This window comes from Astatotilapia calliptera, chromosome 1 (assembly GCF_900246225.1).
Source record: "Astatotilapia calliptera chromosome 1, fAstCal1.2, whole genome shotgun sequence".
Lineage (NCBI taxonomy): Eukaryota > Metazoa > Chordata > Actinopteri > Cichliformes > Cichlidae > Astatotilapia > Astatotilapia calliptera.
In genome coordinates, this window is record NC_039302.1 from 21,436,254 (window position 1) to 21,579,483 (window position 143,230).

The 143,230-nt window shown below is 38.8% G+C and overlaps 10 protein-coding genes across 11 annotated transcripts in view; 9 read left to right on the forward strand and 1 right to left on the reverse strand.

The window, feature by feature from the left end:
* Positions 1-3,526: 3,526 nt before the first annotated feature.
* On the reverse strand, positions 3,527-9,551 carry LOC113022036 (fibulin-7-like). The gene is made up of 8 exons (XM_026167051.1): positions 9,402-9,551; positions 7,411-7,570; positions 7,159-7,329; positions 6,426-6,551; positions 4,912-5,100; positions 4,673-4,810; positions 4,267-4,402; positions 3,527-4,173 (listed from the first exon to the last, which is right to left on the reverse strand). The coding sequence occupies exons 1-8, from the start codon at positions 9,468-9,470 to the stop codon at positions 3,810-3,812; spliced, it is 1,353 nt and encodes a 450-aa protein (XP_026022836.1). The 5' UTR covers positions 9,471-9,551; the 3' UTR covers positions 3,527-3,809.
* A 2,462-nt stretch (positions 9,552-12,013) lies between these two features.
* LOC113022092 (C-type lectin domain family 18 member A-like) lies at positions 12,014-23,614 on the forward strand. The gene is made up of 12 exons (XM_026167180.1): positions 12,014-12,143; positions 12,984-13,075; positions 16,674-16,907; positions 17,026-17,123; positions 17,211-17,332; positions 17,466-17,573; positions 17,694-17,786; positions 20,557-20,663; positions 20,757-20,886; positions 21,057-21,153; positions 21,589-21,680; positions 23,291-23,614. The coding sequence occupies exons 1-12, from the start codon at positions 12,020-12,022 to the stop codon at positions 23,326-23,328; spliced, it is 1,335 nt and encodes a 444-aa protein (XP_026022965.1). The 5' UTR covers positions 12,014-12,019; the 3' UTR covers positions 23,329-23,614.
* A 19,179-nt stretch (positions 23,615-42,793) lies between these two features.
* On the forward strand, positions 42,794-83,129 carry LOC113023476 (heterogeneous nuclear ribonucleoprotein C). Its single transcript, XM_026169505.1, has 7 exons — positions 42,794-43,016; positions 47,116-47,191; positions 70,585-70,635; positions 78,398-78,567; positions 79,625-79,738; positions 80,843-81,000; positions 81,374-83,129. The coding sequence occupies exons 1-7, from the start codon at positions 42,995-42,997 to the stop codon at positions 81,410-81,412; spliced, it is 630 nt and encodes a 209-aa protein (XP_026025290.1). The 5' UTR covers positions 42,794-42,994; the 3' UTR covers positions 81,413-83,129.
* A 904-nt stretch (positions 83,130-84,033) lies between these two features.
* uraha (urate (5-hydroxyiso-) hydrolase a) lies at positions 84,034-85,788 on the forward strand. Its single transcript, XM_026167305.1, has 4 exons — positions 84,034-84,248; positions 84,674-84,813; positions 84,932-85,067; positions 85,225-85,788. The coding sequence occupies exons 1-4, from the start codon at positions 84,195-84,197 to the stop codon at positions 85,312-85,314; spliced, it is 420 nt and encodes a 139-aa protein (XP_026023090.1). The 5' UTR covers positions 84,034-84,194; the 3' UTR covers positions 85,315-85,788.
* Positions 85,789-86,198: 410 nt separating this feature from the next.
* On the forward strand, positions 86,199-89,450 carry pdcd5 (programmed cell death 5). The gene is made up of 6 exons (XM_026169527.1): positions 86,199-86,447; positions 87,567-87,604; positions 88,080-88,141; positions 88,235-88,326; positions 88,717-88,788; positions 88,875-89,450. Exons 1-6 carry the CDS (start codon positions 86,382-86,384, stop codon positions 88,920-88,922), a joined length of 378 nt encoding a protein of 125 aa, XP_026025312.1. The 5' UTR covers positions 86,199-86,381; the 3' UTR covers positions 88,923-89,450.
* A 391-nt stretch (positions 89,451-89,841) lies between these two features.
* On the forward strand, positions 89,842-95,801 carry mvda (mevalonate (diphospho) decarboxylase a). The gene is made up of 10 exons (XM_026169517.1): positions 89,842-90,437; positions 90,661-90,731; positions 91,899-92,013; positions 92,108-92,254; positions 92,375-92,574; positions 92,697-92,771; positions 92,889-93,107; positions 93,512-93,627; positions 94,732-94,840; positions 95,236-95,801. Exons 1-10 carry the CDS (start codon positions 90,362-90,364, stop codon positions 95,314-95,316), a joined length of 1,209 nt encoding a protein of 402 aa, XP_026025302.1. The 5' UTR covers positions 89,842-90,361; the 3' UTR covers positions 95,317-95,801.
* Positions 95,802-96,143: 342 nt separating this feature from the next.
* Positions 96,144-99,655, forward strand: cyba (cytochrome b-245, alpha polypeptide). Its single transcript, XM_026167429.1, has 6 exons — positions 96,144-96,346; positions 96,608-96,677; positions 98,136-98,210; positions 98,298-98,381; positions 98,511-98,592; positions 99,000-99,655. The coding sequence occupies exons 1-6, from the start codon at positions 96,289-96,291 to the stop codon at positions 99,189-99,191; spliced, it is 561 nt and encodes a 186-aa protein (XP_026023214.1). The 5' UTR covers positions 96,144-96,288; the 3' UTR covers positions 99,192-99,655.
* Positions 99,656-100,630: 975 nt separating this feature from the next.
* tcf25 (TCF25 ribosome quality control complex subunit) lies at positions 100,631-119,178 on the forward strand. The gene is made up of 18 exons (XM_026169540.1): positions 100,631-101,024; positions 102,413-102,559; positions 102,650-102,718; positions 102,843-102,967; positions 103,960-104,025; positions 104,555-104,637; positions 105,478-105,608; positions 105,913-106,012; positions 107,237-107,330; positions 107,488-107,580; positions 110,243-110,348; positions 110,446-110,605; positions 110,780-110,867; positions 110,994-111,152; positions 111,334-111,424; positions 112,206-112,285; positions 112,378-112,453; positions 118,077-119,178. Exons 1-18 carry the CDS (start codon positions 100,644-100,646, stop codon positions 118,242-118,244), a joined length of 2,217 nt encoding a protein of 738 aa, XP_026025325.1. The 5' UTR covers positions 100,631-100,643; the 3' UTR covers positions 118,245-119,178.
* A 2,676-nt stretch (positions 119,179-121,854) lies between these two features.
* Positions 121,855-123,601, forward strand: mc1r (melanocortin 1 receptor). Its single transcript, XM_026169556.1, has one exon. It carries the CDS (start codon positions 122,389-122,391, stop codon positions 123,364-123,366), a length of 978 nt encoding a protein of 325 aa, XP_026025341.1. The 5' UTR covers positions 121,855-122,388; the 3' UTR covers positions 123,367-123,601.
* A 7,539-nt stretch (positions 123,602-131,140) lies between these two features.
* Positions 131,141-143,230, forward strand: part of def8 (differentially expressed in FDCP 8 homolog) — a 14,153-nt gene continuing 2,063 nt past the window's right edge. The window contains exons 1-9 of one of the 2 annotated variants that reach the window (XM_026169569.1): positions 131,141-131,292; positions 132,420-132,542; positions 137,960-138,054; positions 138,178-138,327; positions 139,535-139,676; positions 139,994-140,158; positions 140,360-140,487; positions 141,315-141,428; positions 141,634-141,714. In XM_026169569.1, coding sequence (XP_026025354.1) covers positions 132,434-132,542; positions 137,960-138,054; positions 138,178-138,327; positions 139,535-139,676; positions 139,994-140,158; positions 140,360-140,487; positions 141,315-141,428; positions 141,634-141,714 — 984 coding nt within the window. In that variant the 5' untranslated portion in view covers positions 131,141-131,292; positions 132,420-132,433. The remainder of the gene's footprint in view (positions 131,293-132,419; positions 132,543-137,959; positions 138,055-138,177; positions 138,328-139,534; positions 139,677-139,993; positions 140,159-140,359; positions 140,488-141,314; positions 141,429-141,633; positions 141,715-143,230) is intronic. The other variant, XM_026169576.1, reaches the window with a different exon arrangement.

A 143,230-nucleotide genomic window follows, 5' to 3' on the forward strand; every position in this document is an offset into this window, starting at 1 on the left:
TTTGAGAAAATTAAAGGTTGAGGCCAGAGAACTGTTTAGTGGAAGAAAACTAAAGTAAACAGCTTATGGACTATAATAAAATGAATGAATGGACACTGAAAACTATGAATTCCCAAGCAACAAACAAAAAAACAAAAGATCAAATTTGATGTTTATGTGTGCTGGTGATCATCCACCAATCACATTATGTGAGCAGGTCAGTTCAGATGTAACAAGACTTGAAATGTAGGCTATACATGATATGATGTTGAATGAAATGTTGGGCTATATTTAAAGTTCTTCAAAAATTGCCCACTTTCCACGGCTCCCGTGTTATATTTAAATATAACAGGCTTATTTACAATGCCCTTTCGCAGGACAGTCTAATGGTAGCTGTAGCTCTTACTCTCACTGAAAAACTGGGTTTAAATGCCCACAAGAAAATGTGCTACAAAACTATTACATTCTCTGATTTTGTTGAAACATTATGCATTATACTTTTCCTAATGTTTTATTTGCTATTATTTTTGTATTCTCTCTATACAGGCCCTTCTTAAAAAAGAGCTCCAACTCTCAAAGAGGCTAGTTTTTTAAATGATGTATCTAAAAACAATAGTGATGCTAATAATCATAGCCACAATGATTACAAATGGTGATGAAAAGCCACAAGCACAGTAAACAAATAAATGTGTGTCTGGATCCTATTGCACATGAAGTTTGGCCTTTCTCTCTCTCTTGCAATCTGTTAAAATCTTAGTAAATTCCAAACCGATAACCAATAACTGTTTAAACAGATATGGTTTATGGCCACTTTTAAAAAGAGTTGAGGGTGCAGTATGTCTAATTTGTGAACAGAGGGCAGTGTTGCATCATATTTTGAAAAGGTACATTTTCTTTGCAAAGTCTCACAGTGTAGGTTTAACAATAAACTTGCTTTTTGAAAGAGAATAGTAATAGTATTCCTAACAGTAATCCTACTACTTGTAATTGATGTTGCCATTTCTTCCTGACCACAACACTGTTATGGGACTTGTATGTGCAGTGGCAAGGGTGAGGTAGGAAGCAGGTGTTTTGTATGGGGTGTCAAAAAATTGAAAGAATGAAGACCAACAGCGCACCTCAGGAAATATTAAACAAACATTGTATTATTTTTTGTTATATATATCATATTGCCTATTTGTAGTAAAAGCACGCAGAGTTGCTGGTAAAGAAAGGGGCATGGCAGATTAATTTAACTAGTTTATTTGACAAAGCAATAAACCTTGAATAAGGTTAGATCTGCAAATAAAGAAGAAAAACTCAACTAAAACCCCATAAAAACTCATAGAATTCGATTATCAAAATATTACTTTACTATAACATTGTAATATGCGGTACTGTGCAAAAGTTAGGCAGGTGTGAAAAAATGCTGTATGCAAAGAATGCTTTCAGAAATATAAATGATTGTTTATTGGCCCCAAATGTATTCTGCAGCAGCACAAGGACCCCAAACATACAGCCAAAGTCATTAAGAACTGTCAGTATAAAGAAGAACAAGAAGTACTGGAAGTGATTGTATGCCCCCCCCCCATATTTCACTTCAAACTAAGACAGTATCCTTCATATTTATGTTCTTACATCACTCTCTGCATCAGCGTTTGGACCTCACCAAAGACGCCTCGCAATTACATGGCTCTCCAGCTTACTGAAAGGAAAAACTAAACAAAAACAAATTAACTCTAAAGAAAGACATGGCTACTCAGTTAAAAGATGAAACACTTGTGTGGCTACTACATTAAAATACACAAGCTAGAATTTATTTAAAAAGGCCTAAACAGGAAAGAGCAGGGGAAACATATTTTTAAAAAATGGAGAAAAATGATTAGTAACTGAGGACCACACTGCTATAGACTAGAGACTTAATGCTGTGATCCTCACTGCTGCCAGGCACTGGGAAGCCAAACACAGGAAATAAAAATTTGGTCCAAAAACACCAGGATCAGACAATGACATAAAGAAAGTCACTAATGTGCTCATTCTGGTACCATCCTTAACTGAAATAAGGCCAAAAAGGCAAGAACAGGCTGAATAATGGGTGCATAGGACAATGTAAGCATTAGAGGAGTGAGGGTTGATGGTGCGTTCAAAAACACTACTCGGGTGAGGAACATTTTTCACTAAGAGTTCTCTACTACACATGCACAATCTGGAGATTCAGCAGACACCATCACTCTCTCCTTTTTCCATTAAAAGCAACATGAGACCAAGATACACGCAAAAGTAAGTACCACTGAAAACCCAAGTGGCTGTCAAAGTGAGCATGCTTGTTTCTGATAATAATGCCCCAACAACCAGACTGAGATCAGAATACTCACTGCAGTCTCACTTTGCAAGCACTCATTAGGGGGACTGTTTTGTTTTTTTATCTGCACAGAGGTGTGACTCATCCACACTGGAAAAAGCTGTAGAGAAGGGCAGTGGAGCCAGAGGAAAAGGGATGGAATGACAAGAAAGTGGATGTAATGTGATAAGGTTAAGGAGCGGTGGAAAACAGGACAGTGAGGTGAAGAGAATGGGCAAAACATCAGATTTCAGGCCAGGTGCTCTCACAGACCAACTTTGTTGTGTATCAACCTAGACAGACAATGGAGAGGTAAAATGCAGAGGATCGGGGGCTTTATTACTGAATCATTACCTCTTGTGGATCCCTGGGGGACAGACAAAAGCCACCCTCCAGCCTACAGTCTTTTATTAAGACTGTAGAGGGGAGATCTGAAGAACAGGGAGGTCTTTTTTGTGGTGGTAATAAACACTACTGTTTTTAATTCACTCTGCAGCTAAGTCAGTGACTGACTGGCTGGTGTGAATTGTCTTCTGTTCAGTCATCTCTATTCATCTGTCATTCTCTGTCTGCCTCCCTCTCTATCTCTGGGCATCTTTTTCTTCACTCAACACTCAATCTTGTTTTAGAATTCTGTGTCTAAAGTATCTCTGCTCCCTCATGGAGCCATTGCTGCGTCTCAGCCAGAGTACGGAGCCCTCTCTGCAACTAAAGACTTCCTGTTTCCCTCCAGTGTAACTACATCCTGGCACACTATCCACTATGTGATTCCTTATTTCTCAGAAAGCTGTGTAACATCAAAGAGAAGATAGATGGCTGGTGCAGCACAGTGGCGACACATTTCATCACGCTCCTTGGAAACTCCTCAGTTATAAACCCCCCCTAAATGAAAGGAAAAAGATTGCACAGACTTTACTTTTAGGGCACATGACACAGCTCTTTTCTGTGTGTACTTGTTTTGCAAATGCAAAAGTTAAAGTTATTCGTGCACTGTAGGAACACAGAGGCTCTTTTCAGCAAGCCTTCCTTGGCTGTCAGGCGAACAGCGTTGCTCTGTGCTGCAGGAACTGAAGTGTTAAACAACCTCTGCTCGCATATGTCCCTGCTCACAGTCTATCGGGCAGTTCTTAAAACACATTTCAGAAGGAATAGAGTGTAGAAAAGCCTTAAAGAATTAGTAAGGAAAAGACTGAACTGTTAATGTTTTATATGATGTTTAATGGGTGTACTGGAGGCAATACAGGTATTATAGTTTTATCACAGAAAGAGTACCAAAACTAGAATCAATAAAACATAATTATAAACCAAAACATCCGTAGGCATAATGATTACGTGCATATAAATTTTAAGGCACTATTACAAAAATAATGCTTTATTTCAGGACGGGCTGTCATTCTTTAGTCTTTCCAGCTTATTGCAAGTATCCTCAAGTCAAGTGCTGTTACTCTTTGCTACATGTACCAATTTTCTACATGCATTTCTATTTTTTTGCACAATAAATAGATTTTTCTTAGAATTCATACTGGGAAACAAACATAGTGACTTTGGTGATGTATTTCCCCAGCTGCACTCGCCTCTCCAGCTCACTCATCTCCACCTCTGCCTCCAGAGTGGCAGGGCCCTGCACAGGGCTCACCAGCATCAGCTCGCCCGTGAGGCGGTCTGAGCGCTGCACTGTGAAGTGGCGGCGAACTGGCCTTCCGCCTAGCAGGGAGAAACGAAGGGTGTCACCTATCGGGCGCAGTGCTGACACTCTGAACATGACGCGGGGAGCTGACAGGTTGGAAACAACAGCCAAGTAATGGTAGGAGAAGGAGTTTGGGGCCTGAGAGCACACCTTGTTGTCCACAGGGCAGGGGTTACGTTCACAGCGCCTGGAAAATAATGAGAAAGATGTTACTAAAAGAGAGATTTTAAAGAATTAGTTGTTACTATGCATCTCACACAAAAATAAGGATAATGCTCACGTAGGTGACGTTTTGACATATGTAGCATTAGGAATTTTGGGGCAGTCCACACGAACACACTGGAAACCACCATATGTATTAATGCACATCTGGTCCTTCGTGCAGTTGTTTTGCCTCGTAGCACACTCATCAATATCTGCCACAAAAGAGAAACACAAAACCCCCACATTTAGTTGGGACATCATTTAGGCTGCAACTCTTTGATTTGCCATTACTGAAAAGAAAAAGAGTCAAAATGAATAAAATTGTATTAAGTGTACTTGTAGACTCTACATTTTTGTATTACATTCCTCAGAATCTGCCTTTTGGAGGAATGCTTTGAGTACTTCTGAGTGCAAATTTGGCAAAAGAAAAAATCAAAACAAAAGTGATAGCAAAATATAAAGCAGGAAGAAGGACTGCTCACCTTTGCAACTGCGTCCGTCACGGGTCACGTTGTATCCCGCAGGACAGGAACAGCGATAGCCTCCAGGGGTGTTAACACAAGCGTGTAAACACAACCTCCCAGCCTGTCCGTTATGAAACAGCTCACATTCATCAATATCTAAAATGCATAACACACACAGACATGGCTAACAACCCATATGGAAACATCATAATATGAAAAATGTATAGTCTGTGTTCTACTAAAGCTGTTAGGTGTACCAGTGCAGGTGTAGCTGTCTCTGCCAGAGATGGTGTATCCTGGCTCACAGGTGCAGTGGGTGGTCCCCTGCACTATAGTGCACTGTGATGGGCGAACATGAGGCCCGGTGTTGGCAGCTGGTAAAGTGGATGCAGCAGCAGCTGTGGATGGGGAGGTGGCGGCAGAGGTGTTTGTCATGGTGACAAAGACTGAATAAGGAAGAGAAGACAGGTAAGCAATGCTGGTGTGTTGTAGAAAAGGTTTTCATAACCTGTTTTCATATTTTCTTTGCTGTAGCTTTGTATCTGCCCCAGGGATACGAGTTATTTATTTAGTCAGCTGACAATATATGTCAGACACTGATGTTGGTGTGCCGATGGTGATATGAGACAGTGTCAGTCACGCCTGCCCGTGTCAAATGGAATCCAAGAGGAGAGTCACTGGGTTGTATCGGTGGCAACAACATAAAGCCCTCACAGATACGAGTTTGATAGTTAATATTTAATAAGCTCTGTTCTTCTACAAGAACAAGACAGCAGCATGAGCTTAGTGAAGATATCTGAGTGTTAATATATTTGGATTTGTTTATTTTGCCAGTAAGGAATAAAAAGAAGCAAATGTTTGTGTAGAAATTCTGGTGAAATGTAATTTAGATTATTATTATTATTATCATTATTATTAGTATTTTTAGGGCAGCACGGTGGCACGGTGGTTAGCACTGTTGCTACACAGCAAGAAGGTCCTGAGTTCAATTCCACCATCAGGTCTTTCTGTGTGGAGTTTGCATGTTCTCCCTGTGTTTGCATGGGTTCTCCCAGGGTACTCTGGCTTCCTCCCACAGTCCAAGGACATGCAGTTTGTGGGGATAGGTTAATTGATAAATCCAAATTACCCATAGGTGTGAATGTGCGTGCGAATGGTTGTCTGTCTCTGTGTGTTAGCCCTGTGACAGACTGGTGACTGCAGTTACCCACACTATGGTAAATGGGGGTTGTGGGTGGGGAGGAATATGTTGTGTATGTTTAAATAGTGGGAGGTATAGTGGTTAGTGCTGTGGCCTCACAGCAGAAACGCTCTGGCTTTAAACCTGTTTGTCAGCCAGACTTTTCTGAGTGGAGTTTGCATGTTCTCCCTGTGCTTCATCCCACTGTCCAAACACATGTGTTTTAAGTAAGCGTCTAAATTGAACCTGCGTGTTCACAGCTGTCTCTCTCTCTCTCTTAGCCCTGGAAATCTGTCCACATCTACCACTCCACTCTCTTGGGTAAAGTTGGTGGATGTTTTAATGTAACGATTGGATGACTATCAAAAACATTACCAGACTTTCAAATCTCTCAGTAAACTATGAAACCATCTGTAACTGTAGAAATATTTAGATAGTGTGAAAAAGGAGATGAATTTAGTAAAACTGTTGGTGTCTACTGAATTTTAGTGCCTACACAAGCAAATGCCCAATGCAATCTCTTTCAAATGGTAAAGTATCACTACATTTCATTCATGTGTGTGGTCTGAGTATGCAATGTATTATACTTACATGTTGGCACAGGGCTTTGACAGGTAACTCCAGCCCAGCCTTTGGCACAGACACAGGAAAACTGGTTCACCTCATTAACACACGTCCCACCATTCAGACAAGGGGAGGATGCACACTCATTGATGTCTGAGGGAAAAAAGATATTAAGGTTATGTTTGAACTCTGTCCAGAGATACACACATGTATGCAACTCAATAGCTTTGATGCTTGAACATCACCGAACATTACATAATGACATATGCATGTGTGTGGAGACATATGAGAAAATACGGGAGCAAATGAGTTAACAGGAGGGGCAGCCAAAGTGTAGGGGATGCCACATCCTGATCAAACAGCCTTTGAGTTGTTATCTCAAAGTCAGCAAGCTGTCAAAGGACAAGGAGGCTGGAATATCGCATGTCACAGCATTCAAAAAGCTCTCTGGACAATGACCAAAGTACATAAAGAAATATGATCATGGGTCACATGTGAAATGTATCATCGTATAGAAAAATGTTGTCGGCATGTTTGATGCCCAGAAAGCAGAATAGTGCAAATAAAAGGGGGCAAGGAGAAGAGAGGTTACACAGAAGATGTTGACAAGATTGTAAAAGTGATCAGTGGGTTAGATAGCATGATGAGTGATGGTCAGAGTAATGAAGTGGAGAAACACTGGTGGGAGGAGGATTAGGAGGACGCAATGGAGAAAATGACCATCACAGCAAGGCCAGGCAGCAGAAGGCTCCTCTCTCACCTCGGCAGGTTGGTTGCTGGCTGCTCCAGGTCAGGCTTTCCTGACAAACCCTGCTCTCTGATCCCACGAGTTCATAACCAGGGTCACACAGGAAGTGAATCTCATGGCCAATGCTGTGCGATTTGCCAAGTTTCCTCCCATTAATGAGGGACTCCAGTTTGGGGCAGGTACCTAGAAATTATAAGAACATAACAGCAGAAATACTCTGATATCTAAGAATTTGAATAAAGTCTTTCTAACATATTTACTTACTGTTGATGGCTTTTGTGTTCTGCCTTGCAGCACTGCTCAGCAGTAAATTAATTTTCTTCTTTAGGTTGCGCAGACTCTGCATGTAGGAGGCTTCATGGGCTGACAGAAGCTTCTGGACCTGCTTCAAGGACCCTTGAATTTCTTGCCTGCTCGGACAGTCCTAGAATAATACAGAGCTACTGAATAAATTCATAAATGTTGAATATTTTAAGTCAATACTGATCTTCTAATTCACAAAGAGGATCAGAAAAACAGTTGCAACCATCTAAAAAAACCACGTGAGAAGGTTAGGCACGCTATATAATATTACATTGAAAATGACAGTTTCTTATTAAAAAAACAAAAAAAACACCATCCTTGCTAAATATCTGAAAATGGAAAAGCAATTTATTTGACTCAGGACAGGTAAAATTTGTTGAGAGATGAAAGCACCACAAGCCAGTGATGCTGCTTCTATTAACAGTTTATTTATCTTCCTGTTCATTCAAGGACACGAATTCATTCAAAAGTCTTCAATAAAAGGATTTGGTTTTCTTTTTTGTGTCAAATGAAAAAAAATTCAAAATTCAAACTTCTAGTGCATTTCTGTAATGTTAAGTCATATAAATTGCACCTGCACATATTTCTGTGTGAATGCTATCGCAATGAGGAAAAAAAAATCTCCTCATCTAAATGAATAGACAAATGAATCTGCTCTACCTACTGCGCTATTTTACCCAGTGCACTGCAGAGGCTGATGTGCTCATATGAAGGAGTAAATCTTGTGGGGATCGGAGAATGTTTTGTCATTCCCCCCCCCCCAGCTAGCTCCATACTGTAACTCAGTCATGCTGACAAGAAAGGCTCTGTGTGTAACACTTTCTTATGTGGTTCCAGGTGTGATGTTCTGCTTAGGTTTGAAGTTTTAACTACACGAGTCATTACAGAAATGGAGGTAAAAGCTTTCATTAGAGGGCAATTACTTGCTGATTTTTGACTCAACCAGTCATCTCCTTCCAGCGCCTTGCTTTCATTTAACAGGGTGTGAGCTCAAGTGAGTTGTACACACCTATTTTCAACCCATAACCGTTCCCTCATTACTCTCGTTGATTCAGCAGCATCAGTCCCCACCAGACCTCTGCTCTCTCACATGTTTTCAGACAACCAATTAGTGTTTTCATCCAGCAGCAGTTATGTAAGAAGAGTCAATATTTGTTGAAAACGCTTTTCTTATTTAGACTGAACTGAGGTTTGGAATGACTTCAGTCATTTTTGGTGCTGATGGCTGGTGTTTATCAGGTAGTTGTCAAAGGCCCCTTTCTGCCTGTGCTAGGAGATATTTCACATGGTGTTCATGTTAACTGGGTGATGTTACCACAGTCTGTAGGAGGCATGTGGTGCTGAAGCACAAAATTGCAGCACAGTTCTATTTAATAGATTTAGAGCCTAAATAACAATATGCTCTCACGCACATATGCAAGAGTCTACAGCATCACACTCACATTATTATGCACTTCTACAAACACATAATTGGCTGGCCATTTTTCAGTAGAAAACAAACAAACAAACAAACAAACACATACAGGCACAGACATGCATGGCAGAAGCTGAAGAGAGCCATTCACAGCCAGATGCAGCGTTTTGGAAATGTTTTGCTGGTTTGCAGTGAAGCACAGCATAGATATAGTGAGTGAATTCAGCCACCGGAGCCTCTGGGATGTTGCTCTTGAGGCTTGCGTGCAAAGTAAGGGTGACTCAAGGTTTGCTCTGTGAAACATTTTTTGTGATGCCAAGAAGTACATTCACATTAAGATCTGCTCTGGACTTCAAAAGAAGTTATGCATGCAATTCTCTTTAAGCCATACATAATTCATGAAGCACATTTTAACCAATTCCTTTTGACATAAGAACTTTAAGTGGAATGACGTGATACAAGTTCAGGTACCCTGCTGCGACTAATTCCTTCATTCATTCAGTCAATAGTTAACAATTTTAGTTACATGCTTGCTTACCTGCCCCAAAGTAGGATGAAGCAAACAGAAACACAGTAAGGTGATGGCAGTCACAGGTGATGCAAACATGTTTCCACTAAAACCAGTCCAGTGTGCACTCACTAATCGCTTCTCAAATGTGTTAGAACTTGCGTGCAGTGTGAACTTTGTGCCGCCGGCTCCCAGAGTGTGTAGGAACTCCAGGTGAGAGAAGGACCACAGTTGGCAGTGGGAAAGCTGCCGCAGCTAAACGTTGTGGAATGTTGTTTACTCTTCAGTAGCCAATCAGCAAAGGAGAAAAATGTGACCACATTATGATCCCTTTTTACTTAATTTGGAGTGCACTTCCTCTCTGTTTAAAGCAGCTTGGTCTTGGAGAAAAGGTACAGTGAAGCTGTAACTTCTGCTGGAATAAAGGTGCTTTCCTGTTCTGTAATTAGACTGATTAATTAGATTGAAATAAAGACTGGTTTCAGCTTTCGAGCATAATGTCCATACCTGCCGTGGCTATTATTGTAGCAGTGGATTGTGGGCAGCTGTATAACATCTGGATCCAAATCAAAAAGTTCCCCCAGTTCACTTTTACTTTGCTAAATTCATCTCTTTAATCTTAGATGCTCTTCTTAAACGAGCTATACGCAGCAAGAGTAAGCAGACTACATGTACACCTATCAGCCAGAATATTACAACTGCAGACTTGGTGTGAATAACACTGATTATCTGAATATAATGCGAGATAGAGTATCATACGTGAGATCTAAGGGAAAAACAAGACTTAATATTCTGAATATTATACTATGGAGGACCAAACCTTCAGCTTACTGTATATGCTTGCAAACAATTTGACACCTAATACCTCAGGACACCTTTACACACTTTTTGGAATCAGTGCATTGACTTATGAAAGTTTTGGCAGCATGACTAGTTGTTGAGGTAAGTGATAGATTATAATTTTTAAACCTGTCTGTATGGTGCACGAGTGATGTAGAATGAAGTTGCACTTGCAGAGCTAATCCTTAGTTCTAAAGAAAGTGATAAAGAGCTGCACCTTAAACCAGTTCTGCTTTGCCCTATACCTTAGCCTTTCTTTGAACAACAACGTTAGCTGTAGACAGATACACTTGTAACGTTGCAATAGGGATGAAACAGATATGTCAGTTTCACTCTGCTACATCTTTTTTTTGAGTGAAATCTCATCATTTAAATAAAAATGTAGAGATATGCTAAAGAAAACATTTGTGTAGATGGACTATTGTCATCACACCCCTGTGAGCAGTCAGCAGCGCTACATTTCGATGTGTAAAATGTACCGAAGACCTTGACTACTGCTTTGAACTCAAGCATGAAGAATGTTTTGGTTCTTCCTTTGATTGTTGGTTTTACCTGAGAAATCATCTTTGTGGGTCTGTGTTTGTCTGAGCCTTTAACAGACTGAGCGCACAGCTGTCATTTGGCTCAGCAGAGTCAGAATGTTCCTCACTGATACAGCAAAATCAAAAGGATGGGAAAAAAGTGGACAGCCGAGGGACCGAATCCTCAGTGCAAAATACCTACAGACCACAATGGAGAGAAATGAGTGGGATTGTATTGTACTGTGCTGCAGTCATCTCCAGACACTGAATCACCTCACAGTTTGCAGATTCATGATTCATGCTTCCTGTACTGGGTCCTTAAAAACATTGTCACCAAGTCTAAACAGGCACCCAGAGAGAGCACCATACTGTACTTTTACACAGATATTTGTAGGCTTTTTGTACCACACATCATGTTCTCCTACAGTTTCATATGGCTTAGAAATGAAGACAGATTTCAACTGGCTCATTTGAAAAACAGATATCAGTGAGCAATCCATCAATAAGAATGACAGAAATCATTAAGCCATATGTTTTCCTTCCAGCGTCTGACAGTAAGTGGCAACACACCTGCTGTCAGTTTTGGATAGTAGGCAAACAAAGCATTTATTTTCAAGTGCTATACTTTATTATGGTATTCCGCTGCCTACCACATTTATCTTAAAACTGTTGTTATAATCTTGCTATACTCATCATATGTGTCACACAACAAGCTTAAAGAATTCTTGAAATATTGTAGATTACATTACTAATCGGTAGATAGTGCGTAAAATTGCTATGGCACTCAGCTTGGAGCGCTAAGTGCCTCTGCCATGATGCTTGTACTACAAACTAGAGCAATTTATAAAATATGGGGGAAAAAGTGTATTTATTTTTAAGTGCATTGTATTGAGAAGAAAACAGCATTAGGAAAACTGCAATATAATCATTTCATTTTAAGTTCTGTGGAAAGACAGCTCAGTCTGCTTAATGGATTTGAAAAGATGACTTATTTTACTTACTTTTATAACCTGTTGAAAGATCAGTATGCTTTAAACACAAATTAAAATTGGGATAATTTGAATATTTACTTAGAAATATATTGAAACAGCATAGAAAATCTACACTGTGTCTACAGTCCCTGTAGGATTAGTAAATTCCTCTTTGAATAGTCAGTGGCATGTGCCGCAGCCTGAGGTGAAAGCACTTGAGCCGGTGAGGATAAAAGAGGGAGGAGAGGGGCAGGGAGGCAGGATAGGATAGCAGAGCAAGTGGCCACTGTTGGTGCAGACGCTGCAGGAGTTCACAATGGGGTCGGTAACAGCGTCCGGGCGTTTGGATGTTTTTGTCGTTTGCTTTCTTCTGCCCTCGTTTAACTCAGCAAACTGGATCATGGCAGAGACACCGGAGCTCCGGATTTTCCCCACCACCGGTAAACACAATTAGCGTTGTGAGAGAAGTCAGGTGGCCACAAGGGACAGTTTCCAGTAGAGAGTGATCAATTTACACACATTTTAGATTGGTTAAGTGCAGCTGTGAAGTGGGTGTTTGAAAGGACAGGTTCAGTTATAAAGGTTCAAATTTTTTATCTAGTAGTTAGAAGTAAAATGTAAATTTCTGCTGACTACTAAACTCTATATTAAATGTGGCATTAGCTTAAATTGAATTAAACAGGCTTCTCTTTAACTTTTTCTTAAAATGTTTTTAGATCTAATATCAGTAAATTAAGTCAGTAAGATGTGAAGTTGATGATCAACAGATCAAAGTCAGCAGTGCAGTAAAATTTTCTCATGATACAGCCTAACAAATAAAGATTTAAGGTGGTCAGCCCCAGTTTAGATTATTATATAGCATTTATTTTAGCTTGTCTAAGTGCTAAAAGTAAGGAGAATTGGGAATACGTTCAGTTAACTGTTTTACTTGAGTTAACATAAGAAGTAGACACATTCTTAGCGTTTATTTATAGCATAATTACATACACTATGATCAGCAGACATACACATGTTGTTTAGAGACGCTGCCAGCACGTTTATATTATTAAAACGGTTTTAGATCGTTCATATGACAAAGAATTCTCTCAATAAGTGTTAAAAAGTTTTAAAATGTGTTGTGATTGATTTTGTGTTTAACCTACAGACTCCTACAGGGTGTAGATGTGATAGACTTTACAGTCCAAACTTTTACTCTCTGTCTCTCTCCAGTGTATTTGCATTTAGTTGCCACAGCGACAGCAGTAGAAGTATAGTTAATGACCATCTGTATCTTCTTCCAGGGCTCGGGGTGAAGGAGCACTCACAGATTGTTGCTCACCACAATAGACTGCGCAGCCGGGTCAAACCCATGGCAGCTAACATGCAAAAAATGGTTTGTGGCACCTATTGTCTGTCTCCTCTGTGTGTTTTTGAATAGTGCCTTTGCTGTCACTGAGTTTAACATCACGCTTTTGTTAACAGTGTGGGCTCACGTAAACTAATCAGTGTGGGTAGACTGCCTGGTCTTCCTATGCAGCTCATGTTTTTCTCTTAATAAGGAACATTAGTCATTTGTTGTTGTTTCTCTTCCCATTCCTGTGTGAAAAACACTTAGCTGCAGGTTGTAAACTTAATTGTTATGCTTCTAACATTAAGTAAGCCTGCAGCTTCAGTCCCAAGGCCCAGAAAAACAGTAATTGTCATAAGTGTCAGTCACACTGATCAGGAATGTGTGAAGATATGAGGTAGCACGTCCGAGCTGAGTGCTCAATCAGCTAAGTGTGACTCTCCCATGACAGCATCTATAACTTAGGAGGACTCTTGAGGTTACTGAGGTCCCTGTGCATTTAAAGGACACGCTGAAGTGCAGAAAAGGCAGCTTTGATCAGTGGCCACAGTTGTTTCACTGAAAATAATTTGAATTCTTAAAAGTAAACTCACCGAATGACCACACAAACAGCAGGGTTTGGGGTCGAGCTGTCTTCCTTTGTAGTGCTGATAGTCTCGGCGGTGTGAAATAGTAGCGTTAGTGCACAATTTGTTCTGCTCTGCTGCAGGCTCACTGATAGCGTCAGAAATGAGAATGAGGCCAATATCAACTGGGTGTGTGCAAGTTTGTCAGGGTCACTAAGTTTATTTCTTAGACAACTAAAGTTAAGTAACTAAGCAACATTTTTCACTTGTCTCTTTATTCTAATGATCAACAGATAGGTCTATTGTAAACATGACAATAACAGCATGTTTCGAGAGAAACAATGAGTAATGTTTCTGAATGTGCAGCAAATTCTAAACAGCAGTGCTAAATTGTTTCCCTGTCTTACTCCATCAGTTGATACAGTGCTTATCTGCACAACTCTCTTGCATGTATGTGATTATGAGAGGTAATGAAGGACTATGAAACTCACTGTGTACTAGATACCCTTTGGGCCCAATATGAGATTTGTGCCAGGGCAAACTGTCACTTTTTCATAGATTACATCCTCAAAGCCAGTCGTACAGACTGAGCCCCTTTTCTTCGACTGCTCTTCAGCCTCAGAGAACTGTTCGCAACTGATAAGGCAGTAATGAGAAAAAGAGGATGTGGATAATCACTTTGCATTCACAACTCTGGTTTTACAGGTAATTTCCCCATGAAAACCCTCAGAGAAGGCTTTGCCAAGCTGAAGAGGCATTATTAAAGAGCTTTACTGATAAACGTTAAAAGGCTCAAGGCTTCGCCTGTGTTTGCGAATATCTTAATATACTTTTTTTCTTCCCCCTCTCCCGCACAAGAATGAACCAGCAAGTATTATGGTGAGATTGTGTTGAAGTGATTATTATATGGTCCTTTAGGCTTTGCTTTCAGGATGAGATAAAATACCAATATTCCAAGAATGAATGATGCTCCTCCTTTTCTCACCCAGTGCCCTGTCGGCGGATTTTCTTTGAGCTCTTTAGGCTAAGAAGTATTGAGGTCATACCATCACTCAAAGAGGCCGATATTGAAGTTTAGTGGTCTCTTTTGATATGGAAATCATGACCTCTGTTTGTGAGATTTTATCTTACTAATCTCTCTCAGAACTATACCCAAGGGTCCAACGTGTTATTTTAATGTAGTTAGCTTCAGAGGGAACCATTTTCCTGAACTTTAGATGCAATTCCATTTTTTCTGTATTTTTACTGCTACTAAACACCTGAATATAACAGTTGTTGGCGCCACAAAGAAGGCTGAAATGCATAAATTGTTCATGCTGTTAGGCGCTGATACATAATGGCACACTTCAAAATGAAAGATATTACCCAGTGATCTAATAGCCCTCCGTCATCAAAGGCTTTGGCTGGCTGACATCAGAGAGCAGCGTGAATGATGAACTCAAGAGGCCTCAGCGTTTTGACACTACACAGCAGAGTTACACCAGGAAAACCTGTCTTGAAAATCCTGTCAGTCTGACATTTCAGACAGATTTGGATTTTCCATCTGTACTAATTATGAACAGAACAGAGGGACAGAAATACAAGCAGAAACAGGAATCTCTGTCATTTAGGCTAAAAAATGATTGTGGACATTTGAATCATTCTTCTTTGACCTAAAGTTCGTCAGGATTGTAGCTAACCATGGACTGTGCTCACTGAGTTCACGCCTCAACTCTTAACAAAGCCCTGTGATTGATTTGGGTAGTGCAGTCTTAGCAGTGCATGAGATCAGAGAGCCAGCCAAGCAGACACATCGATATAAGATCCCTCACTCCTGTTCTGGTAGACATATTGCACACTGCTACTGCAAACTAATGGTTTTGCACCAGAATAACAAAGAGTTTTATGTATATCAGTGGACTGTTATACAGCACTTTATTTGAACACCCAAAGTGCTTTCTTACTGCACTCATTTACTCATTCACACAAGCGCTTTTATCAAATTTAGCATTCACACTCCAATAGATGCATCTGGGACAATTTGCATCTTGGCCAAAGATACTTTGATGTGCAAGCCAGGTATCAAATCACCAGACAACCTGCTCTATCTCCTGAACAACAGCCAGCCCAATATCAATAGTTCCAAAGTACATCATAATGGCTTTCACACGTGCACTTTAGCTCTTAACTGTTCTAGGTGCTTAAAAAGGGTATATGAGGGGCACATTTCTGACACATATTCTCAATATTAGCCGATCTTTAACTTGCCAGGTCCCTGGAATAAAGCCTGTCTGATGCCTAACTGTATGAGAACAGAGTCACTCTATAAAGGCAGTTATTCACTGAAACCCCACTGAGGATTTCTGGTACTGTTTTCTGCATCATGCTTAATCTGCAAAAAGACAACTTTTGTCCAATTCCTCTTATTCCAAAATTACAAAAAGGAAAGGGACAGAGCACCGATGCTAGTGATAGTAATAGAAGTAATAGAAGTCTCCTTAAAGCTAGAAAGTTATTGGTTCGAACTCACCAGCTACCTGGGGCCTTTATGTATTTTGCAATATGAATGGTAGTTAGTAAGTGCATAGTGAATGTGGCGTGTTGTGTAGAGTACTCCAGGAGAGTAGAACATTGCTATATAACAATCAGTCCATTTACCATGTAATTTTGATAGCTGACACTGGCTAGTCATTGTGTATAATTAACCTACTTTAGATGGCCTTGATATGCATCACTTTTTAAAAGACAAAGTAGTTTATTTGGAACTTTTGGTAGGAAATACTGACAATACTGATCAAGTCTGACATAAATATAAATAAATTATAAATATTATAATCTAATGCATCTTATAATCTAAGATGCATTAGATTATAAACAAAAAATCAGAGAAACACAGTGTAAACAAGACAAAGGGCCTGTTTGAGCTGCATTTTCTGATGACCCTCCTATGTTAGCCAGTTGCCTAGGACCATAGGACCATAAAAACAGAGACGAGATTGGAAGCATTAGCCTTTTATCTGTGTGTCTCTTTGTTTACTGTTGAAATTGAAACCCATGCCACTCTATTGCAGAATAATGGGGATGTTAATTTTCTATAGGACTGGAATGAGGAGTTGGCTACACTTGCAAAGGAGAGAGCCACATTGTGTCACAAAGAGCCTTTCCTTCAACACTCCTCGTCTTTCAGCCATATTGGCTGGAACACACATCTTTCTGTTGTTGGTGCTGCTTCATTTTCTGACATCATTGACTTCTGGTTCGAGGAAGGAAAAGATTTTCTCTACTCCAGCGGCCGATGTAAGGAAAATGCCACCTGTCAACACTATACCCAGGTATTCACCAGCATATACAAACCTTACACATGTTTATATGAAGTCCCACAGCTGCATACAGTTTCTGTTGCCTATAAAAATGCTGTTTTGTGTGTCCAAATCCTCTCTTGTCTTGTAGCTGGTCTGGGCTACTTCAAGCCAGGTGGGCTGTGCCAACCAACAGTGCTGGAGAAATGGAGAACTCTGGGAGATATTTGTCTGTGCATACTATCCTGGGTAACAGTTTGCTTTCCCAAAAAGCTAAATATTAAAAGTATTATTAGAAAACACAATTTTTTTGCTGCATATATTTTCATGTTTCAGGGGTAACTGGGAGGTAAATGGTCAACTGGTGATGCCGTATAAATCAGGGCTGTACTGCTCTCTCTGCACCTCCTCAATGTCTGGCTGTTTGAGACTGTGGGACCATGTAGGCGGACTATGTGGTAAGACAAACACACACACAAAATGTATTTATAGTTGTATTTTTTCAGTGACAGCAAACTTTCTTTAATATTTAATATGATCAGTTCCCAGTTGTTCATTTTGAGGCCTACATGTTTTTGTGTTTCTAATCAGAGATTCCAAAGAACCCATGTCGTATGAACTGTGGCGAACACGGCCATCTTAATATCTCCTCTTGCAAATGCAAGTGTGACCTCGGGTTCACTGGACGCTTCTGCCAGGGTACCAATTATCAACAGCTGATGTCATAAATATCATTCTCAGTGTGCTGTCCTTGTTTATCTTAATGTACAAAGAGAAAGCAAAGGCAAAAATGCTGCTGTTTTATTGTGTGTTTTTCAGTTCGGTGCAATGTGCAATGTGTGCACGGACATTTCAAAGAAGAGGGATGCTCTTGCTTGTGTGCTGTTGGCTATGGGGGTGCTGAGTGTGCAGGTAAGTGAAGTGTGCTTTAGTATGCAACAGTCTGCCACAAGAGTAAGGCCTCCTGCTTGATATTGTGCAGGTCTCAGTTGAACTGACTGATAATCTCTAAGCTGTCAAGTGATGGATTTCACTGGATGTCAGATGCTGACTTGTGGTATCAGTCAGCAAGATGTTAGCAACACATCTTTTAAGTCTTGTGAATTGTGAGTTGTGGTCTCCGTAGTTAAAATTAGTTTGTCCAGCTCACATGTGCCTGATCAAAATGAGATCTGGAGAATTTGGGGATCGAGTCTACACCTCAGATTCCTGTAAAGTTTCTCCATCTGTTCCTGAACATGTTTGTTACAGTGTTGCAAGGTTACTGTACTAAAAGTGATCGCTGGCACAAAGGGCTGTCTAAGGTGTGATAAAATATATATATATATATATATATAGGAACAGCACCATAAAAATAAAACAAAGGCAAAACTAATAATAATAACAACAATAATAATAATAATGATAATGAAAATTAAATTTGATCTACTAGTTTAATTTCCTCTTCTTGGATCTTTTTAAGACAGCTTCCAAAGATGCTGCTATTCTTTGATCACTTCCTGGAAGTCCCATTCTGAGCATGTGCACTGTCCACTTTGCAGTTTCATCACAGACCTCAGACTTGTAAAGTCAGCAAAAATTAGCTTCTGTTTACGACTGATTTCATTTTATCTGATTTTATGTGGACAATCATTGGTGTTAATGAGAGCTTGATTGGATTTGCAAGGAGTTTTCAGTTTACGAGTCCACATGCAGCATCTCAAGTGATGAGCAAGGTTAGAAACACGTTAGTGGGTTAAAGGCTAATAGCGTTGGTACACTCAGTTAAGACCTGAAGTACAGAGTGTGCTTTATGGCCACACAAACACAGTATGCCCTCAGTGCCCTCCCTAGTTACAAGATTTGGTTCCTTGCACTTCCTGACAAGGAAAGGATAACCTATCTGACACATCAGATGAGTTAGAGCACAAAGACCCGTGTTAAAGGAGGCTTTCACTGAGAGATCTCATAATAGCAACTACACTGAAAGCAGCCGAGAGAAAAGTCGACCAAACCACAGGGTTTTTTTTAATCACACCTCGACATAATGTGCAACAAAGTTTAGGCTGGTTGTATGTGTTAATGAACATCCAGAGGACAATTAATGCCTGCAGTACACACACACACACACACACACACACACACACACACTGTTCACTGATATAAATGAAAGTGCAATTAATCATTTTTATCAAAAGCAACAGCTTTTTTAAAAATGTGACTTACATTTACATTTTAGGTGCTTTTAGATGGTGGACAGTCAGCATGTACTACAGCCTGAAAGCCATGAATGTTTTACCCTTGTCAAAGTTCCTGAGATGCTCAATCTTTTTTCCAATTGTCCTGCTGCATTATAGAGCCAACAATTTGACATTTGCCAGTGGAATCAGACAAGAAAATCTTACTTCACCAGTTAGTGGTTTTAATATTGTCACTGACCAACGGTTCTTTATGTTTTTATATATCTAATCAAGTTTTGCTCTGAAACCAAGAAATGCTTTAATTCGTCCACATAGTCCACACACATAATGAGAAATGCCATCTGCTAATGACATGGTAAAGGATACTATAGTAGTTTATTGATGGTTTCATCATTGACCTTTAGAGGAGATATGAGGGGATTTTCTGTGATCTCATCAGGTAGACCGGTAGACACTTTAATACCTTAGTGTACATCTGTCACGGTCCTGGGTCCCCTGACCCAGCGTTTTTAGTTCTTTGTGATTTTTGTATTATTGTACTTGTGTGTGATTTATTCTATGGCTTCTAGTTTTGATCCCTTGCCCTTCATGTCTCTCTGTGTCCCCTCTGTTCTGTTTAATTGTGTGTCTTTGCATGTTTGAGTTTCTTGTTTTCTGTTACTCTGCATTGTGCATTATGTTCTCATGGTTGGTCTTTTGTTACTCCCTCTAGTCTAGTCTCTTGTGTTCCAAGCTGAGTATTTCCCTCTGTGTATTTTGGTTCTTAGACCTCTGCCTTATGGTTTGTCTCTGTGTTTCTTAGTTGCTGTCTCCACTGTGTCAAGTTCGCGTCTCTGTGTGATACTTCCTGTTTTACTTTGATGGTCCGTGTCTTATGTGAATGCGTCCTGCTTTGCTTGTCTCGTCAGTCCTGATTTCTCCCAGCTGTGCCCTCCTTCTGTGTCTCATTCCCCTCGTTACTTCCCAGTGTATTTAAGCCCTGTGTTTCTCTTTGTCAGTGTCGTAGTCTCCCTCATGGCTGTGTTTCAGGCATCCATGGTCCAGTTTAGTTTTCCATGCCATTCTGCAATAAAGCAGCTTTTTGAGTTTAATTTCATTGTCGTGAGTTTTGCGTTTGGGTCCTTCTCCTGCCTGTACACAGCCGAAACATGACAACATCACTTTATTTCTGAGAAACTGGCAGCCACTGAGTAAGGCAAGGCAAGGCAAGTTTATTTGTATAGCACAATTCAACAACAAGGTGATTCAAAGTGCTTTACAGAGACATTAGAAACAAGAACAAATAAAAAGCATGATTTAAAATTGATTAAAACAAGCAAATAAACTAATTAACTAATAAACAAACAAACAAACAAAACAGTATATAAAATCAAAACAGATAAAATCGAGTAAGGAAATTTGTGCTTGTTCCCAAGCATGTGTAAGCCTGTTCTGTCTGATTTGAAGTTGGTGGTCAGTGTTATTACTCTTCATTTTTAGTTTATGTGCTTGTGTCCCAACAGAGAAAGTGAAATTCCCATTTCAAAGTTGTGATCTCATCATAGATGGAAATTGCTTCATGGTGTCTTCTGATGTTGAGACCTACTATGGGGCTAAAAGTCACTGTCAGGTGTGTGTGCGCCTCACTAAGGAGCCTCATCGAGTTTTCTATAAAACAACATACAGAGACCAAGTTTAAACTTTTTCTTATGTAAACCATCAGGAACAAGGAGGCATTTTGGCTCAAATCCACAATCAGAAGGTTCAGGACATTCTGGCTTTTTATCTTAGTCAGCTGGAGACGAGCAACGAGCTCACCAGGAATGACTTTGAAACTGAAAACTTCTGGATAGGTACTCTTTTGTATTATAAATTAATATAAATGAAATATATCAGTTATATCTTTAACACTGAAAAACACTGACACTTTAACTTGCTGTTTTTTTTTTTTATTTAGACATGCTATGGGTATGGATGTAGTTGAAATGGTGCATAGATAAAACAGCATGTTTTTACTCCACAGGCCTGACATATAAACCTCCAAAAGACTCATTTCGCTGGGACACAGGAGAGATTCCCAAATACTTCAGCTTTGCCTTTGGGCAGCCTGACAACCAAGGGTAAGAGACCCATTTAGAATGAGACATTAGCTACTGACAGACGGCCGAGGGAAATGGACCAAAACAAACAAAGCAATTCTCCTGAAAGGTGGAAAAATCTGCTTCTCTGTTTTGTTTTTTGGGGGGTGGGTTTGGACGTTTGTTTTCTTTTAATTTAGCCCCTCCCCCCTCTGTTTACTTTAGTTCTTTATTTTTATTTCAAATTAATTAATTAACCCAGTTTTTAACCAATAGAAAAAACAGTGATCTTAGTTGACATGCATCCCTCATTAATGCCACTAGATGTCTCTGTTTCCCTCTGTTTCCTTAACCTTTGTAATTATAATCACTTCTTTTGTCCATGCTCTCAGTAGCAGTGCATAATGCTAACCATTTCTGGTATCTGTCACAAACCCTTCACATTAGTCCACTCACAGCTTCTCTTTTTCTTTACAGTTTTGGAAACTGTGTCGAGCTGCAGGCATCGAGTGGTTTCAACTGGAATGACCAGCGCTGTAAAACACTGAACAGATACATTTGCCAGCACGGTATGGATGAAAACCTAGATTAAATTTTTGCACAACTGGCTGCCTAAAAATATTGTAACAGAATTTCAGAAAAAATAAGACTTGACATTTTTTATTCAGAGATAAAGCTTAACCTGAGAGGAACACTTCTTTTTTTCTTAACTATGAAATCTTTGCACATTAATTTTACTCAAAAGCAACTGCTGTTTGTCCACAGATGATTTGCAAATGAGAATGTACTGTCCTCCTATGGCAGTCTTCATTTTGAAAGAGATCTGTGTGTCCTAAAACCTCAGTGCCTATAGTGCTATTATAAAAGGATTCACTACACTGACTACTTTGTAATTTGTACTCTTTTTTTTTTGACATTTTAATACATTTAAGAGAGATTACTGTAATAAGATTAATGCTACGTTGCAGTTCAAGGACAGTGTTTTATCTTCTAAGCCACATGGTATAAGTGATCCTTTGACATAACGAAAAATAAATATTATATTTTAATATTAAAAAAATCTATATAAAGAGAGCTCAATAATAGTTTGTTTGTTTAGGTAGCAGAATGGACATCCCCTCATTTTTCCATTTAAAAATGGCCTCTTCTTTACAATTTTGGTTTCTGCTTCTTGTACATGCTGTGCTGCACTGTGTCGAGGCAATTAGTTTTCCTACTTCACTGCCTCTGTCACTGATGTTCAGTGAAGTGTAAAATATTAATCCAGTGTGTCCAGTAATGATGTGAAAACACAGAAATCTCCATGTGATCCCGCTCACACCTGCCTCTCAGTCTAAATCAATGGCACTCAGTGCTCACCATCAAGAAGCTCTGAGTAATCAATATTCCTCAGCTCCACAAAAGCCTTCAGTGTCTGAAAACACACACACACACACACATGCACTTACATTGATCATGAGAAATGAGATGGTGGCAGATGTTTAGTTTTGCCCACTTGAGTGTGTCTTTGCAAGTGTTTGCTGTGTAATCTATTGATTACTCACAGCTGAATGATGGATCTGCTCTGAATCTGGTCCTCGTTGCAGGGATGTGATTTTTTACAAACCACCTTTCTGTTTTTCCTTTGTGTACAATGTGTAAAACATGATTAGTAAATTGTGATCAAAGGAGAGCTTGCTGCTGAACTGTGTCTGTAGCAGATAGTCCTACATGGTTTTAACAAAGCTAAATTTATGGAAATATTCTTCCTCAATCAATAACGTTGTCACACTTCCTCTCAAAATAAAAGCAAAATTTCACTAAAGCAACAAAGAACTACAAGCATAAATTAAGCTGATTATAAATGCACAGAGCCCTGCAGCCCATCAGACTAATTTCCAGACATTATTGCTGTGTTGTTTTAATTGGTAATAAAATGATAAGTGGATATCACACAGCCTGGAGCAGACACTAAGTTGTGTGTCTCCACAGTACCGCTTGTACTTGTGTCTATGTGTTTTTTTTATGTATGAAAACGTATCCACAGTTTGAAACTCTTTCATGACTTAAACATTTATGACTTTACAATCATTTCTGAAGAGAACCGAAGGATAACTTGAGAATTATAACACAAATGCGACATTTTTTGTGTGAACAACAAGCAGAATCTCTTTTATATTTCATGTTTTTCTTTTAACAGATGCAGAGCATATTGCTCAGTGGGAGGACAGCAGGTGACCTGGATTTTTCAAAGGGGTGAAATACTGCAGGTGTGATTATTTTAAGATGCTGGGACAATAGCCACCAGTGTTGGTGAATGTTTTGCTTTTGTTGTAGTACTTTACTGTGCAAATCTCTTTAACTACCATTTTTACTGGGAGAGCAGGAAATACGTGTGATGCAGTGACTGTTTGACATATGTGTAAACATGCATGAAAATAGAGTATGTGAGGCAGAATTTGTTAATGAAAGTCAACATTTGCTGTGAACACCTTAATTCTTCAACACAGCCTGAACTCTCTTGGGTAGGCTTCCTTGTAATTTCTTTATGTAGTGTTCAGGAATAGTTCTCCAGGCTCTTAAAGGACATTTAAAGTTCTTTTTTGGACCTTGGCTGCCTTTTGTTCAGTTCTCTGTCAAGATGATCCCACACTGCTTCAATAATGTTGAGGTCCAGGGGAGGTCCTGGAGAGGATAATACATGATCGGACAGGACTGAAAATGACTGAAAAAGGCACCAGTGTTCATGCACTTTCAGACCTTCAAAAAAACAACAAAAACAACAACAACAAAAAAAAACAACTGGAGAGCTTATGCTCAAAACCACTGGCTCCTTTGAAGCAAAATAAAAGAAATAAGGGGGTGCTTAAGACTTTTGCACAATACTGTACATGGATTCGGTTAGGTTTAGATGTGCTTTAAATAATTTACAAGTATTTTACAATGAAATGGCTTTATGCCACAGCTGGAATGAAAAGTCTCACATGCATCAGTGCACTTTTTAAAATATCTTCTTCCTCACCTGTCCTGGAAACTCATGTGTTCAGCCAACATTAAAGCAAATTTGAGTTTGAGTTCTGTTCATCTCGCTTACAGAAATCAGGCATATTTATTTAGGTGGTCACTTTGATCCAAGCTACGGCATCTCAGTACGTTTTGGATCTGCATGGATTGTTTTTAAGCAAACATCAATGATTCACTATCTCCCGAGGAAGACCTTCACAGCTTTGGTCATCCCCTAAATTCTAAACATAACCATGAGGTTGACATTTCTTGCCATAGTTTGATTTAATTTAGAGTTTAATTCTTGGTTACTCTTTGTTTCTTTGTTACCTTTGTTGAATTTTGAAAGGATTTCTTTACTTGTTTGTTTTTGTTGCTCTTACCTCTGTTTGCTGTGTCTTAATTCTTCCCACCTGTGATTAATCGGTCCTGTGTGTGTGTGTGTGTGTGTGTGTGTGTGTGTGTGTGTGTGTGTGTGTGTGTGTGTGTGGTCTTTTCCCCTGCCTGCTTCTGTGAGTCTCTTCTAATTATTTCTCTGGGTGTGTTTTTTAAATAATTTTTATTCTTCATGTTTTTTTCCTTGTTTTGTTGGATTTTAATGTGACTCCACGCTGTCTGTATCTTGGGCCACTTGGGTGCTAAATGTTAAAAAAGCAAATAATAATTTTAAAATGTTGTCACTTTTAGAAAAAATATATATAGATAGACACAGTTATAATGGTTTCAGATAGTGAATTCAAATGGTCTCTTCTAGAGCACCAACATGGGGTACTTATATCCTCATATACGTGGCCAGCTGTGTATGTAAGCACCTGTCAAACTCATCACCATCAGAATGAAGATGTTTAGGAAATATGAGGACCTTTTCGTCATTCAAATACTTGTTTGAAGTTGAGACTTGCTTTTTACGGTTCAGGTTAAACATGCTCTACCTCAACTTTAGCTTAAAGTACGATGGAAGTTTAGAGACTCGAAGGAAAGACAAAGGTTTGGGAGAAAGATTGCATTTGGGAAATGAACGGCCTCACAGGCATAACCATGCAAATGAGTGTGTGTGATTTAAATGTGGATCGGGTCAGTGAGCTTTTAATGGGGACTCTAAGGTCTGACATCACGATGGCTTTTGAATTAGCAGAGGAAGATACTGCTGGATGGTAAATAATACACTCAGATGGAAGAATGGGATCAGTGCTGCAATATAACTGGGTCAAATCAGCCTGCAGTGAATTAATGCGAATAAGCACACAGGGTTAAATAGTTACAAATGTCCTTAAGCTTTCAATTTCTACTTTATATATTTTATATATTCTCTCTGCAAGTATGCAGCACATCCAGTTTTACATACACATGATACAGACAATCACAGCCCTAATCCTGCTAGTATACCTGTACCTATAGCTAATGCTCCAACACAGACATTTAAGGGTTAAAGAAGTGTTTAGCTGTAGCGGTTAAAGTTGGTATTTAAAGAGTCATTGTTTCAGTGATGACATGAAAAAAGTCGTTGCCTCTGAAAAGATAACATGAGTGCAGAGAAATATTCAGCCACACTGTGTGCCATCAGTGAGACGTGCTGTCCAATAAACTTTTTTTTTTTTTTTTTGCTGATGTGTTGGTTTACATCTCTGACAGTCTTTCTAAGCAGAGTGTGAGTCCTGAATGTGCCTGCGTCTGTCTGAGAGCGTGCTCAGTATGTGTGAATCTTTGCCTCATGCTCGTTGCTCGCGCAGCTTCCTGCTGGTCTCATGGTGCCCCCTGATAAGCTGGTGCTGCAGAGGGTTTCAGAATGGTGCTAGTGGCAGTGGAATTAGCTTCCATTGTTATGATAATGACAGTGATACTCGTGCCCCTTCCAACTCAGACCAGCCATTGTATGGAAACAGGAATGCAATTTCTCCGGCAGCGGCAACCGACAATCCTCTATGAGAGTGAAAGGTCCCTAAATGACTCTCTATTCAGGCGAGGCTAAGGGGCCAGCAGCCAATTAAAGTGGGAGCAGAAGAACAGTGCCATCCCGAAGACCTGAGGCTCTCTAAACACACACATTAAGCAATACTGAGACACACACATTAGATTCTGTATTTTCTTTTTGACAAAGAACATCTAATCCTCATTTTTTCCTCACAAACCTGATTCTTTCTGGGGTACAGACAGTTTGCACTATATAACTCAAGAGGTTTATTGAGCACAGTGTGTACACAGACTCAGGAACACGCGTTACTGATTTGAAAGTGCCTCAATATTGAAGTTGGGAAATTGTGGGACAGAGTTCCAGAGCAAAGTGGAGACACTCTCCCAACACTACCCATCACCGTTAAATTGTTCGGCAGTGCTTACGGTATCAGACAGTCTCCTCTGGCAGCTCAGGCTGAGTCACGATGGAGTACGAAGAGTTTCGAAAGTGTGAGCGGTGAGTTAAGTGCATGTGTGCTGTTGGGATCTATGAGCCTTAAGCTCATCAAAAGCCCGCTGGGCCAGATACATTTCTTTTAATACAATACAACTAATACTGCCCATCACTCCTCTGACAATTACTCAAAGAGTCTCCCGGAGAAAACAATGAACTTGAAAGTTTCATTTATTCTACGGCCACCTTTAGCCCCAAACTGTTTCTCTGCTCATTTGAACTGCTACTGCATAAACATCTTGTCCCCATCTAAAGTTATACGTGTTTAGCCATCTGAAAACTTTTTGTAATAACTGTTAATATGAAATCAATCCTCATATACTGCTTATAGCTACTCCAGCCTTATTAATTATTAGGTTTTAAATGCACAGTGCGGTGTCCATATTTTGCAGTCCATTGCTTTTGTTGTTAGCGGAGCCCCTGCCAACTTAAACCTTGTGTGACTCATATATTGCCAGTTCTCATATAAAACCTGTGTCTGATCAGACTAGTCAGTCCATAAATATAAGCTCAAGTCTAAAATATCAAACAAGCAGCCTTTGTTTTTGTTTTTTTTGTTTTGTTTTTTGCAGTATCTGACCTCATAACTAGCTTTAGCTTTACCAAGATTAGTTCAAATGATTTTTATTTGCAGCTGAAAATATTAGCCAATGAAAGGCACTTTCACTGTTGGTGTAAAAAGTGAATAATTGCAAAAAGCAGCAAATCCCAGGTGTTCAAGAAAACAGCATTTGTCATACAGGATGAGCTTGTAATATGAACTGAATCAGAATTTAAGTCATAACTATTCTTTGTAATGTGCTGGTTCTCATTTATGTTGAGGTAGAAAACATCATTTCATTCATTCCTGGATGATAATGTATCCTGACTTTATTAGAGTGTCTCGGGGGAGCTGGAGGCCACTAAGATAAAACAACAGTCTTTAGCGGGAACTTTATTAAGATGCAGCAATTTCATGAAATGTTGGCTCTTTTGCAGCAGAGCAGTAGGCATAATCTGCATTTCAAGGTATGTGGTACAAAATGTCTTTCCACCACACAATATTTCAAGACCAGGACTTAGATGAAAGCTCTCATACAGCTGCAATCAGTCTGCAATTATCGCTCTTTACATCTCATTGAGGAAATCCAGCTGCACTTTAGTCGATGATGATACAGGCGGAGGAGTAACCATGTATTTTTTTGTGAAGAGGCTGATGATACTTAGAGAGAGAATTACGAAGGGGGTTTCTAATCATCTGAACAAATCATAAGAGCTGCACTAAACACTCCCTTCTCGTCTTCACCTGATGAGGGTCTCTGTTTACCAGAAGTAGGACAATGTTTTCTTTCCTTTTTTTAATGTCCCTTGCATCAGTTTTTGAATCCTGACATCAGCGTTTCTCATATGATACTAAACTGAGAACAAATGCCACGAGAGCATTCGAATTCTATTTAATTATTTGTGCCAGCCATTTGTTCTTCCCTAACTTCTTTCCTAGCTCTGTAAAAATCAAGTGTTAGGTCTGTTTTTAATATAAACTATCAGAGTTTCAGATATGAACAGAGTTTAATTTTACATCAAACCAATATTCAGTCCACACCGTAAAAAAAAAATCCTACAAAAACAGTAATATTCCGGCAGCTGGGGCGCCAAAATAATACCAGAAAATAACAGAAAATAACTTTCTCATAAAAGTACGGTTATTTTCAGTAGTGACAATACAGTTTGTTGCCCTAATTTTACATGGGATTTTGCCTCTTTCAAGTGCTTTTAAACATTAAATTAGGAACATTTTAATGTGATTAAACAATAAAATGACCTATAAACAAGGTCAATGAATGCGGCAATATGAATAATAATACTTAAATGTACAGAAATATACAGTTAACAGTTGGTTTAAATAATAATAATAATGGATTACATTTATTTAGTGCCTTTCGAGACCTTCAAATCACTGTACAATTCCAATATTCATTCACTCTCACACACTGGTGGAGGCAAGCTACAGTCATAGCCAGAGCTGCCCTAGGACAGACTCACAGAGGAGAGGCTGCCATATCGCACCATCGGCCCCTCTGGCCATCACCAGTAGATTAAGTGTCTTGCCCAAGGACACAACGACCAAGACTGTCCGAGCCAGGGCTCAAACCGGCAACCTTCTGATTACAAGGCGAACTGCCAACTCTTGAGCCACAATCGCCCTAAATAACAATGATAATAATAATTATTTGATGTAAAGAAAGTTTATAAGAACCATTATATATATTTTTCCATAGCATTACATTTTAATTTAACAGTTCAATCTTTCAAATTACGGACAAATATTTGTGAAATTATGATACATTTGTGAATGTATTTTAGCAATCTAAATATGCATATGTACAGACAAATACATTTAAAAAAACAAGAAAATTATGTTTTATTACATTTACAATGATTTTACGTTAATTTACATTTGAAATGTAAAATCACAGTCTATTTATGTGAATTTAATGATATTCTAGAAAAACAGTACAAAACTGTAAAATACACAGTAAAATACTTTTATATTACAATTTTTTTACTGTGCAGTCAGACGACTGCCATGATTATTCCACCCATCTCCAATCACCATTAAACTATTATTTCTCTGTCCTTTATCTACACACTGCTCTCTCCCTCTCGTTCTCGGCTGCTTGCTTTGTCTTTTTCATTTTCTCCTTTCAGTGCAGTCGGTATTGAGCAGCGCACAGCATTTGGATGCAAGATGAACTTTGATAAGAGTTAATGTGAATACAGCATTGTGCAGGCAAAGAATGGCTCGGGCTGCACTCAAGAGCCTCCTCACTAGGAAATGGACTGCAAAGAGCTGTAGCCACCCACCCCTCCAGTTTGGAAGAGGTGAGGACAAGAAGAACCGAAGGAAGAAGCAGGAAAAAAAAGAATGGAGGAAAACTAAATATATGACCGAGAAGCAGAAATGTAGAACAGCACAAGAAGTCCAGGGTACAAACATAATTACACATAATTGCCACATTTATATAACCAACATAATTTTACTCAGCCCCAAAACTTATTGTTACCTTTTTTTCATTAATCAAAGAAAAAGAAAAGAAAAGCACGGCCTCCATTGGCTGGCACCTGTTCCAGCACTCTATCAGACATGATGTTCTTTTAGGAATGAACAAGCTCTTCTTGCAATTGGCAAAAAATAACCAGTACAAAAGAAAACAATGTTCAACAACTGCAACTTCTGCCTTAAAATTCTGAGCATCCTTGTCTGTGCAGCCTAACCGTCCACAACAGAATTCCTGTATGTATTTGTTTGGGAGCAGTGCTGTGCGTGCACTTTTTTAGTTGTGTGTGAATAGTCCTTTGTTAAAAATGCAATAACTACGGAGTCGTGCACATTTGCATTTCTGTCCATGTAGAGTTCTCCTAATCTGTTATTATAAAGGTCATGTTCTTTAGCTAGTCGAATAAGATAAAAGAATTGTGGTTCATATTTCAGGGAAAATAACAGAATCCACAAAGACAGAAGTCAAGCTTTTTAAAACAAGCTCACACTGTCTGCAAATATCAGTGCTGTGATCAACCACAAAAAATTATGGTCAACAAAGAATCATACCCGTTTTTACCTGCTAGCCTTCTGAGCCTCAGTGAATAATTAATAAATGAGTGTTTGCATTTAGTTAAATAGTCATTTATACACCCATACATTTTCTTCTCCTTATCCAATTCAGGGTCACATGGGGTCCGGAGCCCATCACAGATGTCACAGGACGAGAGCTGGGGTACACCTCTCGTCCTGCCAGCCTGTCACAAAATTTTAAATGATTTTAATTCCTCTATAAAAGAGAGAAACACAGTCAGTTACACTTAACTTTCTGACCAGCTGTTTTAACAAAATGCAGTTACACAAGCATCGTCTTTAGCACAGTGTCCCTGGAAATATCTAAGTACAGTGAGTGTTTTTTTAAAGGTAGTTGATTTTTTCCTTAGGCAAAACTAATAATCAGTCCATGGACAAATGGATGAAGTCGCCTCATAAAACATACACGCAAAGACGTTTTGACCAAACTATTGGCGAGTTCACCGGCAGATTATATCACTGTTTGAAATCCAGTCATCTATAACATTCTCTTTTTCAAGATCAAAGAGTCCTGGCTTGAACACACAGTATTTTGTGTTTTCATAATCTTAAACAACAAAGCCATCATCAGAAATCAGAAACATCTCTCACCAACATTTATATTTCATGTGCTAGCTGAATCTTGAAAACTGTAAACTCTATCACAAAAGAATCTGAGGGAATATTTAAAATGCCATCTAAAATTCAGTGGTTGTCTTTCTTCTTTATCTGTGAAACTTGTTCTTGCTGGAAGAGAAAACTCCCTCCTAAAGCTTCAGCTTTTGAGGAAATAGCCTCCGGGTAAAAAATATAAACAACTTTGGTTCAGAATTTACAGGTTTTAGATTAACGCACACTGTGCTCTGTACCCCGACTCTTTTAGCTTTGTCATACATCGAGCCCTGAATCTCACTTAAAGTGTTTTTTTCACACATTAATCTCCTTATAACTGACCCACGTGAGGCGGCGTTATCAACATCCAAGAGATGTGATGCATTATTGTAATTTGTGTTAATTGTGGAAGTTACCAAACACATTTTTTAACATATTTTGTAAAGCAAATAAATGAGATCCATTCACATTTCTTTACTCATTTTAAAGAAGAGGGATGTTGACAGACGAATATAAAATGTGATGCAGTGGAGTAAAAAGACACTTAGACGAGAAGCTTTTCTGTAAGGGACTGAGTAGGAATAGTGATTAAGAATAATGGCCATAGTAGAGTGTAAGATGAGGGTAAAAATGAGACATTAAACAGACATTAAGACATAGAGTGGTGGCATGATGAGAGTCCCAAACAGGAAAAGAGGAGGAGAAGAAGAGAAATGAGATCTGGAGTGAAACATCTCCAGGAGGCTCTTGATAAATGAATAAATAAAGGGCTGTGAGACGAGAGGGCTTCTCAAGGATGTCATATCTTAATTGAAAATGACAACTTCAATTAAAATTGTAATCATTCTGTCCGTTTTCTAATTAAAAGCGAAACGACTGATAGTTTTGACTCATTAACTTCAAAGAGTGATGCAGCCTGACAAACTGGGAAAAGTATATTATTTTCTGAATGCTACAGAGGGGAGCCGATGATGAGGAGTGGTGCAAAGGATGAAGGAGACTGATGCATAGGGTAAAGGATAATCTGCTGCAATGACTTTCTATTACAGAGACACGGGTCTTGGTCAAAGAATGAAGGCTTAAATGATAATAACCAGGAAGCATAGAGATGTTATTCTGTCAAAGAGGCAGTTAGTCCTGACAAAAAGTAACAGCAGTAAGTGGCAATTATTCTGTTTTAAAACGAGTAGCTGCTTCCTCATTACTGCTTTTCTGACATGGATACAAAGTTTTTTAATATAACAAGACAAGACGACACACACATGCACACACACCTATTACTGGAATCACATATAGTTCTTGCTCCATGAGTACGCCATTTAAGGTCTTTTGTTGGCCTGGTCGCTGCCTATGAGAATGACTGACATTTGAAGAACAAAATATTCTGACATTGCCACTGGATAAAAACAACAGCGCACCAAATACAACATGGCAGCTTTGACTGCCCGAACCAGTTAGACTCAATAATAGCCAGTGCAAAGTCAACATGAACATTTTGTCACTTTCTCAGTCTGATTAGGCAAATATGAAGCTATGTAGTTACCTACAACACGTTTGGGGCAATAACAGTATTCATTCTGATTGTGTGCTTCTCTATAACTGGCTAAGGAGAGAAGTACAACCATGAATGTCTACAGCCATCAGTAAAACACGGTGGAGGCTCTGTCATAGTTTGGGCTGCAATTTAGCTTTGTCAAAATTGGTTGTATTAAGAATGCCACAAAAGTATTTTGATCTACCATGCGATGCAATTTGGAAAGTGTTAGACTGGCTTCATTTTTCAGCCTGACAAAGATCCTAAACACAGAGCCAATGCAGTAAAAGCATACCTAGATAGAGAAACAGAGGAATCCTGTCAGCTGCCCCAAGTCTCAACTTCAATATTTTTGAAGCAGTGTCGGGTTAAAATCCCAAAATGAATGAATGAAATGAATAAAATATACGCTGACTTTGAATTCGATTCCTGCAACATGTTTCAAAATGTCGGTCAAATGAAATACATGATTGGTTATGTACTGTTTAAAAACCACCTGGCTGAACATTTCACAACTAATGGCCTTAATTAGTAACATGATTACATACAGATTACAAAAGAACATCAGAGACTGAGTCTTTCTGAAGTTAAATAAAGGATTTTACCGCCTTGTGAGAGAGACTACACAGACAGATAGTCCAACTGGACTGTTAGTGTAACATAACATTTTATCCTAAAATTATGGGGGAAAGAAGAAGTTTCATCATCTAGTGTATATCACTTCATTGAATTATTTAGAGGTCTTAGACAAAAGTCTGTACACAGGGTCAAGGCCAAAAACCAAGAATGAACAGTGCACACTAACCACACTATGGCCCTCTTTAGTGCAACCTAATTTTTAGTTTACTTTTTCAACAAACTGACATGCAAAATTGGATTAGCGCTAGATCATTTAAACTATTTAGACATCGGTACAAATGTTTCTTCACACATGGCTTGGTAACTCTAGTACTGGACAACAAGCTGTTCTATTTGACACCCAGAGGAGAGAAGTTGGCTGAATAAACAATCTTGCAATAATGATAGCATTCTTCTTCACCCAGGTTTTGTGATGATATTTTCTGCAGCACATTGATTCTTATGGAACTATTTTGACAAATCAGACAAAATAAGTCTTAAAATCATGAATAAATGAGTTCTAATATACACAAGCAATATACCAGAGTGCACTGACATAATATTCTCTCCATATGTCTTATTACTCCTTCCTAAGAAGAAAAACTAAAATTCTATAAATAACTATGCATTTACTTGTACAATGTACATACACACACATATATATAAATATATGTTACGATATATGTATGTATACACATATAGCTCTTTGATTAAGTACTTTCAAGAACTTAATCCTTCATTCAGCATCATTCCTTTTTGTTTACATAAAGTTGATACATGGAGTACTATGTTGAACCAGCTCAAAAATAGTTACTGTTACAAAACCCCCACAAACTGTTACAACGGACAAACACAATCAAATTCAACCCAGAGTTTATTTGTAACCACCAAAACAGGAACAGTATATTTACACAGCTATCTTATTTTGTTGTTACATGAGGAAAATGGAAAATAAATATATTTAGAGAAAATTGTATTTCGAGAGCCTTTTGCTAGATAAAAATCAATAGAAACAAAATATTTAAACAGGTAATTTCTGGCATGTATATAAGTTTAAAGTCAGCTGTTTACCTTCAGTTTTTGTCTCCTTCTCAACCCTAACATGTTATAGCATAATACTGCCCCTCCCTAAGTCTGGTTCTGCTGGAGGTCTTGTCTTGTTAAATGAGTTTTTCCTTCCTACTGTCACAGAGTGCTTGCTCGTTACTCTGATTGTGAAAGGGGTTTTTTTTGTATTATTGTAGGGTATTTACCTTAAAAAAAATAAAGGCAACTGTTGTTGTGATTTGTTGATACATAAATATAAAACTCCATTGAATTGAAAATCTACAGCGCTTGAGTAGATCTGTACTGTGTACTTAAACGAGTTAGTTTATCCTTTATATCTGAAAGGCCTACTAAAGATAAATGAATCCAGAAAAATGCATAAAGTTTGTGCAGTAAACAGGCAACATGTCATATTGGTGAAAAAAAATGATATCCTCACTATGCCACCCTCAAGTTTTTTTAAAAAAAAGTTTTGTCCTCTACAACACAATAATTTGTGTCCAGTTGAAGCAAAGAAGACCAAAACAGAAGGATACTTAGAGAGTAATCTTACATCATAACTACAGTACCCAAACTTCATAACTGCTTATTAGAAAAACAATTAATATGACGACATGTACACATGCCCGAGTACTTAAATGCCAAAGGAGCAATATCAAATATCAATTCACTATAATGTTTATTAAACTACTCTGAAATATTCTAGCATTTTAGAACAGCTGGCATGCTGTGTACACCTCCCTTTATAGCAAGAGATCAATGCAAATTGTTTGAGGGGACACCTGGTCACAAGGTGCTGGTCTGATGGAAATATTCAATTCAGTTTCAATTGAAATTTATTTTTAAAGCACCAAATCAGAAAAACAGTTGCCTCAGGGCATTTTACATTGTAAGCTAAAGACCATACAGCAAAACAGAAAAAACATAGAAAACACCAACAATCGTATGAACCCCTTTGAGCAAATATGAAACAAACTTCCAGTACCCTCATATTTATCCAAATCAGCACCAAATTGAATTGGCTCTTTTTTTGCTGGTGCTCAAGCTCTACATAAAAATTCCCTTAATTCTTAAGGTCGTTTTTGCTTGTTTGTTTGTATATGATTATATTTGTTTTTATTAAGTGTGTTTAATAGTTATAGTCTCTTTCATATTTTCCTTGTTGGGTTGTTTTTGTTTTTCTGTCTTTTCTAATTTCTGTCAGGCTCTCAAGATGACACAGAAGTTTCTGGTTAGTTAAGAAATTTTTTTTTCTTTCGTCACAGCTGGGCAGTCCAAGTGAACAAGACTATCCCTGACAGAAAAAGATAGGGCTCTGGAGGATGATGAATGGGGTTGTTTGAGAATGCGACTCAGTTCAGCCACACTCTCCGCTCTCTCACGGTAGGAGGCAGGGAAGGAGGCAGTAATGCAAAGTTAACTGAGTTTCAGGTTCTCACTATCTCTGAACATAATTGAATCCTCCTACTAATTACTCATCAGAGAATGCCCAATATAGGTTGGCTCATCCTCTGAGGAACCTACTGTGCTCTTTGTCAAGCCAATTTTTCTTTGTTCACTACATCACAAGTCTGGAAACAGCATACAGTTTTGTGTGTGGTCTCTGTCCGAGAGATGCTCCAGGGAGAAACGGCCTCATCCAAAACTGAGATCAAACTGCACAGAGGACACTGTTATCTCACATTCAAGCTCCTCACAATAAAGACAAAGTCCAAATTCATGTTTTACAACCTCACAACACTGGGCTATATTTTCAGGAAAAGATTACAATCCAAGGTTGTCGATTTTTGTATACCATCTTTTACACTTTAACATCTTAAAGTATAACTCATAATAATTTATAGGTATTCTGGAAGCATTGGTCAGTGTTTGGTCATAAATAAAATGTTTGTACTGCACAAAAGAATATGTTTAGCCCGATCGCTCAAGGTTAGCATTAAAGCTAATTGAATAGTGCCAGTATAAAGCTGTCTTGAAATGCATAGCCATTATCATCAGCCAAATTACACGGCTGCCACAGTTATTAAATGCTTAAAAAAACTGCCCCACCTGAGGACTGTCACAGTGATGGAGCCCTTTTGATTCATTCACCACAGATCACATACAGGTGCATGCACGCACACAAAACAGAAATGAATGCATGCGCATCCACACTCAAACAGAAACACAATAGCAGACACACTGGCTCAGACATGAACTATAACTTGCTGTCCAATTGAGTTTGCAGGTCCAGTAGCAAAACATAATGAGGTTTTCACACTGAGACACTCAAGCTGGAGAGAGTGGCAAGGGGAAGGTGGGGGATTCAGTGGGTGTGACATGGAGAAGGAGGGGGTAAGGAAAGAGAAAAGGCACTCAATGATAATGTATGAGCTGTCTGCAGTGCTCCATGGTGGAGGAAAGAGTGCAGTGGTGCATTTAAAAAGAAGATTATCATGTCAAGATACAGTAATACCTCGCTGAACACTGATTTTCATTGGGCATTGGTCGCTGCTGTCTGTCTGGGTGTGAACACAAAAAGAGGCTAATCAGGAGAGGAGAGTGTGTGTAGGACATGCTGCCGAGTCATCCCATAACAGAACAAAGTAAATTAAAATGAGAACATTTTAATTCATCCTGTATTTATTACAGATGGACCAGCTCATATAATCCTCTTTTACAGGCACGTTCAGTCAAATAGAGGTACTTCTATAATCTTTCTAATCTAAAGTTTCAGGACATCATAAAAATAATGTGGTCCATAGTAAGTACTTAAACTTTGTAAATATGAATATAAATGACAAGAGTGATTATTTAACAAAAATTAAGCCAAAGCGCAGAAGCAGTGTGAAAAAGTAAATAATTGGATAATTCAGTTGCTTGAAGAATCTCACAATAATTTAAAGTAATTTGAAGCATTCGTTTTCTATATGACTTTATTAATCTCTCACATTGTTGTAGAGGAAAGGTGGACCACTATTCTTTACAACGTTGCTTTAATTCATTTGGGCATTTGTTTATGCACAGCTGTCTTAAGGTTCACTTGGGTTAAGTTCTGGACTTTGAGCCATGTGGAACACCTCGACTCTTTTCTTTTTCGATTTCTATATTAGATCTGTTGCTGTGTTTGGGACCACTGTCTTGTTGCATCACACAATTTGTGTCAAGCTTCAGCTTTTGGACAGATGGCCTCACATTTGATATACAGAGGCGTTCATGGTCGACTCTAGGACTGCAAGATATCTAGATCCCAATATGGTCTTATGGCCTAAATCAGCGGTCCCCAACCTTTTTTGCGCCACGGACCGGTTTATGCCCGACAATATTTTCACGGACCGGCCTTTAAATACAACAAAATAAAACTAGTACCGATACCGAAAAAAAGAAGATTTATTCATAACACACGTGAAAAGACCCAGGAAAACAGAGTTAACGATAAAAACGATAACAAAATAACGCTGAAAACCGATAAAAACCTTGAAAAACATACATTTCACACCTGAGCCTCAACTCTCGCGGCCCGGTACCAAACAACTCACGGACCGGTACCGGTCCAAGGCCCGGGGGTTGGGGACCACTGGCCTAAATCATCAACCCTCCACCTCCGTACTTGACAGCTGGTACAAGGTTTTTGTGCTGATACGATATGTCTGATTTTCAATAAACTTGGTGCTGTCCAGCCAAACATTTCCATTTGGTTCTTGTCCTGTCTAAACAGGACAGGGTGGTTTGCTCAGATGCACTTTTTCAAACTTGAGCTCTGCTGCCATTATTTTGTTTTTTACAGAGAAGAGACTTTTTTTCCTGGCAATCCTTCCAAGCGAGACATAGTTGTTCAACCTTTCCAGTGTCATGAACTTTAATATTTAACATGCTAACTGAGGCCTGTGGCTCTTGTATTGTTTTGCAGTTTCTCTGAGTGTTGCACAGTCTGACCTTGCCATTTGTTGCTACTTCCTCTAGGAAAATTGGAAACTCTTGCTTTCCACTTGTCAGTCCACATGTTGGTTCTTTGTAAATGTCCATGTACCTTCCAGTACTGATAGGCAATTGTTGATTCTTTACATTTACCACTGATGTTCTCCTTGACTCTATGCTAACACACATGTGATTCCTCCAAGCCAGCAAACGTCTGCTGTTACAGAGATACTCACACTTGGTTATGATGAATTAATTAAATGCATTCGATTATCAGCACCTAGCTGCTTCTACGCCTCTTAATTCGTATGGAAGCTAAACTTACTTAGTTTTCACAGGACTGCTTCTGCATTCTGACTTAATTCTTGTTGCATAAATAAACTGATTTGGTGTAAGATGCTATGTTTTTTTTATCCAACTGAGGTAAGACTTGCAAAGGACCAGATTATTATTATTGTTCCCATTTTTTAAACAGTGCAAAGTATTTGCTAGTATTGTTGCATGTATATGTTTTCTGAAACAGCTAACAAAGTAGGTTCTATGTATTTTTCTATCCAATAGAAAAAAATGAAGAAAAGGAATGAAGCTTTAGCTGAAATAAATGAAGACCTGTTTCATTTGAAAGCAAGCAGGTGATTGCCAGCTTTAGACTTTGAGACCTTAAGAGGGAGATGGAGAATGCACTATGCGTTCACTTATGCTCTTTTGTTATCCACATCAGCTGTAACGTACTGATATTGAAAGGTTCAATTCTGTTCTTTTAATTGCTTCATAACTGTGCTGGAGTACATGGTATGACTTGTTGATATCCAGGTGTCAGTACAAAAAATAACTCTTTTCATATATTCTTAGGCTCTGCGTTTGAATGCAGAGAATTGAAAGAAAACTGAGACTCCAGCTGTAAATTCATGTTTTAAACACAAAAGAGTTTTGTGTTTTATGTATGTGTCACAGTTTGTGCAAAAGACTCGATGGCAGGACGCAGTGCAATGGTGTTAATGAACACTTTCAGACAGTGACTAAGTACTGACAATAGTTCAAGCAATGAGTTTCAGGGTTTTTTTTGTTTTGTTTTTTGCTGAGTTAAGTCCAATTACAACCAGGCGATTTGGCAGGTAAGAGTGTTTTGTTCACACAGGTTGCCAGTTCAGGATAGTAGTAACTGTCTTTACAAGGAAGGCTTTAGATTAATCTTCTTTGGCATTCAGAGGCATGGATGTAGGATTTTGCAGTTTCTCCACAAGGGTGTGTACAGACAAGTATTCTCAAAATCCACAAATTTGCACTCAGGTAAGTATGCTTTAGTGGACAATAGTTGAACAGGTAGGTTTCTCCAAAAGGCGGATACACCAGCAAAAGATCTGTGATGGCTAAATCAGGTAAGTATGGATTAACAGGTAACCAGGAAACAGAGCATCAAAACTAGGCAGTCTAAGATACACAACCAATCATCTATATCAGATGTGTGAGTATCTACTTCAGATGTAGACGAGAAAGCAGGTCTAAGACCAAGAGGGCAGAGGGACCATGACAGTATGAATGTGAATAAGGATTTAAGAATCTTGAGTCTATTACAAATTTTTCAAGATGCATCACTAACCAACAAAAATACAGTATTTTTAGAAGTTTTCATGTAGGAAAAGTTTATTTTATTTTATTTCTTGACCTCAGTCACTACTTCATGCTAAACCTCAGCATGGGTGCCTGCCTCCTCATGAGAGTTTATCAAGAGTATATAGCCCACAGCATATGCTTTGCTATGTGGTCAATTTTTCAGATGGCTAAGCACAGCTTGAGTATGTCAGCTAAAACAAATTTCTTTCTGCAGGCCTATAGCTGAGTTTCGACTTAACTGTGTAGGTGTATCACCGTAACACTATTATTCACACACTACTTTTTTAAAATTACCACTACACAAATAAAGTTCAACTTCCACCATAAGTACCTTCAACCTGAAAAAAAAAAAAACAGCAGTATCCCATCCCTAACAGGCTTCCTGTATATCATCTCTACCTCTTTTTCCGTATTGTAATTGCGCTGGATTTTGAGTAGTGGTCAGTATTCTGAACTGTACTTGTGATATTGACTCTCACACAAAAGAAAGAGCTGCGAAATCCTAACTAAACCAGGCACATGTAAAAATAAATAAATGCATTTTATAATTATGACAAATCCATGGAGTAGCTCGCTTGGCAGGGCTGAATCACAGTACTGTGTAGTACTTTTTTCTGTATATTTTGGCTGATTTTGTTCTGTTCAACACAACCCCACACTACTTCAAAAATGATGAAATCCTGGCTTTCAGACCAGGTATGCTTTTACTGCATTAGCAGGGTGTTCGGGATCACTGTCATGCTGAAAAAGGAAGGTGTTTCAAGTCAGATGCTTTCCAGATGATGTTACATGATGGATCCAAATTCACCATCATGGTACTACGATCATAATTCCATCAGTTTTGACAAGATCCCAAACACCACTAACTGAACTGGAGACCTAAACCATAACAGAACCTCCACTGTGTTTTACAGACATCTGCTGACACCCACGGTTCCAGCTTTCTCCTGACCTCTTACATATGTATATATGTCAGGATTTGAACCAACACTCATAATCAGTGCCAACAGGTTTTATGGAATGATAATTGTTCCCTTCCTTAAGAATGGCATTGTTAAGGAAGGGAAACGGCATTGACAGCCATCCTTCCACTAAAACCATTTCTGATGAGGCTTCAGTGAACAGTAGCCAGATCAGCTGAAGGGCCAGATTCATCTCAGGTCCAGTGTCAGGTTTTTGCTGGATTTTTTTCCTATTTTTCAGGGACATGATTTTCTCATACTGTTCACCTGTTGTAAATCCCTTTTCTTAGGTTTGCTACTTCTTCTTTTCCACTTTCCATTTTCCTAAACCTTTCAGGTTTTCAAATAAAAGCTCTTTTAGAATCACCCTGTTATGTGTTTTTGTACTGGGCAGCTAATAAAAAAGTGTCTAAAGATACAAGATACACTGTGCTGTTCTACCTTACTGAGTGATAAGTTATAGGGTTTCAGCTCCTTGTCACTTAACAACACAGTTATCCAAGAGTTAACAGTTTAATAAAGCAATTTTGTCTGGGTTAAGTGTAGTGTGAAAAGAGCTAATAATCATTTTAGAGTTGCCTAAGATTAAAGTTTGGCTTGCAGCCAGTCTCACTCTGTGTTGGTAGTTAAAGGAGCTAATTAAACAAACCCCACATGAAAGCCCCCTCCTCGGGAGCTAGAAAGATTAAACGCCCTCAGGTGTATTCGCTCTCTAACTACCGCGCAACAAAAGTGAAACAGCGATTAGACAGCATGCACAGTTTTCACCACGCAAAACAGGATTCTGCTGGGTGTGTTTTGCGATACAGTATTAATTATAATCAAGATCCCAGAGATGGAAATAATGCTGAGAAATGGGACATTACTAGGATTGCAATGAAATCTTCGGTTACTTTCTCAGCTGTTTTACATGTAACTTGCCTCCAGTGCAGTATAGGTTTTGTGTAGAGATAAAGTCACTACTTATATGATCGTTTCCTGTTTTATTTTCTGTTTACTCACATAATGTGTGTGTACTATAAACTGTATATAAAAGATGGGCATGACTGCAGTGATTAAATTTATTGGTTGAGGGAGCCCTGTTTTGAAGCTGTATTAGCATGTTAGCTACAGATGATTTTGTTTTTCTTTAAGACAAAGTGGCAACATTTTAATAAGAGGCTGGCATGCTAAGTTACTCTGGTTAGCAAGCTGCTCCATGGACTTCAAACATATCATATTTGCCAATCACCACACTAATAGCATACAATAAAATACTGGAATTTCACTTTCCTGGAACACTGGACCAGCTTATAATCTCGATGATATTCAAGGCTGCACTTGTCCAACCAGTCTACATGTGTTTTGTGGATTTGATTCAACATTGTTCACGAGTGAAGGGAGAACATTAGATTGACAGATGGACTGGGGCGAGATCCAAAGTGAATCATATTCTTTTTTATTATTATTTTTTACATTTATTTTCCTTTGAAGACTAGCTGGGTTCTCCCTTAGAGATAGAGTGAGGAGCTCGGTCATTTGAGAGGGACTCGGAATAGAGCCGCTGCTCCTCCACATCGAAAGTAGCCAGTTGAGGTGGTACAGGCAACTGACTAGGATGCCTCCTCCTAGGTGAGCTACTCTGGGCATGTCCTTCAGGGAGGAGGCCCTGGGGCAGACCCAGGACTCCATGAAGAGATTACGGATAAGAAGGATGAGCCTGAATAGGTGGCTGTGGTGAAGGAAGTCTGGGATTCTCAACTCAGACTGCTGTCTCCTCGGCCTGAATCTGGATAAGCAGCAGAAAATTAATGGAAAATAAATGGAATTTCACTTGCCAAAACCAGGAGGCCAGACTTCTTGAGTGAGCCAGTAATAGAATTGATGGCAACACAAAGCATATTATTTGACAGATAATTGTATTAAAATGCACCAAAATTGACCTGAAAAACAGTTGAAAGCATGAAAAATCATAAAAGAGGTGAAACCTAGCAGACAACTGCATGTTAATGACACGGGAAACTATGGGAAATAGGTCACTTTTGTCCTTTGATTGTGGAAAATTTATTTCCCTATTGCATTACTTTTAGTCGTGCTAATTATATACAGTAGAGACTACAGTTCTGTATAGTGCACATGTGAAGTGAAACAAACACACACCTGTGCCTTCAGGCTTCTGCTCTTCTTTGACACATGCATTAAAGTGCAAACACAAACACACACACGCACTACATGCACTATAGCAGCTTCCTTTTCGCCTGGTTTGAATTTGTAAGCCCGAAGCTCCTGCCAAAGCTCCTGTTGCTGTGGGGAGAAGCAGCTGCGCACTCATCCTACCCTCCTTCCAGTTTTCCAGCTAATGGAACATTCCAGTGCTCCCGTACGCCCCTGCCACAATAACAAATTTGGTACATCCCATTGGTGCTTCTCTAGCTGGTTTGTCACTGACTCAGTAGTATCACAGCAGTCAGCCAAACAGTATTTTGAGCACACGCTTACCGGCGCGCGTACACGCAAACAACACCGCGCACATAGTCTGAGAGTGAGGACATAAGACGAGAGAGTTATAAAACAGAAGGAAAGAAATCCTCGGCTAGTCCTTCCACTCAACAGTCTTCTGGTTGTTCTGCATCCCTGATATGACCCTGTTCAGTCCAAGATGTGAGTATACCGAAGTGTTTCCTTGTGTATGTGTGATGATGCCTGTTTTAGTGGATGTTTGCATGCACCACGGTGTTTCTGAAAGACAGTATTTGCCATTGTTCCTCTCATTCCTTTTCTCTCCACTGCCATTTTCCCCCTTCATCCTGGAAGCTTTTCAGCTTTTGTGTGCTCATCTGTGCACTTCAGCCTGAAGCTCCGGTTTCTCTACATTTGTACCTCAGAGCTGTTTTTCTCGCTTTTCCCTGTCCGTAAACATTAGTCCAATCAGAAGGTGCTGTGGTAATATAGGAGACACTGGACTTGAGGATGTTAAACACTGTGATGCATTAAGAGGTGTTTCAGGCAAATTTACCTTTAAGCAAAAGCCAAGTGTGTTTCTCATATTGGCAAGGTCAGCACATGGTCTAGTCAGGATACAAAGGCTTTTGCTAGTGAAATGACTTATAGCTTAATTATGTTGTAATACCCATCTCTCCATATGGATTGAGATTTCTTTAGTTTTCTTCTTCATCTGCAACAGTGAACAGTGCATCCATGAACAGTTTCTAATAAGACTACATTACCATGCAGGCACAGTGCCAATATCTTCTCACAACTTCCACACTAGTTTGGAAACCTCAGTCTGTTCTCAAAGCTACTTGTCTGGTGGGGAAGCAGAGGCTTCAGACAAGGTCAGTATAGACTAAAAGACTCCACAGTGAAAGTAAAACGCATCTTAAACTGTTGAATACTTCCACAGTGCAAAAATAAAGTCAAGTCACTGTTGTCGTCTCCCTCACTATAATGCTGCAATCTGCTTCACTGTTGAGACGTGGTTTTTAGCACACTAGCATCTCTCTCAACTTACCATGTATCCATGCCAACAAACAGTATATTTCCTGTTTTTTATTTGTTCCTTAGAGCTGTAAGTAATAATTTATGTTACACAGTTTCGTGTTTTTATCTGTGAGTGGAAACTAAGTGTTCATGGTTGCAGAGACTCGGCATGTCGACAAGACCTGCACACGCTGCACTTATACCTAGACATCGTCAACACTACCAGGATGTGAATTAATTAATAAGCTTTATGACAAGTGAGGGGGATTTATGTGATCCTACAGTCACAATGATATCATCAACTGTAAGTCTAAATCAAATTTAGGTTAATAAAATGTTAATTTCTGCTATTCTGGTTGTGCTGCTTGATAGTACTGTATACTGTGCCTTGACAAATTTGTTCTGGTCCAGAATAAGTAGTAGGCTTAAGTAAAGCCAATAACCAGTGATCAAAAGAAAAGGCACTAAGGACAGACAAAGAACAATACAAGAGCAGAAAATATCTTACTGTAGTTTAATCTTTTATCAAGGTTCTTTTGTAATTTAACCAATCTGCTAAATTGAAATCAGCTTTGCAGTCCTGGTTTAAATGATTGTTGCAAAAGCGTTCAGCCATACGCGCTCTCTTTTCTTTTACTTTTAGGATGCAGCGCTTCAGAAAAGCAAAGTGAGTGTGCGAACGGTATTACCAAATATTCCATTTGAATTAAATGCCTCTGAAAATTTCAGTGTCAGTCTGCAGCTCAAGCGTTTGCGTTCTGCTCTGAAGTTAGTTACTCGATTAAGATGTTGAATCAAATTACACTGAAAAATACATCAAACATTTAGGGATGCGGTTCAGCCCAACGCGTGATAAATTGAAGAATTGGGATGAAAATAAAAATGATGATAGAAGACGGCAGATTTAGCTGTTTTTATCTGATCACATTATCCAATCTCCCACACATCCGTGACTTCAAGTGTGTGTGTGTGTGTGTGTGTGTGTGCGTGTGTGTGTGCGTTCAGACTGTTTGCTAAAAAAGAATCTGTGAAAATAAAGTAAGTGCTGTGCACAGACTCCCCTTAATGCATGTGTTGCAGACTCTTAAAGCAACTTTCAGTGTTTTCCAATGAGGTGAATACACAGATTCCTATTTCCTAACTTTGATCCAGGTCCAAGGTTTCATTAGAGCAGGGTGGGTGCTGATTGACTGGGATCTTCAGGGGAAATCTAGGCTCCTTCTAGCTTTGAAAACTCAGAATAAGAAAAGCTTTTCCACATTGTGTCTATGTAATTTTGTTTCCAGGTAGTGTGATTAAGCTGGCTCTAACTTTGGCTGGGTATGAAGCGGCACTCTGGCAGTCAGCCTGACATCCGCTGATACAAAGCATAGTGATGGACTGTGGCGGAGGCTGAGGCTTTATAACCCATTACAGCTGATCGCATGTGACCTTGCTGTGTCCTCTGATGCTCTTTGAGCCAGTTTTACGAAATAACTGTCTATCAGATTATACTGCCGTTTGAGTTCTATATCTCCCTGCCAGTTTGCACCTGGAATCTCTCAGGCTGGTCATGGATTTGTAAATGAGTCCTGAATCACTACACAATCTTGTTATGGCTGAAATATTAGTATTCGTTGAAAATAATCCAATTTTGCACGTATTGCAGAATTGCTGTCTGTACGGTTTCTAACCACACGGTGATGATGTAGTAATGTTTCAATTATGTGTTTATATTTAAACCATATATTTTCTTAAATCTGTCATCTAAACTAGAAGCAAAAATAGAAATAAAACTAAACTAATAGTCTACTTGTGATTGCCCTCCAATAAAATGGATGGTATAAATGGATAATAAATGACAGTAGTGAAACATAGTGGTTGTAATCTGCAACATGTTTTCATGATAAAAGCTACAATTTTGACATATGATCCACAATACTATATGTATGTCCTCAAAACTCTTTAGTCTGCATTATATTCATTTAGCAGATGATTTTATCCAAAGGCCTACAATAGTAGTGTCTTTCAAACAAGTTATTATTTTTTTATAGCTCTAATAAATGCACAATGTAGCTGCTTAAAGTGAGACTGTTTGGTATTTGCAAGGGGAAAAAATGCATATTGCATCACAACAACCATGAATCACTTTTTCCTTTGCGTTCACCGTAGTTAGAGCAGGGTGGAGTATTTTATAACACTATGAGTTCACTTCTTTTTCATGGGCCTCTATGTTTCTGTAGCCAACTATAGGGCAGAATCTGTGTGTGGCTCACCAAAAAAAGTTGTCATTTATGTGAAGTCACTTTAATTCAAAACGCAGTTTGCCTTGTTTTTTGAAACTATACCTCTGAACAGAAAACCCCCAAAACAAAACAAAGTATAATACACATATATATACGTGCATACATGCATGGGCATAGATGTGAAGTCTGCAAAGGAGGAGCTAACTGTGGTGTATATAGGATTTTGTTTACTCTGATAGCACTCTGATTACCTCCTGAGGTTTTGCTCCTGTTGAGCGACACAACTGTGCTCAGCAGCATCCTCCCCTCTCTTCCTGTGTAATGGCTTCATCACGCAGTCAATCATACAGTCATCCTGTTGCTCAGCAAACTCATTATAAAACTCAGTTTTGTTTTCCTGGCACACAATGCCGAGCCATTATATTTAAAAGATAATGTGTAGGCCTTTTGTCCTTTTAGTGTAAGGAGATGTAGTCACTTTTTCATGAAAATACTATGTCTACTTTGGGAGGTAAAGGCGCATACGTATGTCTAAATTTCTTTTCACACTTTCAAACCCATACTTAATTAATTGTCGCTTCCAGCCATTTGACAATCATGCTGTGCGAGTGTATGTGCAGCTGGCCCAGTCACACTCCATTCACCACCCATCTGTCCATGTCAGACTGGACTTCTCTCCTCTCCCCGTCTCTTTGCTGCTTACCTTCTGCCTGTTTTTGTTTTGTCTTTTACTCACCTTTGGTAAATTGACAAGAGAGCAAGCACAGTGAGAGCAGTGAGCTGCTGGTGTGTCCTGTAATCAAGATGGTTTATGGTTAAATGGCTAGTACAAACATGTATATAAAAGTGTTTGCAGGAGAGAAAGAGTGAGATCAGAGCTCAGTTGAGCTTTTTAGAGGTTGTGCCAAGTTTCCAATGTATCCTTGCAGACAGGAAATAAAAATGGAGGTTCCTGTGTGTGTGTGTGTGTGTGTTTGTACTCTCTCTTTGTTGTGTTGCAGTATGTCGCTCTTTACTGTATCAGTACAAAGTTAATTGGTTGCTCTTTCATGCAGACATGAGCATGAGTGGAGAGTTGAAGTCAAGCCGCTCTAGGGCAGCCAGTAAGAGGGCCAGCAACACCACTTATGGGTGAGTATGACACCGCCCACCACCCCACACCCACAAAGCCCACAAAGCCCACAAAGCTCACACACCCACAAAGCCCACAAAGCACACACACACACACACACACACACACACACACACACACACACACACACACACACACACACACACACACACACACACACACACAGGAACACTCTCCTATCCCCCACACACTCAGAGATAATCATGCGCTCTATTATTTGCTGCAGCCCTTTATCTGTAACTCAATGGTTGCACCTCAGCTTTCCAATCAATGCAGCATTATTTGTTATTAGCTTCATACCAGTGTATGTAAGCTGCTATTGATTTTGGCCAGAGGTGCTGTCTCCATCAGTCAATGTTTGAATCCATCTGTTGATGTAGTGCACACATATGATTGGAGCTGATTACTGTTTATTGCTGACAGTTCAATACTGCGGTGTGCAGCTACACTAACGTAAACTCTGTGCTCAGATGGCTGGGGAAGGGAGTTGGAGGGGTAGTGGAAGAGATGACAGTGTGTGGGCTTGTTTGAATTCGTTCATGGCTTCATTACTCAACTCGAACTCTCTCTTTGAACTGCAGATTTTTCTCTGGCTGCGGCTCTGTAGGCCAAAGCTCCTTTTATTAGCACAAACCACAGAGAGTACTGTCTTTTTGTTAAGTTTGAGTCGATCCTCATTTTGTAGCACTCACTGGTAATGGCTCATTGTATGTACTCTGTAAATCCATGTATGTCCTTCAAAATTAATTTAAAACAAAGGGGAACAAAATAGAAAAGTCCAAGAAATTTAGAAAAAGTCACCAAATTCCCAAATTAAATGATAGTTTCTGAAAGCATACAAAAGTGTTTTTTTAACATTTAAGAAGCTAAGATGAGAAAAACATTAATTTTTAAAATATGTTGCCGGACGTCCACTCTAGGATAAAAAAAAATACTGCAAAGTAGGTTAGGAATGCAAACAAGAATAGAAAATGAATATTAACAGATGTACTGATATTGAGGCCAACTTATTTGTCTCGGTCTCAATCAGAAAATCTCATTAATATTCTATCTTCTGTGCAACAGGGCCTCCACATGTGTTTCCAGCTCCACAATACACACTGATGATTTTCAATTCAAGGCAGCTGTATTGATGTCCTTCTGTTGGTTTCATCATATATTAGAGTGGTGTATAGATGTAAAAATAGTGCAATATGGGTCATTATGTATTATGTAGACAGCATGTCCTTGAAAACAGTTAATCCAGCTCTCTACTTGTGCTCCCTGCTCCAATCCCTCTAACCAGCCCTGCCTAAACCTTGAACCCCCAAACATTATTCAGCCATTCCACCATGCAGTTATTCAACAGCACTGCATGCATTAATGAGATTAGTCATACAACACACATACTCACGATGACTAACACCCAGTGGAAAACACCTGAGGTAGCAACCCCAATGTAGCCTGATATAGCCTCCGTGATATTTTGCAGAAATGACATAGACTTAAAGCAGAGGACGTTGGATTTCTGTGGTCGTTTGAGGCTTATAGACACATCCAGCAGGCTAAACTAAGCACGGGACACATCCAGCCTGTTAATACATGCAAAAAACATGATTACAGTCATGCGGGTCGCTCTGTGACGCATGTGCAGTGGTGCTTTAAGCCTGATGCTAATCTTCACGTCAGCGTATTTATGGACAATGCTGTTCTAATGATAAGCAGGTATTGTTTTGATAAACAATTTAGATTACTATACTGACATATATCACTTACAGCACAGACTTGTGGATGTAATTATTTTTGCAGAGTTTTGATCATCACTCAAACTAGTTTGAGTCTGTTCACATTTAAGGGTACATGAATGCATGATGGTGTACTAACTAACTGTCACAAAACATGAGGATGAAAAACTGCCTTTTTCTCACCCTTAGTGGTCATGTGGTCATTTTTCTAGCCACATAGCACAAACCACCAAACAATTTTCACCCAGCGTGAAGAAGATTAATTGCGTGTAGTGGCTCAGTCACACTAAAGGAAAAATAGGACAGCAGTGTCCTTGCGAGTAGGAAAAATCAGTGGCTGCCCATTACTGCATTTATTTATTTATTTTTCTATTTGTATTTGGCAACTAGTTACAAGTAGTTTTGGTGAGCAACTGGTTTCTTGATGGTTAAATGTCCAACATCCTGAGCGTCTGAGTGACCAGAATGTAAGGAAGTTGCCCTGCAACTCAAACCAAACATCACACGTGTTGTGTCATCTTGGTTTTATTAAACACAACTGTTCTCTTCCCTGGAAATGAATTTAGCATTATGGTCAGACACGCATCAAATTGCTGATGTTCACAAAATGCACTGCATGAGTGCAGCCTGCTAACAGAAGTACCTGAGTTGAGACACGCTGGGATAGTCAGAGGATTACATTATTACAGTTCATCCTGAAAGGGACACAATTTAATAAAACTGACAAATCACAAACTCGTAGTGACACTAGAGGAAGATTCAACAAAGTTTATGCAATGAGGATTTGTGTATATGGACAATTTTCTCCATACATTTTAAAAGGTAATCCATCAACAGTTATCAAGACAAACCAAAATTACCAACCGTTAGACTGATGGCAAAATCAAATGCATGACAGTAAGTTACAAAATAAAAAGGAATAAAATGCTTTCTTTTGGCCTTACTGGAAGGCAGTGTTTACAATTCCTCTGCATAACATATATATTTTGATTTCTAAAGAAAATGTGAGCAGTACAGCTACAGTTACACATGAAAATGTTGTGAGGCAGCTACCAAAAAATCTCTCTGTCCAGGCTCCAGTAATCTTGCTTTGTGCTGCTAGCAGCAGCGTGCCCTGACTACTCCCTCCCACTATTCTCACAGCGCTGGCCAGCAAACGTTCGCCTGTGGCCTAGATTACTTTGCAAACAAACTTTCTAAGTCATGTCTAAGATGCTAAAGCAGTGTAATCTACTCATCCAAAACCATGTAGCCTACCACTCTTTCTAAACTGTTATTATGGCTTGAAAGCTGGATTATGAAGCTCACAATAAAAATTTTAAACTCTATTGATAGTAAAACCCAATAAAGGTTTTCATTTGATGTCTTAATGCACTGCAAGTCATTTCTTGCCTCATGATATCAAGCACGTTTGTTTTTTTTCTTCTGTCTCTTCCTGCTGCCATTCTCTCATGCACTATATCTACCCCCAGGCTATTTCCTCTACAGCGACCCTGGCAACATATGGGTGTTGTCATCATTTATCGTTCATGCTTTCTGACTGTCACAGGTCCTCTCTATTAGTGAGCCACAGCTGTGGAAGCAGTGATGGGGTGTAGCGAGTGGCAAATGTTCCACAACCCAGATGCTGTTGATGCTGCAGCCGTGGCCCTTGTGTGCTCCAGTGCATTACTACAAAGCTCACTGCACTGTACTGTGTGGCCCATATAGGAAGGCTCAGGTGCCATATGAGGGGTCTCAGAGGAGCGTGTGTGCTTGAATGTGTGTGTGCGGTCAATGTATAGTTAACCCATGGCTTGGGATAGAAGACTGGGTTGGGTGATGGAGGGAGGCTTGCTGTTTAGTCTTTTTTGGCCTTTGTCTCTCAAAGCACTTGCTGTTATAATTAAGATGGAACAATAACACACAGGCATAGTCATGTTAACTAATATTTTCTTCTCCCCTTGTTATGTGTGATAAGACTTTTGTGGCTGTAGTTGTAATTTTTTTTCTCCCCGAAGTATGTCCAGTCTATCTTAAGGTTACTACAGTATTCATTTTACTAGCTGCTCCATTGGTTTTCTCAGTGGTAAGGGGAAGGAGAGAGGCACAGAGGAGGGGGATAGGAGGGTAGCCTTGAAACCGAGTGGCAATGTGCTGAGCATCTGGTCGCTGGTATTTTCGTCTGATTTCTTCTTTAATTATGAGAGGGGCTACTCATAGAGGAGTCGGTGTTAGGATGGAAACAGTGCGAGCCATCTGTTAGATCAGCTCAAAGACGCTGAAGGGGGCAGAAGGGGCAAATATGAACTCTGAAGTGGCCAGAAACAGTAGATGATGAAGTCCTACGTTATACACAGTGAACCAGAACTTAAAAGCTAATTTGACAGCACGGCGATGGATAAGAGAGTGACAGGAAATATTTTAGGTCATATTATTAACTTCATTTAATGTTGCTCTTTTTTTTATTGGTTATGGTAACACTATAAAATCACCAGCCACATCATTAGGTACACTTTTGCCTTCAGAGATCCCTAATTTATCAATACATAAATTCAAGGGTTTTTTTTCATATTGACATGATAGCGTCACACAGTTGCTGCAGATATGTCGACATCAACGGACATCAGTGATGTAAATCTCCCAGTCCACCACATGCCAGAGGTGCTCTGTTGGATTGAGGTGACTGTAGGCTATGAGTACAGTGAACTCATTGTGATGTTCAAGAAACCAGTTTGAGATGACCTGTGCTTTGTGACATGGTGTGCTACCGTGCTGGAAGCAGCCATTAGAAGATGGTACATTTAAACAATATTCATTTGGTACTAAGGAGCCCAAAGTTTTCTTCTTCTTCCTTTGGCTGGTCCCTTTAAACAGGTTTTATGCTTTCCACATCCACAAGTCCACTAGGGACCGCTAGGTACCTGTGACTTAATTTTGGGTCCCTGTCCGTGTACGCAACAGAGTATAATAGCTTTAGTGGTCACGTAAGTAGATCATCTGCCTCCATCTCACTTTAACCCTAGCATCCTCTTCTGTCACACCAACCCTCTGGATGTCCTCCTTTACTACATCCATGAATCTTCTCTGTGGACCCTTTTTTTCCTGTTGCCTGGCAGCTCCATATTCAAAATCCTTTCACTGTTTCTCTTTTGCACATGTAAAAACCATCTCAGCCTTTCTTATTCTGTCTACAAATTAAAGGGCCCAAACTGTGTCATAAAATAATATATGTTCTCTTTAGAGAAGACTGTGTAGGAAAATCCCAGTAGATCAGCAATTTCTGAAATGCTCAGACCAGCCGTTTTTTGTGTCAACAACTGCCATTTTCAAAGTCACCTAAATCACCTTTAATCCCCATTATGATGCTCAATTTGAACTTCAGCACGCTGTCTTGACCATGTTTACATGCCTAAATGCATTGAGTTGCTGCTATGTAATTGGCTGATTAGATTTTTGAGTTAAGAAGCTGTTGAACAGATGTATCAAAGTGGCTCTTGAGTGTACTCTCCAAGCTTGGCACTGTGAATGGGAATGTGTTGTCACACATGGGGAGAGCTGGCGAGTAACCAAGTACAAATACTTTGTAACTATACACGATTTTCAGGTATCTTTACTTGAGTACTTATTTTTCTTTTTACTGTTACGTCCTACATTTTAACACAAATATCTATATTTCCTACCACTTACATTTTCAAAACAGACGTGTTACCTTTGGTTTAAGACATTTGAGGGGAGTTATTATTTCAAGTCTCTGCACCCTTTAACAGTAACACATGAAAAGCAATCCTAATGGTTATCAATTACAAAGAGATATAAGTTGTATCTGATATAGCACCTCATTTGTTAAACCAGATTTTGGATCTGTATTTGATGTAAAGTTGTGTTGTGAAACATCCTGGAAAACAAACTAAGTTATACTAACTGTGTGGTATTTAAAGGTTGCAGTTTAATGTTCTGTGATGGCTGTAAAGCAAAGAACAGTGTGTGACTGGTGCACAGCGGCTTTGGTGTTCATGGTCAGAGTTAGGCTAGATTAAGTGTTGCAGAGATGAATTTGAATTTAAGCTGATGATGCTTAGATTCATTCACTGAACGAAGTATAAAGACAGTGTAAACATTGTACTGTCAGTGTAGAGGATGGAAATCAGCAAAGACCATTCATGAAACATCTGCTGACATCTTGTTGAATTCAGTTGTGTAGATCCACAAAGAGTAAACAGTAAACCTCAGGTCAGCTGATCACAGCCTGTACATCTAAAATCGAATGGATCTTACAATAGAAGTTATTCTGGGATGTGATTCTTTTCCCTACGTGGAACCACTGCAGTCGATCTTAAGGTTCCTCCACCCACTGAATCCCCCTTTAACCCTGACTGTGCTCATTTCACAGGCAACAGAAAATATATATATTTTTAATTCTCCTTTTCTTCTAGCCTCATGTTCTACATAACTGATTCAAGCCGGGTACATTCATTAGAATTTAAATTTGGACTAAAATAAAGTTTGTCTTCTCATGTGCTTTTAGAATTTTGTGAAATTATTATAGTACGAGGTTCAGATGGCATCGCACAAAAATAGCTTGTAAAAGTGTCCTCAAAAGAGCTTTCTTACTTTGAGTACATTTCAGAGCCTTTTAAATAAGTTGTACTCGATTTGAAGTAAATATAAGTACTTCTAATTGAGTATTTTTTAACAGAAGTATTTGTACTTCTACTTAAATACTGAATGTCTGTACTTTTGTCACCTCTGATGATGGGGAAAGAAGAACGAGCAGACAGGTTTAAACCAAGTTATTTTAAAGAAAACAAACAAAGATGAATATTAAATTCCAAACATTCGGTAGGATATATACACTACACAGCCACATCCTATTACAGCTTTCAATTAAACATACTTGTCTTGACTGTGCATGGCGTGCACTATTAGTTTTACAGCATGAAAGACCAATAAAAACTCTTAAAAAAGACAGATGACATAAAGCTTAAGCTGTCATTCAAGACGGCAGTGTTGGGAATAACCCATAAACCTACATTTGAATCTTAAAAAACAATATCCTCCTCCTCCTCATTTGTTTCCATGCAGCACTTGTTTTGACAGTTTGTATATGAGGGTCTCGCCTTAGGCTCGGTTGGCTGACATCTGTAAATCCACCAGCAGTGCAAAAGCAAAGGGCAAACTGAGGCACTGTCAATGTTCGCCGATTTTAAGAATGACCTCTTTCTGCTGGATACAGTTCTGTGTCTCTCAATTGTCACAACGCAGCTGACTACCAGCTGTTATGATCCCTACCCAGAGCCAAATGTGTGCACAACACATTGTAATCAATTTTTAAAATGACATTTGTAAACATTATTTATAGAGAGAGGAGTGCAGTTTGCACAGAATGAGAAACTAAAAAAAAGGCCTCACATTTACTAGAAATGCAAAAAACTGACTTCTGTCACTTCTAACATATAAAGAGAAATAAATATGTAAAATAGATGCAAAACCTGATTACACCGCCTCCTGTGTTCTTCCCAGCGTGGGCTTTGGGTTTAGAATTGACATGATATCATTGTTCCTGATCTATGCCCAAGACTAGTGTGAGCTCATATCTGAGATTGTGTGACTTATGCATGGTAGGAGTAAAATAACATTTATTTCCTTTCATAAACTCGAAGTAGTTGCCCTGTCCTTGCTAACTTTGCAAAAAGTAACTGAGCAAGGGATATGATATTGGATGTTTTTCATCTGCATTCAAAAAGTATCTAACAAATAAAATAGCTCACCTATTGCTTTGGTGTCCATTTGTTTAAAAAGTACTTTGCTGTGTATTCCAGTTTACAGTGATGGATTTCTCGCTATGTAATTTATCCTTACAAATAGGACAAATATTCTGCTTATGTCTGCACCTTGGAAAAATTAAGTTAAATCAAGTGTGGAGGAAGTTCTTTGTCTGTGTGACTAATGCATCCGTGTTTTCTTTGTGAGCAGCGTTGTTGTTGTTCTGCCAGACGATGAGGCCAGTCGAGTGCGAGGCTCGCTGAGTGTGTCTCCATGTTTTGATATCACGGCTCATTCCCAGATCGAGAAGATTTGAGTATTAATTGTGTCAAATCCTGAACACTGCATTATTTAAAGTGTTGAAGACTTGTGTGCAACTCATTTACGCTCGTGTGAAAAAGTGGAAATCTGTTATATTGAAAACATTACACAAAATGCTGACAGAAATGAACCCAGATTAGTCACTTTAGACGTTAGTAGATTTTGAACAAAGCACTTGTTGCATTTTTTCATAACCTCTGACATGTGTCCAGCAGCGACTAACCAGGACAAGTAAAAGTAGCGCGAACTTCTCTGTGAAGCTTTTTATTCTCATCACAACCACGTTTCTTTTAGTGTGTACGACAAAGTGACAAGGGAGGAGAGTCTGACTGTCTGAGAGAGTGAGTGAGAGACCATGGTGGCAGCCTTGACTTGTGCCTCGGCCAAAAACAGCCCACTAACTATTCATCAAAGCCTACTGTTCCCTCCCCTTTCCACGTGAACATCAATTTTACAACATAACTGTCATTTTCATTTTTGTGTCCAGCTTTTCTCTCTGTCCTTTGTCAGCTTGCTCGCCGCATGAATACACCTGTGTGATGTGCCGTTTTCAGTGCATTCCTGAGAGATGACTAGGGCTGGACTGTGGGTAAAGGTCAGTGCAGTCAGAGGTGGATGTACTGTTGGGGAAAAGGTCGCTTTCCATGGAGACAGAAGGAAAGTGCATCTGCTGGTTTCAGGGCCACTGACAAAGCCTTTGAGAGAGTAGAGAACAACAGAGATGATAGAAGATAGGGTTCGAGCGGTTCGAAGGAAGGAGCAAGGGAGCGGCAGGCTGGCTGCAGACACAATGTTCTTTGGAAATAAGGTCATGAGCCAGCAATGGTGACACCGGTGGCTCAGGGCATAATGGCACGAAGGGCCATATTCACCAGGAAGAAAAATCTATCTCTTTCTGTGTGTGTGTTTCTGTTGGTTTATATCCATATACTGTGTGGCTGTGAGCATTACCAGGCCAGATGAGTTATCTTTCCTGTCCTACAGGCTTATCACTCTACCGTGGCTGGCCCCTTTGCTAATGAAGTCATCTCTATCCCCACAGCATTCTCCACACTGGGAGGAGAATGTAAGGCAAGCAGGTGGAAAAAAGGAGGCATGAATAAAGATTGATGCAGAAACTTGAAAGACAGGCAGGGTGTAATACCGTAACAAGACAAGTGTGAAACAATTGGGAGACGGGTACGTAAGAGAGAAAAATGCAGAGAGAGGAAGAAATAACAGCATTCAGGGAGAGCGAGGGGTGAAGAAAGCAAAGGAGAGAAAGCAAGTGAGCACTGCACTGCGTGTCATTGGCCCCCTGGCATGAACAATCCATCTCAAATTGATCTTCCAGTTCGGCCCAGCAGGGCATTCTGAATCAATCTCAAATTGATCTCTGTGCCAGAGGTCGGGAAAACTAGCAGTGGAGCTTATCAGAAATATAGTGGTGCTGGGAGGATCTGACAGGGAAACTTATCACGCTGCACAACAGGAAATGGGCTCTGAGCCCCCGGGGCAGCGAGAGGACGAGTCGGCTCCCTATACACACGCAAACCACAAGCACAATCACGCACAGATTCAATGTCTCTGCATGTACCCAACACACCCATACACTGACACATGCTCCCCAATGTTCAGCACAGTACAGAAAGGGTATACTGTGCATTCACACGGGCTTATATACCATCACACTCACACAAGCTCTCACACACGTGCGATCCAGGTGTCAGCACACACACCTACAGGCTGCCTCACAAAATACAAAGTTTGTCAGCGCACACTGCGTCAATATATTTTAACCTAGACATGTGAGATTTGAGACCTGGAGCTCTTAATGACTTATAACACATTTAATGTGTCCTCAGCAAGGCTGTGTGAATGGCCCGAGGAAGGACGATCAATACTGGATTGCATTTAGACGGTCAGTCAGCTTAGGGGAGCAAGCTGCCTCTCCAGGCTTGGTAAAAAAGTAAAACGATATAAACAATTGTTCAAAGGTGACTTTCGTCAATATCACTGGGAACACTTAGAAAATCCAGTCCAGGAGCACAGGAGCATGTCCAGCTTCTTAAGAGCACAGAATAATGTTTTTATACTCAACTGCGCGTGTCCAGTGACCAATATCCACATGTCAACATCAATATTAAAACCATTTGCCTAGTGTTTTGTAGGTCCCGCTCATTAACCCTCATGTGGGCTTCTGCACATCCTACAGATATTCCTTCATTTCGGGCCTTGGGTCAGTGCTTGGGCTCTTGGTAGTATCGACCCATTCCTGAGCAGTTTCATGTGGTGGGGCAGGGTGTGGGAGGCTGCTGCTGTCAGAGTGTGGTGTACCGACTGGGTGGGGATCCTTTATCTATAAAGATTGCTAGTTAGGTGGTACATGCCAGGCTACCATCGACATAAACAACAGAATCCAAGATTACCAAGCAGAATATTACGTTGTAATGAGAACATAAGTGTCAGTAGTTTTAATGTTGTGACTGATCAGTGTACATTTCACAGCCCTTGTATTGCTGCGTCTCACTTCCTATTACTTCTTGGATCGCAGGACTGTAGCTACCAGGGACCAGAAGACACAGAAAACTTACTCAAGGTTTATTCTGATGAGAGCTGCAGAATGGCACACAGATAGGGAAAGGTGAGCAATACAAACAATGAGTGGCTCAGGGAGTACAGTGGAAAGGGTGATGGGAGGGGTGTGTTTGAGCATGTCAGCGTTTGGGAGGCAGGAGCCCCTTTTCTGTCGCCTGGACCTGAAAAGCTCACTGTCAGCACAGAGAGGTAATGGGGGTTAGCGGGGTGAACAGAGGAGGTGAATAGTGAGTGTGTGTGAGTATATAAACAAGTGTGAGTTTTTACAAAGAGCACTTCGGTATTTTAGTAACCCCACTGACCCCCATGATTGCAGATGAACAACAATGGAAATGTACGTAATGCATACGAAACTGTTTGTCAGTTTGTTGCAGGATTTTGCACAAAATAATTTATTTTCAGTCTGTAAAATGCCGTAAGAGGTGGAAACCGAAAAGCCAGCTTAATCGCATCTTTAAGTGGACATCTTGTTGCTTCCTGTCCTTTGCCAAAATTCCCAAATAACATCCTTTTTTCATGAGAACCAAAAACAGACAAAACCTTTTTTTTGACCTTGGGGTCCCATGAGGAACAAATTCATGCACATGCACACACTTCAAAGTTTCCTCCTTTCAACTTTACACTCCATTTATTCTTGCAATCTCACCTGCAGATGAAAGTCCCTCAAATGTCAGTCTCGTACACCTTCCCCCACATCGATGTTTCCATCAAAAGAGTTTAAAAGGGTCATTCGTCAACTAAATACATTCCTTTATTCATAACACGCACCTAACATCATGGTTATCTGTAGACAGATGAAACACTAAAACTCAAAAGTACCACACTGTGTGCCATGTATGTATTAAGTACAACAGTACAGACAAGTTTCTACATGCGTTTTTGTTCATCTCAGATTCACCATAAGCTCCAGGTGCAAGATTCAAAAGACTAGATCATAGACTGTATATAAGAAATGGGCATAGTTATCATGATTTCACTTTGTGGTTTATTGATTTGGACTTCTGAAGCCTTTTTGTTATGGGGTGGGGGGTGGGGGGGGGATTAGTTACAGAAATGAAAAATGTTTTTTAAAAATAGCCATTTGATGAACTCTAGTTTCTTCTTTGGGATTTTTGAGACCAGTGGGCTACCACACGTTTCTGAACAGACTTCACATGAATTTTCACCTTTAAAATTTACCTTGTGTTTTGTTTGAGTACATTAAAATTTATTGGAATACCCTGTTTAAAAATTCTTGACTGTGCATATGTTAATTTGCATCATAATAACAATATGCTATTAAAATTACTTGATGACTGCACAGTGCAGAAAATAAATTGGAAGGCAAATCCATTTCTTCCATAAGTCAGTCCTGTTCATTATTTTGCAACATTTTCTGCAATGACTCACTGCAAAAACAGATATTAAAGGGAAAGCTAACATGAAAGAAAATGCTATAGAAAATCTCTTATGTCACATAAATTTATTTCCCTTATTTTTTTAAATGTATGTGTAATTGTTTTTCACAAATGCAAAGCCACATAAATCACACAGCATGCAGTAATCATTAGTTGTGCATTAGTTAAAAACTTTCGACAGCGTCTGTTTGACCATTTAGTTCTGCTGCATTACTCTTAGATTTCCTTAAAATTCTGCTAACGACTCGGTTTCCACAGCACCATACTGCGTACTTTGTCTCTGAGCTGTGCAAACACAATGTCTTGAAGTATTACACTTGTCTCCCTCCTTTTAGACACATGTGCCACTTGATTCATCTGCCGCTTTTAGTTTTTGTGTTAGCAAAAGTCAGACAGATACAGGGAGGTTGTTGACAGAGCACTGCTCATGTTAGCTGAGGTTAAAATTTTGTCCAGTGAGGTTCGTGGACTGCAGTCTGAAGTTGACTCAGCAAATGTCAGTCCTGTCGATCACAGTTAAAACCGCAGACGGCTCTCGTGAGGGGCTTTCTGAATGGCAGCTTATCGTTTGCCCTAGATATCCTCTAAATGTTCATGTCCTCTCTTGCTAGGTGATGTGGAAGATGACTGCGTTTTCTCCATGGCTAAATGTGAAAAGTCTGACTAGACACAGCTGCTCACACACGCTGAAAGCCGTTGTATTTTTGTTGCATTTTTATGACAGCGCCTTGTCTTTATTGCTTTTCTTTTGATAGACAGCAAAGATGTTAATTTTAGCTCGGTGTAACCATGCTGCTTTGCCCTTTATGCAGTTGAGCCAAACTGACTTTTAGCTTTTAATTCTTCAGTAATATCAGGACAGCAGCATAGTTCAGAACATGGAAACGATGCAGGGGCTTGACAGAGTTGAAAGGGCTGGAAGGATTAATTACTCCAGGCAGCTTTGGTTAACCTTTTAAGTTAGCACTTTAAGTCAGTTCTGATGGGGGACCTTGTTAGTGGAAGTGTCTTGATATTTCTGTTCCTTTCACCCCTGTGGGTAATGGCTGGATTGGAGGGGTGCCGTGCATGTCACTTGTCACCTTCCCGTGTAATGCTGCTAATTAGCACTAAATAGCCTGATCTCTGAAATTTCCAATTACTGCTCCCAGTGAGACCCTGAGCTTTTGATAAATAACACCATACTAAAGCAGTTGGCCCTCCTGGAGAGAAGCCACACATATAAGTCTTCAAAGAGGTACATGCACCACATTACTTCCAGTCAGATGACATGTTAACAAGGACCTGTCCCCATTTCCTTCACACTCCTTTATGAGCCATTATCCAAAAGCTCCTTTCAGAGTTATTTTTTGTTGTTGTTGTTGTTTTTTTTAAAGAAGAAGCTTCATTCTCTTATTTTATTGTATGTCGAGCTGTGTGCAGATGGTCTTAAGTCATGCAGAAGAATTGGACTTATCCCTCTCCCAACACCCTGCCTCCAATAGGATCAGGCCACGCTGTCGACACTGCTGAGGAGAGACTGTTTCTAGCTCTCATACACGTGGAACTAAAGCCACATTTATCTGCATATGCACATATTTATGAAGTGCATACATACCTACACCCACATAAGGTGCATACGCGCTCGCGCTACAGCCACTGTAGAATTCACCCAGTCACAGGGTACGCTGCATGTCTTCTCCTCATTTAAAAAAATGAAGCTTTTGTCTCTGATCTTTTGTTCTTCAACTTGTTTTGTATTTCTGTGTCAAACAGAGGCCAGCCAAATCTAGCACCTGATCAGAGTGAATATGAATATGAAGTATTTTGTCTGGAAGAACAAAACATGTACAGTATTATTTATTCATGTGCTGTCCTATTACTGAATGCTAAATGAGCAATTAGTATAAAAGCTGTTTGGGCATCTAATCACAATAAACACCTGCACTGTAAAACCATCTGATTTAAAAGGCAGATTATGTTTTTTGTTTTTTGTTTAGGCGTATTCACAGGCCTGCTAGTTCTCTTGTTCCAGTCTACTGTATCCGCTCTATAGTGTTTTATAGCTTTCAGACATTTTAATTTCAGTGTCTTCAACTGTGCGATCAAAGCCTATCTGCAGTTGTGTATGTATATATGCATTTTCCTTTGTGGGAAAACACAAAATGTAAGAATCTGATTGTCAGCTTTCCGTCGCTGTTCACTGGTAATATGTCTAAAGTCCCAAAATGGATGAGAATAACTTCCAGCTCATATTCTGTAGCTGGATGACCGATCAAACAATAACCATACCAGGCCCTACCCCTGCCGTGGCTGATCCTATAAGCCCAGCCAGGAATGTCCACACCCTGACAGCTGTGGGAGAATCGGACTCATTCTGCCCAATGTCCGCATCCTCCTGTCTTTAACAAATGCTCCACTCACCCTTTCTCACTGTCTCTGTATCCTTCATTCTATCCACTCTGGTTTAAGTGCTCTGGAACGGTGGCATTGCTCCGTTCTGTGATGTGAGTGTTAATTTACCGCTGATGATCACTCTTATAAGAGGACATAAGAGATTACTTCTGATGGACATTTGGGCTGGAAGACCAAATAGGGAAAGCGCCTTTCTCCTGTACGACACTCTTCATTGAGTCTCCTCTTCAGTGATGCGTGCCAGTCGTCTATATGAACTGCCTGTTATGCTCCACCTCTGCTCCTGCCTTATTGATACAGCATCACTCCCCAGCTCCTATCTATTAATTTACTACTCTTCTGCACCTCCTTTTGATGGTGATACTGCCAATCAAACCTAAGGAACTGCTAATCATACAGGGCTATTAAAAAGAAGGGCAAGAAGGATGAGTGCAATCTGACACATAACCCTTGCCTGTTTACCTGTACTTCTAAGACTGAATGAAATACACTCAGGCCATAATTTAACCTTGATGCATGCAATTAATCAGTCAATCAGTCAATCAATCAAGGCTTTATTCGCCACGTGCAGGTTGCCGTGCAGTGAAATAGGACCCCCCTGACCTTACACACACACAACACAGACATCACATGGGGATACAGGTCAGAGATCGATAGTGTTACAGAAAAAAACCCACTGAAATATACACTACAATGGGAAAGTACAAGAGGAAAAAAGAGACCTCTACTCATGCTGCGCTCCTGGGAGGACAGCATGAGAACAGGAAACAAAAAAACTCTTCTGCTCAAAAAAGCACATAAATGTCCACAGCACAACATTATGGAACACGTGACAAGCCACAGGGTCGGGTGGGGGTGAGGAATAATCCGAAGCAAACACAGCAGCCATCCTGCTCAGCACTACCATTCCAGCGCGGGCTCAGACCCGCCGTGTTCCCAGAAGGGAACAAGCATCAAAGGCGTTTGGAAAGGGAGGGGGGATGAGTGTGCGCATATCAGTGTATATGTATGTGTGTGCGTGTCCAGAGTTCAGCTGAGACAGTGTCCTTCGCCCTGCTAGGCTAAGTAAAAAGTCTTCCAGCCAACCCAGGTGGTGGGATGTTGTCATTCTTTTGCTCAAAGAGCCGATTCTGAGAACTCACGACCACAGTGAGCCTCCCCAAGATGTAATCCAATTTGCGCTCAGAGATGTTATTCCAAGCGAGCCCTTCCAAGATGTAATCCAGTCTGCACTCAGAGATCTTATTCTGAGTATTCACGGCAGCCGTAAGCTTCTCCAAGATCTTATCCGTGCTGCACTCAATGAGCCCATTTTGAGAAACTCACGCCTCTTCCCATCGTTTCAATCCCAGCGGGCAGCCTTGTGGGGGTCTGAACAGCCAGTTCCGCTTTCTTAATTCTTCGATAAGTCAGGGCCAAGCCAGCTCCGATCAGCAAGAACCCTGTTATCATGGTTCCGAATAGGTAGATATCTTCAGCACTCAAGCTCACCCAAGCCCAAACTTCTCGTTGAGAAAGGGGTGTCAATTGCATTTAGGGACCAGTTGATCAAATCCATAATTCCTCTTTTAGGTTTTAGAGAACAGACTGTGAGAGAGTGTTCCAGGGTAAAAGTAATTAAAAAAAAACACGAGACTAGACAAGGACATAAGAGGCTAAGCAGGGAAGCTAAGGGAGAGGAGGAGAGGAGAAAAGTGTGACCGCCTTCGTCAAGAGCAAGAGCAGAAAGCCTGAAAAAAATTTATGAGCTCAATGAGTTACCATTGGGTTGTAGCTGTATAAAACCATCCTGGAGTATGGGCAGTATATTCAAGTAATGCAGACCAGTGGGCCAAGCAGTAAGGGATGTCCATAAGTAGATTGCACAGTGATGTGCTATTGATTAGCTACTGTCGAATGCATGTCATTGATTGAACCAGCAAGGTGTGTGATTGCTGCATGTTGAAATAGGTTCTCTGGAAATGTATGCTTAGTAAAACGTTAGAATACAAAACAAAAACTAGTATTTAATGGCTGTGTGAGACCATCAGGTAGCAAGGCATTAATTCTAGTCTCAAGCACATTTAAGAAATATGTGCTTACAAAGGTGATAGATGAGGAAAATTGAAAAACTGTCCTGCAGTCTGACAACGCAAAATTCCAAATAATTTTTAAATTATATTCCCCAGGCTAACAAGGAGAGGAACCATGCAGTTGTACTTTAGTTAATGCTGACGCTATATGCAGGTTTTGTAACTGCCTTGTCTATTTCATCAAGACACTGCCAAACTACTTTCTGCAAATGTGACAACAACTTTGCTCAGTAATAAAAAGAGCTTGAGTGCTATTTTATAGAGATGCACCAATGGCAATTTTCTTGGCAGTTATTCATTTTTTTCCCAAGTGCAAAAGCCACAACACTGATAACAGTTTGAAGCATAATTAACTGTGCATGCTGCATCTATCAAATAGGCACACATTTGTAGTTTATGCAGAACAGTTGGCAATGATTGTCATCTCTGCACAGGCTTAAACTGACCACATTATATAAATCCATCAGAAATCAAATAAAATTGCTCTATAGTTCGTGTATATATACAGTATAAGTAGATGTGGCTCTGTATGTTGAAAGCAAGCCATTATATTGAAGTATCTTAGATGCATTTTACAAACTAAAAAGGACTTAGAGAAATAAATTAAAAATGTGAGTGGAATGGAGAGAATACAAGTGACAGTGATTAAATGAAAGCGAAAGAGGGAGTAGATTAGCTCAGAGTCCATCCTTAGAGAGTGCCTGATAGGGTGAACAAGCTGCCAGCACTCCCTTCATCTTCCCCTCCTCCCCCGTCAAAGCTTCTCTGCTCTTATCTTCATCACGCTCACCCTTAATATATCATGGTTTCTCTTTCTTTTCTTTCTCTCTTTGTGTCTCCTCTCATTGTCAGTCCATGAGCATGATTGTAGTGCCCCCCCCCCCCCCCCTTTTTTTTTTGTGGCAGGGCATAATGAAAACTCCTATGTGATAGTTTTTACACAGAGTAATCTCATTTCTTCCTCACTGCTTGCTGTTTCCAGTCTCCCTGAGTTGGTGTGGGCTGTGCAATGTGTTCCCTCTTGATTATTCAGCTGTGTTTTGTTTTCCATATTTTTCACTGTAACTGAGTAGGGGGGCATGGTGACTACTGAACTAGCAATTCTTATTATGCAAAATGTCAACAAGACAAATAAATAAGACTTAGTTTTTCCATATTCTACATGTTTTGTAATTGTAATGTTAACTGGACTCCTGTACTAACAAAAAATTGCAATTACACTGAAAAAAAGTATTCTTAAGAATTGTTATTTACATTAACGTGAGCTTGTCTGGGATGTTTACCACCCTACAGTTTAGCAGTCTGTCCTCGGGTTCCTTGAGCTACGTTTTTGTCATGTTTCACTGCGCTACACATTGACATACCCAGTGTACAATAATAACCTAGCTGACCTTTGCCTTTCCATCAGAAATGATATGGAGCTCTGGGAGTCAGTGCTGAGCCATTAGGGGGAAACGACACCTACAAGCATCAGAGACAGGCTCATAAAAAGATTCTTGTCTTCCATCCATTTAAATCCTCACTTGAAAGAAGTTTTTTCATCATTATTTAAACTTTTCGACACACCAGAATTAGAGGTTTCCTTTCTTTTCCTAAATTGATTCCAGTTTTCTTTCTAACTATAACTGAACACATGCAAGGAAAGACAAAATATTGTTTTCATGGCAAAATGAACAATTATACTTGACAGTTTCTTTCAAACTGCAGTAAGTTGCTTGATCTCTCACTGAAACAAGTAAAAATAAAGAGGTAGAAACAATTAACTGAAACTGAGTTGCTGTACACCCACCTTTACCTGACATATTTTACTATACCAAACAAAAGATGATGCAGTAGATTTATATAACAAAACAAAAGTTATGTACATAATTTTCTAGTATAATTTAATAACTTCACCAGATAACAGGACATTGACCTTTGCTCATACTGAGGCTCTTACGATGGCTACTGGCTTATGGCTGATTCTGAGCTCAGGATGGTATTACATTTAATTCGATTTAGCCAACTTGTGGCTTCTTTCACTGCCCATGTTCAGCTGGGTAATGATTTAAGTGTGATAAAGGTTTGTTGCTATGGACATTTTTGTGGTGCTCCTCCTGTGGTTTGCTTTGGAGAACTTTGTGTCGTCATTGACAGTGAAGAGCTTCCATGCTAACAACATGTTAGTGTGTCAGTATGAGTGTGACTGTTTGCCTGTGCCACTGTGTGCGTGGTGTGCATGCATAAAATGGACTTGCTTCTAGTCAGACATGCACGAGGCTGATTGACCCATCTAAGGTCAAAATGTTGGAATCAACCAATTCCAGTCCCTGGCTGGTCAGTCTGTGCATCTCTAATCAGGATGTCTTATTTCTCCATCACATACTAATAAAGATTACAAGTAAGAAGTTTGTAAATGGAAAAGACAGGATGGTTTGAGTATTTCAAAAACGAATGATCTTGAATAACCAGACTGGTCCAGAATAAATGGCCAGAGTTACTCTGATAATGATTTCTACAGGGAGAAAAGCGTACGATGAAGTCAATACTAACTATTTTAGCAGATGGGCCAGAACAACAGAGGACCACCTGGGATGATGCTTCTGTCCACTAAGAACAGAAAACTGAGGCTTTAGTAACAATGGTGCATCAAAACTTGATAAATGTTGTCTGATTTAATGAGTCTTCATGACTTTAAAAGCTTTGATTCATCCACTCTTGTATCAACAACTCGCACTAATGGTGGTCATGTAATTGTGTTGGGGGTGTTTGAGCCCTTTAGTACCAGCTGAGCATCATTTAAATCCCACAGTCTACCTGAGTATTGTTGCTGAACATGTCCAGCCCTTTATGATTGCAAATTGCTAATCAGCAGAACGTGGCACCGTGTCTCAAAGCTCATTTTGTCTTGTTTCTTGAGCACGAGAATGCATTCACTGTAGTAAAATGGCCTCCACAGTCACCAGATCAGGAGCTTTGCACCATTAAAGTGTTATCCACAAATCTGCAGCAACTAAATGTTGTCAATATGAGAGATGTCTCCTAAATCTGCGTCATGGAAAATTAAGGAGGTTCTGATGGGGAATCCAGTGCAGTCATTAATTAATTAGTATACATGCAAGTAAGTACAAAGGCGTTTTTAGGGGGGGGGAAACATTAAACTGTATTAAATAAACAAAATGGAAAACACATTAGTTTGAAGCAAAATGAAACTTAAGCATTCAAATATGCATTTTTTTATTCATTCTAAACATATAGACATGTTTTAACACCTAGATCGTGATCAAAACTGTTAATATGAAGCATAAAATTTCATGTAAAATAGATGTTTGACTTATTTTTAAGGCTTAGACAAAGTTGTTGTAGTTTTTCTTTTCACTGTCACTGTCACTCACCACTGTCAAGAACTGATTGTCAGTAAAATGTAAAAACTGCCTAATTTGGTTCTAAATTAATTGAACTACATAACTAGTAATTAAACACAGTACACACAAACAATATACACAAAAATATACTCACATACAATTTCCATTGAATCTGTTAAGTTGTGATGGTGTTTTGCCTTTGGTGGGAGTTTATGTTGGCGGAAATCCCTGGGATGCTTTGTTTACAGAAACAGATTACAGATGCCTGATCTCCACATTCACACACGCGCGCACACACGTACACGCACGCGTGCAGCCAGGCAGGCTTGTTGAGGCTAAAATGATTTATAGCCAGCCATGTCTAATGGATTGCTTTGGCACTTGAGAAATTATGAAAAAGAATTAATTAGCCTTCAGTGACCCTGCTGTCCATCTGCCTCTCTCTCTCCTGGCAGAGGCGCTTGGCTGATCACTTTGCATGTAATTACAGGTTAAATGGGCTGTGCTTACCTGTCACAGATTCATCTTCGCTAAATCACATAAAAAATACCTAGGTGTATCATTACTGCAGTATGGTGAGATTTTAATGGGCCAAACACTATTACAAGATAAATAAAGAGTTTATTATCCAACATTTATGGGTTAGGTGACAGCTAATCACTCTGTATGACTCGTACTGTTTACGTTGTAAGGTTGTTACTGTCTAATACAAAAGCTAACACCCAACAAAAGGATAATTTTTATTGATCAAAATAAAGTGACCAAGTGGAAATAAAACACTATAAAAGCTTTAATCAACAAAAACAAATTCAAAATCATTTTGAATTAGGCCTTCACTATTTGCAATTTACATGATTTAACAAATAAGAAATACTTGCCATAAAGCCTTGCAAACAGCCAAAGGTAAACCAGAGAATCTCACAGCAAAAGAAACGAACAGAACGTGAACAGCAGCTTAGTTCCCCCTCAGTGGGGATTATGGTGAATAGCTGTTATTTTCTCTCGTCTAGTTGAATTCACTTGGAGAACAGAAAGCCCTGTTCGGGTAAGAAGCTGTGGAGTTGCTGCTTCCCTTTGTCCTCCTCTGTCCTCAGTGTGTCCTTAACTGCTACAAGGATAAAAGGCAAATTCACTAGAATTGCTTTCTTAATTTTATACCTTCAAATGTCAGAGAATTACATATTACCTAAGAAAATGAACTAAAACAACTTGTAGACCTTGTTCATATCAAATAGGCTAACAGAAGGCCATCTTTAAATTAGATTGAAATTGCGCTTTGCATTTTTGGCAAGTGTATAGCTCAGGCATGATTACATGTTATGAATTATTTTGTGGTTTCCTGTCTCCTGAGCTCAGAAAACCAGCTGGTATGAGACAGAAAAGCGTCCGTGAGAGCGATACTGGAGGAGATGTGATTATGGTTCCCTCCAAAATAAGCCTACACTTCAGATCCACACAAACACACAGTACTAAGGCTGAGACGTTATTATGTTTGTCTTGCTTTGTATGTAATTCTGACTGTGTGGCACTCACTTTAGTCCCCTGATGTTTCTCCTTATACACAAAAACACCTCCTCTTTGAGATTAGCTGCATAACAAGAGAACCACAGCTGCCCATCAGCGACAGATAGGCAGATGGCAGGGACTTTGGTTTTGGTGACGACTCCTGAAAAAATGAGATATACGAATCGAAGGTATACATAAATGGCACAAGCCAACAACACAAATGAATGAATTAATACAATTTCATACCCCATCTTCATATGCACCACGTTTTCTTGCACCCATTTCAATAAATTTCAATATTCTTATATTAACAATGGACCACAAAACTCCTGCTACATAAGAGAAACCCATCTTGATGTCAAACCCATGCGGAAGTATAAATCAGCTAAGCTCTAAAGAACTTTTTACACTTGGTTTATTCTCTCTCAGCTCATTGTTTTGGGTTTCTGGCTAGCAGCATCACAGCCTTGGTTTTCATACAGTGTAGGTTCTGGCTGCAACAGCATGTTATTTCTAGCAAAAGGGCTCTGATCTACCGCACACACTGTAGTCATCACAGTGGAGTAATTAGTCATTAGTAATTAGTTAGTCATATTCAGATGCATGTGTTGTAGATTTATATTGCATAACCAACAGCAGGATGCAAGACACAGGTGTAGAACATAAGGTGAGCTTTTTATGCTGATTAGTTTAGAGAATTTGAAAGTCCAAGATCCAAAGAACACAACGTATGAAACGTTGGGAATTCTGGTTTTACAGATATAAGGAATACACAATTACACAGACGACACAACAAAGAACAAGGGAAGACTGAAACAATGTATACAACAGATAATGAGGATGGAGAAAAGAGGTGGAAACCCACACACAGCTCAATCAAGCAATCAAGAAAGCAATCAAGACGACAAGCAGGAGAAACAAAATTAGACAAGATACAGAAGATCAAACTACTACCAAAATAAAACGGGAAGTAAATGAGTCAGATAAGCAGGAAAACAAGATTAACTTGACTCGGAAGACAGAAGAAGGCAGGAGAACATTCAAAGAGATAAGACAAACACAGAGACAAGACTAAAGGAACAGATTGGAAACACAAAATGGAACTAACTAAATACAAACTTCAAAGTTACCTCTAACTAAAAACAGGAGTTTAAAAAAAATAAAATATAAATGGAGATCATTATGAATCCATACAACTCATGAAAAATAACACTTGAAAACTGTATGAATAGAACGGTAAATATTAAAGAGAAACATAACTCACAGAAATCCAATGCAAGGACAACTTAAAATGCAAGTCTTACATAATTGGTTAAATATATAGGAGTTATTTTTTGTTTCAAAAGAAACAAAGAATAGAAATCAAACACAAATCTCATCTCCAAACAAAAATGGATCGTGAAGTCAAAAATTAAAAAATCTACGACCATGACATTAGTTGCTAAGAGACTATATTTATAGATGTGATATTGGGAATAAATCTTGCAGAGCAAAATAAAATAAAATAAATTAGTTAATAATACTAATAATATTCTTGTAGGGCATTTACCTTCCAACTTTTGTCATTTGGCACTAAATGAATTGAATTGAATTGATTTGAATTGAATCGAACCATAAGGCTGACTAAAAGACAAATAGAGAGACTGGGGTCATTTTAAACAGAGAGAAAACATGACAAATAAATAAACAAATGACAGACAGACATAGCAGAGTGAGTCAGCGAGAGACACAATGAGACAGAGGGAGGATGAGCAACATGGAGGGATTATTAGTGACTCTGTGAAGGGATTAGGGAGGAATGCTGAGGTCTGACACACTAGAATGTGAAATTGCAGTGGCTTAGTGTCACTTCCCCCCTCCACTTCCTCTGCTCTTTTCCGCAGGTACGGACCATTCACTCCAGTCACATCACTCACCTGCCTCTGATTCTCCCTCCTCTCTCTCTCTCATTCTGACACATATGCATCACTGCTTACCTCACCAAGCTTACACATAGAGGTGTTCAGTGGGTGGTACAGTTGGAGCACGATCCAATTTCTATGGATTATCCACCTTGGATGATGCAGCAGAGCAAATTTGATGTTTTTTTTCTGGCTGGCTGGAGATCATGAACATTGTATTCTTTCCAGATGAAGTGTTTGTACTGTATAACTCTGTTAAGACTTACATTTACAGACTGACACACCAACCAAGCATGCTGTCAGTTATGTGAAAAATGTGATAGCTTTGGTAAAAGCCCATCATGTAGTTTTGACAAATTCTTGACCATTCACCTCATCTCTCCTCTGACTTTTTCTCCACCTCTCCTGCAGATCTGAGTTCGACCTGGAGTATGACAGCTATCATGAGGACTACTATGACAGGTACTGCCAGAAAGCTATGCATGGCAGCCTATACACCTTACTGCTTGTCTGTGTGTCACAGGCGCCTAAAGGCAGAGGCTAAAGTGGATTCGTCATCCTGACAGCCGCTGGTAGTGTCTGCTCCCTGCTGCTGTCTCCCACACAGCTGTCAGTCATTCTGTCTTTGCTTACAGTTTACAGTGTACCCATTTACTACACAACCTACACAACCTCACTAGTTGCACACACACACACACCACACACACACACCCAATACTATTTACAGACACTAAAACGGTGGGTTTTGATGTGCATTCTAAATCAAGGGTGATTTATTCTAACATGCAAACATAAACTGCAATGTTTGTATGTTCCAGTATTCTTCAACACAGCCTGAACACTCTAAGTCAAACTTTAGTTTAATTTCTTTAAGTAGTGTTCATGAATAGTTCTCCAGGCTTCTTTGAAGCAGTGGCGGAGCAGGGTGGTGGCTTACTGGGCTTAAGCCCGGGTTGTTTTGTCAGAAGCCCGGGGTCTTTTGAAGTGTAATTTTTTCATAGTTAGATGCCTGGCTGACAACTGTATAAAACAAAAACTACACACAATATTCAAAGCACATAGTGCACACTGTGGGGATTTACGACTGTGCGTAAATCCCCCCTAATATTGGTATGATCCGAGCTCAGGCACTAAGCGACTGAGCGAGGGGGCGGGGGAGAGCTGCTGCCTGCGAGTGCGCGGTTGGAGAAGCGCAGACTGAGGAGAACTGAAGTTTGACCAGGTACCAAAGAAAATCATTCGTACTGTAGAAATAATGTAAATATAACGGTGTATCACGAAAGATTGAGGTCAAACTGATCACTTAACATATATTACGTGAATTATTACGTTGATTATGAATCAACAAATGGCGAAATGAAAAACCAAACAACAACAATGCTGTTTTTTCAGTCCTAGCTTACATGTGTGTTTATTTCATATTTTCAGTTTTTCCCTCCACGGCTAAATAAATCAGTTTCAGTAATGCACTGATATACAAGAATGGACATAAGGAGGTTCTTTCAAAGAAAAAACTCTGGTAGATGTTATTTTATATATTATGCTTGTTGTTCAGTATATTTCTATGCAACACAAGAGTAATTTAAATACACAGCAGTATATTCACAGATATTTACATACACTTTAATGAAAACACAAGAACATTTTTGTTACTGTACAACATCAATTTAGAGTAAACTTGTTTTGTTTTGGATAAATAAATATTGAAATATCTTTTGAATCAGTTAAATGTCAGAATAAAGAGAGAGCTGTCTATTTTTTTATCACTTTAATCAAATTTAGGAGTACATATACACTAAGTTTATTGTTAATTAATAAGAAAACTCCAGAGGATTCCATTCTGAGCTGAAGAAGCTTCTGATAGGTTAGTAGAGTCCATGTGAGTAAATTGGTGGCACAGCTGTGGATGCATATAAGGCAAAACACAGAGCCTGTTTCTTTGAAATGGGAAAATCAAGAGATGTCAACCAAAACACCAGGAAAAGAACTGTGGAGCTCCATAAGTGTGGCTTAATTTTGAATACAATTTGGTGCCATTTACAATCAAGAAATACAGATAGTTTCTCTCTTTACTCTTAAAGTTAACAAATATGTTTTTTATATTTATCAACCTAAAAAAATAAACATTTAGTCTGATTTTTATGTTACAATTTAAAAAGTGTATCAGTTTTTATCTGAAGAGTGTGTAAATATCTGGTTTCAACTGTATATTTGATACAGCCCTGATTTTGTTCTGCCTTGCTGCTTAATTAAAAAGCTAGTTTAAGGTGTCCTGCATATGTGATATATTTTTTTCCCTATATGAAGTCGTTCTTTTTTAAACAAAACTCAAAACAGAGCCTATTAATCTTTCAGTCATTTCTTTCAAAATCTGATGATACCCACAACACTGCCCAACACCACAGACTGAAATGCAACCCCAAACCGTGATGAAGCCTCCGCCGTGTTTAACAGATGGTTGTAGACAGTCACTGACCTTTTCTCAAATACATATTGATAATGATTTGAATATTGAGTGATGAATGGCTTCTTGACAGCAACCTATCTATTGAGGCCATTTCTGATGAAGCTTCAGCAAACAGAAGATGGATTCACTGAAGGACTAGATGCATCTCTTGTGCCAGGTCTTTGCGGGATTTTTTGTTATTTCTTAAGAACACGACCCCAGATACTGTTCATCTACTTTAGACCTTGTTGCAAAAAACTGTTTAATGACATCAAACTGTGTTATCTTTGGAATATTTCATATATTAACCTGAGGAAAGTGAAACAAATTATTTGTTTTTGCAACAGGCTGTTAGTAACAAAAATACTCAGGCCACTGAAAATGCAAGAAAATCCCTCTCCTAGGAAGAAAAATATAATATAATATAAAAACAAGTAATAAGAAATGCCACATGCTTTAATACTTTTACTCAGTACCGTATATTGTATGTTAATCTTTTCTTGAATATCCCAGTGAGATTATAAACTCCTTGTCTGTTGTGTCTTTGTAAAGTGTTTGGCCAAAACCAGTTTAACAGAACTGCTGAGCTCAATTTTTTAAAGTTTTAGATCTCTTTTACAGGAATGAAAACCATTCCTTGAAAAACAAGTGAAGTGACTGTGACAGTTCTAGCATAATATTGATATCCTTTTTATACTCAAAAAAGTCTTTTAGTGGCCCCTTGTGCCCATTATTAAAATATGTTTTTGTTTCTCCTCTTATTTATTCAAGTTTCTGCTTTCAAGTTGCTGATTTCAAATCTCCAGGCCTTATTAAGCAGGAAAACTAATAACTGATTTGATTTCGCTCACGCCTTCACTTTCAAATAAAGTGAGGTCTTAAGAAACAACTTGTACTGGGAGATGACTGAAAAACTAAAAGTGCCATAACGCTTCACTTTAAATTGGTTGTAGAAAAAAGTGTCAAACATGACAGCTCTTTTTGTGGAAATGTGACAGGTTTTATTTAAGTTTTCTCTTTTAAATTTGCACTTCATACTAGTTTCTGAAAAAGGTTGACAACAGCCATACTCTTAAATTAAGTGACATCTCATAAACACCAAAATCTGTCCTTTGGACAGCGTGCATTTGTAGCGTGAGCGCAGCTTTTAGGTAGATGGTGTAGTTAGCTGAGCTTCATATCTGAATAAAAGAAGGCAGTCAACTTACTGAAACACACACATGCACAGGAGAATAACACCTCATCCTGTAGCTTCTCTCGCACCTAGTTGAGTATTATTGCTGAGTTGAGTGTTACCTGTCATTTTTTTTCATTGTTTCATATTTTCATGTGGTTTTCCTCGCGTCGCATTTTTTCGTCTTTGTTCAGGGGGGAACACTCACTGCTGATTTTCAATTTGTTTTTAACACAGTGCGTGATTATTCCCCACACTGTTGGCTTGCGCTTTTGACAGCTGTGCGTGTTTGAGTGCATGTGCGTGTATTCCTCTGGGTTTGAGTGAGCGGGAGCTATGCGTGTGTACACGTGCACGCACGTTTGCATCTGTGTTTGTTGTTTGTGTACGTCAATATGTGGGAAAGGGAGAAATGACTGTTTTTGCCCGCTGTCCTCTTGAGCAAACACAACAGTAAAGTGTCTTTCAACACAGATAACAGCTCAGGCTGACAAAGCTGCTTTCCATGTGGGGTCTAATCCATGGAGACAAACACTCTCACACACACTCACACACTTTTCTGTAATCCTCACTCCTCTACCGTCTCTCATTGTCTGAGCTTCTATTCTCTGAGATGACACTTCAAAGCCGGTGTAACAACACATTGTCTATCTGCCCCTGCACACAGCTCTAAAAGACTTTAAACTCCCCTAAGTCTTTGGTTTCAATGTCTCCCCGCACGGACAATGCTCAAAGCTTCTAATCTCACACACTTACGGTGGCCTAATACACTTCATACTTATGTGACATTGTGATGCATATGTGTCTGAGTGTGTATTGTGGATGTGCTAAGAACACAGTCTGTTCAGAAATCACTATATCAAGTAGACGGGCTTCACATAATATCATAGATCAGGAAACAATATAGAAAACTCTTCAGGAAGCCAGGCTGTGTCTGACTGACTGGCTAACGGCTCAATCAGTAAATCTAAATTGCCATCCAAAATCAAAGTCCATGCAGATGACAGCTTCACTTCCTGTTGTTGGCTCGTTATATACAACAGAGGAACACTTCACTCGCAGGCTTTGCAGAAATATTTTCATTTGTTTTCAGACTGTCTTTTATCCTGAAATATCTAACACGTTATTTTTTTAAGTCACTGACACTATTATAGTAGTGTCATGGTACCGGATCGTTGAGCCAGTGTTCTCTGTTTTGTGACTTTTTGCATCATGTTGAATTCATTTTTTTGATTTTGAGAAGTGAACCTTTTTTCTGGATTTTATTAGGCCGGGTTTTCTTGTTTAGTTCGTGTGACTAGAAATGGTAGCGTTTGGTAATCCCTGTTAATTTTCCTGCTATATTATTAGAGGTCTCTAGTTTAGTTTTAAGTTAATTTAGGGTTATCAGTTTATGTTCCCGCTTCTTTGGTCTGGTATTTCTGTTTTGTTGTTTGGCTTCCCCTCCTGTCAGTCATGTCTCTTGCCCTGTCTCTCCCTCTCATCCGTGTCATATCTCTGTGCTGTCTCCATGTTCTTCTCCCTGTGTTTTCTCCTTTGTCTCCCCCGTCTGTCATGTGTTTCTATGTTTGTTTACCCCCATCTTCGTGTCAAGCCTGTGTGTCCTTGTCTGAATCTTGGTTTGCGTGCTACTTCCTGTTTTATCTTTGACAGTCCCTCGTTTTGCTTCCCCTGTCTCGTTATGCCTGATTTGGAAAAAAAATGAACATAATAACAAAGTGATTGAAATTCTTGCAAATGTATTTTAAAAAGAAACAATTTTACAGCATGTGCGTGTATTCATCATTTGCCATAACACTCAAAAATGAGCTCAGGTACATCCTGTTTTCACTGATGATCTATCAGATTTTTCTACAACTTGATTGGAGTCCACCTGTGGTAAATTCAGTTGACTGGACATGATTTGGAAAGGCACATGTTTGTATGGATAAAGTCCCATAGTTGAGGATTGTATCAAGTCACAGATATGGGGAATGGTACAGTAACATTTCTCCAGCACTGAAGGTCCTGTAATCCGGTAATCTGTAAATGGAAGAAGTTTAAAACACCAGGGCGCTTCCTAGATTTGGTTCCCCGACCAGTATAAGTGATTGTGGAAGGTCCTTTGTGAGGCAGGTGACCAAAAACCTGATGGACACTCTGACAGAGTTTGAACATTGCTCTGTGGAGAGAGGAGAAGAAGGAGAACCATTTCTGTAGCACTCCATCATCAGACCTGTATGGTAGAGTGGCCAATCAGTTTAGGCCCCGGATGACTTGGGGATAGAAGCTCCTCTTGAGTCTCTCTGTCCTTACCCGGATAGTGCGGAACCTTCTGCCGGATTGCAGAAGTTGGAACAGTTTGTTGCCAGGTTGGGATGGGTCCTTCAGTACCTGCGCTGCTCTAGTCCGGCATCTCCTGGTGTAGGTGTCCTGAAGGGGGTGGGGGGGAGCAATCCTGCAGCAGCGTTCTGCTGTACAGATCACTCTCTGAAGAACTATTTGGTCATTAACACAGCTGTTCCCAAACCAGGATGTGATGTTCTGTGTGAGGATGCTCTCCACAGCACCTACATAGAAAGTCCAGAGGATCGCTAGCGAGACCCTGAACTTCCTCAGTTGTCGGAGGTGATACAGGCGCTGCCTAGCCTTTTGGTCTGGACCTGAATGTGGGCAGACCATGTCAGGTCTGAGGAGATGTGGACACCAAGATACTTGAAGGACTGCACCCTCTCCACTGGAGCTCCATTGATGATAGTGGGCTTGTAGTCTCTGTGCTGACTCCTTCTGAAGTCCACCACCAGCTCCTTGGTCTTGCCAACGTTCAGCTGGAGGTGGTTATCCTGGCACCATGATGCCAGATTCTTCACTTCGTCAATGTAGCCCGCCTCATCGTTGTTGGAGATGGCGCCCAACACCACTGTGTCGTCAGCAAACTCCACAATGGTGTTGGAGCCATGGGTGGCTCCGGATCTGTGGTGTCTGGAATGGAGGAGGAGATGATGTTCTTCAAGGCACATGACACATGACAGGCAAATGACAACCCACCTGGTGTTTGCTAAAATGCACCTGAAGGAGCCTCAGACCAGATTGAACTTTTTGGGCTGAATGCTAAGAGTCATGTCTGACCTGCCCAATACCAGTGCTACACCGTGCTACAGTGAAGCATGGTGGTGGCAGCATCATATTATTCTAGGGATGTTTTTTGGCAGCAGGAACTGTGAGGCTAGTCAGGATTAAGGGAAAGATAAATGGAGCCATGTACAGAGAGAACCTTGATGATAACATCCTCCAGAGCGCTATGAACGTTGGACTGGAGCAAAGTTTCAGGTTAGAAAAGGACAACGACTGTGAATTCCTTGACCCAGCCATAGTCCAGCCATAAACCTGACTGAACATCCCTAGGCTGTGCAGGGTGTTCCCTATCCAACCCGAGGGATCTTGAGAAGTTCTGCAAAGAAAAAGGGAAGAAACTGTTCAAAAGTAGGTATGCCATGCTTGTAGCATCATTCTCAAAAAGACTTGAGGCTGTAATTGCTAGCATAGGTGCTTCAATAAAGAATAATAACAATGTCATTGTGTAGAAGTATGGAACAAGTGAAGTAGTATGAATACTTTCTGCATGCACTGTACCATTCAAAACATTAGCTTCCCACACTTTCTACAGGTTTGCCAAGTGATGATTGGTTGGTTTGGATCCTGTAGCTCTGTAGCTTCACCTGGTCACTGGGTCAGTGAGTGTCGAGGCCATTACATTCTTCAGTCACATCATTATTTCTATTTTTGAAACACCCATGCACAAACACACAGTGTCATTTTTTGTAACCACTATAGAGGTTGACAGTGATACACCCCCTGTCACCGGCACTACTAGCCTGCCGGGGAGCTATTGATTGGCCCTGACAGAACCAATTACATTCAGTGACAGATAGAGACATGGAGCTGTCCACAGGGAGGAGGCAACAGTGAGAGTGAGACAGTTTCACTCTCTTGCATTTGATAAATAGAAAATACAAGTCAAAGGAACATAGAATAGACCCCCCCCCCCCCCCCCCCCCCCATATTTATTTATGACGGCTGGATAACTGCTTTAATTTGCATCTCTTTTCACTTCGTTTGAATATGATTACATTTTTTTGTAGTCTAAGTTTAGGTATGAATGCTGATTTGAATTTGATACTTAAAGAACTTTGAAAACATACAATATACGTTCAGCTGAGCAAGAGAATATTTCAAAATAAAATACAAGCAAACTAGTCCCAGTTTTGAGCATTGCAGTGTGCCCTGCATCAATCTGCCATCTGAGTGAAAGTTAAAGTGGCCTCATGAGCATGAAACGTCATCACCACCTGTTGCCTGAAACGGTGGATCTAAAAGCTGTGTACTCTGTACGGAGGCTGTGAACAGCTCAAATGATCTGCGGAACAATAATCTGCATACAGCTTCTAATTTGAGTCATTTTCACCTATGTGTGACAAAATGCATTGTTTCCAGGCTCTGATTATCATTTCAGACACAAGCACAAAATCACACAGACACAGCTACAGCACAAAAACACAAGTTGCAGCATGAAAACAGTCATTTAACAATATTTTTTGTTAAAAATGTGTCTACCTAATCTACAGGGTGTATGACTACCAGCGTGTGCCAGCTTCCTTTTCTCCCCTACCCCTGGGACCCAGTCTTGCCAAGCGATCCCGTTCCTCCTCCTACTCCTCTGGGCACAGACGCAGCCGAGACAGAACCCACTCCAAAAGCTCCAGAGCCCACTCTACTTGTTCAGCCACAGCCAAGTGTGAGCAATATGAATGGGATGTCACTGAGATTTGATTGTTGTGGAAAAAACCTAACAAACAAATTTGAAAAAAATAAATGGCTTTATTTTACATCTTAAATTAGACAAGTTGGATAATGTAGGTTCCCATTGTTTGCCTAAAATGGTAGTAAAGTTCTATGCATTTAAACTTACATGCTTAATAAATATATTTTATAAAAAAGAACTCATGCATTTTACACTGGCAGTTTTGTAGTTTTGTCTCTCTATACACCATCACAGTGAACTCTAAAATCAACCAATTAATTGAAGTGCAGACTTTCAGCTTTAATTCAAGAGTTGAAAAAAATCATTGCATTAATTGTTTAGAAATTGCAGAAATTTCTAGTCCTCCATTTTCCCAGAGTTAATTAGACAGTTGACTGACAAGCAGTTTCACGGCCCGTTCCCTCGTTTTTCCATGACAAGCAGATCAAAGATATGGAGTTGTTTCCAAGTATTGAACTTGAATTTGGTAGTTGTTCACAGGGACTCTTAGTATGAGGTCAAAACAGATGTTGATAGAAGTGAACCAAACAGTAGATTCAGAGGCAGAATAAAAGTCTTTATCATCAGTCCAGAAATTCTTTGGGCAGAATAAACCATGATTAACTTGTACCGGAATGATGGGAATAGAAAAGTACAGAGGAGAAAGGGAACATTTCATGATCTGAAGCATACTGCATGTATGTCCAATACGACTTTACGGCATGGCATACAGCATGTATGGCTGTGGAACCGGATCACTATTGTTTTTTGATGATGTGACTGCTGATAGAAGGAGGAAATGCAGCATTTGATGATGTCTGCATCTCAATCACATCTTAATTCATTTAAAATTTACTGTGGTGATGTACAGGGACAAAATTACATGTATATATGCATCTAAATATTTATGGACCTAACTGTATATTGCTCCAGTGTCCTCAAAGAGGTCTCACACTAGCTGAAGTACATTCAGAATTCTTTCCAAAGGTGTTTCCAGGTCGTGCAATTTCCTAATGCCGCTTACATTTTCTCGCTCTCTCTGTCCTTGCAGTGGGGATGGAGGAGTTGCAGGTGATTAAAAAGGAGCTGACTCTGATAAAGACACAGATCGATGGGCTGCTTGACAGTCTTGACAGGATGGACACACAGAGGAATGACCACAAAGGTGAGACACTCATTCAGAAAGACAGTGGAGTCGGGTGGCTGTAAGATCGAATGATAGATAATCCATTTGCACATCAGAATCATTTTAAGGAGGACTCCGGCAATATGCCACGTTCAGATTCCTGCTTGATTAGCTCCTCCAGTCACAACCCCAATCAAAACGATTCAGGATCTGTACTGCAGGGAAACTGGGGGATGGGAATGCACTGCATGGATGGAGCCACTCTTATTTTACCTGACAAATCAATTATTTTCCCCCAGTCAGGATCTTTTAAAAAGTTGAATCCAGGCTGTCGGGGGAGAGGTGTATAGATTTATGGTTGGGATCAAATTATGGAACATGCTGAACAAACAGCGTGGTTGAAGTAACTGACTGATGAGACTTCTGCAAACGCAAATAATCAAGTACTGTGAACGGCAGCCGATCGCTACACACAGAAGGAAGTGCTGTTGCTGCCCTCATGTGGACATCTCCAGGTCACTGCAGCTGGCTACGAAAAAACGTCTCAGGGAATAAAGGACAAAGCTCTATTGTCCTCCTTAAGGAAATTATTTTAGCCTCTGCCTTAATTAAACCGACCATAACTGAAACACTGAGTTTACACCACTCCCTCTCACTTGATGCAGTTCAACCTCCTCTGAGCTCCCAACCCCTCAGTCACTGCTACACTTAAATGTTGTTGAGTGAAGACAGTACTTTAACCTTGAAACCATTATCACAACATTCGACTAAAAAAACAGTCCTGGACAACCTTCATTTTACTATCTGTGGATTTGCACCTGCAAAAGTCTGTGTTAAAACTCTCCTGTCTACTTTGATTGACCTTGGCTGATAGATAGCTCTCATCTTTATATTAATTTATCTCCAGCTTTGCTTCATTCCCCTGTCCCTCACTGTCTAGCCTTGCCGTCTCTCATCTCCCTCTCGCTATCATCACATCTGTCCTTCATCTTGTCACTCCCACTCATTTTTCTACCTGTCATCTAGTATAAAATCAGAGAACACGAATTTTCTTCAATACGCTGTGCAAACAGCAATTAATCTCAAATAAAACTGCGAATGTCGTGTGTACATATGTTTATTCTTTTTCTTTTTTTTTTTCAGGGTCTCCACTGAGAGAGGATAGTCCAGTTGGCTCACCATATGCTGCATCACCCAGCAGCCCAGAGCACTCCCTTTCCTCCCTCTCGCCTCCTAGTTCCCGCCATCGAATTCACAAGGAGAGCCCTGACCTGAGAGAGCCTGACGATGACCACCACACGGTAAATGATGTTTATGAAGCATATGCTAGTTTAAGGGGATACAGATGCTATGACCAAAAAAAGTTTAATATTTTGCCTGGAACATTATTTGGGTCTCTGTTAGGGCTACATTTTGTGAATATGGATGGGGAGTAATGTTGTATAATTGTTTTTTTTTTTTTTAGAAAACATTATTTTTACTTGAAAGTCATACAGGCAAGAAGCCCACATATTTCAGTCTTATGAGTGGCTTGGACATTAAGCAAGACTTTGCTTCTTGAAATCAGCGTATACTGGCATAACAAAATTTTCCTGAGTCATTCTGAGCTGGCAGTTAATGAAACGCCTTCTTTGTTTCCCTCCCACTGTCTGTCTGCCTGTTTGTCTGTCACAGATGAGCAACCACAGCTCTGACCCTGAGGAGGAAATATGAAGGAGGAATGTGAGAAAACGTAAAAGACATGGATAAGGTGCCAAACATGGAGGAAGAGAACCTGAGCCATCAGGCTAACACCCACATCAGAAGCTCAACATAGGGTGTACATATCAAATAACGTAATGCATTTAATTGAATCACAGCAACTCGTTTAACGTGACCATGATCCAGATACAGATCAATTTTGAGAAGCAAGTACACATACATCCAACTGACCAGAACTTGACAGGCTTACCTAAGAGAGTGACAGATAGACCGTGACCTTGCTGTAACAAATAAACAAAACAGAACGATGACTTTATAAATTTTACACGTCTACCTGAAATGAACCAGTTCTACTGTATGAGTGAGTTTGCACCAACAGCAACACTCCAGCATGAATCTCAATGTTTCAGCAAAATAGATATGAATCATTAAATCATAATGACACAAACCTGCCAGTTTATTTTGCTCACGTCACAGGCGGTATAAAAGATGGACGTAGCTACCGTGATGTCTCACACTGGTTTCTGAAGTCCTGTTTTGAAGCCTGGAGATGAGCATTTGGCAAACTGGAGAGTGACGTCTCACTTGCTAATGAGCGTGCGATTTCGTACCACAGATAAGCCTCTATTTTGAAACACAGTATTACCCAGGTTTATAAAACAAACAAATTTCTTTTTTTTAATTCAGTGTGACCAAAAATGAGTGACAGAACCCATAAACTGAGCAGGAATGTGTTTACAGGGGTCAAGTCAGAAAGTCATTTTCCCATGGACTTCTAAAGGACCTGAAGTCTTTGTGCAACCACACTGGTGTCTATCAGATAGTATGCAGGTTTTCAAGCACGTCCTCATTAGTTTAATTTTTCAGTTCAGATTGTACTTTTTTACCTTGCATGGGTCACTCTGGGTTTTTATTTCTTTGTTTTTACGAAAACAGATGACATAGAGTAATGTCAGACTTTACACACATTAATCATTTATAGATACTGTTAATATGAGTGTTTCTACAGCTGGTTCATCATTTTTTTGGGGTTTTTTCCTTTCCGCTGGAAACAGCAAAATCATTCAGTGTTACAAAATGTCTAAAGGCCTTAAGGACCTTGAAGTAAATCATGCACAAAACACATAGGACTAGATATTAATTAAGCATGGGTTTTTCTCAACCATGTAAACATGCCGCTATTTCCAAATTAACACTAGAACTGGAATATTGTGTGGACAGTATAATGAAAATGAACTCGGTGTTACTTCAAGTATTCTAAACTCTGCACACAGCTCTTTCATTTTTAAACCTTAACTCATATTTTCCAGATATCAGAATTTAGCTGGATAATCACTCAGGAGATAAATGGTTTGTTTTCCACCTGTAGGTATGAGTATGAATGATATACTATACCCATTAAGTATTTTCAGAAGGAAAGAGTATTTTATCTCCTTTAAGTGTATTAGAGTAATGTTATAACTCTCTTCCTCTATGTATTAGACACTTTAAGATGTGCGAAGACCCAGGTCAGTGTAATAATGTGTATTATTGTATACTTTACTGTAATTGTTTAGCCGTACAATTTTAATCTTGCTTTAGGACTTCTGTGTGTTTTTTAAAGAAAATAATGATATTATTATAATTCCTATGGTGTTACATGTTTTTGTTTGCATTCTTAAGATATTGCCAAGTGGAAATACTCATTGTCATTGTAGTAAAAGTATTTTCATATTGAGTATAAACATTATTTGTGGTGTTGTGTTTTTATTCTGAAAGACCGAGGCAAAAGCAGACATTTGATAAGACTTTCCAGCAGCCTGTGAATTTCTGCTGAGTCAGAAAACACTGAAACAAAATATGACTCATTTTTTTTATATATGTCAGAGTTTGAAAAACAAAAATCCACATGCAGCCTTTCCATCAGCAGCTGTCTCTTTAGAAAGCTGGATTAGCCTGTGAGAGATAATTAAGAGAGAAAGGGAAAGCTTTACTAAGCTGAGATACGGAGGCCACGTGGGGAAAATGGCCAGGTTTCAGTTTAATTTAGGCCATAGGTCACAAGGACCTGATAGGGTACTAAAAACTAAGACATGTAAAAATCTTTTGCTCTCTTTTTCTCATCAGTAATAATATGAATGATTAATAAACAAACATGAGATGAAGACATGAAGTGAAATGTAGCCAAATAGGACAGCCTGGTGATTTTTAGTGATTGATGATGCACATTAACCACATTGCCATCTTGCGCTCTAATGTCAGCATGTACCTGATGATATAGTTTGATATGGAAGCATCAGAAAAAAAGAACAGCACTGCTAAAAAGTCACCATTATGAACTGTGAAGCAGAGCTCTGCTGTCAACAATAAAATCAACAAGCCTTTATATTTAACAACTCTGATGCTGAACTCCGGGAGCTGAATTTGAAGCTGGAGGTTAAGGTTGAGTGGTTCATATAAAATTATGTTGTGAATATTCTTTTGTGAAATTCAAGCAGGGGGAAGATGTGAGAATGCAACTTTGTTACTTTTAATGCCATTTACTGTGCTAATCTGCTCGGCCCCAGAGGAAGCAACTTTAATCATCCAAGTTCAAAGTGCTGAAAACGAAGTGTGACAAAAGGAGCTCTTGCATAACTAGCGTGCTGTTGACAAAAAGATAAGCACATGTGAACTGAATGTCATACTGAAGAGGACAGTGTTCAGAACTTTGTGGGGGTTTTGTAATAAAGATCTGAAGCTGTTACATATACACCATAAAATTACATTACTCAGTAAAAAGCTGCAAACCCAGAATTTTTATTCCTCAGTGCTCATGAGCGCTTCCAGGCTGCAGCAACTGAAGAGTCAGATTTTGCCTGATAATAAGGTAAGTGTAACATTTTAAGAAATACATGATAAAACTGAAGATTTGTGATTTTAAAATAAAGTGAAACAGCATTATATAGTCGATAGGTTGTTATGTACTATAACTTATGGCTGAGGTGACATTAGTTTTAGCTAACAGTTCAATATCAAATATAACAAAATATGCTATTTTTAATTATTGAACACAGTCTTGTGGCAAATTTAAACCAAGGGTTCTGCTGTGGTTGCTGTCTAAAATCTTTAAAGTGCCAAAGATAGTTTAACATTGCAAGAACTCACTGGTGCTTTAAGAAAACTACACCAGCACCAGTATCTCATTTGTAAGATGCAAATGTGTGGATATAGTTTCATCTTAATATTACTATTTTAATGTGATTCCTCCATATTAAGCTGCTCTGTTTAAAGTCCTATGTCTTCGGTCTGTAGCTCACAGCAATGTCAGAATCACCTAGTCCTCTGACCACACATGTGCTGAACACTGCAATGGGTGTCCCTGGGTCAAATATGGCCCTCAGCCTTTATCAACAAGACCCCTCCACAAACACCTGGAATTTAATCACCACCGGGTAAGAACCTGGAAAAAAAAAGCATCACCAAAAAACCTATAATTAGTTGAAAATCTCAAAGACTGCTGTAAAAGTTGATGTCTGTGCAAAGCTCTTCGATCTTATGCTTTTTGAACAGGACCACTAATGATGATGGACGTTGCCCTGGACTTATCGCAAAACAATCATTTAAATCTGGTGTGTACAAAATGCATTTTGAGACGGCTCAGTATTGGGCGAGTATGGGAGAGACCTGCTTTTACCCGTATGTTGAGGTGAGGAAATGCTAAAACTGTTGATATTTCACGATTTACTTGTGGTGTCATCACAATTTTTGAGACTAAATCGGTAAATTTGTGTCCAATTTAAACCATTTGTATGGGCTTGAATATTAATCTTATCTCTGTAATCTTTCTGTTTTTCTTCTTGAAGATTGTCTTCACCATAAATGACCCTGGGCAAAAGTACCATATCCCTCTGCTTCTGAGTCGTTTCTCTTACAGTACATACAGAGGGAGCTAGATATCAAGCAAGAGGAACCTCCTGAGATTACTCCACCTGTCAGCTGTTTGACACATCACATGATGGCACTGAATGAACTGTCACACATATTGGACATATTGACAAGGCACAATACTCCATTTCAATTATTCTTTTTGTTGTAATAGTGCCACAATACCATATTTTCTTTCTTTAAAAAAACAAATTAAAAAACTTATTAATATATGCTGTACTTTAGTCTACCATATCAATTATTGTAAGCTGTTATTTTAAGATGTGTAAGGTCTAAACGATCAAATAATACATCTGTCTAAATCACCAGTTTCTGTATGTGATACAAATTGAAACATATTGATTGATCAATTGTGTTACATGTGCACTGCCTTTAAAAAGACAGTAACCTTCAAGAAACCCCTCCAGGTCCTGTGAAACCTGAGAGTATATCATCACAAGAACCATACAAATCGCTGTAGGATAAAGTTAAGATTTTTCATATTTCCAGTTAGAGATCCTTCTTTCAGTATTACCCCTATGAGGTATAAGTAATTATTGGTGGTAACTTTGGCCACAGCGCTACCCTAACCTTATATTTTGGAGAAAAATCAAACGGACTTCCTGGGAAAAAATGTTATAATGATTGCCAAGACACTTTACCCTACCGCCTACTGGTGTTGGCCAGAGGGGCCGATGGCGCGATATGGCAGCCTCGCTCCTGTCAGTCTGCCCCAGGGCAGCTGTGGCTACAACCGTAGCTGCTTCCACCAGTGTGTGAATGTGAATGAATAGTGGCATTGTAAAGCGCTTTGGGTGCCTTGAAAAGCGCTATATAAATCCAATCCATTATTATTATTATTATTAAGACTTGGGAGAATAAAATATATAACTTCAGAGGCATAATGATACAGTGCACGACTGAGTGAGCCTGACTCTCTCATTGATTGATCGAGCCTGTCGGATCTGTTTTTCTGACGTCGATTATCCTTCCTTCAGTTAGGCTGGGCCTAGCCTGTGATAGCAGTTTAGTGGGAATTTTATTGCGATACACCATCCCAGTTTTGACTTTTAGGTCAATATTACGGTTATAAAAAATGGCAGACGAAGAATTAGAGGCGATTAGGCGGCAAAGAATGGCGGAGCTACAGGCAAAGCAAGGGGTAAGAACCGAATAGGCACCGGAAAGCATGGTTTCACCCGCCTTATATGGAGATGCTGAGTTCAGTATACTGCTAGCTAGTGTAGCTAAAACAAAAACAAACCACCACTTAACTCTAACTTAAGGGATATACACAGCTAACTTAATGAGCCTCATGTTTGGTGCAGATGATATTTGCTTCCTCATCTAGATGTGTTAACATCACCATAGTGCTAGCTTTGTATCAGTCAGCGCTTACCCCTCTGAAAATCAAAGCGCTAGCTTGTTGGAACAAAATTGAACAAATTTTTAGACTTGCTACTGATGGAGTGGTCGTTATGCTTCCTCCTTTCTACAGATAATTTGTGTGTGTGTGTTTATCTAAACTTTGACATTAGCACAGCATGTGAGTAAGCGGCAGCAATTTCTGACGTGTTTGGTGAACTGTCAATAGTCTAATACATTACCATATGTCAGAAATAAGTATTTATACTAATTCACATGCAGTGCAGTGATTAGAGAGTCCTCACGTGTCTGGGTTTCTGTCATTGTTTTTGAAAATATTTGACACTCATAAATTTCTATTTTATGTCTTTTTGTGACCTCAAAAAATACAGTGATCAGTGGGTTTTAAATCTCATTGATGATATCCAACTTACCTCAAGAAGACTGTAATTGGAACTTTTCACTGAATGTGCCTATATATAAATCTGTCATATGAGTTTTGTTTGTTTGTTGACAGTAGTCTAACTTTATTTGTTACAAAATAGAGAACATACTGGACTTTAATTCATTTTCTAGAGTACCTACCATTAAAAAAATATCCAAAGCAACAAATTTACAAACTCGATTAAAGATAAGCCATTATGGTATACTTTGCTATACTGGTTTAAGTAAAATATAGAATTTTTAAAAACAAAACGAAGAAACTTGAAAACATAACCGAAGAGATTGCTCTCATGGTCCTTCTTGTATCGTCAGACCTGAAAATAACAGCGAATAAGTTACTTTATCAAATTTTCACCATTACCAACATTAAAGTACTGTTTGATTGGTGGATGGAATAAAATAAAATGTCTACCAGTTAGCTGAATGTATAAATAAAATCTGTATTTAATGGTGCTGTCCTGTATACTTCCAGGAAGGTAATAATCAGCAAGCAGAGGAGGCCAAACAAAGGTACGATGTGTAATTGATCAAAAAAGAAACTACTTTAGCTGAATTTTTCCTGTTTATAGTACTTGTACTTGCATAAAGGACTGTTTTTTTTAAAGACTAACTGTTATATGCCTTAAGTATTGCACTTTTTTTGTAACTGAACTAAAATATTTCCATACAGCAGAAATGTGTATATATACCTTCAGTTGAATATATTTTTTCTTATTTATATAGTGCCAAATTACAACAACAGTCACCTCAAGGTGCTTATTATTGTAAGGTATAGACCCATTACATTAATACGGAGAAACCCCAACAATTAGATGAGCCGCTGTGAGCCAGCACTGAAAGTTTTTGACATATATGTAATATCTAAACTCTCAGTGTAGCTGACCAACCTGGTATTCTTACTGCTTAACTTCTATATAAATGCAGTATCTTTTTGTTTTCTTTTAGTTGGTCTCAGTTGACCAATGTAATTGTTTTCTAATTACAGAGAAACAGATATGAGGAACTCCATATTGGCTCAAGTTCTAGACCAGTCTGCCCGTGCGAGATGTAAGTGTGGTTTCATATACTGTATATCCTTCATCCTAATAAAACTCCTCTTTGGAAATTAATAGTGCTGTCTCATTGTATTTTATTTTTTAGTGAGCAATCTTGCCTTGGTGAAGCCAGAAAAGGCAAATGCAGTTGAAAACTATCTCATTCAAATGGCTCGTTTTGGAAAGCTGGGAGGAAAGGTAAGAAAGTACAGACATGGGGAAAAAGTTTTCACAGCACTCTCTGCGATCCTATGAAAAACTAAATACACCCCGCATTCAGTATCTTGTAAAACCACCTTCAGCCAAGCTATAGTTGCCAGGCAGATTTAGCACTATAATATTTCCGTGTACAGTGGAGTTTGCAGTTAACTCAACTGCAAGGTGCCTGCATGGTGCCAGCAAAGTGCCAAACTTCTGCTTTCAGAGGTGGTCACACGACTGACGATCATTTAAGTTCATTTAAGCAGCAAGAGTGTATGTAGTTTTTCACTATGCATTCCTCTCAAAACTCTTTTTTTCCTCAAATGACTTTAACTTTGAATGCTTCTAGCAAAACATATTGAATAAACTCATTTCCACTTTTGTCAGATTACAGAATCAGGCTTGATCGAGATCCTAGAAAAAGTCAGTCAACAAACAGAAAAAAAGACAACCGTTACAGTAAGTTTCTCTGAAATGTCACATACATTTGATTTTTTTTCCTGTAATTTATATGTATTACATTTCTAATACACTCTACTTGACAGTTCAACAGACGGAGGGTGATGGACTCGGATGATGAGGACGACTATTAACTTTCAACAGGAGCTCTGGAATGAGCAACCAAATCAGAGCAGTTGACATGCTTTGCTGGGACTCTGACAGGATCGCTGACTAGTGTGTTCCTGTTAGCTGAACCCTGAGATGCCACACTAGCTTCTGTGTGTCTTTGGAAACTACCAACCAAGATGGAAAACAAGGACTTTGATATTGCAGCATTTGGTGGGATTGTTGAACACAATGTCAATTAACATTTTATTTTGTAAACTCTTCAATCTAGATGCTACAAATTTTTACTGCTTATCTGACAGCTCATGGCACTGTTTGACTCTCCTAGTCCATCTCAGTAGTTTCCTTTATTTTCACCACGGTTCATGCATTTTCTTCAAACATTAGAAACTAGTTAAAATGCAGATGATACTGATGTTAATGCATTTTATGTGGGTCTACTCTTTAATTGCCATCTAGGCTACTATCCCATTAGCTGTTATTCTAGGATTCTTGTTGCTGATGTGTACCTTGAGGGTTCACATATAATTAAATGAGCCTTAAATTGAAATGTTTTTCCTTATTAGTGGACTGTTTCTAAAATTGTCCTTCACCATTTAAATGAGTGTTAAATCTTTCTTCTTTTTTTTAAGTTTCCATTTAGAATTAAACACAAATTGTATTCCACTGACTTGAACATCAAATATCACAACATCAATACACAGTAACGTCCCCACCATACAAAGGTAGACTGTCAGTCTATGGAGGTGGATAATTGACTCTGGACTTTTTGCTTTATAAATAAGTTCACATTTTGACATTCAGTTCAGAAGCAGGAGTTAACAGACTGCCAAATGTATCCAACAACTTTTGAAATAAAATGCAAAATGAGGAAATTTGTTTTATATTAATATACTTTATTATCTCTATAAAAGTCTGTCCGAAATCACTGTAGTCACCATACTGACAGAACTGTTTTTATCGGGGTCAGTACCAATAATGATGTACAGTATAAGAAAGCATTTAATGTACCTCAGTTGTTCATTACATGTCAAATACAATAACCGAGTACCTTTTCAGCACTAAATCCTGCAGCTTATCTCTAATTCACAATAGTCATTTCCTGCCTGAGCACTTATTAAGATTTTTAATTCATATTGCGTTTATAATTCAAAATTGCGTTGACTTGAATAAACCCTAACACCGACGACAGGGGTCTGGGTTGGTCTTACGCTTGCCTCATTTTCACACGACCGTGGTCAGATGATTTCTTATTGGCTATTTAGAGTTCAGTACACTCAGCCCGACTCTGATTGGTGCTCGGGTTAGTCACATGTTCATCACTAACCAATCCGGTGAGTCTGCTAGGAAACGCTACAGTAAGGTGCAGGCAGCCACGCTGAGAGTGCTAAACTCGGGGAGAGGGTTGTACAGTGTGTTTTAAAAAACATTCAGGTAGTCTTTTTATTAGTGTATATGCAGAGCCATGCCGGAGGACAGAACTGAGCAGCCACATATAGTTACATGTACCGCTCCAGTGAATATAGCTGTCATTAAATACTGTAAGTATCACCTGGACTTGTGTTTGAGTTAGCATTGTTTTGTTACGGTTGTATCATTTGGACTCAAGTAAAACTGAATCGACAGTGCCTGTGTGTTAATGTCTGACTGAATATTGGCTATTAAAGGTCTGAATTACTCTCGAGTCTATTTATATTTTATCCTAATATCAGGCTGATGACACCTCGGTTGAGGACTCCGTGTTAAAGCCTTCTTACTTTTCAGGGGGCAAGAGAAATGAAGACATAATTCTACCCATTAACTCATCGTTGAGCGTCACATTGCATCAAGACCAGGTATGTTAATTAAAACGAAATCCTCACGAAGCCTGTGTCTGTAAAAAAAACCAACTCTTTCTCTATGTTTTCTCATTTCGTCGTGTTTCCCTGTCGAGAGCTGCAGAATAAACTGCTGCTGTGGCAGTAAGAGTTCACTGAATGGAGCCAAAGTCTCTATAAAATAGACTGTTAAGAGAATATTATGTCATAACATTACTGTTAGTCTCAATTAGGATTGCTAGACAAACTTTAAATATTTATCTGCTGTTTTAGTATTTGCAGTGTGAACACAGTTATATTAAACTTTACCTGTTCACGTCTATTAGATATTCTACTAAATGAATATTGGGGGGAAAAGTATTGTGACAATCTGGAAGAAATTCTCTGTTACTCAGATTACAGACGATTGGCATCACTTTTGCACTGTCCCTTGAAACTGGGATACACAGACATACACTGTGTTTTGTGCTTTTCACATGTCTCCGGGCTTCAAGTTGGATATTATGTTATATTAGTAATAACATACACTACTACATACAGCACCATTATTTCTCTAGTTTCTCTTTTGCTCTTCTTTGCATGTTTGCTGCTTTTTTGTTCTGTTCTCTGTAAAGATCTGTCAGTTCTTTGGTCCTTTTTGAAGAACACACTGCACACCCATGATGAGACATGCTTTTGGCAAATAACGCTTTGGGAATCATCTTATTGGTGCAAAAATACATTTTTATATTTTATGTAGCTTTACCTAAAGAAATCACGAAATGTTTTGGAATGGCTGAAGTAACAAAGTTCTTAAAGATACAATTTAAAATTGGTTTGGCTAATTGGTCTGTTATGTATGGACATAACACTGGTTCATCCCTTGAGTCAGGTGCCTTTTTATGCTTGAGTGATTGATAAATCAGTTTTAAGTGGCTTAATAAACAAAAACAGATCCCTCTATAAGTGGTTAGGTACAAGGACTGGACTAAAAATGTGTATAAAAGCATCCAATGTCCAAAGTAAAACTTTGAAAGAACTTCAGAATGCCTGGAGAACTATTGCTCTCGAGCACTCTTAAAAAACTACAAAAAGGTCTGGTTCTTGGAAACATAATAGAAAAAAATGAGGGATGGTTCAAGATTTTTGCACACCACTGTAAATGCAGCTTGATACCGACGTACCTTCCTTTCTTCTTCTGCTTAGCTGAAAACAACCACTACAGTTGCAACCAGCAGATCATTTCAGGAGGATCGAATATGGCTCAACGGTAAAGAGGAGGACATAACCCATCCCAGACTGCAGTCCTGTCTGAGAGAGAGTGAGTGTTGTGCATTATATTTGTAAAATCATAGAGCAGACAGAAAGGAGTGCATACTACAATGTAGTTTTCTTTCTTTTTTCTTTATGTTTAGTTCGACGATTGGCACGGAAGAGGCGTAATGATGGAGACTCTGGCGTGGATTCAGCTAGTTTGTCACACAAAGTCCACATTTGCTCAGTTAACAACTTCCCCACTGCTGCTGGACTCGCCTCTTCAGCAGCTGGATTTGCTTGCCTGGGTGAGCTTGTCTGTGCTATAATTCACTTTTGCTAACATCTCCTTCTCCATCTTTCTTATAGTTGATATTGCTTCACTTAGTCCCAGTGTCTTTGTTTTTTTTGACTGTTCTGTGGCACAGTTTACTCTCTGGCTCGGGTGTTTGGAGTAGAAGGAGAGTTGTCTGGGATTGCTCGTCAAGGCTCTGGCAGCGCATGCCGGAGCATGTATGGAGGTTTCGTCCAGTGGATTATGGGAAACAAAGAGGATGGGAAGGACAGTTTAGCCCAGCAGGTGGAGCCAGAGACTCACTGGCCTGAGCTCAGAATCCTCGTACTAGTGGTAGGTCTGATTGTGGGTATAGAAGAGTGACACTAAATAAGTGAAAATAATACTGATGAATTTGCGCTTTTACAAATGCAGGAATGCAAAAGTTACATCAATTTGATGCACTTCTGTCACAGGCCAGTGCAGAGCGGAAGCCAGTTGGCAGCACCTCTGGAATGCAAACCAGTGTAAAAACAAGCTGCCTATTAAAGGTGTGTTCACCTTATACTGCAAATGTCAGAATTTTAATGTATATTGATTGGCACTTTATTTAAACCCAGCTCACTAATACAACACATGTCTGACTGTCATACCTGTGCCTGTGTTAGCACCGCGCTGAATCTGTTGTCCCAGGCCGGATGGTAGAGATGACTGAAGCAATACGAAAAAAGGACTTTGCAGCATTTGCTGAACTAACCATGAAGGATAGTAACCAGTTTCATGCCACCTGCCTCGACACGTACCCCCCTATCTTCTACCTCAATCATGTTTCGCAGCAGATCATCAGTTTGGTCCATCGTTACAACAAGCATTACGGGGAGACGAGGGTGAGCAGCTTTTACAGTGACATTATGGGAGAAATATCTGGGCACTGGACTTTATTTATTTATACATATTTGTATTTCCATTCCCTTATTTACATTTTATTTTATTGTTTTTCCATGAAATTGATTTTTCTTAACCACTCATCCAACTTGGGGTCACAGGTGCCTGTCCCAGCTGATATAGGGCGAGAGTTTAGTTTAACAGTGGACATGTTGCCAGTCCATCACTCAACACCATGCCATGCTTTCAATGAAATAAAGAAAACTTAATTTCCTCATGTGTTAAAATAATGCATTTTTTTATGATGCCGTAAAGAAGATGTGAAAGATGTGTGATGGTTTTAAACTAGAGACAGGAAAATCTCATTTTTTCTGCAATAGTCACATTCTGTTTATTATCTTTATAGGTAGCCTACACTTTTGATGCAGGGCCCAATGCTGTGATCTTCACTTTACAGCAGCACGTTCCTGAGTTTGTGCACATGGTTCAATATTTCTTTCCCCCAGAAACCAACGGAGCAGAGTAAGTTGAAGGATGTTAAGCTCATTCCCTTTAAAATCCGTCTATAGCAATTAATTAATCCTGAAAAATCAACATTTAAATGCATATATATAGATATATACAGTGGAAAGTATTAGGTCTTTTCGTGTAATCTAAAGCTGATAAAGCAGGCCTTTTGCCCATTAACCTACTCTGAAATTTGTGAAAGTGAAACTTGTTTTGGTTTGTTAAAAATCAAGAACTGAAATCAGTTCTTACCAAGGTGTTTAAACCCTTTGCTGTTGCATTCAACATTTTGATCAGGTGCATCCTGTTTGCTTTAATTATTTTTGACACGTGTCTAACATAACTGTGGAAACCTAAATGATTTTAGCACAGCTTACCAAGGCATGTGCCTGTAAAGAAAGTCTAACAAATCATATTGTATTAAGGCCCAAAGTCCAGGAAACTCTGTAAAAACTGCCCACAAAACTGGTCAAGAACACCATTTCTGAGGTTTTGAGTGTTCCCAAAAGTGCATTGTACTCAGTAGATTAACATCTCTAGAAGATATTTACCAGAAGTTACCTTGCCATCCAACCAAAATAAGTGATCAAGCAAGAAAGGTCTGCTCTGACTGAACCTCAGAGGTCCTCAAGTTGTTGTGAAAACCTGTTGGAAAGACAGCCAACTTACTGGTCAAATGATCCACACACTTAACTCCCTGAGCAGACCACTATTTCTGACTAATACCAGGCACTGCTTATTATCTTGCTGAAGGCAAGTGAATCAGGATGCTTGCATACTATTGGGGTCTTTCTCCACAGAAGGGACATGAAGACGCAGGGATGTAAAGATTTCAGAAAGGGAACATGAAGATAACCTGCTTCAAATTGCACACAACCTGAAAACACAGAAATAGCCTGAGCTAGAAAAAACCTGCCTAGAAGAATAAATCTGAAATGTCTATGAAGACCTGAACCTGCAAATGCTGCTAAATGGACTTCCACAGAGGACTTAATGTTGCATCTTAATGTTGAATAATGTTTTAGAACAAATGGTAGACTTGTATTTTTGCTTATTAAGGTGTATTGGCCTTCAGTCCTTTTTAAAATGTGTCACTGAGTGCTTCTTTCCTCTCTGCAGCTTTATTAAGGGTCTTCCAGTCAACTGTGCTTCTCTTTCTGAGGAGCTGAAGCAAGGTATTGGTCTGGAACCCATGCCAAAGGGAATAAACTACATAATTAGTACTAAGGTATTCACTCATATTTATCCACACAAGCAATTACTCCAACATTGTATTATAGGCTTACTTTAAACAGCAGCTGAAAGATACAGAGGTTTTAGATTTAAATGATCCATCTATGCTGCACAAAACTGCAGTGATGTGTCTGCTGTAGGATTGCAAGAAGGTTCAGATGTGTCTATGCAATACCTTTCAACATGCTGTTATGAAACATAGTCTTGCATTGGTCCATTTAACTAGGGCACTGAAAGACCATGACAGTTATCTGAACCTTTGACCAGTGAGTGCTTCATTTGAAAAGCTAACGTTTCCAAGTGGAAAGAATAATTGTATAATTTTGAAGCTGTGAACACTCAGACACACATAATTAATCTGTTGTTTCATCTTCTTGTATTGTCTTCAAGGCTGGACCAGGCCCGCGTGTTGTAGAGGATCCTACTCAGCACCTGCTTTTATCTGATGGTTTTCCCAAGAAAACAATGTGATTTCCTCCTGCAGCCCTAAAGGAGCGAGTTCTACTGAGCAACAGGAAAGCCGATGTGACTTAGTTGCATACAACTTTTATCGCAGCAATACCAGACACCTTCCTCACAAGAGCGGAAGATGATACGTCTCCCTTTAAATATTAAACTGTCCTGTTTGGTCTCTTTTCATATCATCATTACTCCTTTGTGTTCTTTCATAGCTTTAATCATTTCTGTGTGTCTGTAGGTAGATAAACACTGATACTGCCTTGACTCTCTGGTAGTAAATAAGTGGAAACTCTTGCAGTGAGCAATGCACTGAGTCATAAATACAGATCGGACCGGAGACTGGAGCTGACCCATTGTTCTCTGACCTGTCTGATCAAATCATTGTCTGTACAGTTTTTTGTTTCTTCTTGTTAATCACCATTTCCGATCAACAGTGCATATTTAATTCATGTCAATTCAATGTCAATGGCACACAATAAAATATATTTTGGTCAAGATTTCATTTGTTGTTTGTGATTTTTGTCATCATCCGATTCTCATCCAGATGAAAAAATAATTTTCTATTCAATCTCAGAACTTTAAAAGATTGACTCATAATTCTGGTACAGAAGCATCAAAAAGGACAGCAAATAATAGATAAGGAAAAAAACAAAACTTTTACAAATTCCGGTAACCTAACAATCACCGCCACAGTCAACAATCACAGTGTGAATATCTTGGGATAAAGCCGGTCTTTCTTTTCCTTGTGTTACCTGCCAGGAGTTTTCGGTTCTTCCTCTTCCGCTGTAGCGCTGCATTTTTTTCGGACATGACGCTTGAAACGGAGATTGGCTAAGGCAGAACAAGCCTCGCCCTCTGACCTGCCCTCCTGCACCCCTCAAATCTCGTAAATACATTTTCTTCCTTGTAGAAACTATTATCACCGTCGGTAATCCACGCCGGAGGAGCTCCAGGAGGTTGCAGAGGTGCTGTTAGGTTAACATAATGGGGAAGATTGAGTGGGCGATGTGGGCTAATGAGCAGGCTTTGGCGTCGGGTCTAAGTGAGTATGAAAACTTTATTATTATGGAGGGAAAGGAGGGGGGGGGGGGGGGTATTTAGCGTGTTTCTTGTCTTATTCGGTTACATGAGCGGTTTAATTCAAACAGAATATTTTCAAAGGGAATTATACTTTTAGCCTCTTGTCTAGCTCAATTACAGAGTGTTTCTGACAACATAATAAAGCACAGTTTACCATCTCTTTGTTTGTGCAGTCTGCTGGAGTGTATAATTTTAATCTTATCTTCCTGTTTTCTTCTTTCAGTTCTCCTCACAGGAGGAATCGTAGGCGTTGCTGGACAGTTCAGAGGGTGGCAGTTTGCTGCTTATGCAGTGTATCCTTTATTTTCAGTTGTATTTTTTAATTGTGTCTGGATTTTTGGATTATTAAGCTTTTTCTGTGTTGTAGAAATAATAATATGCTAAATAACTTAAAATAAAGTACAGATGTTATTTACGTCACAAAAATCTCGATTAGAACTGATATAAAGTATGTATTCAGGCTACAGTTTGCATACAGGAAGCTGACATACTTATAACAAGTAAATACATTATAGGCTACACAGCTAATACTAGAGCCTTTAGCTTTCTGGTCTGTATTGACGTGATAGAACAGATGATGTGATTCATCTGTCCTCCACTACATCTTAAACAGGCTGTGTTGGATTGAGGTGTGGTGATTGTGGAGGCCATTTTAAGTTCAAGAAACCAGTCTGAGACTGCGTAGTGCACTGCCCAAGTGAAATGAGCAATTACACTGTAGCCATGCAGGGACACATATGCTCATCAACAATACTCTGCTGTTACATTCAAATTATACTAAAACAGTAACGATTCGTTAAATGATGTGCCAAATTTTGACCCCACCATCTAAATGCTGCAGAAAGAGAGTCATCGCCAATCAACCAGGCAATATGTTTTTTCCAGCCATGCATGTCCACTCATGGGCCCACTGTGTGCTCTGTTTACTTTTCTTAGCTGCACAAATTGAAGCCCGTGTGGTCTAAAGCTGCTGACGACCATTTGCTTTTTCTTTGACAGATTTTGTGCTCAGAGATCCTTCTCTGCACAACATGTCATTTTAGTTTCTATTGCATTGTTGCTCAATCAGTGCAGCCATTCCTCTCCTATCTTTTCCATCAGGAAGTGTTTTCGCAGCTCAGTGGGTGAATTTTCTTTCTCTCTAAGGCTTATTTAAAGTTATTAATATATGTCAAAAGGCATTTTGTTCCGGCCTCATTAGTGACTGAATTGGTGTTTTTATTGACAAGCAGTTGAATGAGTGTTATTAATACAATAACTGTCAAATGTATATGATGCATCACACAGTATGTTAAGCACAATTATGCAGCAAGTTAACATCAAACCTGACCAAATGTTCTAGTATTATGGATTTAACCGATGCTGTGCTTAACAATGTTCACACTGACATGCAAGAACATTATTTCTTTTTATTCATTAATGGCAAAAATACAACATGGGAAAGTTCTTTCTTTTCCCCCCAGTAGCTATTCTTATGAAATAATGGACATATTCTCTTTTGTATTAGAAACAATGCTCTCATTCATTATTGTCTTTGCCTGCGGAACCGCTCAGCGTCACCAGTGTTTATCTCAATTTCACTTCTCAGACTTATCTCAGTGAGCATTCTTATCTGACTTCTTTTGGTCCTGTTGACTTAGTGCACTGTGTTTACTGATGATGATATATTGTTTCTGTTTTTATGTCTGTGTGACACTTTGCATGTAAATAAAGAACATTATTTTAAAGAAAACACCTTGACAGATAACTAGTGCTGCTGGGGTGTTTGTGTGTCTACTTGAGTATCCCAGAAGCAAGAGGGCCAAGGGCACGAGTGTGGAGAGAACGTAAGCAAACACTATTCATTTGGATGTGTGATGGACTTTAATGGACAAGTTCTAAGTTGCTCATGGTTGTGTCTTAATTTCTCTCAGAGGCCAGTACTGCTTCACTGTGTGCGTAAAAGCCTTTGGACCACTGACCAGGAACTACTATGTCAGGGCATTCTTACATGCTGCGTGAGTTCCTTATCTCAGCTGCTATCTTTGCCAAACAGCTTTCTATCACTGTCGATTAGTCAAGAATTATGACTTGGTTTATTTTGTCTTTTGTCATCAAATTCCTTTGTTTTTGTTTTTTTCCCTCAGCATCTGTGTACCTGGAGGTTTTATGCTTGCCACTGTTCTCGGATGTGTCTGCCTTGGCATTGCCAGCCTCATCTACCTTGCAGTAAGTTTGCAGCTTTTAACGCATTTATTTTTCTTTTGTCCAGCAAGTTAAATAACTTTTTGATAAAGTTGTTAACTGAAGCAGGAACTGGCCAGTTAGTGGAAACAAGGAAATAGCAACAAGGAACAGGTTGTTTCGTTACTGGCACCTCTGTTGAAAGATGTAGTTATGAAATCTGAACAGTTAGGGGTGTGACTGAATTCCTCAACACCTCTGTGGATCTCTGTGGAAGCTTTCGAGGTTGCACTGTTTATTTTTATATTTTCTAAACTACTGTGAGTGTCAAAGAAAAGGACCAGTAATAATAATCTTCCTAATTTTCAGACTTGAACAGTAACGTTCAGTCATGCTTAACTTAATCATCCACAAGCCAGTCATTGTTGATTTGTCATCTTCTTGCTTTGTAGGCCGCTATACGAGGCGAGCATTGGGAGCCCATTCTTCCACGGAAGGAGACCCGAAAACCAGTTGCACAGAGCATCAAGAATCCTCCTCAGAATCCACCACCAAGACCTCCTCCAGAGATGCGCAGGAAACAAGCAGGCGACCTTGAAAAATCAGCCTATGACAACCCCATGTCTGTTACTGATGATGAATAAGCAGTATAGCTTCAGTCCATAACCAGTTACAGTTGGAGTTTACTGGATTGTGTAACTCTGGATGAACAACGTTTTTCTGAAGTTTAGTGTTTCTGTTGACCGGGCAACAAGTTAGACACACACCTCCTTAACTCAACTCAACTAAGAAAAATGGGAGGAGAAAATGAAGGAAATAATTTGTTCAATGAAGAAAGAAAAATCAGACAACAGAATATAAATGTAAACACTGTAGCTGCTAAGTGTCATCCGCTAACAAATATTGTCAATTTGTTTTAAGTTGTTCTGCATCCAAAATAATTACACTGTGTTTTAACCCTTTACGTATTTCTTAAAAAGCAGCTCATCCCAATGCTGTTTAACAGCTGTTTTTGACTGTATCTGGCTGACATTAAGCCATTTATTAAACTTTTTGCTAGCATTTTCACTGTGTTGTAAATAAACTCATTTTATCCTTTGACTCATTATGTGTTGTAGGCGTATTCTTTAAATCTCTATTCTACAAGGTTTCTGTGGTAAATTATTTTAAGCAATGCAACTTCCCCATTTTGCAAATGTACACAATTTCAATATGTCAGAATTTCCCTTTCTTGTCTCAGCTGTTTCTTTCTTCTGCATTTTTGTCATATTGCCATCAATTGTTGGCTTACAAAGGGAAAAAAAATCTTAGGATCATTCATTTGGTTTAGGTGCTGGTTGTCAGACAAGTTCTGCATGTTTATGTATTGTATTATATCTTTTGTTACCCCTCATGTTTTTGTGTGTGTGTGTGTGTGTCACAGCTGACCTGTCAGGCAGCTGGCTATCCCTATTTTTAGCATTTTTAATGTATATGTTGTATTTTTAAAATAATCATCAAGACAATATGATTCATATTTTCACGGGTTCTTTATGCTGCTAGAAAAGTTGTTTGTCTTGTTTATAAAGTAGGTTAATTCTGCCACCTCCTGTTCAACGAGAGAACTACAAACGAAGTTGTGCTGCATTAGATGTTGATCCAAAGGCAAAGTAAGACTAGTTATGAAATCAGTTTCGTTGATTCATTTGTTATTTTTCAAATCATTCAAAAGAAATTATAAAACAACTGATCTTAATTGTAATGCTCATGATTTTTCTTTAAATAATGAAATAAGTGTGGAAAATCTATAGAAACACATAACTTAACAAATGTCAAAATAAGTTCAACTCGTATGAAATTCAGATGTAGGTCATATAAACACATTTTACAAGTTCTGATAATTTATCGATAAATCTAGCGTCATTAATTGCGCAAGTTATTTAAATTGCATGGCTTTTAATGGCTTGGGTTGTGTATTCCCTAGTAGACATATATCTTGCTCTCCCATCCTCTGTCTTGCTAGTTTGACAATTTATTGCGTGCCTGTTCCTGTTCTTACGTACTTTGCGTAGTGACAGTTTTATATTTATTGTTGCAATTCCTCATCTATCCTATGGATGGCAGTAACACACGGAGAAGCGCAGAAACATTTCGATGAAGAAGAAAAGGAACCCAATGGAATTCGTCCTCAGTTTATTAGTCTGCTGTGTCTGTCTGCTAGCAAAACAACAGTTTTAGTCGTTAATATTCAAGTGTATGTACCTCATGAGTATCAGAGAATGTCTACCCGGGCTCTTCGAAGGCTTAAAGGGAAACAGCGAGGCCAGGAGGCGTTAGACTTGGGGGATCTAACTTTGGGTGACACCCCGGAGGAGCAGGCTGAGGCTGAAGAGGAGCAGTTGGACACGGCTAACGTTTCTCCTTCCAACAAGAAAAGTGACGGCCGAAAGGCAAAGAAAAGCAAGGCTCAGAAAAATTTCAGCAACATTTACGAGTTGGTAAGGTGACGGTGTAATCCACCAACTCATGCTTATCATGAAGTTAGCATAAAGTTAGTGTCTTAATGGCAGCTGTTTACGGCTAGCTCTCTCTGGACTAGCCGTATGACATGATGCCCAGCTGGCTGTCGCTTTAGAAAATCGTCCAAATGTAGGCTCTGTCTATACCATCAGAACGAACACCGCCAGAAAAGGTCTGGTATTTGTTTTCAGCGCGTCACTATTCTTTTAAAACTTACCTTTAAAATGCCCTGTACGGCTGATTGCACATGGACCGACAATCGACAGCTGTCGGTGTGATTCCTCATCAACACGAACATAATCCTAGTGGGTTGGGAGTCGTACAGGCGCTGCCTTTTGTACTTACTTCTACTTATTGTGAGACCGTGTTTAATATAACTAACTGAAACCTACAGTGCTGTGAAAAAGTATCTGATCCCTTCCTGATTCCCCCCCTATTTGTCACACTAACATGTTTTTGGAAACTTTGGTTTAATTTTACTTGACAACCAGGCTTGATTACTGCCAGACCTGTTGAATCAATAAATCACTTAGATGAAACTGAACCTGTCAGACAAAGTGTAGTAGGTAGGTTAAAAGATCTCAAAACTCAACACAGTGTGCTACCATCTAAAGAAACTAAAGAACAGATGAGAAACAAAGGTGGAAAGGTGTTACCAAGCCCTCTTAAGGCCACAGTGAGTGTCATTATTCATAGGTTAAGAAAACCTGCCACAGTGGTGAACTTGGAGTGGCTGGCCTACAAAAATCACTCCATCTGTAACTCATCCAGGAGGCCACAAAAGAGCCCAGAACATCATCTAAAGAACTGCGGGCATCACTTGCCTCAGTCTGAGATGCTTTGGCGTGACCTTAAATAGGCCAGTAATGCTTGAAAACCCTGTGAATTATAACCACAGTTGAAGAATTATTCCATGGCAATGTGAAAGACTCATTCCCACTTTGCGGTTCTTGCTGCCATGGGTGGCACAACCAGTTATTAAATTTAGGGCTAATTACTTTTTCATAGGACAATAACTTGTCTTAACTTAAGGCCATGAAGGAAAAATATTTCTGTCACAGTGTCACCAGCATTAAAGGGTTTCTTTTGTTTGTTTGTTTTTAATTTTCAGCTCATTTCATATCAATACTGTTTACATAGATCAGTTTATTTAAATTCTCCATTGATCAGAATAGAACTAAAAATATGAACTCCTCCCACAATTTAAGTCACAATTCACCCACAAGCTGTGGTTAAAATGTCATCTTAATATACCTTCTCATCATGAACACAGACTTTCGTGTATTAGGTATTGTTTTGTGTTGGAGTTGTAGCTGTGCCGTGTTGTGACGGGATGCTTTCAGTGCCAATGTCCTATTTTTACCAGATCGGTAGTACAGACATCGAAGGAGAAAAAATTTCAGCTGATGAAGAGGCAGAGAAACCAAACAGAAACAAAACAAGCGACCCAGCAAAGAATGACAATAGAGACACCGATAAACTGGATCAAAAGCACGAGGAAGAGTCAGCCAAGGTAAAATGAAAACAAAGCAACAGTGATGCACTTCTGCAGTCTTCTAGGTCCGTGGAAATCTGATCTTATTGTGCATCTTCTCTTTAACAGCCCCCTGGAGACAGAGTTAAAAAGAAGAAGAAGAAGAAAAAGACAAAAGTGACATCAGAAGATGGACAGGTAACATATTTACTATATACACTATTTATTTAATTAATGCTTCAGAATCAGAAGCTAAACTCACAGTATGCATAACTTGATCCCCTCTTTTTGAACTGACTGTGTGTATGTGCTTTACATTCAGGAGGCTGCAGCAGATGATAACATTGATTTATTGCTGGAAAACTTGGAGCAGTCTAACGGTCTGAGTTTGCAAAATGACGATTCTGGAGTGTCAGACAGAAGACCTGTGCTACATGTGGAGCACAGGTGAGGACATGTTTGATCAAGACATCAAAAATGGCACAAAATGATCCTAATAACACACATTAGGATCATTTTTCATTAACCAAACCTGACCAGCAAGGTGGCAGAAGCATTTATCTTTCTATATATATTTGTACACAAAAATCAGTTTTTTTAGCATACTGCATTAGTTAGAAAATAATAACAAAAAATTCATTCATTTTATAGCTTTAGGATTTTTTTTTAAACAGTGGACAGCTGAAATTCCTTGATTTAGTCAGTTTTAGGTTGGTTTGTTTAGTTTTTAGCCTCAAACATAATTTCTGTGATTCTGAAATGCTGCCATGTGGTGGCGCTTGGCTCACAGAAGAAAAACAAAACACAATAAGGCCATTAGTCGTTCGGATTGTACAACAGTTTATTAATACCAAAAAGTTAATACCAAAAAGTTAAAATGGTTTAGAAAATGTTGCACAAGACAAATCACCAGTGTTGGTGGCAAAGCATCATTTGTTCCTTTCTGCATTAAAAGACTGTTACAGAACAAACACTTTTTTGTACCAGTAAGTCAGCTGGGTGGTTCCAAATAAATGTGCAAATTCTGCACTGTCAAATTATAATATTAAGGTGATTAACAGCCACTGAGACATTTCCACTCAACTGTATTTTTCCTGTGGCTTTTGTGAGAACCTTATTTGCTGCTTTCAACTCACAAAAATACAGTTAATCGTGTGAAACTCGTCTGTGCCCAAAGCAGTAAACAATTACACTGATGACCTGGTTTTATTTTGGTTCTGTACTCTGACTGATATAAAGTCAGCTTTGAAATCGGGTGTGCTTCTGGTACGACCACTTCTTAATCTCAACACTTATATGGTGTGTTTCTCATGGTCCTCAGTGAAATTGTCTGCTGTATGATATTGTTTTGAAATTGAACTTGGATTTAACTGGAATGCATTTCTTCTATCAGTTCAAAGTGAATTTCATTTTCATTTTGAATTTCTGTGGTAACTCAGGAATCTCAACTCTGAGACGGAGCTGAAGAGATATTTTGGGGCTCGAGCTGTTCTAGGGGATCAAAGGTAATAGCAAAACCTTTTTTTTCTTTTTCTTTTTTTTTTTAAAAAGTAGTCAGTGCCACTTTTTTAAACAAGTAAATGAATTATATCATCTATAGTTTGTGCTGCTGTGGGCACAGCAGCACGGTGGCACGGTGGTTAGCACTGTTGCCGCACAGCAAGAAGGTCCTGAGTTCAATTCCACCTTTAGGCCGGGGTCTTTCTGTGTGGAGTTTGCATGTTCTCCCCGTGTCTGCGTGGGTTCCCTCCGGGTACTCCGGCTTCCTCCCACCGTCCAAAGACATGCAGCTTGTGGGGATAGGTTAATTGGATAACCCAAATTGTCACTAGGTATGAATGTGAGTGCGAATGGTTGTTTGTCCCTGTGTGTTAGCCTTGCGACAGACTGGCGACCTGTCCAGGGTGTACCCCGCCTCTCGCCCTATGACAGCTGGGATAGGCTCCAGCGCCCCCCGCGACCCTGAAAAGGATAAGCGGAAGTGAATGGATGGATGGATAGTTTAAAATATAATCTTGCACTTTTTTTTGTTAGGCCTCGACAGAGAAACAGACAGTTTCACCGTAGCACTTGGATGACCAGTCCAAAGGACAGCTGGCCTCGCTTCAGCCGCCCAGGTATACTTTTATATATTAATTAATCATAAGGAATTTTATGTGGCGTGATTTGCTGATAATTTCAGTAATACTTTTAATGATGCTGATCAAAGGTTGACTTTGTGTGTCGCATGCTGCTGTTTGAAACTAAAACATGAAAAGTTTCGTGATTACCTAATGGTTATTTTGGGATATGATTCAAATGCCAAAACACCCACAAGAACACTACTGATGACACTCAGTGTATAGGCAGCTTTCTGTGTAAATAAATGTTTAGTTAGATTGGTGCACATGTGTTTTTCAGTTGTCCCAGGATGAGGACAGTTTTGCCTGTTAAGCTCTTATATGACACAGCAAAAGCAGAAGACACACAAAAGCACACATAGCTGTGATAAATTAGTTTCTACAGCAATTTATATCAATCAAAAGCTCCTGATCTATTCTCTTTTAACTATACATAATTCAAGCTGACAGGCACATAATGGTGTTAAGACCTTTTCATGCTACTTTATCTTGTAGTTTGAAGGAATTACATTTAGGGTAAAAGTTCTAAACTGTGCTAGTTATAATAGATATTTAGGTGTAACATGTAGTGAATGTTATTTGATACTCCCATCGTAAGACCACCTCATTGTGAACATATTGAAAGTTATCGTTGATGGGTTATTTAATTGTTCAATTTCGATTCTTACACTTTGTTTGAATCACATTTTTCTCATCTAACGTAAAAATCTTTTTTAATATATTAAAAACATTTTTTTCAATATTTATCAGTTGTTTATCAGAGTGACTTTAAATGTAACATGAGTTGTGCTTTTCTTTACGTGATGCTTTGTTCCTTCCTGCCTGACCTCTCCGCAGGAATCTCAATGACCTTACTGGAGACAAAGGATGGCGTTCATTACTTCACGTTTGAGCACAGTCGGGAATACCAACAAGTGCAGTTCAAGTTCCTGGATGCCGTGGAGTCCATGGACCCCAACAACATTGTGGTAAATGAAATTCTTCAGTGTCGTAGACACCGACGACTGTGTCAACCTAAATGTTGGCAACTAATTTTTACTTTAAAACATTTAAATCTACACTGAAAAACTCCAAATATTTTAATCATTTAATGAATAACGTGAAGCAAATGCAATGTAAAGATAAACTAGGTTCATGATGGATTTGAGTGTGGAAAACAAGAAGACTAAAGACGCCAATAAGGTGTGTGTGTGTGTGTGTGTGTGTGTGTGTGTGTGTGTGTGTGTGTGTGTGTGTGTGTGTGTGTGTGTGTGTGTCCCCTTTCTGATCCAGGCCCTGCTTCAGCTTAACCCCTACCACATCGATTCCTTGCTGCAACTTTCTGATGTCTGTCGCATACAAGAAGACCAGGAGATGGCTAGGGACCTTATTGGTGAGGATCATTGGATGCTCTGTGTCATGAAATACATTGTTTTTTTTTTTGTTTTTTTTTTTTAAATGATGATAGCTGGGGATCCACTCTGTTCAACCACAATCTGTTAAGAGCAAATGACGCATCTAGCTTCAAGGCAAACTAATGATCTGCAAGTACGATGGTGATTTATTCAGATATCTTTAGACTGTAATGAAATTTTGAATCTTAACTGGGTTGTGCTTCATTCACTTGTTTGACCTGCACCCACTCTGGCGTTCTGATCTCAGTGACTTAATACACAAACTCTTTCTGTTCTTGCTGTAGACACGAGGTTTTGGTACAGACATGAAATGCAGCCTGTCTTAAGGCATTATTCTGCCTTAAGACAAGCTTAAGTGCATGTCTGTTGTTCATCATCACTAAGAGGACCGAGCATATACTGTACTTTTTTTCAGTATTAACTGATTACTTAATTTGTTTTGGTATATGAATACCTTTAGAATTCAAGCTTTTAATGTTCCATTTCTTTCAGTATAATTACAATTTAAAAAATGTATTTTATCATCATTTGTAAAATGGAAAAAAAAAAATCTGAACTCTTGATCAATTAAAACCATTTAAAGCAAAAATGCTGGGCTTTCTAAACTATAGGTGATGATGATGTAACATGGTGCCAATTGAGGTTTTGTCATTTTCTTTTTTTTTTTTTTAAACCGTGTTGCTGGTATTAAGTTGACTTTTTTTCCCTGTTTTTTGTCTGTTCTAATCAACTAAATGTATTCACTTCCAATATCTGATGTTTTGTCTTTGTAATAATTTCAAGTAAAAATGCATTTTACCTCATTTCTAAACTGTCTTTCTCCACATTGATTTATATTTGTAGTTATTTCAGAGGTTAGGTAGTTCCTTGATATACTGTGAGTAAACAAACTAGCCACTGTTAACAAGTCAAAATTCATGCAAAGGACAATGATGGGTTTAATTTCACAGGCGCCATCCTATTTATGTCTCTGAAATAGTTTGTGTAGAAGACCACAGGGATACTTTGTCCTCTGCAGGGATAATTTGTCTGATTTACGTAGTAACACGGCGCCAGCCAAATGCAAGCTGAAGGCGTAAGAGACGTTGTTTTCACTGCTGGTACATGTTCGTGTACCAAAACTTTAAAGGTGGAATGATGCAGCCTTGTATATTTATTAATAGTCATTTCCTAAGTAAAACATGTATTTTTGTTTTTTCCAGAGCGAGCTTTGTATAGCTTTGAGTGTGCTTTTCATCCTTTATTCAGTCTGACGTCAGGCACCAGCAGACTGGATTATCTGAGACCAGAAAACAGGTTGGTTGTTCCCTTTTGTACTTTTTAAAAATGTTGTTACACATTGTACTTTTGTTAAACATCTTGTAGACTCTACAGTATAGTTTTCAACTTAAATTATATATTTATGAAGTGATTGAACTCAGCAATTCAGTAATTCAATCTCCCCTGTTTGCAGAGCATTTTATCTGGCTCTGTATAAGCACATGATGTTCCTGGAGAAGAGAGGATGCCCAAGGACAGCTTTGGAGTACTGCAAACTTATCCTGAGGTATAAAAAGAAAAGCTTAAAACGTGGGAAAGGATAAGCTACATAATTAGATATGAGGCATTTATGATAGCAATAATAATAAATCCTCACTCTTCCCCATTCAGACTCTTCCCCCTTCAAACAAACTTTAACTGATGTATAAAACATTATGTTCCAGATTTTTTTTTTAACAGCTAATTTATAGTGCTGTGAAAAGTCTTTGACCTTTCCATAACATTATGGACTCTTGTGAAAAACCGAGTGCACCCAATGATTCTATGACTTTGTTTAGTTGCATGTTTTCTGTGACTTTATCGCCTTTCACATTTTGGCCTCTTGTCTGTATAAAATTGCTTTAGTTCAGTGATATTTGTGAGGAATTATTTATGCACACCTCTCTTAAAGACCCGCTATAGCATTTCAAGTCTGGGTGAGGTCCGGCTGGGCCATCTCAACATGTTGATTCTTTTCTTTTCAGCATTTAGTTATAGATTTGCTGCTGGGTATGGGATGATTGTCCTGTTGTGGATGACCACATTTCAGTCACACTTAAATTTTCAAACAGATGGCCTCACATTTGACTCTAACTTTTCTGTAGAGGTTTTTTGTGACATCATAAACACAGTGATTGAGAACTCTCAATCACATGGTACACATGGTCATATTGGACATGGTACAACCACTGCTCACGGGGCAAAAATGTGTTTTGTCCAACTGATTTGTGAGAGGTTTGCAGAGGTTCTTTGCAAGATGCCAACTTCTGTACAAACACTCACCACGCAGTAGTCGGTGTGCTCCATGCAAACTACTGACAATCAAGTCAATCTGCTAGTGACCTGTTGCTAAGAGGTTTTTGCTGCAGGATTAAATAACTTTTGTTACCAATTTCATCCGGTAACTGCCAGCAACCACTTGGAAAACAGTCAGGGAATACATTTCCTTTGCAACCAGTGGTTGCCAGATGGATGTTGTCCAGTGTCTGAGGTCTTATTCACTTTGAACATCACAGTAACTGTAAGGTGGCCAGATTCTGTGACTGCAAAACTAAGCCTAAATCATCACCTCCAGCTGTGCTTTACAGTTGGTATGAGATGTTTGTGCTCATATGCTATTTGGTTTTCACCAAATGTGGTGCTGTGCATTCGAGTCAAACATCTCCACTTTGGTCTCATCTGTCCAAAGGACATTGCACTAGACTTTTGAAACATTGTTCAGATGCAACTGTGCAAACCTAAGGCATACTGGCATGTTCTTTTCAGAGAGAAAAAGCCTTGTCTTAACAACGCTTCCAAATAAACCATCTTTGTTCAGGCTTTCTTTTCACTGTCATTAGCTTTGACATTTAATATTTTTTGCAGTTTCCCTGAGCATTGCACAGTCTAACCTTGGGGTGTATTTACTGGGACGTCTAGTCCTAGGAAGATCGTGGCATTTTGTAACGCACTTGAATGGTCCAAACGTTTAAACGGTCAAAACTGCTTTTCTCGAGGTGCTCGTGATGATCAGTTAATCAGCTGCATTTGATTAGCAACACCTGGCTGCTAGTTACCTTCTTAATTGCTGAGGAATTAATGGGCTGATTGGACATGTGAGCAATAACGATGAAAGAACACGATCTGTTTCTACTCAAAGAGAGAGGATGCACATTAAGACGCTTTCACTGTCCCATTACATGAAAAGTATTACATAAATGACTTTCTAGATAAACAAGAGGAACCTTTATTCTCTTTATAAAGTAAACACTAAACAGGCAAATTTGTTGAGGCACCTTTTTTATGTGCACTAATGTGGTGAGACTGTCTGCTGATAACGATCCGAGATGGACTCGGAATTATTTATAAGGTAAAAAAACAACTGAACATGTGTTTCAGACCATTCATTCAGGTCATGTATTGAGATTCGGGCTAATATCATGACCCGTCTTTTACAAATAATAGAATTAAACTTTTATGGAGACATAATTTAAAAACAGTCCATGTGTTTAAATCATTATCTCTTATGTTAAGAAATCACTTACCAAAAAGCTTTTCACGAAGTGTTCCTGTGGGGACACTGCTGCCATAAGCTTCAGCTTTGCAGACTATTCATCAAATTCTGGCTTCCTGATTTAATGTTCCGGCCTGAAGAGCAGCAGTGTGGTAATAAAAAGCACTGGCCCTTTATCACCGGCAGATATTAAGTCACTGTTTGCTTTAACAGAATCTTTAGCACGTTCAGCTACACATACATTATATGAGATGATTAAAGAAGATAAGTAATAATCTCATCTGCTATGATGTTTAACACACAAACTTTATTTGTCGTTATAATTACAGTTGTTGTTAAAGAATTTATTTTTTTGCCCTTAGGTTGATTTTAAGCTATTGTAAAAAGAGACTTGTGTGCATAGATTAATACCTCCCTCCTGGTTACTTCAGTTGGTTTTCTGCCTGAGGGTCAAAATTTACTGAGGAAACAAACAGCAAAGCAGTGGTGTTTTGGAGCTGTCTGGTTTCGACCCTCTTCATTAATGCCGTCTTTACTAAATATCCCTAAATGCCATAACCAACAGTGGCTGTAATGTCTGAAACACCGTAAGCAGCCCAGATCATCGTGGTGTGATAGTTTTATTTGTACTTAGTCTAAGACACATCTTTGTCATGGTTGTTTTATATTCATTTTTTTTCTTCCCCATTTGAATTAGTTTGGACCCGGACTCTGACCCTCTTTGCATGCTGCTGCTCATTGATTTCTTGGCACTTCGATCCAGAGAGTACCAATCCGTCCTTCAGTTATATCAGGACTGGGAGGTAAAGTGTGCACTTACGTTCTGTGTGCGTGCCGGAGTTAGTGTGCCACTGTTAAATTTTCAGTCTGTGACAGGAATTGTTTGTTTTTGCTTTTCAGGAGCACAGAAATCTGTCTCAGCTGCCAAACTTTGCATTCTCCACTGCCCTTTGTCATTTTCATCTAAGTCAGCAGGAAAATATGGACCCTGAAGAAAGTCACAAACAAAGGCACAAAGCCGACCAGCTGCTGCAGATTGCCCTCATCATGTTCCCTGCAGGTTAGACCCTCAGCAATGAACTGAATCAAATGGTTGCCCTTTATTTAGCTCTTCATATTCTAAGGCATACTCTAAAGAATTTTAATAACTTCCAGGACTGTTACCATTCACCTTTTGAAAAGTGTAACTTTGTAATTCCCTGCCCTTTAACGTGTTCCCTTCTCCCCACTATAGTCTTGATGCCTTTACTGGATCTGTGTACTGTGCAGCCAGATGCCGCAGTCACCTCCCATAGCTTCTTTGGTCCAAATAGTCAGATAAGGTAACGTATACTCTCTTTATTTTCCAAACTATTGCACAATGCAGGATTTTAAAAACAATTGAAACATTTTTTTCTTCCATCTTTGTACCCTCATGTTAAAGCTCTTTGCACTTGTTCCATCTTTAGGCAGCTGCCAGCTCTGGCTGAACTGACAGGTCTGTATGTGGGGAGAACTTGCACTCTGTGGAGGGAGGCTGCAGTAATGCTTTGGCTGGAAGAGACGGTGAAAGAAGTGCTGCGACGAGTTGATGCCAAAGACCCTGTAGTGGAGGACTGCCAAAACAAGTCAGCTTTTTTTTTTCTTTTTTTTTCCTTGTTCTTTTGTTTTTTTTAAACATTGGAGGCATTTGTTGATGACAAAGAGAGGCAAAATTAACTGTGGGCTGGGTCTTACCTCTGCACTTAGTATTCCTTTAATTAAAAGTACATGCCTCTCAAAACCTTCCCCTTCATGTCTTTCTAATAGGAGAAAGCAGAGGTACCAAAGTGCACCAAGGAACATCCATCGCCATGTCCTACTCTCTGAGATCAAAGAAGCCACCTCAACTCTGCCTCTGGTAAGAAACAATCACCATCTGCACCTCAGCGTCTTCTATTCTGAGAACTGCACACAGCAAATTGCAAGTGAAGTGTAAATGTTTTGTATTTTATTTTTTTGTTTTTTTCCTCAAATGTTCTTGGTTACGTTATCTTGATTAGGGTGCTGAACAGTCTGAGGCACCACCCTGATAGCAGAAAGCATACTCCAACCATTGCTAGTGACACATCTCAGTGTCTTCAGTTCACTCTCCAAATCTCTAACTGTAAATCACAGAATAATTGATCTCAGTGTCATTGTGGGGAAATGATTCCCTGTGAACAAGCACACAGTCACAGTGCAAAGAAAACATAATCTCTGGCAGATTATGGTGTGTGGTTAGTGGAAAGCAGTTAGAGCAAAGAAGACCTGTGAGAAGCAATAGCTGTTTTACAAACTATTAAATTGTCTAATAAATTTTAATTTAAAGGTTTGTACCAAATGTAGTTTCTTCAAAATCACATGATTACAGCTGTATTTCATACTCTAACAGAAGTCTGCTGTTCTCCAGCTCGCCCAGGTCATCGCCTGTAGATTTAAAACTATAAAAAGACAAACTACACTGCTCAAAAAAAAGTTTTATTTCTGAGCAGTGGACTTTGTGGACAACTTAAGTTTTTTTTGTTTCTTTTTTTCTCAAATTACTGAAGAAAGAGGCCAGACTGCTTAAAATCCATCCATCATTTTGCACACAGGCATTTGATAACTAGCTTTTCTGTTCTATATTCATGTATTTTTGGGGGGATTTGTTTCACCACCAGGAGGTGACCACTCAGCCTGTGATGGGGTTTGATCCTTTGCCTCCACTCGACTCAGTGATATCATATACACGACCAGAAAGGTAATTGTGGATCCTTATACTTTTTTTTTTTTTTTTTTGTCTAAATTTTCATTTTAACTTCATGACTTGTTTATTTTTGGGTCTGCATATAGGCCGCGTGTTGGTGCATCCAATGAGAGTGCACTCTCACTGTTTTTCCGGTCATTGCTGCCAAACTTTAACATTCAGGTGAGTCAGTCAACATCAGTATTTTTCTAGGGTCAATGTCTATTTTAGATTTTATATTGATTAACGCTTGTCAGGAAGCTTTTAAATGCACTCATAACAATTTGTTTTTAACTTGAGTTTTGCTTCCCCTCTGTTTTGTGCTGCGTTTGCCACACAGACATGCAGCAGAGTCTTTTTCACAAGCACACAGACACATGCACATAGCAAAACAGGAGGAAGAGAGAGTAACTAGTTTCTTTGCAAACTGTTAAATTAAGCTATCTTACAATAAAACAACAGACAGATATATCAATTGTAGGTCTGTATTATCTCATTTTCTGATGCACTTTCATTTTTAAGGTGTGCAGTGGTATAGCATTGATTGTGCATGTTGGTTGTGTCAGAAATGAGGGGTAAATGCTGACGTGAAGCTATTGACGATGAAGTTGGGGGAACATTTTGAAAACTAGCCAGTGGAAAAGGATGGATGGATGGATGACATTCAGTTATACTGTAGATGTCCCTCCTCACTCTCAAGAGCATACGCTACTGCTATAGCTTCTCTAAACAGCTGCATAGGCTTAGAATACCATGAAATACAAATAAAGAACCCATAGTGTGTGCATGTGGTAACACCATGTGACTAAGCTATAAGCCCCTGACACAAAACTCACACAAGTTTAAAAGAAACAAATAAGCGCAGTTAGTGAATGAATCATTATGAACTGGTGAACTCAGAGGGCTGTAAAGTGATTTAATTATGTTCTCCTTGGTTCTCTGATTTCTTGCAACGATGTCTGTTGAGTTTACATAAAACATCACTAAAGGAGCTACAAAGCTTTGAATGAGAGTTTACCTGGTAGCTGTTGAAAGGATACAGTTGTGGTATACCAGTGGTCAGAAATACCATTATTACTTTAGTATTACTTTAACACAAAATCAGTGTTGAACCAGGACCACTGCTATGAGTCACACTATGCAGCATAAAGGCCGTTTCACATCGGACACGGCATGCTCTGTGCTCACCGCTAACTTAAGAGCGAAGGATCCAGAATTTGTTGCACTGGCTGCTGAGCTCTGCTTGTATATTGTTTTTTAGCGGCCGCTCTAGGTGTGCTAGATGCACCTGATCTTTGTCGTTTCAAAACGTGTATCTCTCTGACTTTATCTCCTCTACGAGAGTTTGTGTTGTATTAAGTTCAAATGTTTAATAAAAACGTATCTCTCGTTCATAACAAGGAAAGCTTTGTAACTGTCCCAACTAGTGAAGAGTGTGTCATTTCCACAACACTGCTTTTCCTCCGAGGTCAACAGCGCCTTTGAAAACGCCCTGCTTGTCCCTGTGTAAGCACGTCAACCTGTAAGAAAAGGTTTACTTGGACACACACCAATGTTTTCTTTCATGGTGTGGCAATAAGAGACATGAAAGGGCATTTATCCTTCAAGGACCTGCAGTTCAAAAAAAGCACCCCTCCGACAGCCAAACCCATCTGTTCTCTGATTGGATAGTTAAATTTGTGATTGACATGACATTGACCAATCAGCTGAAAGGAAGAAAAATAGGGTCAAAATCCATACTTGTAAGTTGAAACCTGAGTGCAGAGTTTCAACTTACAAATTCTCCTTACACATAAAAATCTTTTTTACGCACACAAATTCTTTTTACGCATACAAAACTGAAGTACAAAATATTTATGACCACAATTTGAGCCCATATTTTTGCCTGAGAGATGGGACTTGAAGAACTGAAAAATCGGGATTAAAAATGAAATACAATAAACAATTATTTTCAAAGTTATGATAAATTAATTTGGTGTCAGATAACAGAATTTAAAAAATGTCTGGCTCTCACCTCCTGACAAGAGCAAATGTTGTTAACCTCTACTCTGTGCAGGTACTTTGTAATTATGCAAAAGAAATTAAAATTAGACACATAATAAATCAAGATTTTTATTCTTCCGTAATAAAGTTTAATAAAGTGACTCTCTCTTTCACCTTCCTAAACGGTCCGTGGGTCTGACACGTTCTGATGACAGTCATACCTCCTCCAAAGCAAACTCCAGTCTAGTGTTCGCCCTCAACACCCTGAATGATGCATTTCAAGTAAAGTTGTGTTTTGGGGGGGGGTTTTTCGGTTTGGTTTGGTTTTATGATTAAAGCAGACACGCACAGATACACCCATTTAATAGCAGCACCCTGCAGGGCTGAGCTGGTAAACGATCTGGGAAAACATTTTAACACACATCCGTGACTGATGGAAGATTTCCTCTTAAGACTCATGGTCACCCTAAGGCAGACCTTCCCAAAGTGTGGGGCCCGCCCCCTAAGGGGGGTGCAGAGCCATGGCAGAGGAGGCGCGGTATGAAAAGGGGGGGAAAAAAAACAAAAGGCTTAGACACTGCTAGCACGGGCGCCTACAGAAACGCAGAGCAGGAGATGAAGCATCGCTGAATATGTTTCCAAACCAACTTCATTCTAAGCCAAAGACTAGAAAATATGGTGAAGAATATCTTCCCTTTGGTTTCACCTGCACAAGTGCTGAGGTAGGTCTCCCCTGCTTAATTGGTTTTCCCTTTGTCGGGAGCAGCGCTGGGCTCTTCAAATCAGGGACAAACAGTATCCCACATTTTTGATTTTTAGTTCACAAACACTTGTTATAATGACTCACTACTCCTGACATTTTGGAGATTCTAGCTCTTTATACAGTAAAGTTACAGCGGGATACAAATAATATCAGGCTGATCCTGCCACAATTTGTCCCCCGGTTCAAATCACGGACAAACAGTATCCCACAGTTGTTTATGTTTTTAAACCCATTTTGCACAGAGGCATTTTTTGATTTGATTGCAATGTTGAATATTATTACAAGGGGAAAAAAAACAACTACAAGTAAAATAATTACAGTGATGCCTCTGCTTTTCTAAATAGAGGGACAGTAACTGCGTATATATGTAAGCTGTAAAACCTGAAGATGGTCAGATTAACAGTATTTTGTCTATCTGCTATTCTGCAATTCATCTCATGTAAACAATAACGTGGCGCACAGCCTGACGTGAAAAGGGGCACATACCTTTGGCGTTGCGTGACGAACTCTGTATTCCTCGTCCACACGTAAACGCCAAAAAGGAGTTTTAAAAAAATCTCAGTTTTCGAACATTTTTCTTGTAAAACAAAGGGGGGTCTAGCAAAACTGAAAAATATCAAAGAAAGCATATGACCTTATTACAGTTAATTCTGTCGACCATTTCCAAGTTCAAGAAAACGAAATTCATGAAGTGCAAAGTTGACTCGATGTCTCTGCTTTCTCTTTGCTAATAAGGAAGTTCAGTGCTTGGATTTCTTCATTAATTTACATTTTGTTCATCTTGAATGACACCCGTATTTGTAAAATCAGGGTTCTTCTGTTCATCTGTTAATGTGTGAACACTAAACCATTTTCATCCCGTCTCACACAAACCAGCTTAAAGCTCGCTGAGTTTATGTTTATGTAGTTTGTATAGTGTAGTGTGGCTCACAATGCTCATGCAGATATTACAGATTTTTAGTTAACCATGTTTGAGAAATTTGAGGATGTGGATCTATTTTTTTATTTTTTTTTAAGATATATTTGATTAATAGGAAGTTGTTTAGTTAATTGGATTAATTTAAATGTCAAAACGTGGAAGCTTCATTACATAAACTGTTCAGTTTCATCATGATTTACTAACTATCTTTCGTTCTAATTGATGTCAGCAGCCCATTCTTCAGAAACAAGATGTAAGCAAATAGTGAGGTGAATGAGCAGGGAGGCTGATTTTTGTCTCGATATTTTCTTACGTCTTGTTTTGTCAGAATGATCTGCATTTCAGCTCAGAGACTGTGTGAAAGAGAACCAATGTATAAAGATTACACAGTCCATACATTTTTATGCTGGGGTAGACAGTGAGACGTGGAACAATGTTTTGTTTTGTTTTTTTACTAGTTGCATTCAGACCAGCAAAAGTATCAACTGTCGTTCTCCCTGCAGTAACTCTCTAGGTCTCCTTTTTTTTTTTTTTTTTTTTTTTTTTTTTTTACACAGTGTTGCAGCATTTCAACCTAGCATCTTACCTTTAATACCTTTTAACTAGAAAAGGCTTTACAAGCGTTGATCATTGCAGTCGGACAGCTAAAACAACATTGCTAAAATACAGCTTTTCACTGATCTGTGCTGGCCATAATTAACATGGACCAACACTGATTTCTTAGCAGAATTTTACAAGATGCCGTTGTTGAAGGGATAAAAAATGAAGAGCGGTTTATATAGCAGTAAATATACATTCTCACAGCATCAGTTTCTGTGATGTTTCTGACAAGGAAAATGTGCTGAAGAGAGGATGATTTCATCTACTTGGCACAAGCGATATAAAAAGAATGTACTGCTTTTCACAAAACCTGCTGATAATAAAAAAAAAAACTCGCTTGTATGATTCTGCATAAAAGAGGCATTCAAAGGCTTTTTGGTAAACAAGTTCATAACATGTGGCAGTTTAAATGGTGTACTTTTACTCTGCAAATATATCAGAGTGTGGATTTTAAGTAAAGCCCTTGCATTTAAAGTTGTTTTTTTTGTTTGTTTGTTTTTTTACTTTATATGCCGTTAAGAGGAAGGGAAAAAATTGCAAACATGCTTTCTGTGTGAAAATGGTATATGAATGCATGGAAAGCAGGACCTATACTGAACCCATTTTGACCTTGTTTGGTTGTTTTCTGCAAATAAGACTAAATTGAAAGATTCCTTTAACTGTTAATTTATCTAATGTGTGAAAGTGATTATTGCAAAGACACCACATCCACTTCATGGCTTAAAGCACTTCTCTCGTGCTACACTGAGCATGACATGTGTCTGGTTTATGTCCAGTTTTCCAATGACTGGCCTGCTGAGCATGAATGTCTTCATTGGTCTTACAGGCTCCTGCCAGCATGCAGCACACACCAATCTCTGCCACTTTAAGATACAGTAAATGTATGGCAAACACTCACACAGTCAACTGTACATGCTTACTGTTAACGGATATGCCCGAGGCATGTTTCCATCAGGACAGTTCCAACTCTGTTATCCACTTATGGAGAGGAAGAGATACAATATGGATAAAGGAAATATAGTTAAGAGTTTAATATTTAAAGAACAACGTGGCCGTAAATTAGAATTACATTTCTGAAAACAACCTAAAGTTGTGTTTGATAACATGAACCCTAGATTATTCTGCTATATCCAACATAGATGCCGTATATTTATTTGGACACCATCAGTACAGTTAAAATAATGTCTTGCAATGGTTAACCATTTCCGAGAACAAGTTAAATTATTAGGACATTGTAGCGGAGCACTTTGGGTAACTCAGGAGATGGATCAGGTCATCTACTAATTGGGATGTTGATGGTTCAATTCCTGGCTGTTCCAGCCAAATATCCTTGGGAAAGATAACCTGATGCATCCACTGGAGTATGAATGTGTTTGAATGTTAGATAGAAAGAACTTGAATAGAAAAAAGCACTTGAGTGAATGGGCGTGATCGAGGTACTTTGTATAAAGGGCTTTGAGTCCTCTGGTAGAGTAGAAAAGCACTATATAAGAACCTCACTAGAAGTTTGTAGACTGAATAATCTCTCCTTCATTCTCAAGGATCCACCGAGGCAGGAAGATGACATGGAAGTGGCTCGAGCTGGTCAGGAGCTGAACCAGGAAGTAAATCGCCTAATGGTGGCAATGAGGGACATGCTGGCAAATATCCGGTTTCAGGAGCCACCAAGAGAGGACAACCCCTACAGAGATGATGATGAATGGGACTGAAAGAGGAGATAGAGGTGGACTAAGTGATGGATGAAGAGGAATAAAACTGAAAAAAAAAAGCGATGTTAATAATTACAAGGAAAATAAGTTGGACAGCTGGATATTATTTTGTTGTCATAATTTCAGAATATTAGGCTGATTTTAAAAAACAAACACAAATACTACTGGGGTAATGTAGATGGATGTGAACCTGGCACACTTTGTTCCAAGCTCAGAAAGCAGATTGTTAGTTGGACCTGTCGTGTTGCCAAGGTTAAGTGTATTATTTATAATTATTAGTTCCATAATCAGTTTCCAAGCATTGTCAGTTCAGCAGCACTAACGGATAATAAGTCCTGCTTTTCTTCCTCTGGTTTCTGGCTTTCTGAGAGTTTTTCATTTTCTCTCATAAACACCTGCAGTGGAAGCTTTACGAAGCTAGAGTGAGATTCATGTAGTCTCATTCTGAGTGCAAGTTCTAAAGCAAACTGCTGCTTATCTGCACTTTAATACATATACACAGAATCATAAAATTTTTATTCTCATTGATTTGATCACTCCCAATAAAAACAAACTGAAAAATCCTTTGAAGTTTTCTTGAAGGCTAAAATGATTACTTTTTTTTTTTAACTTGAATATTTTAATGCGTAGCTAGTAAAGCATTTTAAATTGATCAATTCTGTTTTTCTAAAAAGGAAACTGCCTTTTCAGGCAGTTAGTCATGCCATCCATTTAGGTCTTATTTATAATTTGAACTGAATTATAGTTGATGCACATCCAGGCATTCGTATGTGCAATTCTTTTATTTTTGCAGGGATTCTGTAGCCATAATAATCTTACTGTGAGACTTCTATGATTTTTTGGCTGAATAATTAAGAAGTTCCAAAATATAACGGGGGCCACATGAAAAAATGTAAAGTGTTTTGACTCTTGGTAATAAATTTAATCAAACTGAGTCATTTCTGATGACAAACAGTACCACACAAACCTCAGCAAGATGCTGCTCGGCCTGATGACACACTTCTGTTGTGACCTGTTGCAAAAAGCATGAAAAGGTCTTCCACGTACACACCTGACATCATTTTAAGCATCCTTAAACATGATAAACTAGATTTGTTTTGTCTTTCTGGTCTTCGTGGTATTTTCTACTCACTGTCTTAATCATCTTGGCTACTGTTTTTGGTTTGTTTAAATTCTGCTGCTTTCTTTCTCTAATATTCTTATTACCTCTCAGACTTCGGCACAGATTCTCACATTTCAGTTTCAGTTTACTTGCACTTATTGACAACGCAGCTATGGCAGATGTTTTCATTTTTATCTCTTAAACTGGTAATTAAATGAACTCTTTTCTGTGTACACTCAGATTCTCATGGCCTCACTTGATTATGCTCATTCCATGCACACTAAATCTGAAGCAGTAACTATGCTTCTGTTATCATCAGTGATATTTATCGTTTTTAACTTGTGCTTATTTTTTTTTTTTAACACTCTCCAACTGTTGCCCTTTCTTCTCAGTGTCCTTTCATGTTATCCATGGGAGACGATTCACCCCATTTATGCTTTACAGTCACTGTTCAAACATTTTTTTTTTTCAATACAAACACAAATGACGAGCTAGCCTGAGGTCTGTTACTCTCAGTCAAAGGACAAAATCATTGCGAGATGCTGTACACGCTTGAAACATACCTGCTTACTTTGTGTTCCAATGAGCCGCAAGGATGTGGGTGACTGTGCTAGATGGTCAAATGAGGTCATTGTTCCTAATTCACTTGGAGCTATGGGTGTTGTTGTGAAAACTTTTCATGTGATCATTCTGCTGTATTGAAAGCGCTTTCAGATTAGCGGCTCAGAGGCTGCTTGATGGGACTGCAGTATTACCACTGGTGCTGTGGGTTAAACGTAACCAGTTGCCATAACATAATTTAACAAAAACACCTAGAGCAAATTGAAATTCCTGAAAAAAAATCAATGCAGAGTTGCAACAAATTTTTCTTTTCTTCGATAAAATATTTGTGCAACTTACTTGATTTCAGAATTGTTTTTTCGTAGTCACACGACTACGTGTGACCCCTGATATTTTTGTCATTGTATAAATTAAATGACACGGCAAATCCTCAAATTTCAGAAGCTGGACAGAAGCCGGTCTGCTACTTTTTTTTGTGACGTGTTTGCCTGCATGACTTGTCACTTTTGATAATACAAAAGAATTTGAAACCACATAAACATGCTCAAGAAGTTGAAGTTGAAATTATTAAATTTGATTTAACAAATTGTGTGGATATGTATCAAAGTTACTGTGCCGTTAGCTTGAGAAGCAAGTTTAACCACAAACAGCACGTTTGGCTCTATGAACACAAAGATTTTCACTTGCACATTTGTCTTAAAGCTATTTAAGACTTATTTTTAATGGAAATCATTTTTAAGCACAGGTAGATGTGTGGATTTTGTCCTGGATTACTTAAGCCTTAGATTTCATATTTAATGTTTTCACAATATGTACCTGGTCAGACTGACCCAGGCCAAGAATTGCCTCACAGTGTCTACACCAAATCTAGAATTATGCATCTGTTTAGATTTTTTTTAATAGCATAATTGTCATTTGTAGATTATTGTCCTAAATTAATGTTTAGGTTGAAGTTTTCCAACCGTTTTTTGTTTCAGAGAAAGATCTTTACTATCACACAATTTCCTTTGTTGTTAAGACATCATTAAAGAGTTTTCATAACTTACCATCCATAATTATTTAAAGATGATTTAACAAAAATAAAATTTAAAAAAATATTGCAAAGCAGTGAAGGGGAGCCTTGCATGTGTGGCAGTTGCACATGTGTTTCCCACACTCACTGAATTAGCAGCTCAGGTGAATTTTATGACACCCCAAGCCCTCATTTGGTCACAGTTAAATCAGAACAAATGGATTCTGACTGTTTTTAGATTATTTAGTTACATTGCAGGTGCTTGTGCTTGCAGGAGCAGATGCTGTGTCTATGTTAAGGGACCAACTTTGTTCCCTACTTGCACCTACTTCCTCCGTCTGCAGGAACCTGGGCAAATATGATTTGAGCACAGTGTTAAGATCCGTCTTGACCCCTCTCTTTATTACTGTCTCAAAAAAAATACACACAGACATGGCGTGTGCATCTTTATATGTGCAGTTGTTTTTAAAATGAGAATATCTAAGAACAAAACAGGAGGCTAACTACGAGTAAAGATTTAAATCTGCTTTCCAGAAAGTATAATGCAAGTTTTCAGAGCTTTTTCTTTTTTAGTTTTCAGAAATTATATTTTGGACACCAAGACTCTGATTAGAATAATATTAGCGTAAGTGAAGCATTTTCTTAAAGCAGAAAGGAAAGTGTTAAAAAAAAAACCAGATCGAACTATTACTGAATTCAATCCATCACCGTTCAGCTCTCTCCCAAGAAAACTTGGCACAACTTTCGCAGACAGGACCGCAGCGCAGCTGACGCTTGTGAGGAGGAGCCGCTTGAAGTCATTCAGGACGCAGCATCACTGTGAGAAATAATCCGGCATCTCTCTCTCTCTCTCTCTCTCTCTCTCTCTCTCTCTCTCTCTCTCTCTCGTTTCCAGTATACTATAGACAGTGTTCATTGCCACTGTGCTGGTCAGAACAATGTGAACTAATGGAAGGATTCTGGTGGATCGGCTGCTCTGTTTGAGGAAAAAACGTGAACTCGGAGTGCAAGATTGCAGCGGAGAAGGAAAGATTACAGATGCCCATCTCGGAGCAGCTGGTTGGATGGGGCGAAAAATAATAAAAACTCAATAGGCTATAATAAAAATAAAAGGATTACTCGAGTCAAGAAACTCACTTTTCACCGGGACCAACGCGGTAGCTCGCCGATGATTTTTCAGGTTGAAATAAATATAAATACATATACTTGAACTTTTTGCGTGGAGTTTGATGATCCTGGACGGTTGAGGCTTCCATGGGTTTAACAAACAGTTCGGATGAGTTGCTTGAATCCCCAACCTGCTCAGAAGCAAGCTGTAACTGCGACAGCTGATGTAGAAGCATCCTCTAAGCTCCAGAGACAGCTGATGAAGGTTCCTTACCCAGTTTAAATCTGTGCTGCAGCAGCCTAAAACCCACACGGAGCACCTGAAAAGCTAAAAGCTTGCAGTTACCTAATAGAAGGCAGACATGGAAATGACCAACGGGTCCCTGCAGTATCCCTCCATACTTCACACGGACTTCGGACCGCTAAATGACCTTCTGGAGGAGAACGAAACGAACTCAACCGCAGGAGAGCGAAACTGGCTGAACTGCGTTCAGATCCGGGTCCCTCAGGAGCTCTTCTTGGCACTGGGACTCATCAGTCTGGTGGAAAACATCTTGGTCATCATGGCGATTATTAAAAATCGAAACCTCCACTCGCCCATGTACTACTTTATCTGCTGCCTGGCCGTGTCTGACATGCTTGTCAGCGTCAGCAACGTGGTGGAGACCATATTCATGCTTCTCAATGACCACGGCCTCCTGGATGTGAACCCCGGCATGCTTCGCCACCTGGACAACGTCATCGACGTGATGATCTGCAGCTCCGTGGTGTCCTCTCTCTCCTTTCTGTGCACCATCGCTGCCGATCGCTATATCACCATCTTTTACGCGCTGAGGTATCACAGCATCATGACCCCTCATCGCGCCATCATCATCATCGTGGTGGTGTGGCTGGCCAGCATCACCTCCAGCATCCTCTTCATCGTATATCACACCGACAACGCCGTCATCGTGTGCCTCGTCACTTTCTTCTGCACTACTCTGGTATTCAACGCCGTGTTATACCTGCACATGTTTGTCCTGGCGCACGTGCATTCTCGGCGCATCGTGGCTTTCCACAAAAACAGGCGCCAGTCCACAAGTATGAAAGGAGCCATAACCCTCACTATCCTGCTCGGGGTCTTTATTTTATGCTGGGGCCCTTTCTTTCTACACCTTATCCTCATCCTCGCCTGTCCCACCAGCCCCTTCTGCAACTGTTTCTTTCGAAACTTTAACCTTTTCCTCATCCTCATCATCTGTAACTCCCTCATCGACCCGCTTATATACGCGTACCGGAGCCAGGAGCTGCGTAAAACCTTGCAGGAGATGGTCCTGTGTTCGTTTTGCTTCGGCGTGTGATATCATGGACATTCCTGAACAAAACCGAGCGCAACACAACATTCTTCCTCTGTCTTCAACATGTCCGAAGATAGAATTAGACACAACTGATATATGTTTAAACATGCAAATGTTGCCCGTGCGCGAGTGCACATGGCAGCTGAAGACTGTCACACTGCAAAAATTTGATAAATAGAACTGGCTTCCGTTTTAGCTGTAAATTTATTCATTATTGCGTTACGCTTTTTTTTTGTTCTTCACTGGGAAGCTTGTGGATAATCTCGTAAATCAGTCAACAGTTTCACAACACTACTTATTGGATCTGGTCTTAGTGGTTTTTTTCTTTCTTCTGTAAACATGTTTGATTTTTTTTTTGTCTAAAAATGCCTCTTATGGTGGTCAAAATATGCTGCCTTAATTCTTTTTTAAAAAGGCGTTCAATTATTATAATTTCTTGAAAATAAAAAAGGAAGTTTACTTTCATTTTTAAAATGGCCAACAACAAAAGGTCGCTACCTTACATCTCTATCCCTTTTAAGATTATTTATTATTATTTCTGAATCAATATCTTAATTACATTTTTCTTTTAATGAATGATGTGCGTTGCAAGAATTAAAAAAATAGAAGCAGCGAATAATCTCTTAGTTACTGCAGCTCAAATGCAGATTATTTTATATATAGACTGTCTTTGGGAAAATGTTCAAGCATGGTGCAAACGGAGCAGGGGACGGATGAAACACAGCTTAATTGGAGGGGCGATCAGACTAAACCTTAAAATGACACTGTGTGACAAACTCCAAAATTACTGTTGCAAAAATAAACGCCAAATATCCCAGTGACTTAAAAAAAAAAGAAAAGAAAAAAAGGGGACAAAAATCACATGAACATGCTTGGTGGTAGGCCCGAGGCTCATGGCATGAGAGGGTTTATGAAAGAAGAAAGAAGCCATGTCAAAGCTATATTTCTGGAAGTTTGTGGGTTCTCTGAAATGCGCAAATAAGGGACAGTTTGGGCTGAAGTTTTTGTTATGTAGGACAGTCTAGGAAGGAACGGACTAAAGATCCATGATTAAAAAGACAGCATACAGGTTACACCAAGTCCAGCTAATGTAATTAATTAACTTCATTGCATAAATTAATTATTAACATTAATAGTTTTAGTTGATGCATATATTCCATGGTGTTCTTTATTTATCCCACATAAGTGCTGGTAACAGGCCTGCATTTTGCACTCTTATCATTTTCTGTGGAAAAGATGAAATTCATCCATCTTAATTTAAACTCTGAAAAGTTTTAAATCCCCACATGATGGTGGGAAGAAAGGTTTCTGGGTTATCAAGCTGTCTGCCAACAGATAAATAAAGAAACCATGATAGCAACAATGCAATGTGTAATGTGAAGTTGTGCTCTGTGTAATGTTTTTGTTGTTGTTGTTTTTTAAAGATTAATTTTAGAACCCATTTTTTTCTTTTTTTTGTACACTTTGTTTTTTGTATACTTGATTTATTAGACTAGCTTTATTAGGATTGTTTTCAGAGTGCTGGCTCGATATAGAACTGATAATATACAACATTGTCATGTATAAGTCTTTAAGAAAACCTCTGTTAAAGATAATGACAGTCAGAGCTTCAGTATACAGCCACAAATAAACACGATTCCATACATAGTATAAAATGAAAATGTATAAATGTGGGTGTTTAACAAAAAAGAAAAAAAGAACAACTGTGTGCATCCAGGTCAACTTAAAATTGAGTAAAACAGGACTATGTTGTTCTGCATGTCATATGTATATGTATGTTAGTGGAATTGTTTACCTGTTTTCCCAAATAAAGGGGTCAAAACATACAAAATAGTTTGTATTGAATCCAGAACAACAGTGGTATTGCTTAGTTATCATCTGTCCATCATAAAGTCAAGTATTTTTCATCTCATTATTATCTTCAGATTTTTGCACATTGCTTGTAAGCATTATTTGAAGTCTTTATTCATGTGCAATCAAGCAAAAAAAGACTGCAGCTTCTCTAGGAAATGCCTCTGCAGTCAAATAAAGAACACGATATCCAGATTTTCAAATTATGGACAAATTATGGTTGCTGTATTGCATTAAATGGTAAATGGTCTGTACTTGTATAGCGCTTTACTAGTCCCAAAGGACCCCAAAGCGCTTTACACATCCAGTCATCCACCCATTCACACACACATTCACACACTGGTGATTAAGGTAGAAATTGTCAGTGTATTGTATCTGTAGGTATCTCTGCAGCATCTGCAGATGACATTCTAACTTTAATTGCAGAGCTTTTAAAGTTTGCCTATTTATTTGCAACATGAACATTTTCTGGTTCACATTAACAAAAATATGCAAGGCAACGTTTGCTCTGGGCAGACAGTAGAGCCATTGATATACAACACAACAGAGGCGTTTTTTGAAATGCTCCATTTTTAAACTCATGATCAAGTTCATTTGCTGTGCCTTAAATAACAGCAATGAGCACAGGGGATTTCCAGTTTGAAAGAAAAAGAAAAATCCCTCATCCTGTCCTCAAGGAAAAAATTAAAAAATCCTAATTGTTTAAGATGATTTAAAAAAAATTCTTGGCTTTTTTTGTATGTCACCCACACACACATTATTAGAGGGAAATGGCTCATTTTTCCATTTTATGAAAGAAATGGAGGGAATGCGTACAAGTGAAAATGTACATATGTCAGTTCGTTAAGTGGACATTCTTATATACTGGTTTTCTACTTGAGCACTGAAAGTATCTATACAACATGTCTCATTCACCTGTTCACAAATTCATTCATACAAGCACCGTTTTCTGCTTCTAAGTGCTTTCTATCTAACATTCACACTCCTGAACATATCAGGAGTAACTTGAGGTTTGATATCTTGCTCAAGGGCGTTTTGGCATGCAGACCCGAGCAACCAAGACTCAAACCACAAAGCGACTAATAGATGACCTGCCCTACCTTCAGAATTACAGCCACCCCAGTATTATATTTGCAGTATAATTGTTTTTTTTGTTTTTGTTTTTTTTTAAAACTTTTGCTAAAATCTTTTCTTTCCAGTTAGATTTTCATGTTGTAACAGTCCATAATTGTATTACATGCATTGGCACAGCCTAAATTTCAAAGAAACTTCAAGATGATGAAAGATAATCCCAAAATGAATGAATGCTATTCATTGTGATGGTTTGTGTCTAAAAATAATTTATTACCCTCATTAAATAGTAATTTGTGAATGGTAGTTGCTTTGGAAGATTGTCTCACGGCTTTGAAACATTTGTCTCTCCTGCCAATCCCGTCTCAGATATTAAATAAATATTAGGGTTGATCACGACACGTGCTTCTCAGAGGGAAACTGACATGGACCAGAACACACTGACATCACTGTCAGTGACCTGTAATGATAACGTTGACCATGAACCCCAGATTCGTGACCATGAAAATAAATGAAAAATGAACCATATGTTATCTGTAGTGTCTCACTTAATTAGAATTACTGCTGATTAAAGGAAGGAAGAGACGTGTGACTACATAATTTCCAGGGAACAGCATGTTATTATTGGTGCTATGACTTCTGCCTTCATTTAGCCACACAACACAGCTCTGTTTGCAGTAAAGGAAAATCTCCACAGCTGCTTCCCCCAACAACAAACACACTCAAGCTATATCCATATGACCAGACCACAAAATGCCTACCCTCAGGGATGAATGCCAATAAAATATATTTTTAAAAGGTTTTTAATCAAATGATTTTGATTAGAAAATCTTTACAAACAAAACCTCCCATAACTGAAAATAGTGGATACTGAAAACTGAAACAATTATAAAATAGCATAAAGTAATGCAATAGTTCTCCAAAAGTTGATTCTGTTCATCTGGACGTAGCGTTTTTGGGAGAAACGTTTCGTCACTCATCAGAGTGACTTCTTCAGTCTCAGCTGACTGCAGGTTTCCCCAAATCTTATAAACAGTACATCTGCACAATCATCTGCACTGAAACCAGCCCACTGAGGGGACAATGGGCTGGGAGGTCAGTTCCTTAATCATAATTATGTAAATTCTCATTTGCCCAATTAGAGAGACTGGACATTCATCCATCTGTCTTCTGTGTATCCAATTCAGGGCCAGCAGGCTGGAGCCTATCCCTGCTGTCATAGAGGCAGGGCAGGTAGCCAGTCTACCACAGGGCTACCACAAACAGGCAGACAACCAGCCACACTCACATTCGCACCTGTTGCCCATTGACAATAACCAATTAACCTAGCCCTCAAATCAGATTGAGATGCTTTGGCATGACCTGAGTTAAAATAAAGAGCGGGCCAATATTCCTCCACAGCAGTGTGAAAGATTCAATGCACCATACTGTTTGACAGCAGTTCTTGCTGCTGAGGGTTGCTCAAGCAGTTAATAGGTTTAAGGAATATAACCTGTCCACCTAACCACAGGGCTAAGCAGGTTTGGATAACTTTTTTCCCTTAATAAATTAAATCATTATTTATAGAGTGCATTTTGTATTTATTTGGGTTGTCATTATCTAATATTGAAATGTGATTATCTGAAGCACGTAAATGTGACCAATAGGGAAAAAAAACCATAGAGGCATGCACACCTCTAAAACATTTCTATACACTGTGAAATTGTTTTGGTACCCCCTGAAAGTTAACACACTCGTGCACATGTGATGGTCATTGTCCACAAATCTCTTAGGACAGCCGTGAAAGACAATGAAAGACCCGTGTTTACCGAGTCTCTACAGTGAAAATTTGCTCTACAACCTCTGATACTGAACATTATCTCCATAAATCTGCTTTAAGCTGAACCAAAATGGGGTCTGAATGTAGTACTGGTGTGTGTTTTAGTTTCCATTAGATGCAACAAGTAAACCCATATGGAAAAGATCTATATAAATCTTATAAAGTTTGTATCTGTCTTGTGTGAAACTTGGATGAAAAGCATACAAGAGTGAAAACGGATATAAGATCCCTTGAAAAATTATATAAATGAAACTTGTATGTTCTGGATACTTACTAAAACAATGTATGAAAGTAATGAGAAAGTGGCCACTTTCATGAGTAAATCATGTAAGTTTTTACTATTTCTTTTCCACATGGGAAGGCAGCTCTGCTATGTATGGTGGTTATTTGTGAATCTTAATTTCAATTCAGTTCATGTGGCGGAGGTGTGGTCCCGGGCGCGTCTGCAGGGGAGGAGTGGTGCAGTGGGTTCAACGGGGCTGTGCTGGAGATGCCGGTGAGAACAGCTGATGGCGATTTGGACTGATAATGGTTTCCTTCCCTTTTTATAGTGAGACGGAGAGGAGCGGAAAAGAGGGAAATCAGCTGGGACCGACAGCTGTCAGACTGTGTTCAGTCATAACCTGAGAAAATTATAAATAAATGTGGAACCTGGTGATAAAGACCTGTGTGTGTGTGTGTGTGTGTGTGTGTGTGTGTGTGTACCTGTGTATAGTGCATTTCACAGTTCACTTTTTATATAGTTCCAGTTCACAACAACAGTCATCCTAAGAAGCTTCACATTGTAAGTTAAAAAAAACTTTGATTGCAAAGAGAACTTCAACAATCAGACAATACCTGCTGAATATCTGCTAAAACTGGTTTGGGTGGGAGACAGAAAAGAGACCACAACAAAAAGAAGAGAGTAGAGAGAGAGATAATGGTGGCATACGATGAGTGAAAATGGGGAAGAAGAAGTCCATAAGTAGCCTGATCCTATAACTTTATTAGTCTAGATAAGAGTTATCAAAAAGGTAAAGCTTTAAATCTTTAAAGCAGTGAGAGTCTCTGTCTCCCAAACCCAAACTGTGAGCTGGTTCCATGGCAGAAGGCTCTGCCTCCCATTCTACTTTCAGAAACTCTTAGAAGCACAAGTAACATGACAGTCTGAAGAAAAGCTGCTCTATAAAGTCTTTATGTAACCATGAGGCCTTATAATTCAAGACTTTGTATGTAATGGAAATAATCATCTATAGAAATAGAAATGGAAAAAAACAAAATGCTCATTGCCACACACTTGCTACATTTGTGCACAAATAAATGAAACTCAATGTAAAAAGGTTTTTAGGGCAGATTCCTAGTAGATTACAGAAGCAGCATCATTCCCAGAAGCAGTAAAAACAAGGAACAAGGAAAAGAATGAGGCACCAAAATGATCACACTGAAAAATACAGTTATGATAGGGTTATGGCCTCTTCATAGATATGGCAGACATGTAGCAACATCAGCATTCATTTTCTCTGGAAGCCAACTAAGGCAGGTTATTATTATGATTATTATTGTTGTTGTTGTTGAAGTAATGCAAAGTGACGTTTCTTATATGTGACAAGTCTAGGGATCTTTCCATGTAGATTTACTAAAGCCCATCTTTATGTATTTTAGCTTGGTGCAAAGCTTTAAATCTAATCTTCAGTGTGAATCATACATGGTAATAACTTCTAGGAACTCCCAAACTGTTGTAAATTATAATTCATAACAAGCTTGGTGGTCAAAACATTTTCTCCGAAACCAAATACTGAATACTGTTATTGGAGAAATGTTATAAAAAGACTGTCAGCTGCTAAGGGGATAATGTAAAATTTTATTTAATATGTGCAACAACCCTGAACTCCAACAGTACCCTCTCCCTCCTTTATTTGAACTGGTTTCATCATATTCCACTGAAGTGCTTTTTACATTTTTAAGCATTTTTAACCAAGGCAACAAGCCACGGTAATAAAACCACACTTAAAAAGGTTTCTCTGTAGTTGCTTGTGTATTAACAGCAAAACCACTGATATACTGGACCAGATATAAACAGACTGCTTACACTGTATTGATTATTATTTATTTATTTTCGTTTTCTTTTGTTTTTTCAGTTTTTACGCAACATGTTTGCTGCGAAGATGTTGTTTGCCATATTCAGTAAGCTCATGAACATTCTCCCTTAAAGCTAGCATCTGTGATATTTATGACCAGTCACTAACTCTAATTTTTCAGAAATCCTTTTGTGGTATTTAAAACGGACAGTTTATGAAAATGACATTAGATGAGTATAACATATGGTTTTGCAGAGTGCAGTGTTCAGGTGCTAAATCTGTAATAATTTATTTCCCCAGTAATATGTGACCTCATTTTTTGTACCCTTGAGCTAAGCAGCATGAAACGCGTTTTGTCCTTGCATGAATCCAAAAATTCCCAGTTTAAAATGAGGAGTTTGAAATGGAATTTCCTACACAAATCATTCTTGTCTTCAAGCAAACAAAAGCCACTGAAAAGCCAAAGGGAACTATAAAATCAGCGGTCAAACAAACAAATAATAATAATAATTTTAACTGCCATTTAGGAGAATAATATTGTATTTGTTGTAGAGAAAAGTATTATTTATATGACATTTCTTTCATTATCAGTACAACTAATAATTCATTTAAGGATTATATTTAGATGATGTGTATAAAAAAGAAAAAGACATGCAGTCAGCACTTTTAAAGGGATCTTACTGAGGAAATTAATTGGAAGGTACCTAAAATCACATAAAATGAGAAAAACTGAGGATGATGTTTCTTTTCAAATTAAAGGTACCGCTTTATTTTACACCATTAACAGTAATCTATATTGGTATACCACGTGTCAAAACATATTTACTAAGTTGCAAATACAGATGTCGCTTTAAATGTAGCCTTTATTTACCACTTGAGTTTCTTTTATTTCTTCTACACTACTTCATTATGGCAATGGTTATTTTTTTATTTTGAAAATCTCGCCGGAACTCGCTACTTTGACGAAGTATGACTTGACGTTTTTTCCCCCCTGTGTGATGTTACCCATGACAAAGGCAAAACAAAACGGGGACGGCTGTCTATATTCATCATAAACGTCGTCCACAAAATATATTATTATATTATAATATAGCTGCTAGTTTGCTGCTGATAAATTCGTTCAACAACGGGGTAAGCTTCCAACTAGACGGCCGCTTTAATGACCAAACATTAGCATCAAATCAACGGACGACTTGCTGGTTTAAAAGCTTGTTAGCTAGCTAGCATTAGCTGTTTGTTGACATCCGTGTTTGGATATGGACTTGCCCTTTTAGCGCCCTGTTAACGCCCTGTTAAGCTGTTTAGCTGTGATGAACGAAATAACATTAAGGTTACCTCTTAGCACATTATGACTTACTGCAGCATCATCCTTAAGTGGTAATAATAATTAGTGAAATAAAGCTCCAACTTAACGTTTCTCGGTCTTTTCAGTATTTGCAGTGTTACCTCGTTTGACCTTATTTACTTAAGTCGTCCATAAAATGTCTGTAGGGCGTGTTTTTGTTGACTGTTGAAGTAGAGCTTACACATACCACTGAGATTCATGCATCTTCAGCCTCAGTGAAAATTAGACTTAATGGTAATTAACCAGCCAAAGGGAGTGCTAGTGTACCTGTCAGGCTGTCTCTAGTGTAGCTTCATAAAATCTACATGGAATTAAATTACAATTACTACTACCCTTAACCCTTTAATTATGTATCAGAGTTTCCTTCGTTATGGTTACAATTTTCAACAGGACATTTGTATTCTCTGGTATTCTAGCATATGGATGTGGAGTTTGAAAGTTTGAAAGAGTTTTGTGAGGTAGGGAGGATCTGATGAAAAAGTAGATTTTGTTTCATTTTAGATGTAAAGGAACTTTTTCTGTAATGTGTAAGACTAAATCTTTTTTAAGATCTGACCTAAATTGCAAGTATAAAATAGCAGTAGCCTTGGTATAACTCTCATTCAGGACTATGTATTATGTATTTGAACGAAGTTAAAGATGTGCACGGATTCATATTTCTGCTTGTAACATGCAGAACATATTTTGCCTTTATTTTTCTTGAAACCATTGGGCTCTTAGTGAGAGTTATGACCCATGAACAGCTCATGACCAAGTAAATGTCAACACAATGTCTATCACTGCACAGTAAGCCGAACCAAGTATAAACACTGGCTAACCAGCTTCCTTCTGAAAGGAAACTGAGATTCCTCGTAATGTTTCAATACATAAAGCCAAGAGAAGACAATTGCTTTGTTTTGTTTGTCTTTCTTAGATGTAGCCAATAAAATGGAGTATGATGAGAGACTTGCACTTTTTCGCCAAACCCGCCTCAATCCATTTGATCGTGGAGAGGAAGAGGATGGTCCCCAAGGAGACAAAACACCCCCGCAACATGGTGAGGTTTGCCACAAGTTATGATACAACTGTCTAAGGATTGCTTTCACACCTGTAGTTAAATTCAGGAAAATAATATACATTGTTTTCTTTGTTGTCTTTCATTTGCCTGCTTCATCTTAGTATTAAGCCATATAGACAGAGTTTACACCTCACACTGATCGATTTCTCTGACTGTCTTCCTTCATCGTCACATGCGTATTTAACATTTTTTAAATCTCTTTATCATGATGATGCAAATTTTGAATTTAGCCGTGCCTGTAAAAGGTGACTAGTTTGATAGACAGGAAAAAAGTTGAATATACAAAAAAATTGCATCTGGTCTTCCAGTGATGTATCTGCTGTTTGCTGAAGCGTCGTCAGAAATGGTCTCAGTGAAAGAAGCCATTATTAATAAAGGAAAACACTGAGAAAATTACAAATTGCACAAGAACTGGACAGAAAATCAATGGCAACAGTACTTATGGAGTGATGAAGAGAAATACAATTAGGGCTGCACAACTGACAGTGCTTGGAAGATTACTTTTCAAATTCCACTGCAGATTACAGAATACATGCCCAAAAATGTAGTTTGCAATGTAATACGTTACTCAATGTGAGTAACGTATTCTAAATACTTTGGATTAATATATTGTAATGCCTTTCACATCTACATTATTGCGCTAATGCTCTGTGATTTATTACTATTACTGAAGGCTACTCGCCACCGAGCTAACATTGTTAGCTGGCTTTAGTTGAGTTTAGTTCATAGACTGCTTTCAGAACTTCACATGATTATTGTTACTGCTATCCATCAAGTCTTAACAGTCTGCAGTCTATTTTAAATACATAAGGTAACATGTATTCCTTTACTCCCCAGCACTGACAACTGATAATCAAGATTATTTTAATTTTTTGATTATGATTATTTTGACTAATATTGAGATCGCACAGGGGCAGCACGGTGGTGTGGTGATTAACACCACAGGTCCTGAGTTTGATTCCACCATCTGGCCGGGGCCTTTCTGTGTGGAGTGTTCTTGTCCCTTTTCCGTTTTCTCTGTGTTTGTGTGGGTTCTCTCCAAGTACTTTGGCTTCCTCCCACAGTCCAAAGACATGCAGTTAGTGGGGTTTGGTTAATTGGTAATTCTAAATTGCTCATGTGTGAATGTGAGTGTGAATTGTTGTCTGTCTCTATGTGTTGGCCCTGTGACAGATTAGCGACCTGTCCTGGGTGTGCTTTGCCTCTCTCGCCCTATGGTAGCTGGAATACGTTCCAGCCCCCACCATGACCCTGACAATTATAAGTGGAAGACAGTGGATGGATGGATTGAGATCACATGTAACCACAACACTGCTTTCCTATCTTCACATCTGTCCAGATCTTTGCATGAAAATAAAATTGGTCCTTTTTATTCACCTAAATTATCTTTAAAGAAAAATAACAAATATTTAAAAGAAAAAAACCAGTACCAAAACCTAACTAAACAAAATTATCAGGACACTGCATGACAGGATAACATATGGTTTGCGCAGTAAGTTTACCATTTTCCTGAAAGATTTGTTACTCAACTTCTTTAGTGGGCACACGTGGTGTATGTCTGCAATGGTACTGAATGATTCATGCTAGCAAGCACTGCAATGGTTTTCTTGGCCTTCATGCATGAATTTTACTGCAGTTTTTGGTGTCTTTTTAGGTGATTGAAGTTGTGTTGCTTTGCAGTACAGACACATAGAAGTAGCTGTATATGATTTGTTCCAGGACACTTGTGCTAAATCCAAAGGATTCCCAAGCAACAGATGATGATGTTTTGAGGGACAAGCTCTTCATATCTGTCTTTCAACATAGTGTTACTCCAAATTAGTCCAGGAACCGCCAACAGCTGTGATTAACACATGGAGGCATGTGCCAATCACAGTGCTTGATTTGTTTTTACTTTGGATTTTAATTGGGAGCGCACACATTTTAAATATTGCTCAATCATGTTCATTTAATTGCGGGAAGCTAAAGTTGCAGTTATACAGCCATCTGTATAGCCTGGTGGTGGCTTTGTGATGCTTTGCGGCTGCATTACAGCAAGTGGTATTTGTGATCTTGGCATTTACCTTTCTAAAACAGTTTGTTGTTGCAGTGGGAAGTGGGGTTTTTTTGCATTCATGGTTCCAGTTTTTTCTTAATGTCACTATGTATGTTTGCTTCCTTTTCAAAAACACAAGCAGTATATCTCAGTTACTGTATAGGCAATAAATCCCTCATTAAAGTTAATTTGTGCAGAAACGTTTCATCACTCATCCAGGTGACTTGTTCAGTCTCAGCAGGTTTTCCCAACCGTATAAACAGGACATTTGCATAATAACTGAAACTAGCACCACTGACAAACATGGGCTGTGAGGTCAGTTTCTTGATCATTAAGCAGTCAGCTGAGACGGAAGAAGTCACTTGGATGAGTGACGAAACATTTCTCCTATGGAAAACGCTACATCCAGATGAACAGAGTCAACTTTTTGAGATTTCCCTACCTGAATGATTGAGCTTGCATCAATTTGTGCACTTAGTTTAATAGTTTCCTTGTAATGTAGGGCAGATCCTGCTAATGCATAAGGAGCAAGGACACTGGTCTGTTGTGACTAAGGAAAAGGAAGTTGGAAATGCTGTAGCTGAAGTAGAGGAAATGAAACGCATGGGAGTAAGCAGTACTTCAGTAACACTTCCTGTAATTTAGGACTTGGAAAAATACACTTTTTGCTTTTTGATGAGCAAGAATGACTCACTGATAGCTGTTCTGATTCTACGGTGCCTCATTACTCTGAGTCTATTGGGAACTACAAGGCTGAATTCCTTCAACATGTTTTGTTCAGAGGTGTACGCAGGTAACAACACTGTTTGTATAATGTGATTCTTTTAGTTTATTAAACATTATTTGAATAGCTAAACACTGACTTAATCTTTTTAAATATATTTGAATTTGTTCAACCTTTAAATTCCATCATTCAGTTCTGTTTACTAATTTTTCACTTCATCAGAATAATCTCAGTTGTCAGTATGGATAGCTGAAAGTTTACTCTCACTGCACTTTAAATGTTAATTTGTCACTTGCTTTAATTTAAATTCAGACTTTTATTGTAACAGATGAAAATGCCAAACATCAGTTTGAGTAAAGAATGGATATTGATCAGACTGTGAAAGTGTTGGTGTCAATTACTGCTGCGCGAATTTTGATATTGATGTATTTACACAAAGTAAATGCAGGGCCAGTTATTGCTGATATCAGTACTGATACTGATAGTTTTAACTTGTAGACAGGTTATGTAGGCCAGGCTAGTGCGTAATCATTTATGAGAAGAATTGTCATTAATTTGCTAATGCTGATCACATTTTAATCACTGTCACTGTAATTTTACTTTCCACCATAACACATAGATAAAAACATCTTTCAGATTTTCATGTATCTTGAAACTTGGGGTTTTTTGAAGACCAGTAATGTAAATGTGCTGTCTCTAAAGCACTTTGGGTGAACTTCTGTTGATTAAATATGTTATATATGAAAAAATAGATGTGACAGTCAACACAAAGTATATATTTTGTGTATATTTTTATGAATGTTAATTTAGTATAGTAGCATATAGTGTATAGTTTAGTATATTTTAAATTTAAAATATACTAAACTATAAAAAAACAAACATTTATTTAACGCAATTCAGTAGGCTACATACTGAACTTGGAGGATAGAAACGAAGCATCGATCCTATCACACTAGTATCTGTCTAATGCCATGGCCAGCATTTGCATCAATAATATTGATATTTGGATCATTCTGCCAACATCTAGTGCCAATTATTAAACTGTATGAAAGAAATTGAGATTGGTAAAACACAAATTCTATACAAAGTTGTTCTTGTTGTTGTTGTTTTTAAACAAAAGTACAAGTCATACAGGGCTCGCAGAATTTCAAAATCCCTGGTAGCCCTTCGGGCAGGCACTCTTCGTTTTTGGTAATCCAAAATAAATTTAAGTTGCCCAAATAAAAAAAAAAGATTAATGTTTTGTTTCCTTTACAATATAATATTGTAAAGGAAACAAAACATCAATCAAAAAATAGTTAAAACACAAATTACAACAACTGTATAAAAATTACAATCATCAACTCAAATATTTGGTTCAAATTGAACAGAAATTTCTATGAACTTGTAAGAACTGTGTAGGACATGAATCAGTGTGTGTCAGATCCTGATTTTGAAATTTCCACTGAAATCACAGGTAAGTGGAACCGAGATCTAGGCCATTTGCCTTTTGAAGTTTGCAAAGGCTGCTAAATTTTGCCAATGGTAGTTCACTCTTTGCAACATAGTACGCTGTTCTAAACAGATTTTCCAGGACTTCTTGTTGTGCTTGGTTTATTTTTAGTATGTTTTTTGAAATTGGTGTTTGTTCTGGGAACGATACTGCAGACTGAGCAATAATGCATTTCTTGCATTTCTCATGGGTTCTGATGGGGTCTTTCTTAAAATTACTGGTCCCAGTAACAAAGGCGCTTGCCGACTCAGAATTTGAGGGAAACTCACGACACACCCGGCAGAACATTATGTTACTTAGCTTATCATATTCCAGCCACAGAAATTATTTTGTCCATGAAACCAAAAAAGCTGCGCTTTCTTTTTGCTTCATCGTCTGATTTGTAATAACTTTTCTGTTTTGTGGTAGGCTTTTCTTTGGCTCTCCCTTCTTCACCCTGAACTGTCTTATTTGGCTCTGCAGAACTAAAATACCTGCGTAAATCCATCTGCTTTTACACACGTACTTACATAACGGTCAGTGATTCTCTGCGCAATCAACCTCTATCACATGTTTAAGCTTGCTGCGGGAGATTTTACTTGTCATGTTTGAATAGTAAGCTAACGATTGATAAGACGATGCCAGAGGAATTGGTGCGCAATTAATCTGTCACTCACCAATCAGTACTGCCGCTCTCTATACACAGTTCATGCGATCGCAACGTGAAAGTGAACGCAAAAAAAGCACAAATTCAAACGGCATTTCAATATGTCACATATTGACAGTGACTCATTGATGCCAATGACAAAATTACCCAGATACATTTGCGAAAGAATGCAGAAGCATTGACATATATTTTTCCTTCCTATGATAGCCCGACAGGCAGGGCTGAGATGGATTTTGGTAGCCCGACTGGAAAAATCGCTAGCCCTGGGATGTCGGATGGTTTAACTAATTTCGACACATTCAGAACGAATAATTGTGAAAGAGATTGGTTGCAGACATGTAAATGTGACAGTAATAAAGCAGTAATAAAGCAACTCAAAGTTCATTCCACAATAGTCATGTGGATGAAATTAGCAAGCGTGACCGAGTGCACTTGCCAGAATGTAGTGTGTATGCTTGCAAGAAGAACAGCGCTTTATGCCATGTTTTCCTCAATTTAGAAGCAAGACCTGAGGTTTTCCCTGGGACCAGAACACACAGTTCAGATCGAACCATGGACCTCGGTCTAGCTGAGGATCACTTCTCAAGGCCTGTGGTAAGTACTCCTTACGTTTTTCTGATTTGTAACCCAGTAAAAATAATTTATCACTTTCAATTTAACTGTTTATACTGTAAAATGTGAAACTTCCTTGTCTTCCATTTTCATATCATGTTACAGGGTTCTTTTGTGGCATCAGACATTGAACAGCTTAAACTGGCAATAGAAGAATGTAAGAAGCTGATCTTGGAGCTGCCAGAGCATTCAGAGAGACAAAAAGACAATGTAGTGAAACTTATCCACCTGCGCCTCAAACTGCAAGAACTTAAGGTTGGGACTGAGGGGAAAATTGAGAAGGGCATGACATTATATTGTAGTTGTGTGTTCTTGGATAAGTGTAACAGGCTTTAAATATTAATGGAAATCTGTACAAATGCAAAGTTCAGTTTTATTAATATAGTTTTAAATTATAATGTCATCTGAAAGACTTAGTAAGGTCAAAACCTTAAAATCAAGTTGAACTCTTAAGAAACCCTTAGAGAAGTGACCATGTGTGGAGGATTGATGTCAGAGGAGGAGGAGATTCTTAGTGATCATGTTGGGCCTGTAAGTATACAGGGTGATAACTATGGTAGGAAAACATCTAAAACACTCCAAACTGCTTTGATTTGAGTATTTTGCCCTTTATGAAATGTGTGAAAATGCATTGCAGACATTCTTGGAGAAGAGTTGGCGAAGAGTTTGCATAAATTCCCTTTTTTGTTTATAAATGATAGAAAACAAAGTTTTACAGTCTAGTGTATTAAAGGGCTTTCAAATAAACAAGCTCATTAATCAAGCCCATTCATCAACAGTAAAGAAAGTATCAGTTATCATCTGGCTTTGTTTTTCAGTGCATTAGTTTGTTTCCAATAGCAAGATCCCGGTTGACCAAGAAAGATTACTCTGAAGTCACCCCCCATGTCTTAACAATTTGACAGTTTCTTCACTTTAACAACACTTAAACACTAACAAGAGCACTTTAACACACAGGCAGTGTGTCACACTGATTACTGTAACATAATAAAAATGTTAAAGAATAAGTCACGGTGATAATAACGGACAAAGGAATCTTCTTCTTCTTCTTCTTTTTTTTTTAAATAAAGCAGTGAAACATATCCAATTGCTTAGCTTGATTCTTAACATCCATAATCTCTTTCATTTTGAACTTTATCATGTGAAGCAACTCAAATTATATCTCTATCTATGAAATTTACCCAGAGCACTTCAAATTCCATCGTAAGACCGCTGTTATGCCTTCTGGTCCAAGTTCAGCAGAAAAGTTTTGTGAATCAAAAGAGTTTCATACATCAGGAAATTAATCCTTGATGTTTTTTTATGCATTCCCATCAGTTTTGTTTAGGCTATACAAAACACAAGGTAGTGTAAGTGTAAACAAACTTAATTGCACATAGGTTGCTATCTCTTGCAGATGTACACAAAACAGTGTTACAGCCATGTTTTGTGTGTTCTGTTTTTCGCATGCATCATTTTAAAGGATCCAGAGGAAGATGAGCCTAATCTGAGAGTCCTACTGGAACACCGCTTCTCCAAGGAAAAGAGCAAGAGTGTGAAACAGACCTGTGATAAGTGTAGCACTATTATCTGGGGCCTTATCCAGACTTGGTATACCTGCACAGGTGAGACATAGTAGATACTGATAGAGCGCTGTAAGATTACCGAAAGTTTAGTTCCCAAAAGTTTGAAACATTTCTGTTAACACTGCTCAAAATTCAGACTTCTAATATCATTTGCTGTGCTCTCAAGCCTTAATACACTCAGAAGGTAATTAGAGATCTGTGCAATCCATTTGCCCCCTAGTTCAAAGAGGCTTAACTTCCATTCTGTTGTATGAAATGTTTCTGTCTGAACCAGTGACAGGTGAGACAATGAGTAATCTTGATGGCGAAAACAAAACTATATATTATAATTTGAAGTTATCTCTTTCTTTTTTCAGGATGCTATTATCGTTGCCATAGTAAGTGTATGAATCTGATCACTAAACCCTGTGTCAGGTCAAAGGTCAGCCACCAGTCTGAGTACGAGCTCAGTATTTGTCCTGAAATAGGACTAGACCGGCAAGATTACCGCTGTGCAGAATGTCGTGCACAAATTTCACTGAGTGAGTACAAATTCAATGTGTTTATGTTTGGTTAGCCCAATTAGGAGTGTATATATATATATATAAAACGACCTCTGGTTGCCTTAGTTGTGGAAAATTTAGATATTTATGTTTTCTATAGTATTTTAAATGCATTTTGGTGATGTGTACATGTTCTTTTGTTTTATAGTTTAACTGTACTTTTTTGTATTTATCTTGCAGGGGGCGTACCTAGTGAAGCCAGACAGTGTGACTACACTGGCCAGTATTACTGCAGCACATGTCATTGGAATGACACGGCTGTCATTCCAGCTCGTGTCATCCACAACTGGGAGTTTGAATCAAGGAAGGTAACCTCAACAACCGCAGATAAACTCAGCACATGAAAATAAAATTTATAAATGTGTAAACTAAATTTCATTAACATGTTATCTGAACATTTTGATTGGACTGAAAGAGGCTAGAATTTGTAAATGTGCTTTTAATATTATTTAGTGGATGCTACTGCTTTACATCAAAGTTAGACAGAATCGTATACATATACATGCATATCACGCATGGACATTCCACTGATTAACTCAATTTACTAGAGTACTACAAAACTGCGAAACCATCCTTTAAAGAAGTTTCCCCAGGTTTTAAAAATTTACTCAAGGGAAGTCAGATTAATGTTATTTATATGTCACTCAACTCAATTACATTCCCGTGTCTGGTAGAATCATTTATCTGGTGGCATGTGACCTACTTTTAAAATCATCCCAGTGCAGGGCGAGGTTTGTGAATTTGAATCAGATGATGCACATTTACTCGTTAAAGCTGTTGACCAGTGAAGGATTAACCAAGCTCACTGTTTTATGATGAAGGTATGTCAGTGTGTTTTGAGGGCGTATTGAGCCAGTTTGTGTTCTGATAGTGTCTCTATTGGGGGCAGGGATAGCTCAGTAGGTAAAGTGGTCGCCCCATGATCGGAAGGTCGGCGGTTCGAATCCACTTAACGGCTACCCTGAGGTACCCCTGAGCAAGGTACCGTCCCTACACACTGCTCCCCGGGCGCCTGCTTAGTGGGCTGCCCACTGCTTCACTGAGTGAATGGGTCAAATGCAGAGAAAAACAAGTAATTTCCCCATGGGGATCAATAAAGTATCCATTATTATTATTATTATTATTATTATCTCAGGTCTGTCGCTCCTCAATGCGCTACCTGGCCCTGATGATGTCACGCCCCGTGCTAAGGCTGAAAGAAATAAACCCGCTGCTATTCAACTTTGTGGAGGAACTGGTTGAAATCAGGGTGGGTAGCTTCCCATTGAAGTTTATTTTTCAGCTTATTTTTAATAGACTTGTTTTAAATAAATAATTACTTTCACAGTTGTGTTGTCAGCCAACCTATCCCTAAATTTTTTTTTTTTTATTCAGTGTTGCCAGGACAGGCAAGTGGGTGAGTCACTCCATTCACTAAGAGTGACAGAAATGTTTGTGTGTGTTTTCTCCCACAGAAACTTCGTCAAGATATTCTGTTAATGAAACCCTATTTTATCACCTGCAAGGAGGCAATGGAAGCTCGGCTGCTACTACAGGTCAGTAACTTTTTATTGTCAGAGGTTTAAGATGTAATTTTTTAGTAGATTTTAGTAAATTTTATCAGAGATGGGCAGTAACGCGTAATCTGATTACTTTTTTCAAATAACGAGTAACTTAAGGGATTACTATTGCAAAAACGGTAATTAGATTACTGTTACTTTCACGTAAGCATGCTGCGTTACTAAAACTGTGATTTTTTTGCGAGAATGTCTCATGACAGTGATGTAAGCGACGTTCGTGACAACAGCTGTGTACAGATGAACAATGGATAATATATCGAGTGTGGGAGAGAGTATGAGCGTGCAGCGTTTAAAGCGTGGAAGTACTGACCTTATTTTGAGTTTGATTCCATAAAAAGTGACGAAAACATTAGTGTCCGTTGTGCATGGGAAGAAAACGTCTTTTTACAGCGAAAAAACCCCCCTAAACTTCCAAGCAAGCACCGAGTGCACAACGACGTAATGGGAAATTCACAGAGAAACTCGCGGATTCTTCAACTGACCGCTGCTGCACACCTGCACCAGGGCAAACCTCTGCCTACCCTACTCCTGCTTTATAGGTGAAAATAGAGCAACAGGACCGCTAGTCTTTGATTTTATTTATTTTCTGCTGTGTTTTACTTGCATTTATTTGAAAGAGTGAGTGTAAACACAAAAAACTATTTTATTTTATGTGCTGGAATGTGCAGAAAATAGGTTTAAATGTTAAACTAATTTATTCCAGTCAGAGAATGTTGCATATAATTAAGTTTTTGCTTGATGCATAAAGTTAAAAGATTTAAAGTTTTAAAAAGAGACTTTTCCATTTGATTACATTTTGTATGATGGATTATGCAGAAAAAGTAGAATTGGGCTGAAAGATCTATCGCTTTATCACCTATTCAGGTTGTAAATCGTGTTTTTAAAAAGTAACTAAGTAACTAGGTAATTAATTACTTTTGAAAATAAGTAATCAGTAAAGTAACAGGATAACTTTTTTGGGGAAGTAATCAGTAATTAGTTACTGATTACTTTTTTCAAGTAACTTGACCAACACTGAATTTTATTGGGTAAAACAAGGACTTGCTTTCAAGCAGAAACGTTATCTAGTTATAATAAATTATCTCAATTAAACCTGATCCAAGCAATACTATTAGCCTATTAGACAATTCTGCATGTAAATCATAAAATTATCTTGTAATTGCCCAATGTCTAATAGGCTAATAGATTCTTTTCATATAAGGTTGGGATGAAGAACTGATAGCCTCAACTTTTTTAAACTGGCATTTACAAATTTAGACTAGGCCTTTTTTTCTCAGCTGTATATAAGCGTGTGTGTATTTGTACAAACAAACATGTGCATTAAGAAAGTTTTTTTTTTCATTATCATATTATAAACAGTTAATATTGTTTCAGTCTCCACTGGATGATCAGAGTTTACAATTTAACCCTTCAAAGTTAGCAAGAATGTAAACAACCCAGTTTGGAAAACTTGCTATCAATTTACTTACCATTTAGAAAAATGCAAATGGAA

Excerpts from the sequence above, each read along its gene's own strand:
- LOC113022036 (XM_026167051.1), bottom strand. The coding sequence starts at position 9,470 with ATGTTTGCATCACCTGTGACTGCCATCACCTTACTGTGTTTCTGTTTG. Across the intron at positions 5,101-6,425 it reads TCAAAGCCCTGTGCCAACAT|TCTTTGTCACCATGACAAAC; the intron begins GTAAGTATAATA and ends TTCCTTATTCAG. Across the intron at positions 4,174-4,266 it reads TATGTCAAAACGTCACCTAC|GCGCTGTGAACGTAACCCCT; the intron begins GTGAGCATTATC and ends ATTATTTTCCAG.
- LOC113022092 (XM_026167180.1), top strand. The coding sequence starts at position 12,020 with ATGGGGTCGGTAACAGCGTCCGGGCGTTTGGATGTTTTTGTCGTTTGC. Across the intron at positions 16,908-17,025 it reads CCTGTCAACACTATACCCAG|CTGGTCTGGGCTACTTCAAG; the intron begins GTATTCACCAGC and ends CTTGTCTTGTAG. Across the intron at positions 20,664-20,756 it reads GGGCTAAAAGTCACTGTCAG|GAACAAGGAGGCATTTTGGC; the intron begins GTGTGTGTGCGC and ends GTAAACCATCAG.
- LOC113023476 (XM_026169505.1), top strand. The coding sequence starts at position 42,995 with ATGACCCTGTTCAGTCCAAGAT. Across the intron at positions 70,636-78,397 it reads CATGAGGACTACTATGACAG|GGTGTATGACTACCAGCGTG; the intron begins GTACTGCCAGAA and ends CCTAATCTACAG. Across the intron at positions 79,739-80,842 it reads ACAGAGGAATGACCACAAAG|GGTCTCCACTGAGAGAGGAT; the intron begins GTGAGACACTCA and ends TTTTTTTTTCAG.
- uraha (XM_026167305.1), top strand. The coding sequence starts at position 84,195 with ATGAGCGCTTCCAGGCTGCAGCAACTGAAGAGTCAGATTTTGCCTGAT. Across the intron at positions 84,814-84,931 it reads TGGAATTTAATCACCACCGG|GACCACTAATGATGATGGAC; the intron begins GTAAGAACCTGG and ends CTTTTTGAACAG. Across the intron at positions 85,068-85,224 it reads GCTTTTACCCGTATGTTGAG|ATTGTCTTCACCATAAATGA; the intron begins GTGAGGAAATGC and ends TTCTTCTTGAAG.
- pdcd5 (XM_026169527.1), top strand. The coding sequence starts at position 86,382 with ATGGCAGACGAAGAATTAGAGGCGATTAGGCGGCAAAGAATGGCGGAG. Across the intron at positions 86,448-87,566 it reads AGCTACAGGCAAAGCAAGGG|GAAGGTAATAATCAGCAAGC; the intron begins GTAAGAACCGAA and ends GTATACTTCCAG. Across the intron at positions 88,142-88,234 it reads CCAGTCTGCCCGTGCGAGAT|TGAGCAATCTTGCCTTGGTG; the intron begins GTAAGTGTGGTT and ends TTTATTTTTTAG.
- mvda (XM_026169517.1), top strand. The coding sequence starts at position 90,362 with ATGCCGGAGGACAGAACTGAGCAGCCACATATAGTTACATGTACCGCT. Across the intron at positions 90,438-90,660 it reads TATAGCTGTCATTAAATACT|GGGGCAAGAGAAATGAAGAC; the intron begins GTAAGTATCACC and ends CTTACTTTTCAG. Across the intron at positions 90,732-91,898 it reads TCACATTGCATCAAGACCAG|CTGAAAACAACCACTACAGT; the intron begins GTATGTTAATTA and ends TCTTCTGCTTAG.
- cyba (XM_026167429.1), top strand. The coding sequence starts at position 96,289 with ATGGGGAAGATTGAGTGGGCGATGTGGGCTAATGAGCAGGCTTTGGCG. Across the intron at positions 98,211-98,297 it reads GGCACGAGTGTGGAGAGAAC|AGGCCAGTACTGCTTCACTG; the intron begins GTAAGCAAACAC and ends AATTTCTCTCAG. Across the intron at positions 98,382-98,510 it reads AGGGCATTCTTACATGCTGC|CATCTGTGTACCTGGAGGTT; the intron begins GTGAGTTCCTTA and ends TTTTTCCCTCAG.
- tcf25 (XM_026169540.1), top strand. The coding sequence starts at position 100,644 with ATGGCAGTAACACACGGAGAAGCGCAGAAACATTTCGATGAAGAAGAA. Across the intron at positions 106,013-107,236 it reads GATGGCTAGGGACCTTATTG|AGCGAGCTTTGTATAGCTTT; the intron begins GTGAGGATCATT and ends TGTTTTTTCCAG. Across the intron at positions 107,331-107,487 it reads TATCTGAGACCAGAAAACAG|AGCATTTTATCTGGCTCTGT; the intron begins GTTGGTTGTTCC and ends CCCTGTTTGCAG.
- mc1r (XM_026169556.1), top strand. The coding sequence starts at position 122,389 with ATGGAAATGACCAACGGGTCCCTGCAGTATCCCTCCATACTTCACACG.